Source organism: Mixophyes fleayi, chromosome 12 (genome assembly GCF_038048845.1).
Source record: "Mixophyes fleayi isolate aMixFle1 chromosome 12, aMixFle1.hap1, whole genome shotgun sequence".
Taxonomy (NCBI): Eukaryota; Metazoa; Chordata; class Amphibia; order Anura; family Limnodynastidae; genus Mixophyes; species Mixophyes fleayi.
In genome coordinates this window covers 34,059,451-34,203,629 of record NC_134413.1, presented here as the reverse complement: position 1 = coordinate 34,203,629, position 144,179 = coordinate 34,059,451, and the positions used below count along the sequence as shown (strand labels likewise).

General features: G+C 41.0%; 7 protein-coding genes across 10 annotated transcripts in view; 2 read left to right on the top strand and 5 right to left on the bottom strand.

Moving 5' to 3' along the window:
- The window catches only part of PPP2R3C (protein phosphatase 2 regulatory subunit B''gamma), a 16,416-nt gene extending 15,024 nt beyond the window's left edge, over nucleotides 1–1,392 (top strand). Inside the window, exon 13 of the mRNA XM_075192669.1 lies at nucleotides 922–1,392. Coding sequence (XP_075048770.1) covers nucleotides 922–1,110 — 189 coding nt within the window. The 3' untranslated portion in view covers nucleotides 1,111–1,392. The remainder of the gene's footprint in view (nucleotides 1–921) is intronic.
- Nucleotides 1,393–2,503: 1,111 nt separating this feature from the next.
- FAM177A1 (family with sequence similarity 177 member A1) lies at nucleotides 2,504–18,850 on the bottom strand. 4 transcript variants are annotated; one of them, XM_075192671.1, is made up of 5 exons: nucleotides 18,674–18,850; nucleotides 16,351–16,551; nucleotides 10,829–10,895; nucleotides 5,053–5,150; nucleotides 2,504–4,039 (listed from the first exon to the last, which is right to left on the bottom strand). In XM_075192671.1, exons 1-5 carry the CDS (start codon nucleotides 18,686–18,688, stop codon nucleotides 3,833–3,835), a joined length of 588 nt encoding a protein of 195 aa, XP_075048772.1. In that variant the 5' UTR covers nucleotides 18,689–18,850; the 3' UTR covers nucleotides 2,504–3,832. The 4 variants fall into 4 exon arrangements, with proteins under 4 accessions (XP_075048772.1, XP_075048773.1, XP_075048774.1 ...); XM_075192672.1 differs by having other exon boundaries at nucleotides 10,829–10,898; nucleotides 16,375–16,551; nucleotides 18,674–18,849; XM_075192673.1 differs by having other exon boundaries at nucleotides 16,375–16,551; nucleotides 18,674–18,839.
- Nucleotides 18,851–35,331: 16,481 nt separating this feature from the next.
- LOC142109393 (metallothionein-like) lies at nucleotides 35,332–37,905 on the bottom strand. Its single transcript, XM_075193559.1, has 3 exons — nucleotides 37,704–37,905; nucleotides 36,504–36,569; nucleotides 35,332–35,578 (listed from the first exon to the last, which is right to left on the bottom strand). The coding sequence occupies exons 1-3, from the start codon at nucleotides 37,732–37,734 to the stop codon at nucleotides 35,487–35,489; spliced, it is 189 nt and encodes a 62-aa protein (XP_075049660.1). The 5' UTR covers nucleotides 37,735–37,905; the 3' UTR covers nucleotides 35,332–35,486.
- A 6,446-nt stretch (nucleotides 37,906–44,351) lies between these two features.
- Nucleotides 44,352–46,459, bottom strand: LOC142108994 (metallothionein-like). The gene is made up of 3 exons (XM_075192973.1): nucleotides 46,238–46,459; nucleotides 45,837–45,902; nucleotides 44,352–44,646 (listed from the first exon to the last, which is right to left on the bottom strand). The coding sequence occupies exons 1-3, from the start codon at nucleotides 46,266–46,268 to the stop codon at nucleotides 44,555–44,557; spliced, it is 189 nt and encodes a 62-aa protein (XP_075049074.1). The 5' UTR covers nucleotides 46,269–46,459; the 3' UTR covers nucleotides 44,352–44,554.
- An 8,609-nt stretch (nucleotides 46,460–55,068) lies between these two features.
- Nucleotides 55,069–63,139, bottom strand: LRRC14B (leucine rich repeat containing 14B). The gene is made up of 2 exons (XM_075192030.1): nucleotides 62,135–63,139; nucleotides 55,069–58,344 (listed from the first exon to the last, which is right to left on the bottom strand). The coding sequence occupies exons 1-2, from the start codon at nucleotides 63,037–63,039 to the stop codon at nucleotides 57,702–57,704; spliced, it is 1,548 nt and encodes a 515-aa protein (XP_075048131.1). The 5' UTR covers nucleotides 63,040–63,139; the 3' UTR covers nucleotides 55,069–57,701.
- Nucleotides 63,140–72,890: 9,751 nt separating this feature from the next.
- On the bottom strand, nucleotides 72,891–91,497 carry SRP54 (signal recognition particle 54). Its single transcript, XM_075192668.1, has 16 exons — nucleotides 91,272–91,497; nucleotides 90,692–90,798; nucleotides 89,778–89,869; nucleotides 86,721–86,805; nucleotides 85,255–85,359; nucleotides 85,031–85,097; nucleotides 84,742–84,799; nucleotides 84,245–84,395; nucleotides 82,935–83,083; nucleotides 82,064–82,164; nucleotides 80,541–80,627; nucleotides 79,554–79,627; nucleotides 78,922–79,030; nucleotides 76,443–76,613; nucleotides 75,841–75,936; nucleotides 72,891–73,234 (listed from the first exon to the last, which is right to left on the bottom strand). Exons 2-16 carry the CDS (start codon nucleotides 90,767–90,769, stop codon nucleotides 73,143–73,145), a joined length of 1,515 nt encoding a protein of 504 aa, XP_075048769.1. The 5' UTR covers nucleotides 90,770–90,798; nucleotides 91,272–91,497; the 3' UTR covers nucleotides 72,891–73,142.
- An 81-nt stretch (nucleotides 91,498–91,578) lies between these two features.
- Nucleotides 91,579–131,751, top strand: LOC142108797 (uncharacterized). The gene is made up of 8 exons (XM_075192670.1): nucleotides 91,579–91,734; nucleotides 99,757–99,878; nucleotides 109,282–109,420; nucleotides 110,849–110,970; nucleotides 111,650–111,760; nucleotides 114,086–114,192; nucleotides 120,715–120,805; nucleotides 131,460–131,751. The coding sequence occupies exons 1-8, from the start codon at nucleotides 91,638–91,640 to the stop codon at nucleotides 131,574–131,576; spliced, it is 906 nt and encodes a 301-aa protein (XP_075048771.1). The 5' UTR covers nucleotides 91,579–91,637; the 3' UTR covers nucleotides 131,577–131,751.
- Nucleotides 131,752–144,179: the final 12,428 nt, after the last annotated feature.

The following is a 144,179-nucleotide window of genomic DNA, read 5'->3' as shown; positions in this document are numbered from 1 at the left end:
TTGTATGCTATTCCTAATAGACGGTTTCATGATAGCTGAAGTCATTACACCAGATTCCACCTTTTTATAGGTAGAGGGTGTGTATTAGACTGATATTAAAATACAAGTTAACCCGTGCATGATACTCATGCATTCTTGTCAAATCAAGCTACTTCAGGTGTTAAAAAGGTTCTTGTCATGCATTTGGGGCTAGGCTAGGCCAGGCCTGGCCTCCTCAGGGGAAGAGCGTTACTTCCCGAAGTAAGCGCCCTTTTTTAACGTGGTTTTGTCCACATGTCACCATCTCATCCTTCATCTTCATCGCCACATCCTTAATCTCCATCATCTTATTGTTCTAAAACCTCTCGATACACAACGTTTCTGCTAAACACCTTATCGCTGTGCTCAATCAGTCTTCCTTGAAGGGCAGTATTCATAACCTGCACTTTCACATCACTGCTTCTCCGTACTCGTGAAAATGCCATGACCAAACACAGGCTATGGTAAATAAATACCCACACGGTCAAGAGTTTGAACCCTCAACTGGTAAATTTAGTCTTTACTACCCCTCCCACGGGGGGAAGGGGGGATGATGGAAGTTAACTGACTTCACTATTACAATTTTTTTTGTCAAATAATGTCAGTATACCAAATTTCAGGTCAATTGGATGAGCCCTTTCTGAGAAAATAGTTTTTTCCACACACACACTAACACACGCCGCTAGGCTTATATATATTAGATTGTATTATATCAGTATAGCTCAATTGTTTAAGTTTTAACCTTACTTGTGTCTTGAAGTAGACCTTACAGTAAGATCAAATGTTTATACTTAATACTATAGGAATAGGGAATAGAAAACTGGACAATGACCCAAACAACTAAATGCATACTTGGCGGTTTTGTTTTTATGGACCTATATTGTTACCTTGTCCCAATTCTAGGATGAAATCTTCGACATGGTTAAACCAAAAGACCCTCTGTGCATTACACTCCAGGATCTCATCCAGAGCAGCCAAGGGGATACAGTGTGCAGTATTCTTATTGATCTTAATGGTTTTTGGACCTATGAAAACAGAGAAGTGCTGGTAGCCACTGATGGCGAAAGCCCGGCTGACATTGACGATACATAGACATTTAGACAACCAAAAACTGTCTCCATCTAGATCTGAACTTTAACTCCGGCCAGCACTCAGATATTGATGCAAATAAAACATATAACATTAGAAAGGTTTTATTCTTGACAGAATATTCAATGTAAAGGTTGATGACTTTAGGGCAGAGACGAGGATTGTTATAGTGAAATTCTTTTGTTAATTTACATTGTTTTGTACTTTTTGTAATATATAATAATTTAAAATATTCTGAAACAACTTGTACCAGTACTGTTAAATAATAAAGTATTATCATAAGGATTTTATTATTATCTTTAACTTAAAAAATGGCAATAGACCTGTATAGTTATACACTTCCCATATAGGGCAACTGCTGTAAAAATGTGGTCGGTGTCCAAAACGCTTGTGTTACGTACTTTGAAGTGTCTACATTGTTTTTCTGAAGTTATATTGTCTATGTATTCTATATATGTCTCATCTACTCCTGTCAGTTTCTGTACACCCAGGGGTATATTTACTGAACTGCGGGTTTGAAAAAGTGGAGAAGTTGTCTGTAGCAACCAATCAGATTCTAGCTGTCATTTTGTAGAATGCACTAAATAAATGAAAGCTAGAATCTGATTGGTTGCTATAGGCAACATCTCCATATTTTCAAACCCCATAGTTTAGTAAATATACCCCCAGTGTCTATGGCTTAATGGTGAAAGGGACTGAGAAAAATGTATTTGTTGTAGTAAAGCTTGTTTGTTAAAACTACTTCTCATGCAATCACTTACTGGATTGTGCCATATTTCTGAGAGTTCCAAATTTAGCAACAGGGCACACTATAGCGGTCTGTTAGTAAAAGTAACTCTTGCTACTTGTTTAGTTGAAAGATACTCCAATGTGTAGTTTGTACATGGCTTGAAACAGTTACAGGGTCAGGAAACAAAATGGTATACATTTTAGAAGCTTCCCCCCCCTCCCCTCTAGAAGATATTGTTTTGTCTGCAAAGTATCTGCATTCACAAATAGGTAGGGCGAGGTTGGGAGTGTACAGACAAAAATTGGGTGCAGTGTTGATTTTAGATATGGGGCCATAAGCATTGGACTTGATAATCGTACAAAGTGCGCAAATATCAGTGAGAGTGGGTGAGTTAAGCTGGGTGATTTCTGTAACCATTTTACCAATGACTGAAAGTCCCAATGATCATACATATTCATGTGTACACACTTTACCTTCAGATCTGTGATCTTCCTCTCATAACTATCTGCTGAAAGGTTCGTGACTCTACAGCTATCTGCCTATGCTGCTGGTTGCGAGTGTGCGCACACGTACACATTTGCCGACAACATTGATCGTGATTTTTAGGAAGTTTGCCCGTACACTGTGTTGAAGACAGGAACGATATTAAAAAAAAAAAAAATAGAATGCCTGAACATCCGCTTTATTACTGATGCAATAAATACACACATATAAAAAGCATTAGAAGAGCCGGTGGTACAATCTCCCTACTGAACTGTGGACAGCAGACAGACACAAACTGAGATGAGGCAACACTAAAATAATCTCACATTATATCCGGAACAAACATATTCATCCAAAAGTGATGGGCAATTTGTTTAGATAATTTAATGTGGTGCACAAATTTGGGAAAACTAACAAATCAGATAGTGCTAAACTACATCTCATATGATCCTCAGCTAACAAGCAGAGATGCTGTCATTTAACCATCTATGTGCTATACAAACAAAAATCCATTTTTACTAACCATCTGCAGAAGAGGCTTTGCTTGCTGAAGTTTGAAGGTGCCTCTGCCAGTGCAAGTGGCAGATCAGCTCAGGAACCTATAAATATGGCTGCGCTGGCATGGAAAGCAGTGGGATGAAGTTCCGGCACTAATCTACCACTCACACAGGCTTCATTGTGGAATCAGATTCCAGCAGAACAGCCCTTAAGAGTTTTTTTTCCTGTTTTTTTTTTGGGGGTTTTTTTTTCAGTTGAAAAAAAAAAAAAAATGGAAGTAATAACTATTCCATAACTTGTCAGGTAGCTAATACTACTGTTAGTTTTTATTCTAGTATTGCATCTCTTTGCAAAAAAAGTTAAGCCTTAGTGTTGCGTAGAAGCTGATCATTTTGCATCTTGTTTTCAATCGCAAGGGAGAAAGATAATAAATGTTTGCAAATCATCTTATTAATTGAAAGATAAGAATTTAAGTAAAAAAAAAAATATTATTGTAAGTTTAAGTGCTTTGCCCTTTGGTGGTACTGGGTGTTTGCAAACACAAACATGGAAAAACACATTTTCTTTTCTTTTTTACACAAATACTAGATTTTTATAAAACCTGACAATATTAGTATACATAAAGCCTCTTTGATAGAACGTGATACTATACCTTAAACTCATGGCTTGATGACAGTTTTGATAAAATTCAAAACATAAAGAGTCACAGACATGCATGCGTGTTTAGATGTAGATATTACACATAAGACAATATTATATGTACACAGTAGTTGCCGATCTGGATGGCCTACTCCAAGACATCTTATGCGTTACCTCCAGATAGTTCAAAAGATTTTAGTAATTCCCGAACCCCTGTGAAGGCGGCAATCTCCCTGGGTATTCAGTGTTAGGAATTTAATATCTTACTACAGAGTACGATGTCTTGACTTGGGAATTTAGAAAGGCACCATGTTGATTTTGGCAGGCGTAGCTTTCCCATTTAGATTTAGCAAAGTCTACCGTGTCCTCTTTATTCTAGGTCGGAACAGCGGACAGTTCCTGCTTTTGTGCCAAGTTTACAGAATGCTCTTCTTCCAGTACAAAACTGATGTTGACAAAGGAGCTGGTTGCCTGTGGCTGCTGTGACTGAGTATTGCTTTCATTCTGCTGCTGACTGCACTGCTCTTGATACTGTTTCTCGGCCTGTTCTGACATTTCATTCTCTTCCTCCTCCTCTTCCACCTACAGATGAGAAAAGTGACACATTCTTATGCAGTTCAGTTTTTAGTGTTAAGCTCTCACCGAGTCCAGCAGCAATAGAACACTAGTTATGACAGCGTGTGGATGTCACTGTATTTTTATATAGCATGGGTGGGCAAATGACATTGCCAGCCGTGCGTGTTTAAGTAAGGTTAGTTGTAATTATTTTTATTTTTTTACATTTGAATTTACTGGTTCAATTGCCAGTATATGTGTGGCCCAAATATCACCTTGTAAGATCAGAATATGATTGGATCATATGCCACTGTGACCAGACCAGGTGGTAATCCCTGCCATCTGATGACCAAAATGGTCTATGTGTGCAGGTATTGGGCAGCGGGAAGGATTGTACCCCTGTGAATTGTTCTTTGGTCTACGCATTGGATGACCTGCTCTGTCCAATTTAGCAACCCACGTATGTGGCCAAACTGGGAAGAGACCTGGTGGTATGGAGGATGTCCCGTATGTCCCCTTAATATTTTAGTTTTTCTCAGTTTACATGGGGTAAACAATTGTTGCGAGAACAATTGTAAATGTTACTGATCTCCTAAATGTGCATGTAATGTACACAAACAGTACCAACATTGCCTGTAGAAAGTATATGCGAGCTTGTCACCAAATATATTTATGGACACATCAAGGAGAACACCAAACAAGGAAAAAATAGTTTGTTGTGAATTTGCTTTTTTCGGTGCCTACTATATTATTCTGCGATTTACATGAATCTCTAGCTTTGAAACAATTCCCATGGTTGCCATCTAGGCAATGGCCGGTTAGAGTCATGACATTAGTAGTTTGCAGGCAGATGAAGATTTACATATACCTGTAGTAGCGTAACATAACACGGGCTAAAATAAATATATTTGGCCATTGTAGAGATTTAAAAATCTCGTTTTCACCAGACATCTGCATGTCTTGGCCTATATCTAATGCCCAGAATAAATATATCAGTAACAAGCAGGGAGGAGAATGTCGATCATCTCTTGTAGACATACCTCTTTCTGCACTCGGTAATATTCATCAATAGCATACTGGTACTTAGGTGTACTGACCCCCAAAACGGAGGCAATTTTTTCTCCAAAGAAGTCACAAACTGAAACGATAAAAACAGATTACACTTAAGCATCAGAGTAAATACTTCTTTACAAAATTTACAGTACATTTTTGTTCTTTGAAGAAAATGTATAGAAAAACCTTTTACATTTTTCATTGTTGCAATTATGGTTTCATCATGGTAACAATGGGCCCGATTCATTAAGGATCTTAACTTAAGAAACTTCTTATTTAAGTCTCCTGGACAAACCATGTTACAATGCAAGGGGTGCAAATTAGTATTCTGTTTTGCACATAAGTTAAATACTGACTGTTTTTTTTCATGTAGCACACAAATATCAACTTTAAATTTCAGTGTACAAATAAGCTATCAAGTATTTGTGTGCTACATGAAAAAACAGGCAATATTTAACTTATGTGCAAAACAGAATACTAATTTGCACCCCTTGCATTGTAACATGGTTTTGTCCAGGAGACTTAAATAAGAAGTTTCTTAAGTTAAGATCCTTAATGAATCAGGCCCAATATTGTTATAGTTGTGTTTTCTGAGGGCTTTACATTATACTTCCACTATCCTTGTTCCAAAGTGACATCTCACACGGTCAAATGTGCTTTAGGCTGTATGGTGCCAGAAGTCTTGACTCTGCACGTGAAAAGCAGCAGATCTACAAGGACTTGAGAAAGAAGGAGCTATTTTATCGCCTGTTAAATCACATCGAAAACACAGATTAAAAACTACTAGAAAGCTTGTCGATTCTGCTTTCCTTGCATATAATAAATTAGCCATGACATCAGGGAGGAGCTACAGGAAAGAGAGGAGACAGGTAAAATATGATCTTACTATGAAAAATAATATTTATTACAGATCAAAACTCAGCTACTATAAACAGGTTATTTTGTTAGTGCCCTGCAACATATTGGTGGGGTACTCTCTTTCCAACAGGACTGGTCTCTCCTACTGAATGTTAAAGTGTAAAGTTTAGCAAATATAATATTCCATGCAATTAAATAATTTATTTAATTTTTTTACATATATGCTAAGGGTCTTTCACGAATAGCGTTGCTACCTCAATATCCTGCAAGTGCCATTGCGACAAAAATAAATCTATTTGCAGACCTGAGCATAGATGTGTTCTGAAACAAGTACATGTTGCACAAGAAAACAAGATTTTTTAAATATCTCTTGCTGCCAAGATTTATATGAAACGTGAATAAAGCCCAAATAAGCATTATTCTGGAAAGTCTAATAATCGGCCGTACTTCATAGTGATTTTTTTTTTTTACTTTTTCAAATGATGCCCTCCGGAGTCCCATCATCCACACCGCCATAATCTAACACGTGTGATGAGCAGATGCACACTGACTGTGCACAAACTGAGTATGAACATAGAGGTATGTCCTGACCCATAAAAGCAGATAGAGATAAACTACACCAAGTGGTGTAACAGACCCTGACTGTTTGATAACATATTGTATGTCGCAATGTTTAAGATATATTGTGTAACGCTGCCTCCTACTGATTAGCATAGGAGTCTGAGCTGTGGTGATGGTGGGGCCCAGTGTCTCATTATCCAATAGACTGACTAGGCTGTAGCCTAGGGCGCAAAGCTTTTGGTGAGGCACAAAATGTTTGGAGGTACAAAATCTTGATGTTTTCCCATGGTAAAGACTGACAATGACAATCAATGAGTCATTCTTGGGTGGGCGCTTGAGAATAAGCAGTAGGAGAGACAAGGATGGTGACAGGCGCTAATGATGTGACAGCCCCCTCAGTAGCACTTGTTCATGCCTATTCTGCTATACAGTTCTAATTTTAATGAGAACAAAATGATTTACAAAGATCTCCATGACTCTTTTAAAAAGCCAAATGAAGCAGAGTTTCGAAAACACAGGCACATAAACATTGGTGGTGGGGGGGGATTGGTGAGGGAAGCCTAATTTTAAATTAAGGACAAGTTAATTTTTACCTCACGCATATATGCCTGGTGTGGAAGGCAAGGGGACACTACCAGCCTATTGGCCTGGGGCGGCCTGAACCCTTAATCAGTGTCTGTGGGGGCCCCATTGATAGGACCTGCTCTCTTGTGATGTTTGGAGGCATTAAGGTGGTAAACAATATTTATAAATAAACACTTCTCTTCCACAATATTTTAGAGCTCAAAATGTAGTTTTGGTAGACCACTTACAAGTGTCACATTATATATATATTTCTTGTACAGGCATGTAAGCGATCCAAACATTTAACATGCTCTTTGTGAGGTTGCTTTGGTTGTTTGTCATCCGAAAATGCTGCTTTTGTAATAATTTTAGTACAATAAAAATTATAGGATAGGAAAATATATGGTGAAAACATATTGCAATATAAACATGGCGAGAATAAAATATAGACGCTTATGTTTAGTACCTAAAGTTGGACAATATGTTTTAGTTGACAAGCTGTCTGGTGCATGATTTTCATTTAAACACACAATATTAAACCTCTACAAAATCACTTTGCAAAACAAATGGGGTAGTATATAAGGAGCAGGGTAATAAACAAGGAGTAGGTCTCAAGCAAATATCTATGTTCTAAATATAAATACTTGCAATGTTCACCAATTAAAAACGTTTGTAGATTTTATCTTAACCCACAAGCCCTGAAATTAGATTTGTCCTATAGCCATTTGTAAAAGACTGGGAAGTAATAGCTGATCTAACTCCATTCATGCATAAATGTTTTCTTCATCAGGTTGATCTGCAAACTTAACACATAAAACTGGATGAAAAACACAAGGAGAAGTAAACAATAGTCTGGTATTGGCATTTCACCCAGATTTCTGTCTGTCACAGAGAAGTTTTTAAACTCAATTCTCATGCTTTTAGTACAGCAGGAGAAAGCTTTGGAAAATGCATTCATCTATGCTGCTGTTTAAATGTAAATGTGTTCAATCACAAAGAAAACAAAATGCTCAGAATCTGCGATTGGATATTTGCTGGATTAGTTTATCTCCGTCTAATACTGTATTTTACTGTTTTTGTTTAATCAAGTTGACATTAAATCCTGCCTCTTTCTTACCTCTGATGTGCCAGTACCTGATTTATCCAATGTTCCATCGCTGTTCTGCCATAGCTACTACTACTGGTCTTATGGTCAATGATTATCATCCGCCCCCAAGGAACCTCCTATTCGAAAGCACTGGAGGTACACTATATGGACAAAAGTATTCAGATGCTTGACCACTACACCAACAGGGATGTAATGACATTATATTCAAATACATATACTTTAATATGGAGTTGGTCCCCCTTTTGCAGCTATAACAGCCTCCACTCTTCTTGGAAGGCTTTACACAAGATGTTGGAGTGTTTCTGTTGCAATTTGTGCCCATTCATTCAGTAGAGCATTTATGAGGTCAGGCACTGATGTTGGGATGTTGGACGAGAAGGCCTGGCTCACAATCTTCATTCCAGTTCACCCCAAAGGTGTTCAATGGGGTTGATGTCGGGGCTCTGTGCGGGCCACTCAAGTTCTTCCACAATGAACTCATCAAACCATGTTTTTGTAGTCCTTGCTTTATACATTGGGGCACAGTCATGTTGGAATAGAAAAGGGACTTTCCCAAACGGTTACAACAAAGTTGGAAGCATAGCATTGTCCAAAATGACTTGGTATACTGAAGCATTAAGATTGCCCTTCACTGGAGATAAGGGTCTTAGCCCAAAACCTGAAAAACAGCCCCATACCATTATCCCTCCTCCACCAAACCTCACAATTGGCATAATGTAGTCAAGCAGGTAACGTTCTCCTGGCATCCGCCAAACCCAGACTCGCCCATCTGACTGCCAAACAGAGAACCGTGATTTGTCACTCCACAGTCCAGTGTCAGTGTGCTTTACACCACTCCATCTGACGCTTGGCATTGGTCTTGGTGATGTGAGGTTTGCATGCAGCTGCTCAGCCATGGAAACCCATTCCACTAAGCTCCTGCCGCACAATTTCTGTGCTTACTTTAATGCCAGTGTAAGTTCGGAACTCTTCAGCTATGGAATCAGTAGAGCGCTGGTGACTTTTACGCACCGTGCGCCTTAGCAGTTGTTCACCCCGATTTTATCTGGTCTTCAGCTTCTTGGCTGGGTTGCTTTTGTTCTTAAATGCTTCCACTTTCTAATAATATCACTTACAGTTGACCGTGGAATATCCAGCAGGGATGTAATTTCAGGAAACGTCTTACTGCATAGGTGGCATCTATCACAGTACCACGCTTGAAGTCACTGAGCTCTTCAGAACGACCCATTTTGTATCACAAATGTTTACAAATGGAGACTGCATGGCTAGGTGCTTGATTATATACACCCCTGGCAACAGGTCTTATTGAAACACCTTAATTCAATAATTAACAGGTATGGCCAAATACTTTTGTCCATATAGTGTGTATAAAAGTTGGGCTAACAACATCACTGCCTCATTGATTAAGCCACGTTATAGTATTATAGAGCAGAGCAGTGCTGAGCCACTGGAGTACTCAAATTGTGAATTAGATGTAAATAAGTGACCGGCTTTAATGTCACCTTAACATAGGTTAACTTAATGACCACATCACAGGTGCTTGTAAAATGGGTAAATCATTTTAAAACTAATATAACGTGTTTTCAATGCAGTTTAGATGCACTGCGCTTTTTCCAATACAAACTATTTTACTAGTAGCAGAGAGTTCACACATGAAAACTAGGTCATACCATGTTCTAAAATTTTGAACATTAACATTTTCAAATACAATGGTGGGAATGAGCCCGTAAGAAATCATTCATCTTATTTTCATTATCTTATGTAGCTTTCAGATGTTAGATTAAAGGCGTGTTAACAGCAGATAGGTGTGAATGAGACCACAGTGGCTGGGAATGCTGGTTAGCCTTGTAACATCATGATAATATCACTAATCATTCTCCGTGTGGTGGGGGCCCCAATGAAAGTGAACAGGAGGTTCAGATTGGGTTTCTCGGCCACAGTGTTCGTGTGCAGGGCAGAATTATCAGACCATCTCTCCCCTCACTATTCAGGGGCAAACGCAGGATTTGTAGAGGGGGGTTTCCACACCACGCCGCCAGTGGGTGTGACCAGCATGCATGGGGGCGTAGCTATAATTTTAGACAGTGCTGGGCTGCTCTCCTACTCTTCCTATCCCCACAATATACATGGGCAATGCTGCATGCACTACTGTTAGGTGCACGCAGCTCTCCCTTTAAAAGCAGAGCTGTGTGAAGTGGGAGCAGGGTCCAGGCACCTCAATTATACAGTGCCCCAGTGTTGGAGGGGGGTTTCCAGGCACTAGAACCCCTCCCCTCGGTTTGCCTATGCTATTACTGTCAATATAACACAAAAAAAATATGTTTGAAATGTCAAAATATCTTTTGATATTGACACATTATATTTTAGCAATAGCAACAATGTAGAAAACTAATGCTTGAAAGGTATAGAATAATGCACAAACAGGTTCGTTAATGTGGACCGAATCAGTTACCAATTTGGCCACACACAAGAAGGAACAAATTGCACAAATCTAGGTGTTGGAGATTATGCTGAAGAAGTGGATCACTAATAAAAACTGGATCAATTATGGCTTTTGATATACTTGGTTTGGCCCTGGACAAACAATAATATTACAGAATGCAGTCTGTGTTATTAATCAGGCTCAGATAGGAAGAAACTAGAAACATAGACCACAAAACATAACGTAATACCTGATAGTGTGGATGTTGCAACTCTCAGCATGTAAAACCAGAGATACGGGCCCCATGTTAACTTTGACTGCAAGAAAAAACAGAAGTAAAAGACAAAAATTCAGTCCAGACTGATTCTTATTGTAGAATCATCTAGGGAGCGTTAGTAAAAGTGATAATAGCACAATATAACCATGAAGCAGCATTCCCTCCCACAGGGTTAAGGTCTTTGACCTTTTTATGAAATCAGATACAAGCCTCTATTCATACACACACATATATAATTGTTTATTACATGCAAAGTCAGCAACTCAATTAAAATAATGATGAACTCTCTAGTTTACTGGAGAAAAAGCCAGCTAACATTAGGAACAAAAGACAAACCATTTTTTTTGTTATTGTGATATAGCAAAGGTTCAATACAAGATACTGGGAATCATGGACCCATAGATCATATACTAAAACTGTACTTCATCTACTTCCAGAAAACACTACAGGACCTTATTTTAAATTGATTGTAGGGCAGCACGGTGACGTAGTGGTTAGTACTTCTGCCTAACAGCACTGGGGTCATGAGTTCAATTCCTGACCATGGCCTTATCTGTGAGAAGTTTGTATGTTCTCCCTGTGTTTGCGTGGGTTTCCTCCGGGTGCTCCGGTTTCCTCCCACGCTCCAAAAACATATTAGTAGGTGAATTGGCTGCTAAAAAATTTACCCTAGTCTAAGTGTCTGTCTGTGTTACGGAATTTAACTGTAAGCCCCAACGGGGCAGGGACTGAGGTGAGAGTCCTCTGTACAGCGCTGCGGAATTAGTGGCGCTATATAAATAAATGATGATGATGATTGTAGATAACAATGGGATAAAGATACCTTTACAAATGTAAACGGAAACATATTTACACAACATTGCAGCTTTATCAGAGAATATTCCTTTCACACCTCTCCCAAGCCTACTCTCTGATACAGCTTCATAATTGTACAGTCTTCAGCGCTGTGAGTCCCCTGTGAGAAAAGCGCTATAATTATTACTATCATCATCTTAGGATGACAGTGACCATACAATACAAGAACAACATCTTCGTTTATTCATTGTATTTATGACAACCACACTGAGTTTGAAAAGTTATGGATTTTGAAAGTATGTTTTTCAGGAGTGTTAAGATCCCCACATATGAAACTATTAATTTTCATTGAAGGATCTTTCAATAAACAAATCTTTTAAATTGAACGACTTATACATACATACATGCAACTAAATCTTACCACAACTACCACCATAAGCCCCAAATATAGTATTCTTTCCACAATTTCCCATCCCAAAGGTTTGTGCTCCCCTCTTTCCCCTTCAAATTCCATATCCCGTTCACTACCCCCTTTTTACTGCATTACGGTATTATGGTCGTCAGTGTCAGTTTCTATTTAATTTTTTTTAAAAAAAATGTAATAAATGTTTTTAATTAAATCAAACGTGACCAGCAGTAAATGAAACAAGAGACATGACACTGAAACTGTACATGGTGTAATACGATTTAGACATAACAAATATTGTGCAAGGGACAGAAAAGAAAAACACAGAAAAATGTTTCACCATCTCCCCCACACGGTTGTGGTGGGGAACGAAATGAAGAACTAGGGAACACACGAGACCACCACCCATTATAACCCGTGCTTAGTTAAAAACACACTAATGGAGAATAGCAGGATCATCAGCCACAATGCGTGCCTGATACCACGCCGTATTTTGCAAGCAGACTCATATTTGTGTTTCATATCAGACGGCAATGTAGTTATGTAGCTTTCCCACATGTCAAAAAATCTCCCAATCTGTCGGTCAGCAGGGTCTCCACACTACAGTCTTGATAGTATACAAATAACCAATATTGATAAAGAAAAAAATCCATCTAAAACTGATAAACTGATCATGAACAGAAAAGAGGATGCTTAATTCTGATCATTTGGAATTCAATTCTCCGTGTTGCTCTAAAGAACAATGCGGGTGCACATTATTACCGCTAGTACGGCAATTGCTGCACATTATTACCGCTAGTACAGTAATTTCAACGCCGATTTTTGTTCTCAACTCTGAGCCGCGAGCAGAAATCCACTTGAACTGAATTCCCCCCAAATAGCGATACAACTAATTTCAAGTACTGTACCATCAAAATCTTCAAACTTGAACGATCGTATTTCTAAACACTTTTTTTTCAATAAAAATCTTTTAAATGTAAAACACATAGTGACTGAATGCAATTTGGAGAGTAATATTATCTACAAATGGCAACAGACCTCAAACTGTAAGGTTAAGTAAATATATGAGATTGCAAGATGACCGATACGATAGATATTACTGTATGGTTTGAAAAATGCTGTTGTCTCACTGTAGCTTATGTTAATTAACCACAGAAAATTCTTACATATTAAAGGAGTTAAAATTAGAAACCAATTTTTATTAACCTTTCACGCTCTGATCTGCGGGCATCTTCCGTTTATTCCAAGCAAACCAAATGTCTCTCCCATAAAAGCTTCCCATTCTAATTTAAATTAAAACTACACATCTAAATCTACTTATCTGCTGCACTTTTTCTGAATCTATGTAGGTAGGACTTCAAAGAAAAAAACTTCTTGAGGAAACAGCAATTCCCTCACTGGGTCCATTAAATCTGAAAACCTAACTGAATAATCTGTATTAAGAATTCACTTGTCAAAAAAACAGCCATCGAAACTGTGATTGTATATGATACTCCAAATGAAATATGTGATGGTGCTTAGGAACGTATGTTATGGTTTCTGTTTGGGATATACAAGAAGAAAATTAGCTGTTCTTTAATAAAACATCCTTCATGAATGTTTAAACATGGAATGTAATGCAGATATCAGCAATAGGGAAGCAAGAAACAAAAACTACAAAAGAATTCATGAATTCTTGGAAGCGGTTGAAATGTTCAAAGGTAATAAGAGAAAAATAAACAGAGCTATATAGTTCTATTTCCTTCTCATATACTAAGTGACTAACAGGAAATAGTTCAGTTATTGCTGGTGCATAACAATGTCACTAAAGGTGGATTAGTCAATGCATTTACAATGAGGAGAACAGTGGATAACCTGCATATTGCCTAAAGGACTGCAATTTTGTTCATTCACATTAGTTTACGGACATTATTCCATACATGCAATTAGGAAAACATCCAGGAGGATAAAATAAAAATGTTTCAAGTGTACCTGTCATCCAAACAGGGTGCAAGCAGCCATTTTGTGCCTCAACCACCTATCACTCCACTAGGAACTACTGACAACACTGAGACATGAGACATATTGCCTCAGGGATCTCGCTGGTTCACAGTAAACTGATCAGTTTAATTGTCATGAATACTGAGTCATCTCACAAAATGGCTGCCTCCACCATATGAAGGTGACAGGAAGAATTAAAGGAACCTTTGTGCTAATAAAAGGTAATGTACAACCTTTGCAGAGCAAGATGCAGCGTATACAATCTAGTAGGGTATTACCATGGGACTTTGGAGTAAGCATGGGGCTCTATTTATGTCAGACCCTCTTTTATATTTGATACAGATTCCTAGAGATTTCCATTAAGCTAGAAAAATGCTGTCACTTGGCTGTCACAGAGGCAGATGTGCTACATTCCTAGTGAGACTGCCCCCTACAGGTTGGCTGAAATAGAGGTTAAGATGCATAAAAAAAAAAACTTAACGTAAAAATGCCCGTTTTATAAATTGCCCATTAAAGTATAGAACACATTATGTATGCAGAGAAAATGTTCTCAAAGAAAGGTAAATACATTTTAATGGACATTGATAGGCTGAGAAAACCAGAGAAATTCACAAATAGCAATAGAACCATAATCACAGATTGGCACTAAAAGCCACCTCCAATTATGTTATCGGTAAAATGCTACACACAGCAATAATGTCTAATAAATATACAAGCACATACCAAACAGACATGGGGACTATACACTAATTCCACTCAGGTAGCACTCTGAGCAGGAGATTAAACTGAGGCAGCAATACTAACTACTGTGCCATCTGTGTGGAGTTTGTATGTTCTCCCAGTGTTTGCGTGGGTTTCCTCCCACACTCAAAAAACATAGTAGTAAGTTAATTTGCTGCTATCAAAATTGACCCTAGACTCTCCCTCTCTCTGTCTGTGTGTATGTTAGGGAATTTAGACTGTAAGCTCCAATGGGGCAGGGACTGATGTGAGTGAGTTCTCTGTACAGCGCTGCGGAATCAATGGCGCTATATAAATAAATGGTGATAATGATACCAGGACTATACATGTACAGAGGCAGGTGGGGCACTGCTCTAGGGCCGGCTACCTTGGGCTGGGTCATCTGCATTTTTTTTCCTTTAATATGTTCCCAATAGGCTGCTGATTCGAGTCTTGCCCCCCTCCCAGGCTACAATTTGCCAGCCCTTCCCCTGTACATGTATATAGTTATACAGTAATACAGAGTGTGCTAGGCATTACACTTTGATACATCATAGGGCATAATCAATATTACTGAAAATTAAAAACAGATAATTTAATAAAGCAAATACAATCATGCCTCAACTCTAATGAGCTTCTAGTCTAACTAGATGTGGGATAAAAATAATAGATGATAAACGTACGGCTTGTACTCAGATGTTACATTCTTTTGGGTGCGCTGCGTTCAGTAAATAATGACTATTTGTAAAATAAAATAAAAAAAACAGTGATCAAGAGATCACACAATCATTAACACTGCTCACCCTGTTTTAATCTATACTGTCTAAGCTACAATTATAGTGAGCATTGTTTGTGTTTAGGCATCATAGCGATCTAGTAATAAATATTTTTACAAACGTTCAAGCTGCGGACCTGATCCACAGAACACGCTGCACGTACACCACTGGCAGTTGTTAAACCCCCCTTAATTTAACGGTTATTTAAGTAGTCAGGGCCTGCTTAGGCCTATCCTCTGTTAATTCACTTTTCATCAATTCAAGTTTTAGATCTGGCAGTTTGCTTTAACACGAACAGCACATTGTACTGGTAAAAGCGCAATCCATACGAAGTGCCTGGAAAAGGAGTCAAACACACATCACTTAGGTGTACGATCATTTTCACAAATATTTACTAAATTTTCTCACCGCATATGATAGCGACAGAGAGTTAGAAGCGGAATAAGAAAAGGCTACATGTGTACAGGATTACAGGCGCAATAAGGCTCTGTTTGTATGTGTGGGAACAGGGGCAGAACAGTGCATTCCTGACCTTGTAGCCAAATTTGGGTAGGGGCCTGGCTAGGCCATTCTCCCCTCCCGGGCCCCCAGCTCTGCTCTCCATACAACAGCAAGTGTCATTAGAAAATATATGCGTGTCAGAAAACACATATGGAGAAGAATGTATGTGTATAACTATAGACAGGGTTCCATTCATATCACACTGCACCTTTAGTACTTACACCCCTGGCAGGAACGTCAAAAGTTACAATGAAACAATCCCAGCTTTAATATTTTACAGAGGTACAATTTGTTTAACATTTCTATTTTATTTTTACCATTGTGAAAGAGTTAAAACGTACTGGGTCAGCAGTTGGCAAAAGATCCTTTCTCTCTTGCAATTCTTCTTCCTCATCCGTACTATATTCCTCCATGGTTTCACCACTGGCAAAGTGGATAATTCTACGAGGAACTTTCTTTTTCTTACGTATATCTCCCAGCTCCACACATTCAAACTCACGGTCTCCACTTGTCATGACCTGCAGCAATATACATAGAACTGAATTAAATCACTGCATAGAAAGAATTATAGAAAAAATAAGTCCACTTTGCTTAAAATATTTAGAAATGGATTTATTACAGAGTAATAACAGATTTATTACAGAGTAATGCCTCTGCTTGCGGCCAGAATAATTTTCATCTTCCTTGGGATTTTTAGATCACGATATGAGTGAATGCAGTGTACACACAGAATATGTGTAACACGTTAGCCTGTGATTGAATGTGATGTCATCTCACCAGCTAGACTAGCTACCCACAGGTTATCCTGCTGTTTGGGTCGTATGAACACTCTATGATGGTTCTCTGATCACATAATGTTATGTATTGTCACAAAATTCATGTACATGTCCCTCACAAGACCTGGAAATTATAATCTTCTCCACCACAGGTGTACATATTCAGCAAGATCCACCCCTTCCATGTTACTATGATTGTAACATGCCATGCAGCGTGATAATTATTATTAGCTTTTATTTATATAGTGCCAACATATTATGCTATTAGAAGCAAAGTTTTACTATAGGAACTACATTTGTTAATTTAAACTGCGTCATACAGGAGGGCTGCTATTACGGAATGCCAAAGTGTACAATGCAAGATTGGTTTATTTATCATCATCAGTTAAGCAAGCAGTGGTCAAAATACATGAAGAAAAAGTATTATTATTATTATCAATATTTATTAATATAGCGCCACTAATTCCGCAGCGCTGTACAGAGAACTCGCTCACATCAGTCCCTGCCCCATTGGAGCTTACAGTCTAAGGGGCATATTCAATTAGGGTTCCGGTCTGCGGTTACAAAAGTGCGCACCATTGCCGGTATTACGGTACCGCAATAACGCAGATTTTCGTACGCAACCCTATGGGCTGCGAACGAAAATCCACGTTATTGCAGTACCGTGGATTAAGCTCGCGGCCCGTTCTGGCGCGATCCCGCGGACCGGAATCGTAATTGAATATGCCCCCAAATTCCCTAACATACACACACACACACACACACACACACAGAGACTAGGGTCAATTTAGAAAGCAGCCGATTAACCTACCAGTATGTTTTTGGAGTGTGGGAGGAAACCGAAGCACCCGGAGGAAACCCACACAAACACAGGGAGAACATACATACCCCACACAGGCCCAATTGAGAGCTATGACAGTACTTGGGGAAACCATCATATTCAGCCAGAAATGAAAGCTTCAACCATTGGATTTCTTCAATATAGCTCCCACAGGCAGTAGTACTATTGAAGATCCAGGTACCTGCATTGCATTAGTTTAGTGATCTACAAGTTATGTAACTGCACATATAATTGACTGTCTCTACCAGCTGTCGATTTATTGAATAATCGATTACATTACCATCCACTGATATGTTGATGCATTATCAGTCATCCATTTGGACACAAATTTAGACTGATGCATATATGAAATGTATTTATTGTAACAAATACAGGATTTGGCAACTTTATCCAGTATAATATATATCACACACTTAGTATAATATATATCACACACTTAGCTATTACATGTTAGTGTATTTATTAATTGAATAATGACAAGTTAAAATATGCTAAGTGTTATTTGTCACATGAAATTGGCTTTTTAAAATTTTAGGAGTGGGTGAGGACTAGGTGATTATTAATATGGCTGGATGTGTAAAAAACACAGATTTCGAAGAGGGTGTAATTCTGTCAATTATGTGTAGCTACATGGCTTGTAGATTAGAGATCAAGCTACAAACATGTCTCCAATTAATAGTGACATATATATATATATATTTACCAGTACAGTATTTCACGTGTCGGAGAACAGTGCAGTATAACGATAGCGGATTCAATGCAATTCTGTAAACAAATTAACCAAATTACGCCACAACAGACATATGCTTAATATATGACCCGTTGTCAGCCTCTAAGCCGGGGTTAGATTGAGATGCACAATATGATATCTCATATGTCAGTCCTTGGTTACTAATGTTAGTCCTATAACACAACACACCATGATATTATTACCAATGTGACACATAGTACATAGTGTCTGGCTAGTCAGGGCCAGGGGTGACGTGGTCACAAATCACTGCTCCAAGCAGCTCTGTATCTTACCTGTCCGGTAGCCATTCTGGAGCTTAGACTCAAGCGGCCGCTCCCAAGCGCTGGACGCCTGGCAACACCGAGCGGAATCCACCGGTCCCTCCCTGATGTGCGGGGACTTCCGTGTCTGCACGCCTAGTGGTAATACCAGTAGCTGACTGCAGGCGGCGCTGTCACGGTTTGTTACTCCATGAAATGAAGTCACTGGGATTGCAATATAAATCAGACGCTAGATGGCGCTGTTGTGTGAGGTGACGTCACAGACATTCCAGCTTCTAGTAAGTAAGAGCAGCGCTGCTCTCTCGCCGGGCGCGGTGGCGTGCGTCTGTAATCCCAGCTGCTTGGGAGGCTGAGGCTGTCGGATTGCTTGAGTCCAGGAGTTCTGGTCTTCTCTGTGCTATGTCGATCGGGTGTCCACGCTAAGTTCGGTACCGATATGGTGACTCTGGGGGAGCCCGGAGCCACCAGGTTGCCCTAAGGAGGGGTGAATCGGCCCAGGTCGGAAACGGAGCAGGTCAAAACCCCCGTGCCAATCAGTAGTGGGATAGCGCCTGTGAATAGTCAGAGTAGAGCAGCCTGGACAATACAGTGAGACACAGTCTTTTTATTATACTTATTAACACTTTCTGATTTATTTATTAAAACACAGATACAGATCATAAACACTACAAAGGCACTGATTTTTTTTAAGATTTTTAAATATTCTGTCTGATAGATTATAACACTGTACACGTGCCTTTATACTAATACAGTAGGATTTATGGGATTATTAAATGACCATTGATAGTATACATTGCTAGTTATTCTTCCTTGTATTACACTCAAATATACATGTAGAATCATTAGACTAATGTATAATGAACCTCTTATTATACTGATGTATGAAATACCTGTCAGATTGTATTTCCCTTATGTCTACTTATCGTCATTACATTACTTAATGAGAAAATGAGAAATCAATTTTATTTCTGGTCATTGGTCTATTATTTTTGATGTTTACAAATGTTCTAAATCATGATGAACTATGGAGAGTGTCACTGACCCCTATTGGAGAAAGAAAAGGAAAATCCTGTTATTCTGTGTAATGCTGCATATCACCAGGCGAGGTCGCTCGTGTCATTGCGAAACGTTTTACAGAATTGTTCCTTCCGAGCTCAATTAGTTGAGTGTCACCTGAAGCAGTGGTTACAGGTTAAAAATCAGCGCTAGTGACTTTAGAAATGTTCCCAATATATATCAGAGCTGTCATCTCAGCTCAGTGATAGGTGACATGATTACATTCATCCTGCAACAGTAACAAGCACAAATGTAACACTGCCTTGGGAAACGTATATAACACAAAGCACAACACCTATCCAGCTAAATCTGCTTATGTGTGTACTGATGGACACAGGAACCTGCTTTCTCCTGATACAAGTGCAGTGACAAGTGCTGTTGTTCATGTCGCTAGTTTGCTGTGGGGTGAGCATTGTTTTTGAAAAGGACATCCATGGGTTAAGTTCTATTTTAATAATAGCCTCAGTGCAGGGGAGGGCTGGCACATTTCAGCAGGGGGAGCAAGATTCGACTCAGCAGCCTATTTTAAAGGAAGTAAAATGTAGTGACCCAGCCCAAGGTGCCAGATGCCCCCCAGGCCAGCCTACCCCTGCCTCAGTGTGACACTCATTGGCCCCAATGAGCAGCAGAAGCCACCTTTCCAAATGCTGCATCATTTTATGATCATAACCTTTAATGACAAAATTGTGTTTTTCTCTATTAGGGTAAGTTTTTGGTTTTTGGTTTTTTTAAGCTTATTTTTTTTGTTCGTTTTGATAAATACATTAAGAACCAGATGAACTTCGGTTCAAAATTAATTCCTTAATTAATTTCCTGTGCAGATTTCTCAAGAAATTTTAAATATTGTTGCAATTAATATTCAAACAGTAACAAATAGAGAAGAAAACAGTGCAATAGGACAACTGCATATAAATATAAATAAAAACTGAAAAAAATGATTAGTGATAAATGGAATATAAATTGCATATATATATATATATAACCACGGATCATCAAAATAAAACATCAGATTTAATATATAAAGCTTTAAAAAAATACATATAAATGTAATAAATGGATACATAATAACACCCTGCAGGCAACAACCACTGATTAAGAATATCAAAATGTTGTGATGAGATTGGTACAGTCTTATTGTAAGTTGACTCCATGTGTGTCAAATCCAGATATGTATGCAGGAAAATGAATATACCATGTTAGAGGAACATTATTCTGTTGGTATGGAGCTTGGAGAGATAACCATGGAGCTGAAACATCATAAAAAGCAATTATTGGTACTTTGAAAAAACACACTGTAAATCAGTGGTTCCCAAACTTTTGCAGTTCGCGGCACCCTTAGCGTCTCCAAATTTTTTCAAGGCACCCCTCCAAAATTATTACCGAGCAGTCCTGTTTTAGAAGTAGTTGGGTCAAAAAATTGTAATAAGTATTTAGGTCAGGATAGAAATACTTATTTAGTTGTATGCAAAAATGCCCCCTCTGCATCCAGACACTCTGCCCTCAGGCACTCTGTCCACTCTGCATCCAGACACTCTGCCCCCTCTGCAGCCCTCTGTCACGCTGCCCCCCCCCCTCTGCAGCCCTCTGTCACGCTGCCCCCCCCCCTCTGCAGCCCTCTGTCACGCTGCCCCCCCCTCTGCAGCCCTCTGTCACGCTGCCCCCCCCTCTGCAGCCCTCTGTCACGCTGCCCCCCCCCTCTGCAGCCCTCTGTCACGCTGTCCCCCCCTCTGCAGCCCTCTGTCACGCTGCCCCCCCATCTGCGGCCCTCTGTCACGCTGCCCCCCCCTCTGCAGCCCTCTGTCACGGTGCCCCCCTCTGCTGCCTGCTGTCCCCCTCTGCTGTCACGCTGCCCCCTCTGCAGCCCTCTGTCACGCTGCCCCCCTCTGCAGCCCTCTGTCATGCTGCCCCCCTCTGCTGCCTGCTGTCCCCCTCTGCTGTCACGCTGCCCCCTCTGCAGCCCTCTGTCAAGTTGCCCCCCTCTGCAGCCCTCTGTCACGCTGCCCCCCTCTGCAGCCCTCTGTCATGCTGCCCCCCTCTGCTGCCTGCTGTCCCCCTCTGCTGTCACGCTGCCCCCTCTGCAGCCCTCTGTCAAGTTGCCCCCCCTCTGCAGCCCTCTGTCACGCTGCCCCCTCTGCAGCCCTCTGTCACGCTGCCCCCTCTGCAGCCCTCTGTCACGCTGCCCCCCTCTGCTGGCCTCTGTCACGCTGCCCCCCTCTGCTGCCTGCTGTCCCCCTCTGCAGCCCTCTATCAAGTTGCCCCTCCCTCTGCAGCCCTCTGTCAAGTTGCCCCCCCTCTGCAGCCCTCTGTCACGCTGCCCCCCTCTGCAGGCCTCTGTCACGCTGCCCTCTGTCACACTGCCCCCCTCTGCTGCCCCCCGTCACGCTGTCCCCCTCTGCTGTCACTCTGTCCCCCTCTGCTGTCATGCTGCCCCCCTCTGCAGCCCTCTGTCACGCTGCCCCCTGTCACTCTGTCCCCCTCTGTTGTCACTCTGTCCCCCTCTACTGCCACTCTGTCCCCCTCTGCTGCCAAGATCCACTCACTCTGCCCCGCGCCAGCCATAGAAAAAATAAAGAACAGAAACTTACCAATCCGTCGGGCGCCGGGACCCAGCAGACTCCTCTCTTCCGCAGCTGTCACTGAATATTAACATCAGTGACAAGCTGCTGCGGGAGAGAGGAGTCTGCTGGGTCCCGGCGCCCGACGGATTGGCAAGTTTCTGTTCTTTATTTTTTTTATGGCTGGGCCGCGGCACCCCAGTGACAGCGCCGCGGCACCCCTGGGAGCCGCGGCGCACACTTTGGGAACCGCCACTGTAAATGATAGATGACTACTGTGTGTATAGGCTCATAGGCTATCGCAGGCTGGCAGGAGGGAAAAATTACCATCCACTTGTAAGACCGCTCTCTCAGAGGGGCATATTTATGAATGAGTGTTAGCAAAGCTACACTCAGTTACCGGAACTCCAACGCAAGTTGGAGTGTTACTGATATTTAAGAAAGGTGCATCGCAGCAGATAGCTTTGCATTCTGTATCGTTTTGAGAGCAGTCACCATACCGACAGTATGGTGACCGCAATCTAACAAGTTCCGAAAAATAGGTTTTTTTGGAAACTTGTCATGTTAATCAGCTCTGCTCCGAAGAGCAGAGCTGGACAGCACATGTGTGGAGGGATCACATGATCCCTCCCTGTCACTCACCACTCTCTCTCTGCTACTATAGACTACTATTGCAGAGACAGAGCAGAGATGTTTGTGCACATGTGCAGTTCGCAATTGATGTATGAAGAGGAGCGAAGAATACCTGGAGGAGATCCGGAGACAGCAGTACGAAGAGGACGGGGTAAGTATGTTTTTTTTTTTATCACAGAAACAGCAGTTTATCGGAACTGCTGTTTCTGTGTTGCGTTTTTCATAAATTTGAGAAATAGCTCAATCCTTATCCATGCGATAAGGATTGAAAACTATTTTTCACTTTATGAGAAGATTGATAAATGTGCCCCAGAAAGACAGAGGCACCCAGGAATGACTGCCCGCAACTGTGACCTCACCGACAAACAGATCTAGGCGCATTCACATGACTGAGGGAAGAAACGAGCTGTAGAGTATGCCTGGACTCCTCCGGTTCAACTGACAGCCGCAACGAGCTGTACTGCTGGCGGCTCTGGAGGGGCCAAATGGGAAGATCGTCAATCCGTAATGAAGCGGTGTAGGTGGCTTGTAAAAGGATAACAGCTTGTGTCCTGTGATAATGTGTTGAGTGACCGCATGTAACTCCACATCAAAGAATGGTGATATAACAATCCTGCTTATTGAATCCAATCCAATACAGTGAATCAAAGACAGTGGCGGATCCAGGGGGGGGGGGGGGGGGGGGGGGCGATCGGGGCTTGCTGCCGACAGCTGCACACTGTGCAGGCAGGTCCGTTCAGCAGGGACAGTATGCTGCCCGGCTGCTCTGATTGTGTTTTAAACACAATCAGAGCAGCGGGACAGCACACTTTCACTGCTGAACGGACCTGCACATACTGTGCAGCCGCCGGCAGCCTTAGAACACAGAAAGGGGGCGGGCCTAAATCGCCCCCCCCTAAAATCGCCCCGGGTAGGGCAAATGTCTGGGTCCGCCCCTGATCAAAGATAGTAGTTGTAGTTGTACCAGGGTTCTCTAACGCATTTCATTACACTAGGTAACTTCATCAGAGGGATAGCACTCTGATGAAGTTACCTAATGTAATGTATATTTGGGAGACTTGCACCCTTCCGTAACAGCTGCTGGACTATTGCATTTGTATCACCTTTTATATTTTTGCGCGCCTTTATCAAAAAGTTTTTCCCTTTTTTAAAATATTCAAACACTAGCAAAATTAATAATATATATGTTTTAGTAATGTTTTATTGTAATTTGAACAACACGACCAAGGGGGAAATGGAATTCTATGTGAACTAGTTATTATTGTGTGAGAATTTTAGATTGTTTTTGTATCCTTATGGTATTTAATGGATGTTGAAGCTACATAAGGCTGACTACAGACATCTGTCAATACAATTTAATTTGAACAGTGAACATTAATAGGTTTGAGCTCAAAGTTTGAAATCACCATTCACATAGAAAATTATTAAACATACTCAATCAGCTCAATGAGACTCAAGCATGTTAACACCTGTTTGCCTTGTTCAAACATAGCTCAGATTTTTTTTACTCGAAAATGATTCCTGGAGTTTAATTGTATGGCAGAGGTTTTCAAATATTTTGGAACATGGTGTTATGATGTTAAATGTGCTATTGTAGGGTTTCACTTGTTTATTGTCTGCTTAATGTGTTGCTTGAAAATAATGGATAATAAAAGCAAGTGGCAGCTTATACAAAGAATCTTATGTAGTCATGATGTGAATGGCTACACTGAGTAGGAATGAGTTGCGTGAAAATGAGATAAAGGAATAAAATAGATTTCACATTCCAGTTGATAGTCGTGTAAGTATATATTTTCTATGTTAATTTGTCTTAGCAGTATTGGTTATCAGTAAATTATGTCTTTTTGTTGGTCTTCTCCTGGGAATGTTTCTTTGTATTTTCTGTACAAGCTAAAGTTTATTATGTACTGCACTTGTCAAATTTCTTTTGGAACACTATAGCAGAATGGTGGTGCAGTGGTTAGCATTGCTGCCTCACAGTGCTGAGGTCATGAGTTGAATTCCAATTGTCTGTGTGCAGTTTGTATGTGCTTCCCAAATTTATATGGGTGTCTTCCCACATTCCAAAAACATGCTAGCAGGTATGGGGATTTGTTTTGCCTTCCTCCGGATCAAAGCAGTTTCATGGACTTCTGCCTTTATCATACATTAATAATATGTTACTATATGTTTAACTGTTTAATTTGGAATGGTCACTTTTGGCTGCAAATTTACTTTTTATTTAGAAATATATTCTGATGTGAATGATAAAGTAATGGTTTTATACTTTCAATCATAAAGCCTGATTAAGGTTTCAGGCTGCCCTTGGCTAATACTCTTGTAGTGCCCCCTCTTCCACACCAGTCTACTAAGCGGTATGCTTGGCCTTAATTTAATATCTGGCTTCATTCACACTGTCCTCCAACCAATGTATAAGTATGTTTGTTTGCAAAGCTCAGCTTTACTTGGTACAGCACCCACTTGGGGCCCCTTCCCTGGCCCCTGAAGTGGCTCCTCTTACTACACTGGCAGGACTGAGCCCCAGAGGTTTTTGCTTGCTGACTCCCCCTCTCGTGCCCGAGCGGGGGGGGGGGCTTTTTACCAATTCACCTATCATGAATAATTGACTTCACCTTTACCATGGTGTTACAAACACCCCCGCCTGTCCCAGATACAGCAATCTGCACAGCTGGCCGTGACTGGCATCACCTAAGTCACTTAACAATGACTACACCTTTTATGCCACCACAAAGGATTTATTATGGTGTCCTTACGTTCACCAGAACCACTTATTAATGTTTCACACTAAATCACATACACATGTAGCATGAACCTCTCTGGGTTTCGTAAGTTCACAAAGAACCATGGAGAAATATGTTAGATTAAAATATGTTTAATCTGAAAAATATTTCCAAGGCTCATTTACAAAAATTAATAACAAGACATACAATATGTTGCACAAATGAGTTTCAGAAAATAAAATAGGAAATAAAATCAGTTTCACTACTTACTAGTTAAGACCTGATGTGTGAGGGAACACAATTGAGAAGGATGAGACATTTCAGTCTTGATAGACTCCCTCAAGGAAATGAACACTGTACTACTGATACAAGGGATTTTTAAACCATTTCTTGTTGGCTCTTCACCCTGCCCCTTAGGAATTTTATTTTCACCTAAATTAGATGGATGCCCAAAATGACACAGGGCTCTCAAAGTAAATTATGGATGTCCTGAGACCTGCCATTTTCACAAGACCATTGACACTTGCTTAGGTCAGACTCAGGTCAGTTCACAAAATACACTTTGAAAGGTTACATAATATGTTCACATTGTTATACATAAATCCAACAGAAAATAGCAATGTCATTAGATATACTACATTTTGTCACACATGGGAATACATCAAGAGTAAAACCTTACATTTTTCTATCATATTTTCTATGTGCTTTGGAGAACAACTATTCTCTTATGTTTTCTAATTAATTTCAGTTTATGCCTCTCCATATCACAATTTTACACCCCAAACATTTTGCGTCCCTCCAAGCGTTGTGCCCTAGGCTGCAGGCCCTGATTTAATAAATCCCAACTATCCTTGATAATCTCATAGATTTATGGATTTTAGATCATAATCCCAGTTAAGATGTTAAATACAACATAAAGATGTACTTCATTGGTCTTTCAACACAAAACAGGCCAAGTTTCAAAATTGTTTAATTGGAAAACATACAGAATGCTGGATACTGTATTAGACAGATTAGAAACATACTGCACACTGTATTACACAGATACTGCACACTGTATTACACATTACATACATACTGCATACATCGCAGTGTAAGTCACAATATACAGAGCAGAGTGTAACAGATTCTCTCCTCAGTGTAGAACAGGTCACTTGCAGCAGCTGCAGGTCCCACTTCCATTGGTGCACTCACACCCCTGGCTGCACTTACTGCACTCATCCGGACAGCAGGAGCAGCAGCCTGTGGAAGAAGAGATTCATCAGATGTAGCAATATGGTGACCTACATACATCAGAACAGGGGGGTTATCTACCCGGCACAAGTAAAAAAAACTACTGTTGAACTACAAATCCCATGATGCTGTCAGTGGTGTTGCCGATTAGGAGAGTTTCTATACTGAGGCAAAACCTGGCAGCTGTCTCCGGCAGTAGGTTTTATGGGGAAAGAAAATGTAGGGGCTTCATTAAAACAAATTCTATGTTTCTAGTTGTAAAAGACCAGATTAGTTGTTTCTGTCTTGTTGACAGATGTAATACAGATACAGATAACAATATTTTATATTTATAATATACATAAAGTAAAACATATTTATGGTGATTTGTGTGCAGGATAAGACTGGCACCAGTTCAGTTACCTCCTCAGCAGGACAACTATAGAATTTCAGCCAGTTGTCAATGACCTATTCACAAAACTGTCAGCCTGACATAAAATGAGTGTTACTAAAACATAAAATACAGATTTTACTAAGATGCCAGTGTGCCATAACTAGAAGTTTAATTATGTACATGTAAATGCATGGTTTTGGAGTGTGCTCACACCAGGATCAACACCTGAAAACAGCATAATTAGCATTAGAGTGAATGGTTATTATATTATGTATTATTTGTTCTGAATATTTTAATGTTTGTGACAGGTTCACCTTAATAGTACAAAAGATTTACCCAAGCTGTGCTATGGTGTGAATACACCTACATAATTCCCTATACACTTACTTTTCTTACATGATGCACATTTGCAATTTTGACACTTGCAGGAATCTCCACAGGAACAGGAGGCACCTGGGAGACAAACAAAGGATTACAGCTAAACATTCCATAATAAATTGCTTATATTTCATTGTACTTGCAACACATTGACTATTTCTAATGAAATGTACAGCTAGGTTAATGAAGTACAATACATACAGCGCTCCCTCCTTATACCACCAGCTTAAAAGGCAAGTAAAACCTCTGTTTAACATCACTATATATCAATGACTCTTCACCCATTGATAAATCAACCCCTAAGCCACTAAATTGAATTAAGGAATAGACAGCAATGCTAGCAACACTGCACGCAGCAGAAGAAGCTACCTATTTATTTTCTCTACTTACATAAAAATTTCAGGAAATCAGACAGAGTAAAACATTTTCATTATTACATTTCTTTGGTCTCTAAGGAACAAATCACCTATTTATAACTTTCACATATATGAAAAGATACCTCATACACAGTTTTATAATAATGTTTTTGTTTAGTTCTACTTTATTACACACAAGCCTTAGCATCAATATTGTCTATATGTGTGTGCTATCTGACTTCTGCCATCCTATATTATTCATAAAAGTTATTATGTAAAAATGTAATTTTCATTAGATATTATCCACCCTATCACTACATATACCAACAGAAAACAGAACTGAACAGAGTGCAGTACTTTATTTATGGTACTATAAAGCTCCCCCTATATATCCCCTGTATATTACCTGTTGAGCAGTTACAGTCCTGAGGGTCCATGGTTGCTATGGATACAGATGTTTGGTAGATGGTTCTGATTCTCTGTGTTGCTGTATGAAGTATACAGTTGCTCTGCTCCTTATATACACAGAGCCCAGGCTGAGTGCAAAACACAGCTCATAAACACACCCACCAACCACATGACACAGACATGTGTAAGCACAGAGTATAAACAGGAGATCTGCTGTGTGCAAAACCTGCACAGTCACACAAGGCAAAGGATGAACCAGCAAAACTGCCCAGGACCCTGCATCTATCAATCAGTGATTTACTAATACTCAAGTATTCATGTTACTGCAGCCCTTATTTAGTGATTGATATCAGGCTCTGAAAGTGACATTTCTGGGTTTGTGAATTTTAAACTATAAGGAACAGGGACCTCTCCAGCTTCTTACGAGTCTGTGTCCATGTGTGATATTCCATCCACATTCCCTCTCTATTTGCATTGTACTGCTGAAAATGTTGGAATGTTTGTCAGTATGATAATAGGGTTAGTCCTGCAATTGTTTTAAATATTATTATTTTATTCCAACTTAAAGCTGGTTACCCACTGGTATTGCATTTTTGGCTAAAATCCAAATACTAACCACTTGTGACCATGCATTTTAACGCTGTGTATTAGCATTTGATATTGATTTCACAAATTGTTGATATGCTCTGCACGAGTTCGTGTGCAATTTGCAATGTGCAAATAACACAAAGCTTTTCCCATTCATTTCTACGAAGACAGTGAGCTGTATAAAGATTAGTTCAGGCTGAGTGCAGAGACAGTGAGCTGTATAGATGGGTCCAGGCTGAGTGCAGAGACAGTGAGTTGTTTAGATTAGTTCAGGCTGAGTGCAGAGACAGTGAGCTGTATAGAGATTAGTCCAGGCTGAGTGCAGAGACAGTGAGCTGTATAGAGATTAGTCCAGGCTGAGTGCAGAGACAGTGAGCTGTATAGAGATTAGTTCAGGCTGAGTGCAGAGACAGTGAGCTGCATAGATGGCCCAGGCTGAGTGCAGAGACAGTGAGCTGTATAGATGGGCCCAGGCTGAGTGCAGAGACAGTGAGCTGTATAGATGGGTCCAGGCTGAGTGCAGAGACAGTGAGCTGTATAGATGGCCCAGGCTGAGTGCAGAGTGTTCTATGCACAGACTGGAGCTGTGCGCAGATCTTGCAGTCAGTGGTCACACCCCAATGCAGCGTCACTGTGCACTCAGCACATTCTGTGTAACTCATGGCTCTGAGATACAGGAAAGAGGCACAAACTACCATATACTTACAGCTATAATAAAGTTTCATAATGCATTACATATAATCCCAGACATGTCACCAATTACTTAAATTATAGAAATAATTGAGCCCATCACCCCCAGCAGAAATTGTGCTGACATTACAATGTCTGGAGTTCTATTTTCTTAACATAACTTTACATAAAGGTTACACAGCAACAGGTCTGGTCCGCTTAAGAAAAAGTCTATCAAATGTAACTAGACATAAGTAGAAATGACCCCGTACGGCTGGGACTGTAACATGTTACTGTCCCCGGAGCGCCCCCTACCAGTGACACTGGGAAACGGGCGAGAGTGTTACCCAGGCATCACTAGAGTGCAGAGGATCCTCACATGTTTTTCCCGCTGTGTCATGTGGCGATGACGTAACTATCTACCTGGATTCCTATTGGACGGCTAGAGATAGGGGCGGATGGCAAGATATTTTATTAGCTAGTGGTGTACGTAGGACCCCACTATACACTGGTCACCTATACACCTGTTAAGAGCGTCCGTGGTTATAGTTATTGCTTTATTACATTGGGAAGGGGTGAAGAAATTATTACAAACGGTAACATTCACCCTGTGACTGCCTTGTGTCTACAGTACAGTATATTGTGTCTGCCTTAGAGCATGATATAAAGCAGACACTAGGTGGCGCTGTTGTGTGAGGTGACGTCACAGACATTCCAGCTTCTAGTAAGTGAGAGCAGCGCTGCTCTCTCGCCGGGCGCGGTGGCGTGCGTCTGTAATCCCAGCTGCTTGGGAGGCTGAGGCTGTCGGATTGCTTGAGTCCAGGAGTTCTGGTCTTCTCTGTGCTATGTCGATCGGGTGTCCACGCTAAGTTCGGTACCGATATGGTGACTCTGGGGGAGCCCGGAGCCACCAGGTTGCCCTAAGGAGGGGTGAATCGGCCCAGGTCGGAAACGGAGCAGGTCAAAACCCCCGTGCCAATCAGTAGTGGGATAGCGCCTGTGAATAGTCAGTGTAGAGCAGCCTGGACAATACAGTGAGACACAGTCTTTTTATTATACTTATTACCTAACATTCTGTCACTTAGTATGTACAGTAAACTCACACCCTGTATTATTTTTGATATTGCTCAACAGTAGCCTGAACAACAGAGAAGGTGTTTGTTTTTTTGCTTTTTTATATTGTTACATATTCTCTCAGAGATACAGTGTTACACTTATTTTGTATTATAAACTAACTAGTTTTAATACAGGAGGATATATGGGATTATTAAGTATTCATACATACCATATACCACTATTTATTTATCCTTGGATTACACTCACACAAGAGTACAATCATTATACGGATACATAATAAACCTCTTATTATACCGTCAGATTTTATTTCCCTTATGTTTGCTATGTTGTTTTTTTTTCAATGTCCAGATAAAATGCAAATAGAGTAAAAATAACCCTTGTCATTTTTGCATTAATTAATGAGACAATGAGGAATCCAGTTTATTTAAGCCCATAGTTTTTTTTTGGGTTTTTTTTTAGTTTACATACGTTCTAAATGATGAGCTATGGAGAGTGTCACTGACCCCTATTGGAGAAAAAAAAGAATTATACTACTATTTTTATGTCATGCTGAATATCACCAGACGAGGTCGCTCATCTCTTTACTAACTGTCTATCACAATTGTTAATTGTTCCTTCCGAGCTCAGTTATGGGCATTCACATCAGAGCTTAATGATAGGTGACATGATTGCATAACATTCATCCTTCAGCAGTAACAAGTACAAATGTAACACTGCCTTGGGAGACGTATATAAAACAAAGCACATGATGGCTAAATCTACTTATGTGTGTACTGATGGACACAGAATCCTGCTTTCTCCTGATACAAGTGCAGTGACAAGTGCTGGTGTTCATCTCGATTGTTTGCTATGGGGTGACCAATGTTTCTAATAAGGACAAAAAATACTATTTTAAATTATTGAAGAACTAATAATACCAGCATTGTTCTGCAGTTTACTTGTATATCATACATCTCATTTGCCTTATTTGTCACTATATGATCTGTGTGAGTCCAGTATCATACATTATGGACCTATTGATTTTTTGTTGATAATGTTTCTTATTAAAGCTTTAATATTGTACAGGCACCATCTGCATTAAGAAAAATCTCAGACAGCAATTATTTGAATATTGTTATGAACATTCTACAATTGTTCAGACTTCAGCTTCTGAAGAAATCAGGCTTATGAGGGTGTTCAAGCAGCGGTGTTCAAGTAGTGCGTTACCATGGTAGAGATCGCAGGGAACCTGGGAGTCTTGTGCGATAATTTTCCATTGGTTAAGTTGTCTCTTAATAATAGTCTCAGTGTGCCACTCATTGCAGCAATACTCAATACCACTAGTGCTGCAGTTAAAGATCCCATAGACTGGATCATTTTATGATCAGAAATTTTATGACACAGCAGTGTAATAGTAGTAGTATAAGATTTTTTTAAAGCTTAATGTTTTGTTCATTTTTATAAGTACACTGAGAACTACTGTTATGCACGTTTTGTCGCTATCCAATAACGATTGTCGAATCTCGATTTGTGTTTCCAACGCACAAATATTTATTCTCAAAAAGTAGCAGAATAATTCAAGCGAAATAATAATAAGTACAGCCGTTACTTATCGCAGGCGCTCTGGATCCAGTGCACAGTCATTCAGGTCTGAAGTCTGTGGTCAATATTACTGAACACTAGATGAATAGCTCTTGCTTATATGCAAACAGAAATACAGTAAAACAATGCAGATGGTATGGCTTGCTTCTATTGGTCCAGGCTTCAGGAAGGTCCAGGGGGTTGCAGATCATAAGCTAGTTCAAACTAAAGAATCCAAAGGTGGGGTTCATCTCTCCAGGGGATGTGCTCCGTTTTTCCTGCCAAGACTCCAATTTCAACTAGTCCATTAGCATTTTATAGTCAGCATCATATTAAAGGTTTATTCCCTAACATCAATAACTAGAGTATGCAATGTGCGATCTCTTCGCCGAATGAACCGGACAGCTGCTGATGTAAAGGGGATTAATATGATACCAGACACGACACATTTCCTTTAACCTGTACCATATGCATTACTAATATGCATATAACTTATAATATTACACATAAACGCTACTATATTTCGACATAAATACCTATGTGTTCCGACTATGATTAATGTGTACTATTTACAAAGATGCGTTTTGGTGCGAATGTGTGTAAATGTGTAAAAACTGCTATTGCCACATGTTGCGGCTGCGTACGCCCTTCCACGCTGTAGCATGCAATACTCATCTTTTCAGACAAAGACAACCAAGTCTGCTCGATATTAATTGAAATGCCTTTATCCAATTTGCTGACTTCGACTCTACCCACGCAGGACGAGATGATCTGCCTCTAAAAAAAATAATTTTCATATGAGGATTTCTCAGCAAACTTAAAATATTATTAAAATTAATATTAAAACATTAACTAAATGAATAAAATCTATAATATCTATGTTCTAATATTGTTTCGTTGTGATTTGAAGAACACTATCATGGAGGAAATGGAATTATATATGAACTAGTTATTATTGTGTGAGACTGTTTTGTTGTATTATGTATTTTTATGGTATTTAATAAATGCTGAAACTTCATAATGCTGACTACAAACATCTGTGAATACAATCTACCTGTTCTCAGGGGTTTAGTTCTGTTGCTCCTTACAGAGACAATACTGCATATGTAGATACATAATACAATTAACACTAAAAGGAATCCTAGATTTCTGCTTCTCCCGAGTATAGATTACTGCAGTAGTGAAATGACTAGTCCAGGTTGGCCAACCAAGAATTGTGAAACAAAAAGTCCCAGCATGCTTTGCTAGTAGATAACCAGTTGATAACTGACAAGATATGCTGGGACTTGTAGTTTCACAACACCTAGAGAGCCACAGGTTGGCCAGGCCTGGACTAGTCAATGACAGGATTCCTGGATTTCTGCATTCAGGGGGAAAAATGGACTAATGGTTCATAGTTTTACTTAGAGATGCCCAAATTTATTTGAAGTGGTTTGGAGTTCAATAGAATTTGTCCAGGTCACAAGTCTTGTACTTGTTCAGAGTACGATTGTGATTTTTGGGCCAGTTTGATTTGGATTCCACTGCCATGGCCGAAGCTGCAGTTAGCATAAAAGACGTTAAAATAATTTATAACATATTGTCAGATCAAGCTTTAATAACTACATTGTATAGTATGAACATTTTTTTTTTCATTTGAACAGTGAACACTATTAGTTTTGAGCTCGAAGTTTGAAGTCACCATTCACATAAAAAACTATTAAACACACTGTATAAGATAGTAGCTGTTTTAAGCTCAATCAGGCTCGAACATGTTTTAACCTGTTTGCCTTTCTCAAATGTTTTACTCTAGCTCAAAATGATACTTGCAGTCATGATGTTACTTGTTACGTAGACTGAGAGAGAGTTACGTGAAAATGAGCTAAACGACTACAAGAGGAGGGTTTGTAACAATGAATAAAACTTTTCTCCTATGTTATCAAAGAAATATGTGCGACAAGTGGTGAGAAAGATTTCACATTGCAGTTGGTTGTCACGTAAGAATATATTTTCTTTGCTGATTTTTCTTACCAGTATTGGCCTTGTTATCAGTATGTTATGTCTTTTTGTTAGTCTTCTCCTGGGAATGTTTCTTTGTATTTTCTGTACAGCTTGAAGTTTATTATGTACTGCACTTGTCAAATTTCTTTTGGAACACTATAGCAGAATGGTGGTGCAGTGGTTAGCATTGCTGCCTCACAGGGCTGCGGTCATGAGTTGAATTCTAACTATCTGTGTGCAGTGTGTATGTGCTTCCCGTGTTTATGTGGGTATCCTCCCACAGTACAAAACTTACTGGAAGGTATGAGGATTGGTTTTTCCTTCCTCTGGATCAAAACAGCACGAACTTCATTGACTTTTGCCTTTATCATACATTACTAATATGTAACTATATGTTTAACTGTCTAATGAAAATGATAATTTTTGGCTGCAAATTTACATTTTATTCAGAAACATATTCTGATGTGAATGATAAGTTGATGGTTTTACACTTTAAATCGCTAAGATTGAGGTTTCAGGGCGACCTAGGCTAATACTCTTGTAGCGCCCCCTCGCCTTCCACGCCAGGCTAATAAGCTTCTCCTTAATTTAAGCTCCAACTCCATGTACATCGCCCTACAAACAGTGTTTACATTTCTGCGTTTTCAAATCTCAGCTCCACCTGGCTTTTTGAACAGGTCACAGCGATCTTTGTCACTTATTTCATTTTACTTCAAATCATAACTATAGCAGAACTAAAGCGTGAACAAGCACTCCTGAGAGTGAAGGTGGAGGTAGGGCCCCCAAGAGGAACCTCAGACCCTGGTACAGCAGCTTCTTGGGGCCCGTTCTATAGCCCCTGAGGTGGCTCCTCCCACTACACAGGCAGGCCAGGGCCCCAGTAGTTTGTACCTGGTCCCGCCCCCATCCCTGGGCTGTAGCCTACTCAGCCTGTTTGATAATCATACCTTGATTATGAAGATTTAGGAATGTAATAAATTGCGACTGACTTAAATACAACATGAAGATGTAATTGATTTGTCTTCCAACACTGAATAAGTCAAGTTCTAAAATATTTTTATTTAGAAAACCAGAAATAATTCTGGATACTGTATATTAGAAACATACTGCACATTGTATTACACATTACACAGATACTGCACACTGTATTACACATTACATACATACTGTATACATCACAGTGTAAGTCACAATATACAGAGCAGAGTGTAACAGATCCTCTCCTCAGTGTAGAACAGGTCACTTGCAGCAGCTGCACGTCCCAATTCCATTGGTGCACTCACACCCCTGGCTGCACTTACTGCACTCATCCGGACAGCAGGAGCAGCAGCCTGTGGAAGAAGAAATTCATCAGATGCAGCAATATGGTGACCTACATACATCAGAACAGGGGGTTTATCTACCCGGCACAAGTAAAAAAAACTACTGTTGAACTACAAATCCCATGATGCTGTCAGTTATGTTGCCGATTAGGAGAGTTTCTATACTGAGGCAAAACCTGGCGTCTGTCTCCAGCGTTAATACAGATAAAGTGACAACATTTCATGTACATACACTAATACATATATTTATGGTGATTTGTGTGCGGGATAAGACTAGCACCAGTTCAGTTACCTCCTCAGGCAGAAGGACAACCATAGAATTTCAGTCAGTTGTCAATAACCTATTCACAAAACTGTCGGCCTGACATAAAATGAGTGTTACTAAATCATAAAATACATATTCTACTTAGATGCCAGTGTGCCATAACTAGAAGTTTGCTTTTGTAGTTGCAGTAGCATATCCTCTCGACAACTACAATATATAATCAATATCTTACAGGTTTGGGTGAGGGAGAAATGACGTTTAATTAATGCTCCAAAATCAAATACAAACCCTGGATATTTAGGTGCATTGCCCTAGAACTGCTTTTAGGTCACCAATGTACGAGGAAATACACTTTTGGAGTGTGCTCACACCAAGATCAACACCTGCAAACATCACCAATAACACATGTGGTTGTCATATATCTGGCAGTACTGCATGCAACTGAATATAGTCCTGTTACATGACATTATAGAGGAGATGTAAGAACTGGAAAGGGAGGCTATATTGACTAAAAAGTAATAATTCCCAGATTGAATGGTTATTATATTGTTAAGTATTATTGATTCTAAATATTTTAATGTGGTGACAGGTGCACCTTAATAGTAAAAAAGATATACCCAAGCTGTGCTATAGTGTGAATACACCTACATAATTCCCTTATACACTTACTTTTCTTACATGATGCACATTTGCAATTTTGACACTTGCAGGAATCTCCACAAGAACAGGAGGCACCTGGGAGAGAAACATTCCATAATAAATTGCTTATATTTCATTGTACTTGCAACACATTGACTATTTATAAAGAAATGTACAGCTAGGTTAATGAAGTACAATACATACAGCGCTCCCTCCTTATACCACCAGCTTAAAAGGCAAGTAAAGCCTCTGTTTAACATCACTATGGGGCATATTTAATAAAGCACGATAGAGCTTTTAACGGGTCATTAAGGTGTCCTCCGCAAATTTATTAAGGGTGCATCGCAGCAGATATCATGGATATCTGCTGCTTTGCATTTCTCTTCGTTTTTGGGAGCAGTCACCATTCAACAGAATGGTGACTGCTCATGGCCGCAATCTAACAAGTCCCGAAAAAGCATTTTTTTCGGGAACTTGTCATGTTAATGTACGCCAGCTGAGGCTGGCGTACATCATCGGAATTGAAGAAATCTAATGCTGTCAGCTCTGCTCCGAAGAGCAGAGCTGGACAGCGCATGTGTGGAGGGATCACATGATCCCTCCCTGTCACTCAGCGCTCTCTTTCTGCAACTATCGTTGCAGAGACAGAGAGGGGATCTGTGTGCGTTCTTGGAACTGGACATGCGCAATTGAAGAGTGAAGAGAAGACCCGGAGACAGCGCTTCCGAAGAGGGGGGTAAGTATGATTTTTTTTATCACTGAAACAGCAGTTTTTCGGAACTGCTGTTTCTGTGCAGGGCTGTACATAAATGTGAGAAATAGTTCAATCCTTATCATTGCGATAAGGATTGAAAACTACTTTTCACTTTATGTGAATATTGATAAATGTGCCCCTATTATATATCAATGACTTCACCCATTGATAAATCAGCCAGTCACTATATTGTATCAAGGGATAGACAGCCATGCTAACAACACTGCATGCAGTAGAAGACTTTAATCTATTTCCCTTATCTGCTTACATAACAATTTTACAAAATCAAAACAAAGCATTTTCATTATTACATTTATTTGCTCTTTAAAGAATAAATCACCTATTTATGACTTTCACATATATGAAAAGATACCTCATACACAGTTTTATAATTTGTATAGTTCTACTTTATTACACAGTGCAGTATTTTATTTATGGTACTATAAAGCTCCCCCTATATATCCCCTGTATATTACCTGTTGAGCAGTTACAGTCCTGAGGGTCCATGGTTGCTATGGATACAGATGTTTGGTAGATGGTTCTGATTCTCTGTGTTGCTGTATGAAGTATACAGCTGCTCTGCTCCTTATATACACAGAGCCCAGGCTGAGTGCAAAACACAGCTCATAAACACACCCACCAACCATATGACACAGACATGTGTAAGGACAGAGTATAAACAAGAGATATGCTGTGTGCAAAACCTGCACAGTCACACAAGGCAAAGGATGAGACAGCAAAAAGAAGCAGGGTCCTGGGCATATCAATCAGTGATTTACTAATACTCAAATACTAGTAGGTTAATTGGCTGCTATCAAAAATTGACCCTAGTCTCTCTCTGTATGTGTGTGTGTGTGTGTGTGTGTGTGTGTATGTTAGGGAATTTAGACTGTAAGCTCCAATGGGGCAGGGACTGATGTGAATGAGTTCTCTGTACAGTGCTGCGGAATCAGTGGCGCTATATAAATAAATTCATTTTACTGCAGCCCTGATTTAGTGATTGATATCAGGCTCTGAACGTGATATGCATTTTAAACTCTCAGGAACAGGGGCCTCTCCAGTCTGTGTCCATGTGTGATATTCCATCCACATTCCCTCTCTATTTGCATTGTACTGCTGAAAATGTTGGAATGTTTGTCAGTATGATAATAGGGTTAGTCCTGCAGTTGTTCTAAATATTATTATTCTTTTACTCCAACTTAAAGCTGGTTACTCACTGGTATTGCATTTTTGGCAAAAATACAAGTGCTAACCACTTGTGCATATTAACGCCATGAATTTGTATTTGATATGTATTGCACAAATGCTATAACCACTGTTGATATGCTCTACATACGATTTTGAATGTGTCCAAAGTGCAAATTACACAAAGCTTTTGTCATTCATTTCTACAGCTCTTTCATTTCAATGGAGTTTCCAGTGTAAATAAAACAAACAATGAAATAAATGGAAGAAGTTCTGTTAGTGTAGATAGATAGATAGATTGATATGAGATAGAGTTTTGTTGAGATTTTAGTTCCAATGACAGTGAGCTGTATAGATAAGTTCAGGCTGAGTGCAGAGACAGTGAGTTGTATAGATTAGTTCAGGCTGAGTGCAGAGACAGTGAGCTGTATAGAATGGCCCAGGCTGAGTGCAGAGACAGTGAGCTGTATAGAATGGCCCAGGCTGAGTGCAGAGTGTTCTATGCACAGACTAGAGCTGTGTGCAGATCTTGCAGTCAGTGGTCACAGCCGTCACTGTGCACTCAGCACACATTCTGTGTAACTCATCGCTCTGAGAAACAGGAAAGATGCACAAACTACCATATACTTACAGCTATAATAAAGTTTCATAATGCATTACATATAATCCCTGATATGACACAATTACTTAAATAATAGATATAAATGAGCCCATCACCCCTAGCAGAAATTGAGCTGATATTACAATGTCTATTTTCTTATAAATATTGTAAAAATATTATAAAAATATAATGCTGCCCTCTGGATTTCTTGTCACTGTGTTACCACAAAGGAAGTTTTTTTTATAAATCCCCTTCAACAATGTCATAACGAACCTAGGGGCACATTTATCAAAACTCGCAGAATATGAAAAATAGTTTTCAATCCTTATCGCATTGATAAGGATTGAACTATTTCTCATATTTATTAAAAAAGCAACACAGGAACAGCAGTTCCGAAAAACAGGGAGGGATCATGTGATCCCTCCACACATGCGCTGACCAGCTCTGCTCTTCGGAGCAGAGCTGACAGCACTGAAACTTTTTATTAATGATAATGTACGCTGGCGTACATTAACATGTTTGAAAAGTTAATTACATTTATTGTTAAATAACGTTACTGAGCATTCCCCATACATTGTTATGGGGAGTGCTCAGTAAAACGATACGAGATGCAAAGCAGCAGATATCTATGATATCTGCTGCGATGTTGCTATCATAAATAGCAAATTAGTGTTTAATCCCCGAAAACTGTTGTTTTCGGGGATTTTACAGGGGGGAAACCTTTGATAAATAGGCCCCCTAATGATGATCTGCTTTTACTCATGTAAAACAGTTTCTTGCTTAAACGTTAACTCCGACCCTAATGACAACATATTTTTGTTGAATTCCATAAAAAAAATACAATTCTCACTGCCCCATAGAGCGATCGCCGTTCACCCAGTGTCTACACTGCCTTGTGTCTACAGTAAAGTCTATTGCGTCTGGCTTAGAGTATGGTATAAATCAGACACTAGATGGCGCTGTTGTGTGAGGTGACGTCACAGACATTCCAGCTTCTAGTAAGTGAGAGCAGCGCTGCTCTCTCGCCGGGCGCGGTGGCGTGCGTCTGTAATCCCAGCTGCTTGGGAGGCTGAGGCTGTCGGATTGCTTGAGTCCAGGAGTTCTGGTCTTCTCTGTGCTATGTCGATCGGGTGTCCACGCTAAGTTCGGTACCGATATGGTGACTCTGGGGGAGCCCGGAGCCACCAGGTTGCCCTAAGGAGGGGTGAATCGGCCCAGGTCGGAAACGGAGCAGGTCAAAACCCCCGTGCCAATCAGTAGTGGGATAGCGCCTGTGAATAGTCAGTGTAGAGCAGCCTGGACAATACAGTGAGACACAGTCTTTTTATTATACTTATTATCTAACATTCTGTCACTATTCACCACTCATACCCTGTATTATTTATTTATATTGTTTTAACAGTATTCTGAACAACACAGGATGTGATGTTGTTGGTTTTTTTATATTGTTACATGTTCTGACAGAGATACATTGTTACACTTTTTTCTGTATTCTAAACATTAGTTTTAATACAGGAGGATATATGGGATTATTAAATAACCATAGATACTATACACCACTATTTATTTATCCTTGGATTACACTCACACAAGAGTAAATGTACAATCATTATTTGGATACATAATAAACCTCTTATTATACTGTCAGATTTTATTTCCCTTATGTTTGCTATGTTTGTTTTTTACAATGTCCAGATAAAATGCAAATAGAGTAAAAATAACCCTTGTCATTTTTGCATTAATTAATAAGACAACGAGGAATCCAGTTTATTTATGCCCATAGTTTTTTTTGTTTTAAAGTTTACATACGTTCTAAAACATGATGAGCTATGGAGAATGTCTCTGACCCCTATTGGAGAAAAAAAAGAATTATACTACTATTTTTATGTCATGCTGAATATCACCAGACGAGGTCGCTCATCTCTTTACTAACTGTCTATTACAATTGTTAATTGTTCCTTCCGAGCTCAATTATGGGCATTCACATCACAGCTCAATGATAGGTGACATGATTGCATAACATTCATCCTTCAGCAGTAACAAGTACAAATGTAACACTGCCTTGAGAGACGTATATAAAACAAAGCACATGACAGCTAAATCTACTTATGTGTGTACTGATGGACACAGAATCCTGCTTTCTCCTGATACAAGTGCAGTCACAAGTGCTGGTGTTCATCTTGATTGTTTGCTATGGGGTGACCAATGTTTCTAATAAGGACAAAAAAACTATTTTAAATTATTGAAGAACTAATAATACCAGCATTGTTCTGCAGTTTACTTGTATATCATACATGTCATTTGCCTTATTTGTCACTATATGATCTGTGTGAGTCCAGTATGATACATTATGGACCTGCTGATTTTGTGTTGATAATGTTTCTTATTACAGCTTTAATATTGTACAGGCACCATCTGCGTTAAGAAAAAACTCAGACAGCAATTATTTGAATATTGTTATGAACATTCTACAATTGTCCAGACTTCAGCTTCTGAAAAAATAAGGCTTATGAGGGTGTTCAAGCAGCGGTAGTGCGTTAGCATGGTAGAGATCGCAGGGAACTTGGGGGTCTTGTGCGATAATTTTCCATGGGTTAACTTGTCTCTTAATAATAGTCTCAGTGTGCCACTCATTGCCCCATATGAGCAGCAATACTCAATACCACTAGTGCTGCAGATAATGATCCCATAGACTGGATCATTTTATGATCAGAAATTTTAATGACACAGTAGTGTAGTAGTAATAGTATAAGATTTTTTTTAAAGCTTCATTTTTTTGTTCATTTTGATAAATACATTGAGAACTACCCAGGCAGGACCAGGTGATCTGCCTCTAAAAAAATGAATTTTCATATGAGGATTTCTCAACAAACTTAAAATATTATTAAAATTAATATTAGAACATTAACTAAATGAATAAAATCTATAATATCTATGTTCTAATATTGTTTCGTTGTGATTTGAAGAACACTATCATGGAGGAAATGGAATTATATATGAACTAGTTATTATTGTGTGAGACTGTTTTGTTTTATTATGTATTTTTATGGTATTTAATAAATGCTGAAACTTCATAATGCTGACTACAAACATCTGTGAATACAATCTTCCTGTTCTCAGGGGTTTAGTTCTGTTGCCCCTTACAGAGACAATACTGCATATGTAGATACATAATACAATTAACACTAAAAGGAATCCTAGATTTCTGCTTCTCCCGAGTATATACAGATTACTGCAGTAGTGAAATGACTAGTCCAGGTTGACCAACCAAGAATTGAGAAACAAAAAGTCCCAGCATGCTTTGCTAGTAGATAACCAGTTGATAACTGACAAGATATGCTGGGACTTGTAGTTTCACAACACCTAGAGAGCCACAGGTTGGCCAGGCCTGGACTAGTCAATGACAGGATTCTTGGATTTCTGCATTCAGGGGGATAAATGGATTAATGGTTCATAGTTTTACTTAGAGATGTCCAAATTATTTGAAATGGTTTGGAATTCAACAGAATTTGTCCAGGTCACAGGTCTTGTACTTGTTCAGAGTACGATTGTGATTTTTGGGCCAGTTTGATTTGGATTCCACTGCCATGGCCGAAGTTGCAGTTAGCATAAAAAACGTTAAAATAATTTATAACATATTGCCAGTTCAAGCTTCAATAGCTTTTTTTTTCATTTGAACGGTGAATATTATTAGGTTTGAGCTCCAAGTTTGAAATCACCATTCACATAGAAAACTATTAAATAAACTGTATAAAATAGCTGTTTTAAGCTCAATCAGGCTCAAACATGTTTTAACCTGTTTGCCTCACTCAAATGTTTTACTCTAGCTCACAATGATACTTGCAGTTTAACTGTATGGCTTAGAATATTAAGTTTACAAACATTACATGGTGTTATGATTTTCTATGTCCTATTGTAGATTTTTACTTGTTTATTGTCTGCTTAATGTGTTGCTTAAATATTGCGGATAATAAAAGCAAGTGGCAGCTTGTACTTTTGACTCCATATACAATGAATCTCATGTAGTCATGATGTTACTTGGTACGTAGACTGCGAAAGAGTTACGTGAAAATGAGCTAAAAGGCAAGAGGAGGGTTTGTAACAATGAATAAAACTTTTTTCCTATGTTATCAAAGAAATATCTGCGACAAGTGGTGAGAAAGATTTCACATTGCAGTTGGTTGTCACGTAAGAATATATTTTCTTTGCTGATTTTTCTTACCAGTATTGGCCTTGTTATCAGTATGTTAGGTCTTTTTGTTGGTCTTCTCCTGGGAATGTTTCTTTGTATTTTCTGTACAGCTTGAAGTTTATTATGTACTGCACTTGTCAAATTTCTTTTGGAACACTATAGCAGAATGGTGGTGCAGTGGTTAGCATTGCTGCCTCACAGGGCTGCGGTCATCAGTTGAATTCCTACTATCTGTGTGCAGTGTGTATGTGCTTCACATGTTTATAGTATCCCACACTACAAAAACATACAGGTAAGTATAGGGATTTGTTTTGCCTTTCTCTGGATCAAAACAGCTTGAACTTCATTGACGTTTGCCTTTATCATACATTACTAATATGTAACTATATGTTTAACTGTCTAATGAAAATTATAATTTTTGGCTGCAAATTTACTTTTTATTCAGAAACATATTCTGATGTGAATGATAAGTTGATGGTTTTACACTTTAAATCACTAAGATTGAGGTTTCAGGGCGACCTAGGCTAATACTCTTGTAGCGCCCCCTCGCCTTCCACGCCAGGCTAATAAGCTGTAAGCTTGTCCTTAATTTAAGCTCCAACTTCATGTACATCGCCCTCCAAACACTGTTTACATTTCTGCGTTTTCAAATCTCAGCTCCATCTGGCTTTTTAAACAGGTCACAGTAATCTTCGTCACTTATTTCACTTTTCTTCAAATCAAAACTGTGTAGCATATTAAGTATAGACATATCTTTGTTCTAATTTATTTACTGATGTGTACATGTTTAACATTCTTCAATAAAGAAATTTGAAAAACAAAACAAAACTGTGTAGCAGAACTTAAGCGTGAATAAGCACTCCTGAGAGTGAAGGTGGAGGCAGGGCCCCCAAGAGGAATCTCAGACCCTGGTACAGCAGCTTCTTGGGGCCCGTTCTATAGCCCCTGAGGTGGCTCCTCCCACTACACAGGCAGGCCAGGGCCCCAGTAGATTGTACCTGGTCCCGCCCCCATCCCTGGGCTGTAGCCTACTCAGCCTGTTGGATAATCATACCTTGATTATGAAGATTTAGGAATGTAATAAATTGCGACTGACTTAAATACAACATGAAGATGTAATTGATTTGTCTTCCAACACTGAATAAGTCAAGTTCTAAAATATTTTTATTTAGAAAACCGTAAATAATTCTGGATACTGTATTATATTAGAAACATACTGCACACTGTATTACATATTACACAGATACTGCACACTGTATTACACATTACATACATACTGCATACATCACAGTGTAAGTCACAATATACAAAGCAGAGTGTAACAGATTCTCTCCTCAGTGTAGAACAGGTCACTTGCAGCAGCTGCAGGTCCCACTTCCATTTGTGCACTCACACCCCTGGCTGCACTTACTGCACTCATCCGGACAGCAGGAGCAGCAGCCTGTGGAAGAAGAGATTCATCAGATGCAGCAATATGGTGATCTACATACATCAGAACAGGGGGGTTATCTACCCGGCACAAGTAAAACAAAACTACTGTTGAACTACAAATCCCATGATGCTGTCAGTGGTGTTGCCGATTAGGCAGCTGTCTCAGGCGGTAATACAGATAAAGTGACAATATTACATGTACATACACTAATACATATATTTATGGTAATTTGTGTGCGGGATAAGACTAGCACCAGTTCAGTTACCGCCTCAGGCAGAAGGACAACCATAGAATTTCAGTCAGTTGTCAATAACCTATTCACAAAACTGTCAGCCTGACATAAAATGAGTGTTACTAAATCATAAAATACATATTCTACTTAGATGCCAGTGTGCCATAACTAGAAGTTTGCTTTTGTAGTTGCAGTAGCATATCCTCTCGACAACTACAATATATAATCAATATCTTACAGGTTTGGGTGAGGGAGAAATGACGTTTAATTAATGCTCCAAAATCAAATAAGCACCCTGGATATTTAGATGCATTGCCCTAGAACTGCTTTTAGGTCACCAATGTACGAGTATATACAGTTTTGGAGTGTGCTCACACCAAGATCAACACCTGCAAACATCACCAATAACACATGTGGTTGTCATATATTTGACAGTACTGCATGCAACTGAGTAAGGTCCTGCTACACGCATGCCAAAAAACAGTATCCTTACAATTTATGTAGCTCATTGTAATTGTGACAGAATACTGCTGAATTTGTCTCGTCTTTCTGAATTACATACAGGGGACGGAGGAAATATTGACTAAAAACTAATAATTTCCGGGGGTAAATGCATTAAACTTCGGTTTCTGGAAGTCGTTGGATATCGATGACCTTGCAGAGGAAATTTGTAAAAAACTACAATCACTTTCAAGGTAAGTTTTGCCTTGAAAGCCATTGCTGCTTTAAATTTCCCCTGCAAGGTCGCCGATATCCGGCAACTTGCAGAAACCGATGTTTAATGAAATTACCCCCCTTCCCGAAGTGAATGGTTATTATATTGTTATGTATTATTGATTCTAAATATTGTAATATTATTGATTCTAAATATTTTAATGTGTTGACAGGTGCATCTTAATAGTACAGAAGATTTACCCAAGCTGTGCTATGGTCTGAATAAACCTACATAATTCCCTCATACACTTACTTTTCTTACATGATGCACATTTGCAATTTTGACACTTGCAGGAATCTCCACAAGAACAGGAGGCACCTGGGAGAGAAACATTCCATAATAAATTGCTTATATTTCATTGTACTTGCAACACATTGACTATTTCTCAAGAAATGTACAGCAGGTTAATGAAGTACAATACATACAGTGCTCCCTCCTTATACCACTAGCTTAAAGGCAAGTAAAGCCTCTGTTTAATATCACTATATATCAATGACTCTTCACCCAAAGTTATTATGTAACAATGTAATTTTCATTAGATATTATCCACCCTATCACTACATATACCTACAGATAACAGAACTGAACAGAGAGCAGTAATTTATTTATGGTACTATAAAGCTCCCCCCTATATTATATCCCCTGTATATTACCTGTTGAGCAGTTACAGTCCTGAGGGTCCATGGTTACTATGGATACAGATGTTTGGTAGATGGTTCTGATTCTCTGTGTTGCTGTATGAAGTATACAGCTGCTCTGCTCCTTATATACACAGAGCCCAGGCTGAGTGCAAAACACAGCTCATAAACACACCCACCAACCACATGACACAGACATGTGTAAGGACAGAGTATAAACAGGAGATCTGCTGTGTGCAAAACCTGCACAGTCACACAAGGCAAAGGATAAACCAGCAAAACTGCCCAGGACCCTGCTTCTATCAATCAGTGATTTACTAATACTCAAGTATTCATGTTACTGCAACCCTGATTTAGTGATTGATATCATGCTCTGAAAGTGACATTGCTGGGTTTGGAACAGGGACCTTTCCAGCTTCTTACCAGTCTGTGTCCATGGGACACATTTATCAATATTCACATAAAGTGAAAAATAGTTTTCAATCCTTATCGTAATGATAAGGATTGAACTATTTCTCACATTTATGTACAACCCAGCACAGAAACAGCAGTTCCGATAAACTGCTGTTTCTGTGATAAAAAAAATCACACTTACCCCGGCTCTTCGGAACGCGATGTCCACGGATCTCCTCCTTGTCCTCTTCATTTTTCTTTACACTGCAACTGCACATGCGCACAGGATATCTCCGCTGTCTCTGCCACTATAGTTGCAGAGAGCGAGCGGTGAGTGACGGGGGGGTCATGTGATCCCTCCACACATGCGCTGTCCAGCTCTGCTCTTCGGAGCAGAGCTGACAACACTGAAATCTTTCATCTGGCGTACATTATCAAGACAAGTTACCTGAATTTTTTTTTTTTCGGAACTTGTTAGATTGTGGTCGGGAGCAGTCACCATACTGTAGAATGGTGACTGCTCCCAAAAATGAAAAGGAATGCAAAGCAGCAGATATCCACGATATCTGCTCTGCTGCGATGCACCCTCCATAAATATGCGGGACACACTCTGGGACCTGGATTGCACGGTAAGTGCACGATAGTGTACCATCACAATTTCTTAAATATGCCCCCATGTGTGATATTCCATCCACATTCCCTCTCTATTTGCATTGTACTGCTGAAAATGTTTGAATGTTGTCAGTATGATAATATGGCGAGTCCTGCAGTTGTTCTAAATATTTTCACTATTTTACTCTAACTTAAGGCTGGTTACCCACTGGTATTGCATTTTTGGCAAAAATACAAGTGGTAACCACTTGGCATATTAACGCCATGCATTTGCATGTGATATGTATTTCACAAATTGTTGATATGCTCTACAGGAGTTCCTATGCAATTTGGAATGTGTCCAGAGTACAAATGACACAAAGCTTTTCCCATGAATTTCTACATTTCTTACAGTTTAGTGGGGGTTCCAGTGTAAAAACAAAAATAAAAACATTGAAATAAATGGTTTATTGAATAACTGGAAGGAGCTCTGGCACAGTGCTGAGACAGTGAGCTGTATAAATTAGTTCAGGCTGAGTGCAGAGACAGTGAGCTGTATAGATGGGTCCAGGCTGAGTGCAGAGACAGTGAGCTGTATAAAATGGCCCAGGCTGAGTGCAGAGGCAGCGAGCTGTATAGATGGCCCAGGCTGAGTGCAGAGACAGTGAGCTGTATAGAATGGCCCAGGCTGAGTGCAGAGACAGCGAGCTGTATAGAATGGCCCAGGCTGAGTGCAGAGACAGTGAGCTGTATAGATGGCCCAGGCTGAGTGCAGAGACAGTGAGCTGTATAGAATGGCCCAGGCTGAGTGCAGAGACAGTGAGCTGTATAGAATGGCCCAGGCTGAGTGCAGAGACAGCGAGCTGTATAGATGGCCCAGGCTGAGTGCAGAGACAGTGAGCTGTATAGAATGGCCCAGGCTGAGTGCAGAGACAGTGAGCTGTATAGAATGGCCCAGGCTGAGTACAGAGACAGCGAGCTGTATAGAATGGCCCAGGCTGAGTGCAGAGACAGTGAGCTGTATAGATGGCACAGGCTGAGTGCAGAGACAGCGAGCTGTATAGATGGGCCCAGGCTGAGTGCAGAGACAGTGAGCTGTATAGAATGGCCCAGGCTGAGTGCAGAGACAGTGAGCTGTATAGAATGGCCCAGGCTGAGTGCAGAGACAGTGAGCTGTATAGAATGACCCAGGCTGAGTGCAGAGACAGTGAGCTGTATAGAGATTAGTTCAGGCTGAGTGCAGAGACAGTGAGCTGTATAAAGATTAGTTCAGGCTGAGTGCAGAGACAGTGAGCTGTATAGATGGGCCCAGGCTAGTGCAGAGACAGCGAGCTGTATAGATGGGTCCAGGCTGAGTGCAGAGACAGTGAGCTGTATAGAGATTAGCCCAGGCTGAGTGCAGAGACAGCGAGCTGTATAGATTAGTTCAGGCTGAGTGCAGAGTGTCCTATGCACAGACTGGAGCTGTGTGCAGATCTTGCAGTCAGTGGCCACACCCCAATGCAGCGTCACTGTGCACTCAGCACATTCTGTGTAACTCATGGCTCTGAGATACAGGAAAGATGCACAAACTACCATATACTTCATACTTGCCAACTCTCCCTGAATGTCAGGGAGACTCCCTGAAATAGGGGTGATCTCCCTCACTCCCTGAAGAGTCTGGCATTCTCCCTGATACTGAGCCAGTACAAGACGTGGTTGGCTTCGCCATCTGTGGCATGATGACACAGTTCATAAATTGTGTCCTATGTCCATGTATTGATGCCTATGGAGGTGGCCATTTTCATGGAGACCAAGATTTAATCAAAGACTGACAGGTAAGACAACATGACTTCAGTAATGGAGACAGAAATGTAAAAGACACTTCAGTCTCTAGAGTTTCATTAGCTGCTTTTCTTTAACACATAGTTGCCTACTCTCCCAAAATGTCCAGGAGACGCCCACATTTCTGGGAGACCGCCCGGTTCTCGTCCCCGCAATAGATAAGTGGTGGGGGGCGGGTCTTAATGACACAAATATTGTGTCCTCTTAGCCCCGCCCCCTGCTGTAATTGGCCAAAATTGTGATAATCATTTAGGGGACAGTGCCAAAATGATGCGTTTCATCAAGCCCCACCCCCACACTCCCACCTCTCCCGGGATCTCCCTGAAGCCAACAAGGAAAAGTTGGCAAGTATGATATACTTACAGCTATAATAAAGTTTTATATTACATAAAATTGAGCTGATATTACAATATCTGGAGTTCCATATTCGTGTATATACCGCAAAAATACTATAAAAATATAATGCTGCCCTTTGTATTGTTTTTTAATTCCCTTCGACAACCTCATAACGAACCTAAAGATGATCTGTTCTCTGCTATAATACTCAGGTAAAACAGTTTGTTGCTTAAACGTTAACCCCGACCCTAATGACATATTTTTGTTGAGTTCAATAAAAAAAATACAGTTACAGCGATCGCCGGATCTTGATAGTACAAATCAGCTCCTGTACTGTGAGTGCTGCTGTAAGACATGTAACCAGCTAAGCCATGTACTGACACTCCATAGCAATATATAAACCTGATAATGAACATAACCTGCTATTCAGATATACCTAATTCCCCGGATTTACCTCGTACTACTCTAGGACAACCCTAAAACTGACGTTACTATTTCATGTCCCTCCGCCTCCTATGGTCCTGACAAGAACACAGAATATAGGGGATAAGGAAGAAGGGGGTTGCAGGCGGCTGTGTGGTCATAGAGACATCACACACTCACCAGCTGCTCTCCTCAGTACTATTATACACACAGAAGCCCATCGGGTGTATATTCAGGAGAATGTAACTAGTGTCATTGTATGTGTGTGCATCTCACTGGCTGAGTGTAAGTGTAATGTGATCCTACATAAAGGTTACACAGCAACAGGTCTGGTCCGCTTAAGAAAAGGTCTCTAAGATGTAACTAGACATGAGTAGAAATGTCCACGTACAGCTGGGAAGTCACATGTTACTGTCCCCGGAGCGCCCCCTATCAGTGACACTGGGAAACACGGGCGATAGTGTTAACCAGACATCACTAGAGTGCAGAGGATCCTCACATGTTTTTCCCGCTGTGTCATGTGGCGATGACGTAACTATCTACCTGGATTCTTATTGGACGACTAGAGATAGAGGCGGCCGGCAAGATATCTGATTAGTTACTGATGTACTTCGGTTCCACTATGCACTGGTCAATTATATCTGTTACTGGTACTGGTGTCCGTGGGGAATTGTTATTGTTTTGTTACATTGAGAGGGGGTGAAGAAATTATTACAAACGGTAACATTCACCTGGTGACTGCCTTTGTGTCTACAGTACAGTATATTGCGTCTGCCTTAGAGCATGGTATAAAACAGACACTAGATGGCGCTGTTGTGTGAGGTGACGTCACAGACATTCCAGCTTCTAGTAAGTGAGAGCAGCGCTGCTCTCTCGCCGGGCGCGGTGGCGTGCGTCTGTAATCCCAGCTGCTTGGGAGGCTGAGGCTGTCGGATTGCTTGAGTCCAGGAGTTCTGGTCTTCTCTGTGCTATGTCGATCGGGTGTCCACGCTAAGTTCGGTACCGATATGGTGACTCTGGGGGAGCCCAGAGCCACCAGGTTGACCTAAGGAGGGGTGAATCGGCCCAGGTCGGAAACGGAGCAGGTCAAAACCCCCGTGCCAATCAGTAGTGGGATAGCGCCTGTGAATAGTCAGTGTAGAGCAGCCTGGACAATACAGTGAGACACAGTCTTTTTATATTATTATTACACCACTCATATTTATTATTATTATTATCATCAATATGCAGCAGATAAGATAACACAGATATACACCTGTAATACATTATATCATAATTATTGTATTCTTATTTATAAGACAGATACAACATCCTCAACAACACAGAGGCAGTGTTTTTTTTTAATAATCTTACAAACTCTATCAACGATAGTTTGTATCAATTGTTGTTAACTATAAACAGTAATGTACATTTATTTAATGTAATAGGATATATAGGATTGTTAAATAACCACAGTGTACAACATTAGTTATACATCCTTGTATTACATTAATGAATGATAAAATGTAGAGTTCATTTTAGTTGTGCCCATTGTTTTATTATTTTTTTCTAATGTTAATTGTAAAACATAATAAACTATGAAGCGTGTCACTGACCCCTATAGGAGGCAGAAATAAAAATGCTGCTACTTTAGTGTGATGCTGCATGTTACCACACGAGGTAGCTTATTTCATTTCTAAATGCTTTACAGTTTTGTTCCTGCTGAGTTCAGATAGTTGGTTGTCATCATTTCACACTTGAGGCAATGGGGAATAGGTTACAGATCAGAATTAGTGACATTATAAATGGCAGTGACTGCAAAACTTTACCCGTAATATCACAGCTGTCACCTCAGAGTTCAGTGATAGGTGACATGATTACATTCATCCTGCAACAGTGACTAGCACATTTGTACTGATGGACACGGGACTGATACAAGTGCAGTGACAAGTGCTGATGTTTATCTTGCAAGTTTGCTGTGGGGTGAGCAATGTATCTGATAAGGACAGAAGACCCATCTCAAATGATTGCTGAAGTAATAATACCAACATTGCCCTGCAATTCTCTTGTGTTCCATTTGTCTTATGTGTGGCTGGAGGATCATTGAATGGGTTAAACCTCAGCACTAAAGAATTGAAGATGTATTAAAGGGTATATATTTTAAGTGTAAATAATGTATGCGCTGGGGTGCCGGTTAATAACTAGTGCACAGCTCCAGAAAGGGTAGATATTTATTTTCATATTCATGTATTGATTTCTAATACATAGCCTTGTATGTGAAGGAAATATGTTTATTGCTGAGACAGTGCCAGGAGAGGACTTTGGTTTTGTTTTCTGTGTCTGACTCATGTTAATTAGAACTTTTCATCTTAGTAGATAACAGGTGTTTTCAGCCTGAAAGCCCAGGAAGGGGGTAGTTACCTGTATCTTGCCTTGTTAAAAAGATAGACAAACTGCATGAATAATGCTAACAGCAAGTTTTAGGAAATCATAGGTTTATGTGAAATGTATAAGTTAAATTGCGTTAACTCCACGTCTGGAGAAATATCACATCCTGATGTTAAATCATCTAATGTGATATCAGACGTGTCGGTGCCAGCTAGAATCGGGGGCAGGATTACCTCCTGCCAGAGTGTGTGTAAATCTGTATAAAAGGAGCACTGTCTTACCAATAGTATCATACCATCTGTACTTCTGGAAAGATCGCTAGTACCACAGAGTGGCTTATGTAACTGTCCTTATTAGGAAACTAGAGCTAATATACATCATTTGCTTCAAAATCCTGCTTTGACATCTTCTTTTCTGTTGTAATTCCTGTGACCTGCAGATTAGACCCAAATCCAAACCGTTTTCCGGCTGTTCTGAGGTTAGACCCCAGCTTTCCAGTACCAACGCTTTGCCCGCTACAGCAGCTCTGGTGTGATAGGCCAGAGGTACCATCCACAGCAACCCTGATCTAAAAGCAAGAGGGGTACCAGCCCAGGTGTACCAGCAAGGGGGTACACTAGCAGCGAGAGTTACCCAGAAGGATGTGGTTCTGGATGCCAGAAAGTAGTCGAGCGGTGGCGGCATCTTAAGCCCCGCCTACTGCAGTTAGAGGGTGCAATTGGGATAAAGAAAGGGGACCGTGGCTAGACAAGCCCAACCAGTCCCCAGCAACACAACAGACAGGGTGGCATAGGCGGTTTATGTTGTCACACTATGTGATCTATAGGAGTTCACCTTGATTACACATGTACCTATCAATTTCTTATTGATAATGTTTGTTGTTGAAGTTTCAACATTGGACAGGTGCTTTGAAAACCATCTGAATATTGTTATGAACAGTGTATGGTTGTCTTGTACTCAGCTTATAATGGACTAAGGTATACAAGTGTGTTTAAGCAGCAGTAATGGGTTAGCACAGTAGAGATCCCAGGAAGTAGGGATCAAGTGATGATTGAGTTCTCTTTTAATTATAGCCCAAGTTTGCCATTTAATAGTCCAAATGCATAGCCTAGTATCCTCAATGAGCAGCAATACTCACTCCCTCAATGCTGCCACTGAGCTTGGATTGGATCATTTTCTGATAACGAACTTTAATGATAAACCATTTTGTTGTTCTTTAGTAGGACCAGGAATATATTTTTAAGCTTAAATTTGTTTTTTTTAGACAGTTTGATAAATACAATGAGCATTACCCAGACTGGACCTCAAGATCGACTTCTGAAAATGAGTTTTGCAGATTTTTCACAACACTTAAAAATAATACTAAAACATTACCCATATGAATAATATTTATGTTCTAGTACTGTTTCATTGTGATTCGAAGACACATGAGGCTAGTGGGATTATTGTGTGCAACATTTGACATTTGTTTGTTTTATTATGTATCTTTAAATATTTATAAGAAACTTCATAATGCTGACTGCAGACCTGACTGAATATGATCTTCTATCTCAGGAATTTAGTTACTGTTGATCATTTCAGAGAAAATTCTGTATTTGTAGACACACAATAAAATAGACACTCAATAGTTTGATAGTTTGCGGTTTGTTGGTTTCTTATATGTACATGCAGATTACTGCAGTAGTGACAAGTTTGTGACACAAGTCCTGAGTTTCTGCTTTCATGGGAATATGGACTAAAGGTTTATAGTTTCACGTAGAGATGCTCAAATTATTCAAACCAGTCTGAAGTTAAATCAAATTCGGTCCTTGAACTTGTTTGCTGTATGATGGTAAGTTTTTAGCGAGTTCGATTTGAGTTTCACGACCATGATCGCATTTGCAGCTTGTAGTTAGAAGTAAATATGTTAAAATAAGCCATTAAGTGTTTCCTGTTCAAGCTTAAATGATAGTTGTAATATTTATTTTTTAATTCAAACAGCAAACATTGCTGTATTCAAGTTCAGAGTATACAATTTGCATAGAAAATCATTAAAATACTATACAATTTAGCCATGTAAGCTCGAACAAGCTTAGAAGCAATTCAATCAACTGGTTCGAGAACCACTTTGAAACAAAGTTGAGCATCTCTAGTTTCACTGTGCCTTCTCCCAATAGAGGGTCCAAGATTCGGGTGTAGTACAAGTTATCGATGCTGTAAAGACGACACTGTTTACTCCTACATAATTATTCCGATAATGAACAGAGCGACATAGAAAAAAATAACTACTTACCAGTAAAGAGACACAGAGGAAATCCGATGAGAGGACATACTGACACCTCCAAATGACGTCAGTTGCGTGCGCGACTTTGTTTTTTTTAAGCGGCAACAGACAGACTATGGTAATATTAAATTTATTCCTAACCCTAACCCAAAGGTAATACTTATCTGGATCCATGCGTTGCTGCTTTAAAAGTTGAAATTTCCAAGTCGCGCACGCAACTGAACTCATTTGGAAGTGTCACGATGTCCTCTCATCGGATTTCCTCTGTGTCTCTTTACTGGTAAGTAGTTATTTTTTTCTATGTCACTCTGTTCATTATCGGAATAATTATGTAGGAGTAAACAGTGTCGGGCTTACAGCACCGATAACTCGATTACCACCGCAAGATTTCAGGCGAAGTCCCCTGTGCCGAACGTATAGGCTTTTCCAGAGGGGTTTAGAGATGTCCAAAACCTCCTTTTAAATCAGACTTGATGAGTAAAATCTGAAGAAAAACGGTTACATTGTCATAACTTATCTTTGTACTGCAACTAAAAACCATGGAACATTAGCAATATTTATTAGTCTCTTTTCCACAGCTTCCATAAATTTCATGCAATAGTTTAATGTCGTAGTAGACTTAAAGTTTAAGTGTTTGATTTTCATTATTTTTGATTTCAAAACATTCCAAACTTACATGATATATCTATGGCAGCCATGCTAGATCTTTAACAACAAAGACTGTATACCATAGTTTTAGTTGTCAAACTTTCCAATATATTCAGCCAACTAATTGTGTCAAAGGATTTCTCGGTGTGTGAATATGTGGGGTTATTTCTGTTCAACTGAATTTGATTAATGGAAATGTGCATAGTTATGCGAGGTCTCTTGGGTGGGGGTGTTATTTAAAGTTGCACTGTTACCTTTTTAAATCTTTAATATAGGTCATCATTATTAATGAGGATGTCCTTAAACATATATGAGTGTTACCACTGTAGAAGTTACAAAGATCCATGTACTTGGCTTAGGAGGCCATTAGTGTAAATCTTACTAGCAGCCTGTATGTCCCACCAGAGCCGTAACTTAGAATTCTAGCACCTGGGGTGAGAAAGACAAATGCCGCCCCCCTAGCCCTCAATTTTAACCAAATAAACCTAAAACATTGCTAAACTGCGCCCCCCTTTAGTGTTGCGCCCTGGGCGGTCGCCCCTATCGCACAGCCCTGGTTACGGCCCTGTGTCCTACCTGTTTAACCGTGGGAAACAGCCGGTAAGAACCTGGTTCACATACAGGAAACCATAGTCACTTCTTGAACACATGAGTGTAACTGTGATGATTTTGTAAGACCGAAATCACGTATCTTAGTTACCCGAGTGTTAGTTCATGTTGTAGCACAGACATAGATGTGAGATTTAGGAATCAAAAGGTAAAAAATAAATATAATCAATAAAGAGTACATAAAGTTTAAAATAAATAATTAAAAATTGGAAACGCATACACTTATTCTACACATGTTCATTTTACTATGGCCCACATAAGTAGACCAAACCTCCAGAAAGATCACATATTGGTATCCATGTATATATTAGAAACTACAGGAAAAAAAAGAGGGTTATATTGGGTTGAGTTCATTTTATGAAAGTAGCTATGGAAAAGAGTTTATTTTTAAGAATCTTTGCTTGTTTTCCCCAGATAATGTCCATAAATTAAAATATGTTTTCTTGAATATCATATGAATAGAAAGTCCTATCTACAGAAAAAAACCCAATATAAAATTTACATGGGTAGCGCAAACGAAAATCCAACACAGCATGAAAGTGTAAAAAAGTGTGACAGCATGTTGCACATTGTGAAGAACTGGAAAGTCCACAAAGGCTGTAACATTCACAAAAATATAACTTCAATATGTAACACATTAGAGAGCATAAATAAGGCAAAAAAGTGTATTCAAAATGTTTCAAGATATATGGGTTTTATAAAAATAATTCTGCTTTGGTAAATGTATCACTATGTACACAACTATATAATTTAAGTAGGATTGTGATTTAATAGTGTTAATATCGTTTATTGCTGGCAAAAGGGTGCACATCTTGTTAATGGACCTGCTGTCTGACTGACAATCAACTCTTGGATGCCAATATAATCTCATGCTATGTAGCTAAATTGTCCTAAAATATAAACTTTTAAGTGTGATGCCATTTGTTGGGTGTGTCCAGTGAGACACATGTTAGATGACTGCTCACTCATATAGCATGCTGTGCATTATTATCTATCAGGACCACACTATAGTCTGGAGACTTAAAGAGGTCATTCATCAACATTGTTAAATATTCCTAATTAAGTAGCTGATATCCTGTGAAATGTCCTCTGTTACCCTTTAGGCCAAACACCAGTATATAGTTTCTGCACTCTGAGTCTCAGAAAATTTGCCCATGCTCAAGTACAGATTTGGGCAGTAGCTACCAAAACCCAGACTTAGACTGGGGAGGTTGAATAGAGGTGGGTCCGGAGCCACATCTGCTTCCTGGCTGTCCATGGAAACAACCAAGGCTACAGGTGCAGCTGCCTAAGAAGTGGAGCATAGCAGGAATATGTGGTAAGTCCCTGAATCTACAGGAACCTAAAACACAACATAATACTGCACTATACACATATTCCCCTAATAACAACACTACACTCTACACAACATATACTATGCTTTCACCTCTGTAGCACCTACAGACTATTCTTTCAACTAGCCAACCCTACAGATTTATAGGTACTATATATTGCAAGCTGATACCCAACACATTGCTTGTGATGTAAAGTGCCATTAGACACTCTGTCATATCTTTTATTATATTATTGTACCAATTGTGCCATGTTTCATTCAGTACTGATACTTGACAACATAAGTCCCTTGTGATGTCCTGTAGGATGTCTATGAGTATGAGGGATGGTGGGGGTTTGGTAGGAAGAGCTTGTGAAGACAAAGTAAAAACTGGCCAGGGTTAGACAAAAAAAAACTAAATTTAGCCCACTTTGTACTTTAGTCATCTAATTGTTTTGTCTTTTTTATGAACCAAAAGTTTAGGAAGTTTGTCAGAAACACATGTCCCGTTGCATGAAAATACATCGTTCAACTTTGTTTTTATATTTTAAACTTCAGAAATGCAACTTGGACCAGACTCGTTTTACCCTCAACTGATTTTTTTTACCTTGTTTAAAGTGAGTTTGTTTATTTTTTATCCTTGTCTACAATATATAGTAGTATATATAGTTGTGTTCATTGTTTCTTATTGTATACAAATCTACTTAAAGTTGCTATATTTTTTGCAGTGCAGATGTGAAACTCTGTAGGGCATCTTTAAATGAAGTAAGTAAACATGCTCCAAGTTCACCGCTAGTCTCTTCAATAGCAGAGTCATAACCGCCAAACAGAGGCGTGACCGCCAATATATCTTCTCGAGCTGCTCGACGTAAAATTCGGCATAGGGATTCTTTGACGGTGTCATATTTTTGCTGATCAAACTTTGTGAGGGTAGCTTCATCAAGGGGGTAGCTGACATCTGGAGGATAGCAGTCCTTTGGCACGGGAAATTCAATGTACTTCAACCTGGGCAGATTGACTAGTACTCTGAATATACGTCTAAGTGCTATAGATGTCAAAGGATTTCCAAGGAATTTAAAATTTTCCAGTTTGACACACTGCATTAAACCCATCTCCATTACATGAGTATCCGTGTCTCCAATGTCACATTCCTCCAAAACCAGAGTATTCAGAGTTCGTGAAGCCTTGTTGAGGAGTTTAAAAAATGTTGATGGAAAGAGTTCTGCCACCTTGTGACCACTGAGATCCAGTTGTTCCAAATGTTCTGCATGGAGGCTATTTGCCAAGTAAGCCATGTCTGCATGGACCAGGGAGCAATTAGCTAGCTCAAGAACTTTCAAAGGTGTCTTCAACTGGCTGAAATATAAATAATAGCAGGGTACAACCAAGTGAAAAGCTGGTCAGTAACAATCTAAATATATTTTAAATATAGGACTAGTTCAATAGAATAATTACAGTGGGATGTGGACAGGCCGGGATATAATCAACATGGCGACATTCAGAATGTCGACAGTCAGAATGTCGACAGGTTCAGTATGTCTACGTGGTTAAAATAGTGACATTGTACGCTGAGGTCGTGGGAAAGCCCCATGTTATAAATAGACCTAGCAGCTGTAATTCTCTGATTATGCGGCTTGAGCGCTTCATGTGAAGAGCTAGTTTGCGTCATTCTACATGTTTTTTTTATGTTGACATGCAAGGATTGTGTGGATTATTTGTTTGTTTTTTGAAAGCTATATGACCAAGTTGGTTTTTTTTAATGGACATTTTGCATAGTACAACTATATAGGTCAAAATGCTAGAAAACAATGCGGCCTCTCTCCCTAGGCATTGCACCTCTAATGCTTGTTACCTTGGCAGGTGGGGGTGGCATTCTCGGCTCCTCAGACTTGGGAGTCTGATGCTTTGACATCATAGCAAAGCACTGCACCCTCAGGGTAATGCTGACATGGAGAAGCAGCATCCAGTAGCTTTACATGTAAGAAGCTGTCAGCAGCCATCGCTCTCGTCACTCATTCAGTGTTTTAGGTGCCCCATAACCATTGGTGCCATAGACAACTGCCGAGGTTTGCCTAATGATGGTGCCTGCCATGATCATGCTAACAATAACTATCATTCATACTAAAATCATTTGGATTTGGTTGGAATCTTACTAAAAACCTTTGTGTATTGGCAAATTGAACCAAATTTTTCTTTGCTATCCTTTCAATTTTTAATAGAATTTCAATACAATGGTCTATGTTTATTGGCTTATAACGAACTCAGTACTTTTACTGGTGTTTTTTCCCTCCATGTATATCTACTCTACATTGTCATAACTTCCATAGATATCCTCCTGCCGGTCTTAAACAGAGTTTTACATATACACAAACCTCTCCAGTGTTCCTACCTTCCGTTTGTTTACTAAACATGCTATAACCTTCAAACTCACTTCCCAGTCATGACTGTCACCCAGCCAAGTGTCTCCATTATACCACCTACATCTTACCTCTTTCAACATCATTAGTTCTAGTTCACCTATTATGTTTGGAAGACAATCCTATCATTTGGTTATCATACATTTTATATTTTATTAGAAATGTTTATTGGACAATTTGCTTACAAAACTATAAACGTCAAAGGCAAGCAGAATTGGATTGTAGTGAAAAACAAACAAAAGACAAATCAAGCCAGAGCTTAAAGACTAATTGTACTAGAATAACTATACCAGAGCCTTGACAGGTCGTTCTGGCTTAAAGGGTAAAATCCTTGTGAATGGCTTTATAAACAGGTCTTTAAATGTGCTGAGTGCGCTAACTAGTCATAGCTAATTTCCAGCTATGAGCCTGGAATAGACAGGAATAGAATCACATTAAGACACCCTATTTGTGTCTTCCACTTCCCTTTAGAATATAAGCTGTCATGAGCAGGGTCCTCTTACTTTGTGTTCTCCTACTATTCCATCACCCTCTGTACCTCTAAGCCTGCTTCCCTAGCCCTGTTTTCTTGGCCTACTTCACCTTGGACATTACCAACACTCTCACGTACTGTCCCGTAAATAACCTGATGTGCAATACCAAGATATCTGTATATTATTTGTTTAATTAGTAGACTAGTGTTATAACCAATAGCAGCCATCAATTATATAACAGTCTACTGTAGTCAGACTAATTAAATCTAATAAATCATTGCTGTGGGTTACAGCACATGTTATACTTGCCAATCTCAATATTATCAGGCTTTGATCCCATACAGTTGCTAGCATTTCCCAAATCCCTTATTTATGTTGCCCAAACCTGTACCTATCATTTTCAAAATGAGTTCCAAGCAAGGATATATAGATTCTAAATTATACTCTTATACCAGTGATGGGCAACAGGCGACCCTCCAAGCCTCCTCCTCCTGCAGCCCAAAGCCCAGTCCTGTTTTGTTGGCATATTTTTTTGTTATAGCTTGTAACACTTGTTCATATTACAGATTATTAAAGATAGGTGGCTCTTTTTTTGTTGTTAAATATATTGCTTTAACTTACTACTGATGATAAGGTTAATGTGCGGACCTTTTGTAGGTTAAAGGGCTGAACCATGCAGTCCTGGAAGTATGTCAGGTTGCCCATCACTGTCTTATACCATTATAAAAACCTCTTTCTATATACAACTAAGGTTTTTCTAGCTTTTCTGTGATGCGCATTAACCCTAATCATTACTAGTAGGATTATTGTTACAAGTATTTTATAAAACTGCAACTAACTGACAGCATTCAATGAGTAAGTATACATCATGCATTTTAATGTATGATTGAGTCTATGGCCCCTTCTCCCTGAAATCATACCTACTCCCATCCTAGATCTAGTACAGTACTTCCAACCCCATTACAATTATTTGTAGCTCGTAATTTCATCTGTCTTACCCCTAGTGGTGGATCTTTGGCTGTTGCCGTCACACTCCGTGCACCCACTATCATCCTAGAGCAAGAGCAGTGAGGCTGAAACAGGGCTTCACTGCACATGTGTGGGGTCCACGGAAGTACAGACCACATCACCGGTCCCAACCCAAAACAATATTGGTGTTCCACCCCTGCCCGTGTCATGTCTTCCATGAGTTATGCATCGTCCACTCATGCTGATGTAATAAAATAGATGTATTAGCTCCTCTTTTTATATTTTGTTGATTGTGTGGCGCTGTGGATTCAGCATCACCTTATAAATGATTTAAGATGATGATAATTATCCTTTCTCTATAACTATTCTGTGCTGTAATGCCGCTAACAGAAAGCCATACCACTGTTATGAATATGGGTCCTGCCTATTTCTGTGTGTGTGTGTTTTTGGTTGTATATAAATAATCAAGGCATTAAGAAGTTGCAGAAAGTATTTAGTTTGGGCCTTGTTAAATGTGCCAACATTACCAAAATATGTATAAAATATAAATGTCAAACAATTAAATGTGTAAAACAGTGATGCAACTGTAAGGGGCATATTCAATTGTCCGCGGTTTCCGCCGCGGGAAAACTATTACTGGTATTACGGTAATAGTAAGCCGGATTTCAGCTCGCAGCTCCCTGAGCCTTGAGCTGAGATCCAGCAAGAAAAGTACCGTAATACTGGTATTTACGTGCACTATTACCGTAATGACAGTAATAGTGCACCGGGCGCGTTAATTTTGGCTGTAATGCCAACAATTGAATATGCCCCTAAGAATGTTTAGCAAGACAAATTCTTAGTAGTCAGCTAGTCAAATATGGATCCTCATATGTTATTATATATGGCCTTTCATTTAATATGAACATTAGGGGGTAAATGTATCAATCTGCGGGTTCTTCAACACCCGCGTGTTCAGCCTCTTCCGCGATTAAATTTCAAGCGGCGCTGCATTGTATAGGGAAGTTAACCCTTTACAATGCAGCGCCGCTTGAAATTTAATCGCGGAAGAGGCTGAACACGCGGGTGTTGAAGAACCCGCAGATTGATACATTTACCCCTAGGTTTCAGATTTGTATAGGGATTTGGCAGAATCTTTTTTTCAGAAATGGGTATTGACTTAATCCTAAACTATGGATATATTTCATCCTTAGTATGAAATATAGTTTTGCATTAGTAATTTTTACAACCAATTCAAAATATATTTTTAACAGACTTGACAATGTATTCATAAAAACCAAAACTTACCTCAGCAGTTTCCTCAGCCTTCCTGTAAGGGTAGAAAATGCAAGACCTAATTCTGTCAGATGCTCCATGTTGCTTAATTTTTCTCCAATGACACTTAAAACATTTTCATCTTCTGCCGTGTAATATGTAACATTGAAAGTCCTCGCTGGCAAGGTAAGTGACCGAAGTAGTGGGAAAGTGACATTGTTTAGAAGTACTTCAAGATGATAAAGTTCTAAACGAACATTGTGAACTATTTCTAGTTTGTGTATAGAAGCAGGTTCAGCAAGTCGTAATACGTAAAAGAGCTTCCTTAAGGCTAAGCTGTCTGCTCTAAAATCTACACATCGTATCTTTAGTGGGCAGTGACATCGCATCAGTAAAGCTTGTACCACAAGTTCATAGTTCTTTTCTGTAACAAACAAGTTACAGAGGACATCAATATGAACATCAAATATGGAGGGCTGAAAATCAAGTCTTTGCATCTCGATCAGCAGATCAAAGCAAAGTTGTGAAATCATTTCCGTTCTTGCCCATCTTCCCAAAGTCTTCTTACATTTGCAAGGCTGAAATTCAATGTCTTGTATAGCTGTCAAATCAACAACTTTAAGTCTTTTGGAGTAAGTTGTGGAGCAGTTTAGTACATAGTTCTTCAAGCCCTTCAGACAAGCTGTCAAACTACGTTGGCATGCCCAGTGGCTGATGTCTTCTGGAGAGTCCAGTGTTTTGCCCAGGAGTTTGCCAAAGTTGAAATCTGTCTGTGGCCAGTTTTCCACCAATATGACAATTAAGTCGTCCTTCTCGTGCAAGTAACAAGCCTTCAGTAAAAGTGGGTAAAGGTTATGTGCAACATTCTTGATGGTTTTCTTAGCATATTCCTGGCTGGCTATAAAGGCCTCAGTGCTGATAAATCTCAGTGTCTTCATCTTGTAAATAATAATGTTCCTCTCTGACTTGGCCACTGTCTCGTTGCTCTCTGGAAGTCAGCCTGTGTCATGATGTTTTATTTTTAGTTGCAGCTGACACTGGAATTTGTTGGGGAATGAATATATCCAGCCTCCTCCCATTCTCTTTCATTAGGTGGTTTCCCCAGTCAGCATCAATTGTGCATGTATGTGCGTATGCATGTATGTGCATGTATGTGTGTGTGTATGTATATATATGTGTATATATATATATATATATATATATATATATATACACAAGTTAACCCGTGCATGATACTCATGCATTCTAGTCAAATCAAGCTACTTAAGGTGTTAAAAAGGTTCTTGTCATGCATTTGGGCCATAGCCCAGGCCTCAACCACCAACCAGTCCCCACTGTCACCCCCGGCAACCACCAACTACTCCCAACTGTCACTTCTCCTTTAAGAAATATATATATATATTTTTTAAATCTTTATAAACACTTTTAACAATTAACAAATTAAATTAACAAATTAAAAACATCTTAGTATACCAAATTTCAGCCCTTTCTGAATTTTTTTTCCACACACACTAAGAATTTAGTAGGTCAGTGTATAACTCCGCCCAGCAGGTAGCGCTGCAGCTTGGTTTTATTTTTTCCACACACACACACAGACAGACTAACACACGCCACTAGACATTTATATTATAGATATAATGCAAGGAATGCATGTGCATTTATTTTTTTTGCATTTAGCACACAAAGTACTGGACAGCATTATTTGTACACTGCAGTTTAGAGGTCCCGGTCCTCACATTTTACCCCCCTCCTCCCCTCCTGCAGTGCAACATGATTTTGCCTAGGTGCAAATTTGCACCTAGGCACCTTTTGCTTTGCATCTAGCTCTAAATGAGACAGTTTGTTTTACGTGCTGCCTTAATTTTCCTGATAATGTAGCCTATCAATCCACTAGAACTATATTGATAGGTTGCATCCTCATGAAAAATGATTAGACTATACTTTCATACACTTGTGGAATGTCCAGGAGAATCCCCCAGGAGAGTAAGCCAGCTTCCGGGATCACACTTCTCTTTCTTGTGAAGTGGGGAGGGGCATTGATGACGATGTGAACCACGTCATCATTTCCCCGCCCCCTCTGCATCATTATGCATACTCTTAGCAAGTTTGTTTTTTATATAATTTATTTTATTATATTTTTATAATTGTATTATTTTGTTCTTATTATTATTTTTTGTTTAATTTAAAAGGGACTGTAACAGTAAAAAAAAAAAGAAAAAAAAAAGTCCTTTGCCTAATTGTGACTAGTACAAGGAAATGTATATAATAGACATAGTTTTATGTTACCCGTTTGTTCAGGCTTTAAGCACATTCAGGGGATTTGTCTGCTTCCTCTCTGTGACCTATTTTTGGTCCTTTCTGATCCTGCCCCAATGATATCACACACGTTATTGTATGGTGATTACAGTGCACAGGGTTAGCAAAACACGGTAAGCCAAGTCGGTGATGTGCCCCTTGAGTCCCAACTCTGAACAGAGCAGGCATTGAAATAAGCGCATGTGTATGGAGGAGCTGCGCCAATGCAAACTCTGGTAGCGGGGGCGTTGGAGATTCCAGCACGACCCTGACAGTGCAATAAGATTGGCTGCAGCTCTCTTGGAAGAGATGAAGGGATTCTGGGTAAAATTATTGGCCAGGTCATTTTGTAGCTTTGGGACCAGACACTTTTTAGCAGTTTGCTACTGTATGTGCTGGGTAAGTGCCAACAACTTTTTATTTGTTTGGGTATCATAGTACATTTTATATTGTTTTCTTCACAGTAATGACTTTTTTTCAGGTTATAAAAGCTGTTAGAAATAAACAATAAAAATGTTCAATTTTTATACTTTTAATTATTTTCAATTTCAATTATTGATGCATGGTTCGCAATAATATCCATGTATGAAAGGATTTTTCTTTTTAGTTTTAACTTTACTCCTTTTTCATTTAATATGGATTATATCCATATATGGGGCTAGATTTACTAAGCTGCGGGTTTGAAAAAGTGGGGACGTTGCCTATAGCAACCAATCAGATTCTAGCTGTCATTTTGTAGAAAGCACTAAAGAAATGATAGCTAGAATCTGATTGGTTGCTATAGGCAACATCCCCACTTTTTCAAACCCGCAGCTTAGTAAATCTAGCCCATAGTTTCTGTATTCTAGTAATAGAAATAGACGCTGTCAATCAGTAGATCCTGCAGATCACCAGAGACTGACTAGAGGAAAGAGCCTGACAGGAGCTGTAGATCGTGGCAGCTGAAGAGAGTGTTCACTGATGGATCTGTCTTAGCAGCATAACAGGAAAATGGGGAGAAATGTATAGCAGTGTTTTCAATACAATGCCTCTACTACAATAGATCTTAGTGGTCTGATCAATATCCCAAACCCTGACGCATTTCATCACTATCTTGAAGCCTTTATCAAAGATAATAAACAAATGCATAGGCCAGTTATAGTTTATCAGCCTACTTTGGCCAATCAGGGATCTTTATTAAGTGGATAACCAGCTATCAAACACATTTACTTACTTTCACTTAAAACAGTTATAGATGCATAAAAAATAGATCAAACTTTATTAAACGTATCCAGGGGTTCATTGTAAGTCACTCCTACAGATATATTACAAAAAAAAGCATATGTCCACAAATATATGTATATATTTCATATGCTATTATAATTTTTGTCTACTTTTTTATATATATCCCTTCAATGATACCCATTCAGGTACATCCTGGGTATAACTATTTTTATATAATAATTAGTGCATGGAGACCAACAAATATATTGCATTAAAAAATAATAAGCTATTTTCCTAGTGTCATATTAGGGACACAAACCCTGACTTCCAAGTTCCTAAAGCATAGTCAGAACACTGTGAGCCACTCCATCACATAGAAAGAGACACAGGTTGAAGATACTTATATATTAAGTATACCTTAAATGTGAATTTCCATTAAGAGTATAAAGTCTATCATCCATTACCTAAGTTTCTATAGTGTAGTGTAATCTGTCTATGCAATTGGCCTTAGTATTTGTTACTAGAAGATGTGGTCACGTCAGGGGCTTGTACATGACTCTCATGGAGGTTTAGTTTGTGTACTTAAGCAGCACTTCATGACTTGAAGTGACCTGGTCGTAATCTGTAAAGTATGCAGTACCATATGCAGCCAGTGTGGCAGTTTTTGGACTCCTTCAAACTTGCCCCCTTTCAGCCAGCAACCTATGGACACACTTTGGAGCACACCTTGAACGCTATAGGCTATTCTGTTGCACTTTAGGATGAATCTACCAATGCTATACATAGAATTGCTACCATTAAAATGGCCAATATCCTTTGGTCCTTGATCCATCCCCAAACGCTCTCATTGTACTGCAAGAAGTATGGAACATCCAGTAGCACAACCCGTGAAATTAAGCAGTCTTAATAAATTCCTTATGTCTGCATTTCAAGTTGTACTCGCTTTTACAATGCATACTAAAAAGGAAGCAATTTTTATTAATAGATTGTAAGGATAGGAGCGTGGAAGAGAATTAGTAAGGTAATCACAGGTAGTTTGATGGTTAACAATACTAATAAGTTATTAAATGAATTATTCTAAAGCAATCAAGTATGTGTACAATATAAATTACTAAACTTTTTTTTTTTCTTTTTACAAATATCTGGTCAATCTTAATATCTTACATTACTCTACAAAATGCTACTTCTTCAACACTTTAGAAGTCACTTTGAGTTAAAAGAATAAATCTTAATACTTATCTTTTATCTACAAAATATTTTATCTAATAAAATATATAAAAGAGGATTTTTGTACTTACGTTAAATCCGTTTCTCTGATTCCGTCTGGGGGACACTGCTTACCATGGGTTGTGGAGGGGAGCACGGGAGTTGGCACCTAGCTAGTTAATCTTTAGCACTGTTGACAGACCCGACCCCTCCCCTCTACAATCCCCCCGCCTCTTCCTCTTCCTGTCAGTTAATCAACAAGCCCTAAGGAGAAAAGGCCAATCAACCAAGAGCACACAGAGGAAAAGCAGAAGGGAGGGATCGCAGTGTCCCCCAGACGGAATCAGAGAAACGGATTTAACGTAAGTACAAAAATCCTCTTTTCTCTTTCATCCAGTCTTGGGGACACTGCTTACCATGATGACGTTCTAAAGCAGCCCCCTAAGGGTGGGACCACTCTGAAAGCCCCGCTTGTAGAGCACTACGAGCGAAATTTGCATCCGCGGATGCAAATACATTAAACTGGTAAAATTTTGTAAAGGTGTGGACAGAGGACCAGGTGGCTGCCCTGCAAAGTTGATCTGCAGAAGCCCCATTTCTCGCTGCCCACGATGCCCCTACCGATCTGGTGGAATGGGCCGTAAGTCTCTCTGGCACAGGACGGTTAGCCCTTATGTAAGCCTGCTTAATGGTTGCCGTAATCCATCTTGCAATGGACTGTTTTGAGGCTGGCCAGCCTCTTTTGTTAGAATCATAAAGAACAAACGGAGAATCTATACGTCTAACCTGAGAAGTTCTTTTGACATAAATACGGAGAGCCCTAACCACATCTAACTTTTCCATAGACTGCTGATCAGAATGAGAAGTCGATAAAAAAAAACGGAACCACATTTTCTTGGTTCAAATGGAAAGCCGAAACAACCTTTGGGACAAAAGAAGGGATTGTTCTTAATACCGCTCTGTCCTCGTTAAAAACTAGATATGGTTCTCGGCAAGACAGAACTCCCAATTCAGAAACCCTACGTGCAGATGCAATTGCCAAAAGAAAAACAACCTTCCAGGTCAGACACCTAAATCTGCCGCCAGTAGTGGCTCAAAAGGAGGCCCTTTAAGCATATCCAGTACCAGGTTAAGATCCCATGGTGCTGTAGGCGGGAACGTAGGGAGGCTGAACATGTAAGATTTCCTGAAGAAAAATCTTGACGTCTGGCAACTCCGCTAACTTCAGGTGAAAGAAAACTGAAAGCGCGGATACCTGAACTCTTAAAGGACCCTAAACGGAATCCTGCTTCCAGCCCATCCTGAAGAAAACTCTAATAAACGAGGGAGACGAAAAGAAGATGTGTGACAAGACTTATTTTCACACCATCTGATATAGGCTCGCCAAATCCGATGATAGATGCGAGCTGACACAGGTTTACGAGTTCGCAGCATAGTGTTCACTACACTGGGGGAGAAACCCCTAGCTCTCCAGAGGCTGGCTTCAACAGCCATGCCGTTAAACTGAGCGGAGGTAAATTCTGGTGACGAAAGGGACCTTGTAGAAGGTTGTCTTGTGACGGAAGACGATATCCTTGTCCTACCGCCATGGAGATTATGCCCGCGTACCACACTCGATGCGGCCATGAGGGAGCTATTAAAATCACCGGCCGACCGCCTTGCCTCACTCGTCTGAGTACTCGAGGAAGCATGGGAATTGGGGGAAACAGATATCCCAACCTGAATTCACATGACATGGTCATCACGTCCACCTCTACTGCTAAGGGGTCTCTTGTCCTTGCGCAAAACCTGTGAACTTTTTTGTTGTGTCTGGAGGTCATGAGATCTATATCCGGAAGACCCCACCTCTGAACTAGAGACTAAAATACTTCCGGATGGAGGGACCACTCCCCCGGCATCATCGCATTGCGACTGAGGTAATCGGCCTCCCAATTTTTTTATTCCTGGAATGAACACCGCCGAGATTGCTGGAACATACTGTTCTGTCCAAAGAAAAATCTGAGCTGCAACTCTCATTGCAGCTGCACTCCTTGTTCCTCCCTGTCTGTTGACAGATGCCACGGCCGTGGCATTGTTGGACTGAACTCTGACTGGGTGGCCCTGAAGGAGAGTCTGGGCTCCCCGAAGCGCTAAAAGAATTGCCTTCAACTCCAACGTGTTGATTGTGAAGGCTGATTCCTGAACTGACCAGAGCCCCTGGAGCCTGAGGTGAAGGACTACTGCCCCCCAACCTCGGAGACAGCGAGATCCTCTGGAGGTCCAAACGCAGGTGGGAACCCGACCATTTTGTCAACAGATCCCACTGGAAGCATCGAGAATGAGCCCGACCGTAGGGGATCGCCTCGAAGGAGGCTACCATCTTTCCCAGCAGCCGCATGCACAAAAGAACTGAGGGACTGGGAAAGGACAAGACCTGAGATGTTATACTCTGAATAGAAGTGATCTTTTCCACCGGCAGGAACACCTTTTGCTGGCTGGTGTCCATGATGAGTCCTAGGAAGACCATGCGTTGGCACGGGACCACCTGGGATTTCTTTAAGTTTATAAGCCACCCATGGCTCTTTTCAATGATATTGTGAGGGATAGGTGCTGACGTAAGCAAATCTCTGAGGAGGATTTGATGAGCAGATCGTCCAAATAAGGCACGACCTGAACCCCCTTTAAGTGAAGACACGCTGCCATCACCGACATGATCTTCGTGAAGACCCCCGGAGCTGTGAAGAGGCCGAAGGGAAGAGGCCGAAACTGATAGTGGGAGGTCCCCACTGTGAATCTTAGGAGAGACTGATGATCGCTCCAAATGGGAACGTGGAGGTATGCGTCCTTTATGTAAATGGAGGCCATAAACTGATCTTTCTCTAAGCCGTTTATCACCGACCTCAGGGACTCCATCCGAAATTTGTCTACTCGTAAGTGCACATTGAGGTTTTTCAAGTTTAGAATGGGTCGAAAGGACCCGTCCGGTTTCTTGACCAGAAAAAGATTTGAATAAAATCCCTTCCCTTTTTGGTTGTCTGGGAACCTGCCAATGACTTTTTGCAAAAGAAGAGAGGCGACACAGGCCTGTATTGCCTGTCTTCTTTGTGGATCTCGGGGAAGCGGTGTTACAAAAAAAACGATGTGGTACCGGACCCAGCAGGTCTCTGACCGAGAGGCCTCGAGCACCTCCGCGGACCGATGACGTCATCATGGCCGCCGGCAAGGTATTCCAATAACCGGCGCTCTATGCCTGCAGTGGCAGCGCCGGTTATCGGGGGAGCCTCCAAGAGTGACAGCGGTCCGGGAGACCGCCTGTCACTCTGTAATCTGACCGCTAATGCTCTGCCATTGAGAGCAGTCTGCTCCCTCTGACAGAGCCCGGTCAGTGCTGCATCTTTTCTGGGAGTGTGCTCTCTATAATAGAACACACTCCCAGCTCTGCCCTAAGCATAACTATTCTAAAAAGTAAAGAAGATTAAAGTTATTAAAAAATAAATTAAAGAAAAAAATAGCTGTTTCTAAAACTCGCCCAACTCCTTTGGGCACCTAGAAAAAAACTGACAGGAAGAGGAAGAGGCAGGGGGATTGTAGAGGGGAGGGGTCTGTCAGCAGTGCTAAAGATTAACTAGCTAGGTGCCAACTCCCGTGCTCCCCTCCACAACCCATGGTAAGCAGTGTCCCCCAGACTGGATGAAAGAGAAAACATGTATATCATCTATGATGGGTCTTAAGCTGCATAGTAAACCAGACATACTCCACACCAATAAAAAGTTCTGTTATATTATCAAGGGTAGTGCGGCAACAAGGAGCGTCTCTGACTTCTGAGTTTATTTTTACTTTTGTTTAGGTCTCCTTAAAGTTTTTCTTTTTACCAACTGTAAGGTTAGTTCTGTTGTAATGTTCACATAGCCAAGACTTAAGTGTGATTTATAGTTAGTCAAAAGTGTAGTATGTGCATCTTTGAGTGATAGAACTTATCTGTCTGTCCAACCTTTTACTTTTAAAGATACTTTGGTAGTCTCTGCCTTTTTACCTGGGATATCGGTCCCTGAAGTATCAGCATTCAGAGCTTCAGATTTGTTTCCCCCCGAATGCTGGAGATGTCATTGGTGAAGTCCTCTCTTTGTATTGGGTTACTGGCGGCTGTAACTGTAACCTCTGCTCAACATTCTCTACTCTACCCTCCTCTCCTTACCTGTTGCTAAACTAACTACGGTCCTCTTCCTCCTCTGCAAATCACTGTTTTGTTTTTTTTTCCTACTTGCTCTCACTCAGACTAGAACAATCTCATTTCTGCTACCAACTCCGGGTGTCTCTTCTTTTATTCTAAGCTCTTTTATTTTCTCACTTCCTTATAGCTATATGTATCTTTAAAACTTTCCCAACTGGGTTGCTACACCCCTGAATCTCCCCTTTTATTGTCTACCACCTTATCAGGGGCCTTTATTTCCACCACCTGTGTACCGCTTCACAACTCTTTGCTTTTCCTCCCACACAACTATTGCTCTTTTGTGTTTTCTTTCACTCCCCTCTTTTCTCCTTATCACAGTCAGTTTCCATCTTACCCCTCCTCTACGTTTAGCTCATTCTCCGACTGTAATCTTTCAGAATACTTTTTTTTTGTCCTTAACCATTTCTTTCTGTCCATGTCTTTTTCACTGTTTCTTTCTCTCCTCTTCAGCCCCAGCTCCAACTTACTTTACATACAGAATCAGGTGTTTGAAACCAAACAGCTTACAACATGTTTGAGCTTTATATGGCTCAAGGTCAGTCCTCATTTGTGGAATGAGGTAGAGCAGGTAGAATGATCTTGTGCCTGTCAGCAGCACCGATCTTCTGCACCTTTACATTTTAATGTCACAGCCTTATTCCTGTACATTTTACAATACTCTATAGTTTAACATATTTTACACATGATCGCATTCTACACCATCTCCCTCTGCTTGTATCCTTTGTTACACAGAAATTACTCCTGTGAGAACATGTCCTGTAGGGCTCTACAGCATATCCATAGGCAGAGTACAGGAATCAGCAACAGGCGACTCCATTGGGACCAAGCATTCACTCTCAAGCATCACAACACCTTTCCCATACCAGCATATAAAACAAATTTCTACTATAGCACTTGAATGCAGTGAAACACTTTATTCAAGACCACTGGACGTGAATACTTTAAACTATTAGACTGGTTTAAGACTGTGAATGGAACCAAGGAGATGAAGATAGTATAAATTTATAATTCCACTAACTACATGGCCACCTACGTTCCTTGGCTTGAATTTTCGGCTACTTAACATGTTTCCCCCACCTTCTGTTTTTTCTTGTCATCATTCCATCTCTTCCTCTCAACTATTCTCATACAGCCCTTTGCTCCCCCAACCTCTTCATCTCACAATTCTATTAAAAGGGGACATTTTCCCCCACAACCAAAAGCAATCAAGCCCAGATTAGGCTTCTCCAGCACTCTCAGATACATACAACAGATGTTAAACATAACCAACTTCTACCTCAACCCTGGTTATTACCCCCAACTAAACCATTATAAAATAGTGTGTTTCTTAATTTTGTGTTTGTAGTTGCTGCAAAATCCATATAGTCTAATTAAATGATGCTCTCCATAAATTTTGAATATTTAAAATAACTAGGAAAATGTTAAAAGGCACTGGCTAGGGTTAAATGCAACGACCAAATAAGAACAAGATTGTAGTGTGGCATATAACTGATTGGACCAGGAAAAAATGATAGCCACAGCGTAGTATAGATTAAGTTCCTAAGGGGAGAAGTTTATTTTATGAGCAAGGTAATTAGCATATAGATTATATTCAACAGTATTAGATGTGTAGCTCCTATATTACATTACTTTACGTTATACAAACTTCCCACTTCTCCCTTAAACATGTTTGATTTGTATTCTTCTTATGATTTTTTAACATGTTTTTAATCCTATATAAAATCCTTAAAAAAAAAATAAAAAAAAATTAACAAAATTTACTCATTAACAAATTTATTTTACAGCAGACAAATTTCCAGGGACCTGTCAATGAGCTCAAAGTGTGTACAAACATGGCTGTAAATATTGAATTTATATTGAATTTTTAATGTCTGGTATTTTTTCAAAATAGTTTTATTGGTTTCATAATTTAAAATTTGGTATCCGTGCCCTTGTTTGAAGTTTAGCAAAGAGCCAACTCCAAAGTTAAAATAGCTGAGGGAACCATCGTAAAATGATCACATAATCTGAGTCTCTTTATCCATTTTATTTCATGGCTCTTCCAGGAGAAACAGGGCTACCTCTCTGCTGGAGGAGCTTCGCAGTTCTCAGTAGGAATGATGCGTCAACGGTGTTAGAAGGCAATGGTTACATGTTGTTAAATCCCATCATTCCTTTCATATTCCCTGCAGCTCCTTGTTGAAATTGCCTCATCATGGACTGAAGTCCGGCCATTCCACCTGACAACACAAGAAATTTCAGTGGTCACAACATAGTATTGGACAATAGTCTTGTTGTTCAGTTTTGTTATTTTTACAATTCTTCATTTTGAACGGTCAGTCGAAAATACAAGGAACAGAACAATATAACTGTCAGAAACCAAAAACACCAGTGTGCCCAGGTCAAATATGTAAAATTATGTCAAAGGGAAATAAAAAATGAGAGACAGCAAAAATATCCAGGGATCCTTTACCACCGGGGCCTCAAATAGAGTATTCAAGAAACTATGGACAGAGTTCCAGAAGGGGGGGCGATAATCTATCAGGTCTCCCATATACGTAGCATAGCGCCGCTGTGATCACAACACGAGCAGTCAGGTGAAGCAAAGGGAAACGTTCTGTTAAGGAGTGTGGGAGTATAGTACCAGTGATAATACATTTTATATGAGGTCTCTTATTTTGGTTGAGATAGAGCGAAATGGGATGGTCCAAGATCTTTTTCCCATTCAGCTTTATTATTCAACAGTTTTAACAATGGTTTTAACTACCAACCACTGAGACAGGGAACATAATATCCAAAGAAGAAATAAACAGCATCACAGTTCATGTAGATCAGGAAATGCTGGAAAGCTTTAGGCTGAACAGCTTACGTTGCTATATACAATAAATTACATGTTTGGAGCAAACCACAAATTTTGACTGCTGCACAGCTTCAGAGGGGTCTGTCGGCAGTACTAAAAGTTAACTAGTTAGATGCCAACTCCCAAGCTCCCCTCCACAACCCATGGTAAGGAGTGTCCCCCAGACTGGATGAAAGAGAAACTGTTATTCAGTCTTTATAATATTAAATTATCCAAGATATGGTGGTGGGTCCGATTACATATCCCCTATTAGGTGAAAGACAGAGCATTTAAAATTGTAGCATTGTATGTTCCGTCTGTTGGGTTCTGAACCAAAAAACATGTGAATGTATTCTTGGTTCAATGACCAAAGGAATAGAAGATAATGTTTTTGTATTTATGTAGCAAGTTTCAAAGACCCATAGGGAGCTTATTTGTAGGAAAGGGAGAGAAGAAAAAAAAAATCAAAAATCAAAATTTACCTACAGTCTCTAGTGCAGTGTATCAAAGATTACCTGAACGGAGAAAATAAAATCTTCTTGCCGACTGCCCTGGGTCAGGCATTGCATGGGAATGAAATGAACAGACTAGATCTCGCTGCTGATTTTAACTATACAGTGAGAATAGCCTTCACATTGTACACTACAAAGCTACAGATGTCTGCTGGATGTCCAATGGTGTCAAAGAGCACCATACATTTTGTCTCATACCCAAAGTAGCCAGCAAAGATTTTTCCTCGGTTCAACTAATTTTAGTTAAACAACTGTAGACAGACAAGGGATTTCAATTTTAGGGGGGGGGGGGGGGGTGATGGGGTTTTATGGGTTTTTACACGTGCCAATAAAAGACATCACAAAAATATCTTGGACATATACTTCAATGTCTTCTGGCCACATGCATTTTAATTGTGCTCTCACTCAATTCAGAGTTTATCAGATTTAGTAGCCTAGAGCAGGGTTTCCCAAACCCAGTCCTCAGGGCCCCCCAACAGTGCAGGTTTTCCCTATCTCCTTGCTGGAGCACAGGTGTGTTCATTACTGACTGACACATTGTAACAGAGACACAGGTGGTCTTAATTATGTCACATGTGATCCAGAAAACCTGCACTGTTAGGGAGCCCTGAGGACTGGGTTTGGGAAACCCTGGCCTAGAGGATTAAAGGGATCTGCTTCACAGAAGTGGCAGGGACCCTAGCTGGAGACCCCCACCATTACTGCAAGTTGAGGCGGCAATATACTTTATTTATTTTTTACTTTTTATTTTTTAAACAGCAGGCAGTAACATAACAGGGAATTGGAAATGCTAACTATGGTTGACAATAAATGCAAGGAGCGAACATGGACAAAGCATACATAGTTTGGGTGGGGTACAGCATATCGATGCTGAGTACTCAGACAAAACTTACGCCAACATGAGGACTTCGAAGGGTTCCTTCTTGACAATCATCGATGACGACTACAACCAATCACGATCAAGTAAGAAGCCGGCTCCACTTCATGACGTCATTCACCATGGCGACGGTATTATCATTGTTGTTAAGGGGGTAATGTAAGTATGCACTCATGTACAACGTAGTTTACAAAGCGTTCTACATTATACATGAGCGCATACTTACATTACCCCCTTAACAACGATAATACAGTCGCTATAGTGAATGACGTCATGAACTGGAGCAGGATTCTTACTTGATCGTGATTGGTTGAAGTCGCTTTCAAGAGTAGTCATTGATGATTGTCGGAAAGGAACCCTTCAGAGTTCTCATATCGAGGTAAGTTTTGTCGGGGTAGTCAGCATCGATATGCTGACTACCACTGCATAGTTTAGGAGAGGGGATCAGGGGCGAGTGGGAGGTGGAAGCCAGTACTAGGGAGGTATGACCCCACATGCAACAATATACTTTAAAGGGAACATCTACTTCCTCCCTTTTGCAAGTGTCCCAGTAGAAATTTTAAACAGGAAGCACATTTTTCATCCTTTAAATGTTGTGTAATTGTCCATCACACTTACCCATATGTTGTAACACTCTGGGGTCCATCATTTTTGCCATTTGTTGGTTTAATTTGGCCATTTGTGATGGATTTACGTTTTTCGACATGTCACCTCCTGTAAATAAAATAGGGTCACAAATTATTTTATAAGTTATCAGACATGTAAACTCAATTCTATCAATGCAGTACAGAACTTTGTATATCTTTCTACAACAGTGCTGGGAAAGAGGCAGCCCTCCAAGCCTTCACCCCTGTGGCCCCCAAGCCCTTCTCGCGTTAATAGCAGATTTGCTTGTAACACTTATTTAAAATGTCTGCTGACATGTTATTACAGGTAGGCGTCTCTTCCTTTCACAAAATGTATTATTTTAACTTATTACTGAGCTTAAGGGTAATGTTCGGCACTTTGAAACTTGAGAGCTGGCCATGTGGCCCCATAAGTATCAGGTTGCCTATTACGGTTCTTCTCGGAAAACATTGAATGCACAGTTAAATGGCACGATTTCAAAGTATTTTATAAATAGTATCTAGTGTTGTGCCTTGTCTTATACAGACCCACAGGACTATATCAAACACTACATTAGTTTTATGTAAACATGCTGGTGCACACTGGGCACATACCTTTGAAGAGTCCTTTAATACCTCCCATTTTTTTAACCATTTGTGCAAACTTTGTGTATTGTGCTAGCAGCTCCTGTACATCTCTTGTAGATACTCCAGATCCACGGGCCACTCTTTGTATTCTACCAGGTTGCTTGCTGAAGAGTTTGGCGCCATCTGTATTATCCAGCTCTACAAGAAAAAACAAAGGCACATACTAACTCCAATCCAAACTAGTACATAGGGGATTGTAGATGGAAATGTCTGTGTATATTAAACCCTATGGCAGCACACCAGAGGAGCTCTTCTTCCTCGGAATCAAGACAGGATAGCAGATACAAGGTAGAAAAAGGAAGATCCCCTTATTGTAACCCTGCGATTATATGGAAGAAGACCCTGCGATATGCCTCATACACTAAATATTTAATTCATCTATATTTTTCAATAATTGCCATTGTAACCAGTGTGTCCAGCCCTACTCCAAAAGAAGCTAAAAGAAACACAGTCAAGTCGGTCCTTAAACTACAGGTTTTGGAAACTTTAAGAACCACTGCTTGCTCTTCTGAAGTAAAGACAGGAGGACCACTCCATTATTTGATTAGGGAGGTGACAAAAAGATCAATGTAGTCAGTTCAAACCTTGCAATACACAATATCACTATTACAGCATCAGTTATTTTGTATACATATATCTATTATAGGTATACACAAACTGTTAAGACTGTTTATCAAACTACAAATGAATTTCTCACAACAGATTTAAACATTAATATTCCTCCCTTCCTGCTGTAGTTCTATATGGCAGGACTGGGCCTTATTTCATGTTGTTGTTACAGTGTATGCACTTCTCCGTTTGGGATTCCATACAGAAAACAAAAGTCCTGTTTAAATGCATAGGAGACCTGAAAGGTTTATTAAAATCCATGCAAAGCAGTGACTGCTCAGGAAGTCCACTTCCCAGAATATAGATCACCTATAACAGCAGTGGGCAACAGGTGGCCCCACATGCCAGAGTGAGTTTTCACCTGCAGCCCCTAGCTCTGTGTTTCTGTTATAAAACAATGAAGAAGACTGAACAGGAGCAGCTGACTGTTGCGTCACATGCCCTCCTCTATACACCACATGTAGGTCACGCAGCACGTGGTCTCCATCCTCTGCGGTCTCAAGCTGTGAAGACAAGTCATTTTAGGCTGTAAATGACCCAGTGAATGGGGGGGAAAGGGAGGTCAGAGTGGCATATATGGGACGGGGGACTGGGAGGATCAGAATGACATGTCGAATCTAAGAACATGTGGGGGAATTCTGGAGCAAGTGGGAGGCATGTGGGGGTGCAGAGGTTGTTTTGGGGCTGAAATCAAGTGTAACATGTAGACATTTTAAAGGTTGGAGGGCTGCACATGCGGCTCTTAAAGTGCACCAGGTTCCCATCACTGACCCTTATGGTAACAATGCAACAAAATGCTCTGCCCACTGCAGGATGCTTAACACATGCCTTATCACCTGGAGGCTGAGTGCGCCCCACTGAGGATTCAGATTATCTACCACTGTGCCATGGTCTGTCAGGGTCTTGATTGCTCTGCCCTTGAGGAGCGCTGTTCAGGTGCTCAGGTAAAATAACTTTTTACAGAATGTCAGAATTTTGATTTGCAAGATTGACTCTGGAAGAGACCAAATAGCTTTGGCGCATTGATCAAAAGAAATGTTCCCCCATCTCAGGAGGCTCATCTGTAGTGACTACCGGCTGCAGCAGAACTGAGAAGGGTCTCTATCCAGTAGGTCAAGGAGGTAATTATCTTGTGATATCTGACCAGATAGGTCTTGAGACCTGTTCCACAAAAGTAGTGCATTTGGATGGCGCACTTGTGGAATTGTCCATATGACACTGCTCATTAAAGAGCTGGTCTGAAGGAACTGATAAGACTCTCTGTGAATCAGTCACAGGGAACTCCTTGATTTCCTGAGGGGCTACCTACTTGTCTAACGCACCATCCTCGTTTTGTTATCTTAGTCACTCGAGGAAGGGTCCACCATAGATTACACATAAATATAATATATAGAGTATAATCTGAGGGAGGAGAATGCTGAGACTTGGGGAAATAAATTGCCAACATAATTTAGGAGAAGCAGAAGGGAGTGGTAATAGAGAGGAGGAATCCGTTCTTGTTGTCCAGTGACCTGAAAAGGAGGTGGGCAGAGGGCCTAACAAATTTATTAAATCCTTTCTTTCTACACAATTATGGGACAGCCACAGCCGTCCCCTGGATCAACAAGGAAGTGTTCACACACCCTCTGTCTGCTTCAAGAGGATCTGCACCCCACCTCTGTCCCAATCCTTAGTCTGAGTCAAGGGGACCCCCAGCTACAAGGGTGGAGTGGGCTGAAAATCCCTGCTACCTTCTTGGACACATCACCCACTCTGGGTTCCCATTCTGCTGACGGAAAAAAACAACACACATTCTTCATGGTATAATTAAGCCATTTAATATAAAGTATTATCTTACCCTGGTCGTTCATGCTGTCCATTATGGTCATAAGTTTTTTCAGTCTAGCCATTGATTCTTGCTCATTACCCTTACTCATAAAATCTTGTCCAAAACCAGGAATCATCCCCTGTCAACACAAATATTAAACATTTGTGTTAAAGGGCAAAAAAACTAATGAAATCCAATATAAAACACATTACATGTGTAAATGACCTATGTCAGTATATTAGATTCTATGTACAAGGTATCTCATTAAACCCTTATTCTCAGGGTACCTCCATCACACCACACAAATATGTATTCAACATCACAAATGGAAGCAGTAACACAGAGAGTGGGGGGGGTCAAATACATCCCCTAAATGTGCCACATGTTTATACTACTTAGTGTATAGAAGCAGAGGAGAACAAAAAGACAGATTGGAGCTTGCCTTAAAATTGAACGCAATAGAAATAATAGCGTTAAACAAATTCCCTAGTTTAAGAAATGTGTTCACCATGCAAGATACAGTTATAATAACAAATATTAAGTGCGCCAACTTTCTGTTGGATACCAGGAAGTAATATAGATTGATTTACTATAATTTTTAGATGTGGCTTAGTCTGCAAATCTGACAAAACAGTAGTGGTGGTATTGGCACATATACTTACCAGAATCTGGCTAAATGGACCCATTTTCATGATATTTTGAAACTGTTCATACATATCTCTCAGTGTGAACTGACCTTAAATTTAAAAACACAGAAATAACACAGAGACCATTGATTATTTCAGGCTGTAAAGCTCTACCCTGTCAAAGTATGTGCCATGACTAAAGATGTACCAAAATCTAGAATTCGGTTTGGCGTTCTGGAAAATTTTGCTCTTTTCCATGGATACAGACAAATCTTTTCTCAACATAAATATAAACCCAGGCCCTCTATATTATTAAGACAACTGTTTAACCTCCCCGCAGTCTCTGAGACAGTGGAGTGGTTCCCATCACCACACTAGCTTGCCTCTTAATGAGGGAGAAAAGGCAATGCTTAAGTAATGTCAGTGGGACCTCATCACTCTACACCCTCACCCTTCGGACTGGAGCCAGGTCAGGCAGTGGGGAAGTTGGATACATGCTGCTGGTTATACTCCGCACCACTGCAGGTACCCGTACCCTCTCATACCAGTCCTAACACCAGCCACTCCTGTATATAAGCAGTGACTAATGTATTAATTGTATATAGGCATTTTGTTGGGCTGACAAATAATGGTATGGCATATAGTTACGTGGCACCTTTGCCATCTCAGGCGTGAACAAATGCCAATGAAATTATAGCTGTATATTAAACCTAGATTTTTTTCCCCAATTAAAAAACAAAATCAACACACAAAAATGTAAGTTATGACATCGAAAATGACATCAGTCCCATGTGCTATTTAAAATTTTCCATTTGGACATCACACCCCTAAGCTTCAATTCAATAGTGGTTTCTCTGCCCATAAACTATATAAATGTGTTTATTTGCTGCATACAAAACCACAAGTTTCGTCCAGAACATGTACAAAGCCTAACTCTTGTAACTAAAGTAATGATTTTAGTTTACCGACCCAGTAAACTGTTTTAGCATTATTCCATCAGTAGCCATGTGCATGCTTGCTTACCATGTTTCAACTTCTCTATTAGAGCTTCATTATCATCTAGCTTCAACTCGTTCACTTTATCAATCAATCCTTCAATGTCTCCCATTCCTGTGGGATACAAAATTGTTAAAAAAAACGATACAAAAAACCAAAAGAGAAAAAAACCCCAAAAAACCCCAGAAAAACAGTTAGACAGACTAGGGTCAATTTTGATAACATTTGTATGTCTGTGTGTGTATGTTAGGGAATTTAGACTGTAAGCTCCAATGGGGCAGGGACTGATGTGAATGAGTTCTCTGTACAGCGCTGCAGAATCAGTGCCGCTATATAAATAAATGGGGATGATGGGTTTATTGCAAGCAACCTGCTTATTCAAAATAGTAAATTTTGCACATATCACCTTCATCCTATAAGGAGTCACAATCATTCAGGTGGAAATTATCTCCTTACAAAATGGGGAGGACAACTCCCAGCTTCTCTTTTTTAAACTAGTTGACGTTATGACCCCTGCGCTCCACATATTTTATAAAGGCAGATGAGGTAGTGAGCAACGAAATGATTGGGGACCTAGAACACCCCACTTTACCAATGTGTAAAGTGGACAATACTTTTTCCCTATTGGCCATACATGAGAACTGTCCTCTCCTCTCCCCTCGTACAGAAACCAGGTGAAAGACAGAGAGAGAACCCTTACTCCTCTATATAGAGGAGTAAGGGTTATTCAAATCCTCAATGACCAATCGTTTTAGCTTCCTGATTTGTCCCAACTACTAACTCCCCCTGTAGCCCAGCCTAGAAAATATTCAAATAAATTCCAATTTGAAAAAAAAAAAAAGCAACAGCTACCGGTTTTGGTCAAAAACAGATCGTGCTGCATACTTGTCAGTCCAGCACTTCAGAAACCTGTCAGTGTAATGCAAGTTCACCATAGAAATCAATGATCTCCGATTATAGCTGTTCAGCGGATTTCATTGTATGATGAATGCAGCTTGGAGGAAAAGTCTGGGAAATTAGACCTTACAAGATACTATTATCACAGCATTACAACTAGGACACCTGTGAAACCATAACGCAGGTGTCCTAAGGCGAGCTCAGGGTGGACAGGAACCTCCCATGGAGCAGCAGGACTAAAAAAATGCCCTATTTATATTTAATGACCGATTTCATAATTAACAAAATATTTGAGAAGTGCAATATAGTTTGTATTATCTTTTGTATAATTCATGTTTATGCTGTAATCCTCTCATATTGTAGAAAAGAAACAAAAAGCACACTTTCTGTATTCCAACCACTCAAACTTAAAACACACTTTGGTAAAGGATGGGGTTCAGACAGTTTGTATTATGCCCTCTGGAGGTACAAATCCCACTTGATATCTTTGGGAGAGGGCACAAGACTATATATTTTATATTAAAAATGCCTGCCATGTGAAGGAATTCTGTGTACCTGGAAATGGTAAATATGTTTGCTAAAATAGAAATTAAATGTTAGAGCATACAGTATGCAGACTGTACTGTTAAATTCTCATTGGAGTCATCACTTACCCAATAGTTTGCTGATGAATGGCTGTGTTTTAAATGGTTCAAAGTCATCTATGTGCTCTCCAGTTCCAATGAAAATAATTGGACTCTTTGTTGCAGCAACACTGTGGCATTGGAGGGTAAGAAAAGTAATAAGTGGGTGTCATTGTATGTACACAGTAAAAAAATACCCACAAAAAAAAAAAAACAACATAGTCCTATGTATTATTGGAGTTATTATTTTGAGTTATTCAAAATACAAAAAACAGTTATAGGGACTTGAACTTTGTAAAGGTTTATCAGCACACAGACACTAGACAGAAAAGTGTTTTGCGAGTGAATCTAAGCCTCAGAAAACACCCTACAGTCACTTTAATGGCACTCTTAATGGGAAAATAAAGTTCATATACAAGCATTTCCTGGACACCGCATATAAGATGCAGACAGACAAAAATCACAAACACAGCGTTTATAAATAGAGTAGTAAAATGTTCATCTGGGTGTATCCTCAAACTAATTTCACTCCCCCCCCCCCCCCCCCCCAAAAAAAAAAAAAAATTAGGAAAAACAATCCAGCAATTTTTACTTAATTTTTCACTAACGTAACAACCAGTGCAGATTGCATACTATCAGTCTGTACTACAATCAGTGCAAGATGCATTTTATACAAGTCTCCCTAATTAAACAGTAGATTTGAACCTTGGCCCATGACAACTAGGTCATACACTAGGCCAGTGATGGGCCGCATGCAGCCCTCCATGCCCGGCTCCTTCCAGCTTTATAGTCAGATTTGTTTTGTTTGCACTACCTGCTGACATGTTATTACAGATATGGTCTCAGAGACACCTGACAACAATCCATATTCCATTATAAAGAGCAGGTACAACAGACTTACGCACTGAGGGCTCCTCCTCCTTTCGCATGACCATCCAGTTTGGTTACAATCACCGATGCTACATCCACTTTATCTTTAAAAGCTTTGGCCTGAGCTTCACAAGCTTGTCCAATTGAGGCATCCATAACGTATACTATATTATCTGGTTGCTTAATATAAAATGATAAACAAGTGTTATCAACAAATATTGGTTGAATATTTTTGGTGTTTGTTTTTTTAAGGCACACCAACTCTATTGTTTATTTCCCCTCTGAAATTGCCTAATGAAAATAATAAGAAAATATTGTATAATATTTTGCAGGACTTTCTCTAGCTTCTAGAAAAGATTAACCAGCTGTGCCTGCATAGGTTGCCATGAGTAGAGAACCATTGTTTTGCTATAATATCTATCTCTTGCAAACAACATCTTCCATTCAAACATATCATGTTTGATAATCCACCCTCCGCTTGGGGATATTGCCTATCAAAAAGGGTAAGATTTGAGATCCGTTCTACAAAACCAAGATATTGAGCTAGACAATGTTTCAAAATAATGGTGGTCAGGCCTGCAAAACCCTGGCACCTTATTTTGTGGGCATTCAGGAGGCTCATTCTATTTAATGCTTTTTCTAGTCATTTTGACATCAGAATTAATGTAGTGCATTCACAGCGTCTATCTAGCAGGTTCACCGGTGAGGTTTTATCACTAGTTGATAGCCCAAACAGCAGCTTAGCAATTGGCTGGCTTATGCAAACATTTCATATTGGCATTCTGATCAAATTAGGCAAACCAATGAGTCTTTCCAAAGACTAAAGGCCACTCAAGGTCCATAGGAAGAATCAGGTTTCCCAATACTGCTGTAGATGAATGGCACACAAAAAGGTCAACTCATTACTCCAGAAATGGACTATATATAGTGTGTTAGCATTGGGCTTCCACAATTTGACTAAAATGCGCTAAGAATGTCCCTCTAATTTCAGATACAATACTATGCTGGTATGATGCACATACATATAAACATACACACACACCTATTTTGTGCTTTATATTTAAAGTGTGCTATTACACCTTGGTTGAAACTTGAAAACAGATGACTCATTGCTGAACAATGGTCAAATATAGGGCAAGAACTAAATAACATCTCACAACATAGTCAATCAATCTGTGCTCTCCTGCTGCAGACAATTGTTAGCCCAGACTCAAGTAGGGCTGAAAAATTAACACACTGCCCTTATTTCATGAAGCAGTTTGTTTGTACTGCAATAATACACCAATAATGTGAACACTCATTTAGGAATCACATGCACAATGATCAGGGAAGTTTCCTTACAACGGCATTAGAAACTTGAAGCATTTCTTCAAAAAGAGAATCCTCTTGTTTGTGCCGACCGCTTGTGTCCACAATGATTATTTCAAAGTTCTCATTCTTAAATTTCTCTACACCTTCATAAGCGATGTTCACTGGATCCATCTCTGTATAACTAAGATGAAAGTAAAAAGAAAAAACTTTTTATTTTATCCCAATAAAAGAAAAACAAAAAACCAAGCTAGTACATAACAATGGTATAACAAGACCGAGTCTTGTGGTGACGTCTCGAGAAAACATACTGGAATATAGGGCCCTAAGGGGTAGGAGTATGTGTGCTAAAGACTGCCTTTATTCCTGTGAGTAACTGGGTTAGAGTAAAAAAATTTTTTTGTTGTTGAAGGGTTTCAGGGGAGCATAAACAAGACCTTGGGGAATATCTGGCTCAATGCCTCAGAGTCGGCACCCCTCGGATAAATTAGGTTACAATGGCTGCTGCAGCACACTCAGAATCAACTTACCTGCCATAGAACGGTATCCTGGCTTTTGTAGCGTTCTGTTTCAACTGGTCAAAAGCTCCTATAAACATAGATTGTAATTTATGAGTTGCACGCAGTAGTGCATTAACAGATTGCTTTCAGGAAAATATTAAAATGTACATTCCATATGCTGACAGACTACAGACTACAAGCTAACAACAATCCTCAGCAGCAGCTAGCAGGGCATGCTGGCAAATCTAGTTCTATCATGAAAACTGGCAAGGTGCCTACCTCTGTTATTATTGTCAAACAGTTCTGACTGGACACTTACCTGCTCTGAATGTGTCGGCACATATCAAACATGTTTTCCAACCTTTTCTCTGATAGTAATATGCTAGCTGAAAAACAAACAAAAACCATCAAGATTAGTAACCGCTCGTTCAGCGCCAAAACTGGTTACATTAAAATATACAAAAGCATTAACAGGCCAAATACATTAATGATTATGGATCCAACCTGTTACAGAACAGAACTCGTGTTGTTTCTTTATCTTACCTTGGAACAGGTGGTTGTTTTTCCACTTCCTTGTAGTCCTACAAACATTATAACATTTGGTTTTCCTTTAGTGGGTGTCCATGCTTTTACTCCGGGATCCACAAGCTTTGGAAGATAAATAACCATTAACATACATAAACAGCGAACATTCACTAGAAGAAATTCAAGTCAAAACACAATACCCCAACTGATAATAAAATAATCTGAAAATACCCCAATCTTCCCACATTACTACTCCTTACACTATCTGTCTATGACTTCTTGCTCACCTGTTTCCCATAACACTGCCTCTGTCACATGCAGTTCTGCTGTCACCAAACACACAAGACGACAGGTTACTGCCTTCAACAAGATCAGCAGTCAATCTCAAATACTCTGTGCAGCTGTGAACACTGATCTGATTAGCATCAAGTTATTCTATACCAAAACACTTCAAAACTAGGAACAAATGAACAAGCAGAAGTTGGAGACGAATTATAAAAAAGGCGCTCTTGCTACGTGCCTCACAATATCATGTCTCTACAATAATCAGTTTCCAAGACATGATGGGTGTTTTACCTCAACAACATCATGCTCATAATCTGGTAGTTAGAGTATTATGAATGGGCAAACATATCTGTTTCAGAGAAAAATTTAAAATATCAAACAAAAATAATGTATAAGCACATTTACACACTTATTTAAAACCAGACTGTTTCGGAAGCCAAAAAATTAGAAATAAAGTAGAACCAAGTTAAAATTTGAAAAGTATCAAGCTTAGAGAGGATTAACATATGATAAGCCCATGTTCAAAAGAAGTCAATCCTGTGCCCATAAACCTTAAAATATCATCAATTTATATAGCGCCACTAATTCCCTAATATAGACACACAGACAGAGAGGGAGAGCCTAGGGTCAATTTTGATAGCAAACAAACATAGATAGCAGCCAATTAACCTACCAGTATGTTTTTTGGAGTGTGGGAGGAAACCAGAGCACCCGGAGGAAACCCACGCAAACACAGGGAGAACATACAAGCCCCACACAGATAAGGCCATGGTTGGGAATCGAACTCATGGCCCCAGTGCTGTGAGGCAGAAGTGTTAACCACTGGGACACTGTGCTGCCCAATATACCTGTTCTTAACACATAACATTTATGATGTTATCAAATACTTTTGTCTAACAGAAAGGAGTGAAAGAAGATATAACTAAGTGTTAATTGCCACAAAACCACTGGCAGCGTTGTCAAATCTATCCTCTCTCTCTTCATTAAAAGCATGACGTTAGGAAAAACAGATAACATCTGAGAATAAGGGATATACCAGTACATAGTAAGCATTTCTGGAGCAGGCAGCTAGCATGTCATGCAAGTCGTTTTTGATGTACCTCATAGTAAAACAATATTAATGCTTGAGGCTTAGTCCACTTCAGACCATCATAAAAAATCCCCCCCGCCCACCCTCCAAAACCCACAGTATAAACTACCTTGACAAGCTCCTTGAAGACAGAGTGCTGTATCATCTTCCTCTTATTGAGGCCAGAGGCCATTTCTTCCAGATCGATTGCCGACCTAAAGAGAAAGCACCATCTCATTTTTAAACATAATACAATTACAGAAACATTAAAGACCACTTATTCTCTTGTTGACTGTAAAAAAAACCTCCCCATCATAATAGATGCAATGTATGAATCAAATTATGCAATGTACATGAACACTATAGCTTTCTATATTTTTAGCTATGTATGCTGTTTGCAGGTGGACCCTTGCTGAAACAGGAGGTGAGTTGTTGTCAAACAGTTTATATAGTGTTACAAATAAATACACGTTGCAAGAAGTCTAAAATAACATACTAATACAAGCATTGGCTGTATGAGAAGCCTCCCCAACTATCCTGGAGATTATATCTGTCAAGCTGTGTGCTGTTCTACATTCCATCTTATTCAAAAGTGAGTGGAAAGAATATTTATCCCCATGTATTGTACAGCTACTTTTTCTCAGGGAACGGTGCGTGCCTTCAAAATAAACAAATTTCAGACCACTTTCTATCAAACTGCTAGTATGGATAAACACTGCTACTGTCAGCATATTCTATGAACACATTATGGTTTCATAACCATAAATCAGATGTTTGAGCACATTTGCACAATATCTCCACCATCAAAATGTAATCACAAAATCACATTCAATCTAGTATGTGAGGGAGGTTCACCAACTAACGTGGACCAGACCAAGTGCAATCAAAGTTCCAACACCTTGGCGTCGCAATCTTTGCTAACCTTATTTCCTCCTTACTAAACTATTTTGTCAAATTGAAAAGGCATAAAAAAACTACTAGTTATCCCAGTCCACAAAAGAGGTAACAGAAGCATTAAGTAAAACGATAAATGTATTTTTACTTCAGCAATTTACAAGGCAACAAAACGTTGGTCTGGAACATAAACAGCTGACTGACAATATTCCTACATTTTAAAAAGCTTGTGACACTTTGGATCGTACTAAACAGTTAACCAAACGTTGAGACATCCAAAATGTATTCCAAACTGGGCTTGCTCAATGGAAACAAATCCTGTCCAACTCCTATAGCCAAAAAGAATAATCACAGAACAGATGCCAATACCAATTATACATTATGGAAATGTAAATTTACGACAAACCCCCTCAATTTCCCCTTGGCTAGCCAGATACACTTTACTCAGTCTGCCGTTTTGCTCTGTAACTACAAACCTTGTGATAGGCTATCTGATATAGTTTGGCTGCCCCTGCAGTCTAGACATAGAGATGACATCGCCTGGTTACATTTGAAAGGTTTTCTGGACAAGTTACCTGAACAAACTTCTCACCCCTGCAGCCAACAGCATGAAATTTGAATACGATACCATTTCCCATAGAGCTGACCATTGTTAGAATATCATCATCATTTATTTATATAGCACCACTGATTCCGCAGCACTGTACAGAGAACTCATTCCCATAAGTCCCTGCCCCATTGGAGCTTACAGTCTAAATTCCCCAATATAAACACAGAGAGAGAGAGACTAGGGTCAATTTTTGATAGCAAAAAATTAACCTACTAGTATGTTTTTGGAGTGTGGGATGAAACCGAAGCCCCCGGAGGAAACCCACGCAAACACGGGGAGAACATACAAACTCCACACAGATAAGGCCATGGACGGGAATTGAACTCATGACCCCACCGCTGTAAGGCAGAAGCGCTAACCACTAAGCCATCTACCTGAGCCACTTAAATATACTATCTGTGAGATCATTCAAACCTTTTGTCATCCAGGTCTACAAGTATGTATATAGTTGTAATGCTTAACGTCTTTTACATTGAATAAGGTCATAACAGTACATGATGATCTAGAGCATACTTGAAAACTAGAGATGACTCAATGTGGGGAACTTAATTCAGTACAAGGTCCCATAGGAGCCTTCGCAATGTGCACCTCTGCACACTTGGAGATATTATATTACCTTAAAAACATCACTAAAATTCTTCGATGTTTGGGTACTGAACATTCCATGGAACCTCGTGCTGAATTAAATCCACCCCATGTGTTTAGGTAGGTCTTAACCTACAGCAAGCCACCTTTCCCGCATAGCACAATATGCTCGCAAGTAATTGGATGCCCACTGGACTTGAGATCAAAGTATTAAAGACTTATCCAAGTGTCAACTTAGCATATGGATATAGGAGACTAAAACAAGTTGCATTGTGGTCAGTGTGGTACACCATAACCAGGGTGAATGATGAGCAAGAGAATAATCAGAGACAGGCCAAAGTCAAAGTAGGCGGACGACAAGGATTCAGTCAGAGAAACCAAAGGTCAGGGTGGAGAGTGAGTGAAGAAAACCCAAACATTTGGCCAAAAGGTCAAGACAGGCAGCAACAGGAAAAGCCAGAATATGAGGCAGAGATCAGGAGCCAGGAACACAGCATACAGGAGCAGCTGGATAAGCAGGCATGGGCGCCATCATCGGCACTGAGGACAGGTCCATCTCTATAAGTCCCGCTACAAGATGCGCACTCCATGAGCTGTGACCAATGGATTCCCCAACTAGAGATGAAAGCGTCCTCACTGCTTAGCAAACTGCTGCAGCCAGAAAGAGAAGACTGAGGGCTAGATTTACTAAGCTGCGGGTTTGAAAAAGTGGGGATGTTGCCTATAGCAACCAATCAGATTCTAGCTTTCATTTATTTAGTACCTTCTACAAAATGACAGCTAGAATCTTATTGGTTGCTATAGGCAACATCCCCACTTTTTCAAACCCGCAGCTTAGTAAATCTAGCCCTGAGACTCTCTGCAAAGTGAGCAACTAGGGCAGCGGCTTCTGACCGACGCATTAACTTTGTGAACTTCACAATGGTCCAATAATTGCCTAAAGACAGGGTTGCATTGATGAAAAGCACGGTACGAGGACAAGAGAACAATATATGATATTATAAGTAACAGCATGCCAATTTTCCAACTCAATACATAAGATTGATTGGTATATAAGAAACCGTACAAGCCTTCTTATTGTATTACCAGCGCACTTACTTGACATTTTCTCTCAGCTGCTTTACAAGCTTGATGTTGACATCTGCTTCCAGTAAGGCTGTGCATACTTCTTTAAGCATAGCACCGAGCACCTAGATATAAAGCAAACAAAGCACAGGAACGTCGTAATACTTTCGCAACCATTTACATTAATGATCTAGCCCTTATAGTCGCATCTCTTACACCAGTAAAAAATGTTTTTAAAGTCCTTTGACAGCATTGAGTCAATATAGGCCACTAACAAATCTTTAGCAGCTTCTTCAAGAGTGCGGTGTTTAAAAGATAAATACAAATTCAACAAATATTAAAAAGTAAGGGAGGGTCTGATTCATCAACCCTGCAGGTTAACACTGTTAGATTCAGCGCTACTAAGATCTTATAGCTGCTTACATATAAGATTCAATTTTATCTACACAGTTCTAGATCTAATAGTGTTGCTGTCAGAGGAGATCCTAGACCTCTCCTACACCTCTAAAGCCCCCCCCCCCCCAGCATCTTAAGGAACCCTATAGCATCATAGAGTTATCACTGGGTTTTCTAGCAACCTATACACAATGAATGCAAAAGTGTTCACAGTACACGCACAGGTGATCAATTGGGCAGGAAGAGAAGCAATTTAAATCTGGCAACTCCCTGGACCACTGAGCTTTAACCATTAACAAACACCATTGCTCTACATTGGCTCTATCAGGACACAAATATCCTGCAAACGGTAGCCAATAAATCATCTGAAATAGATACTATTTCTATACCATATAGGAAAGACCCACTGATTAAAAGTTTCAAGATATGACATGTAATTTTCACTACCAATTAAAGTTTATATTCAGGGAGCATCAAAACACTCTTTTACGTGAGTGTTTTGCAACACAAGGGAAAAGTAATTAACCCTAATCCTAAAAAAGAAGTCTTACCTCTTCATTAATAATTGTGGCATTGCTCAAAGAGCGCAGAGCCGACGTAATCTTCCGTCCAAGATCCGCTAAAACCATTTTGACGTTGTTCAGGTGTCCACCCTAACCTATAACCAAGGAAAATAAATATAACAATATTAATTTATATCTGGATTTCCTGATTCTTACTAATAACAACGTACACTGTTACAACCAAATGTACTGAATAAAAGCAGGTTAGTTTACATATAACTATAATTCTCGGATTTAATATATATCTAAAATCAATGAATCCTAAGCGCATTTGAACACACATTTGTTAGAGGGATTTTGAAGATGGAACCATATTTAGTATATGCATGAATATATATAAAGTACAAAGGATATCATACATATGTGGATGGAGGAGTGTAGAAAACAGACTTATGTCATAATAGCAATATAAAATAATATATAGCAGTCCAGTGTGACATTTAGAAGAAGGTACTGCGGCTCTCCAGCTGCTGTGGAACACGAATACGCATCATACCCCCTGGGACTTGTAGTCCCACAACAGCTAGTGATCCATAGCTGCCTATATCTGGTGGAAGATGTCAATTACCCTTCGTGTAACAAGCCTGGTATACGGGCGTCCTCTGGCTCTCCAACAGCCGCTTGTTTCCGCCCCCGATGGGCCGGGTCCTCTCTGGTCTTCCTCCACTGACCAAGTTATGGAAGCCCCCGACTAGTTTCTAAATAAAATCGCAGCTAAACCCCAGCAGGACTCTGTATCCCCCCAGCTTCCGCTCTATAGGAAACGTCACCACTTGCTAACAACATTTAACCTTTCCTTGGCATTCTTTTTCCGGATCAGCGGGTCTACCATCGAGTTCTGTCCTTCTGTCTTCTAAATATCTCGATGGTAAGGACGCCATCTTGGTACACCCGTCGGGAATAGAGAGGTTGGAATTAACCTGTGGTTTCCGAGATGGATCTTCTTCAAGCCCAAAATGCTATTCTCAGCCTGCTGGGGCAGGTGTCACCGGGCGTCCTGCACAAGGTTATTCACTGGGTGAAAAACAGCAGTAAGCAGTCCCAATGGTCATTCATGTGCTGTGACGTATTTAGATCGCTGTAAATGTAACGCATACAGCAGTGCATTGTAGGGAGCAATGCAGTCCTGCAATATTTGTGTTCTATAAGAGACTCACGCAGAAAACAAATATATTTTATTGCTACTTTCCATGCGTTCTTAGGGAAAATCAGAGTAATTGACACTGCATGCTTGTGTGAGATGTTCTCTCAATGTCTGTTATCAAGATTTTGCTTATAGCCCAGTTGCATGCAACCTTTTACACTGATATTCAACTAGAAATCCCAATTATGTTTCACTAGCCAGAGACTGTCAGGTTATGTTGGGACTTGTGGGTTCCAAGCTGCTGACAAGCCATAGGTTGTCTATTTATTGACATGATACTCTGCATAGCCAAATGTATGTGGATTACCTTCTATTTAACGTATTTGGCCATTTCAGCCACACCACACAGCTAACAGGTGCAAAAAAAATCAAGCACACTCACCAAAGTAAAACAGCAGGAGCATGGTTTGTACTGAAAAGCTTAGTGATTTTCAACATGTCACTGTCATAGGATGTCACCTTTACAACAAGTCAGTTTGTTAAATTTCTGTTCCGCTAGTGATGCCCTTGTGAACTGTAAATGCTGTTATTGTGAAGTGTAAATATCTACGGCAACAACATTTCAGCCGTAATGCAATAGGCCACGCAAGCTCAGAACAGGACCACTGAGTGTTGAAGAGTGTAGCGTGTAAAAATTGTCTGTCCTCCGTTGCAATACTCCCGATGACTGAACCGCCTCTGGAAGCAACGTCAGCACAAGAACTGTTCATCAGGAGCTTCATGCATTGGATTTCCATGGCTGAGTAAATACACACAAGTTTCACATCACCATGTCCAATGTCAAAAATTTGACTAGAGTGGTGTAAAGCACACCACCAGTCTACTCTGTGGCAACGTGTTCTCTGGAGTGACAAGTCATGCTTAACCATTTTGCAGTCTGACAGACGAATCTGGCTTTGCAGGATGCCAGGAGAACGCTTCCTACTCGAATGTGTACTGCCAACTGTAAAGTTTGGAAGAGGAGGAATAATGGTCTTTGGATATTTTATTATAGTTTAGCCTGACAGCAGTTGCATTACAATTTCACTTCACTGGAACTATGAGGCTCAGGCTGCAATTGTGGGCAGTACGGTTGCTAAGTAGATAGCTCTTCTGCCTCACAGCGCTGGGGTCATGAGTTCAATTCCCAGCCATTGCCTTATCTGTGTGGAGTTTGTATGTTCTCCCTGTGTTTGCGTGGGTTTCCTCCCAGTGCTCCGGTTTCCTCCCACACGCCAAAAACATACTAGTAGGTTAATTGGCTGCTATCAAAATTGACCCTAGTCTCTCTCTGTCTGTCTGTGTGTGTGTGTGTGTGTGTGTGTGTGTGTGTGTGTATGTTAGGGAATTTAGACTGTAAGCTCCAATGGGGCAGGGACTGATGTGAATGAGTTCTCTGTACAGCGCTGCGGAATCAGTGGCGCTGTATAAATAAATAAATAAATGATGATGATGATGATGAACAGCAAACAGTGACATTTTAGAGCAGTGATGGACAACAGGCTGATCTAGGGCCGCATGATGCCCTCCAAGCCTTCACCTGCTTCCTCCAGCTCTTTCCTAGTTTATTATCAGATTTTTTTGCTGTAGCTTGAAACACTTGTTTAAAATGCCTGCTCATATGTTATTAAAGATAGGTGTCGCTTTCTTTGATTAAATGTATTGATTTAACTGAGATTAATGGTAATATGAGGCCCTTTTGGAGGCTAGATTGCTGCACCATGTGGCCCATGAGGTGTTTCAGGTTGCCCATCTCTGTTGTAGCGAATCGTGCGCTTCCAATTATGTGGCAGCAGTTTGGGGAAGCCCCTTTCTTTTTCAACACGAGAATGTCCTCATTCACAAAGTGAGGTCCAACAAAAAATGGTTTCCCAAGCTTGTTGTGGAAGAACTTGACTGACCTGCATAGAACTCTGACCTCAACCCCATCAAACACCTTTGGTACGAATTGGGACACTGACTCACTCTTGAGGCTGAATGAATGCAAATCCCTGCAGCCATGTTCCAAAATCTAGTGGAAAGTCTTCTCAGAAGAGTGAAGGCTCTTATTGCAGCAAATGCTGGACCAACTCCATATTAATGTCCATAGTTTTGAAATGAGATATTCAACAAGCAAATATGGATGTGTTTATCGGGTATCCACATACTTTTGGCCATGTAGTTTATGTATCAACTGCAATTAGTTGATGCACTTTGTGAAAATAAGAACTGTGCTTCTCTGTTGTATTATCTAGAGGTTGTATTAACTGTCTAGGGATATGCCTAAGGTAGCACTGTTCAGGGGTGGGCGGCAGAAAAGTTGATTTTTTATTTTTTATAAATTATTGTATTTACCTCCATCTTTTATTTTCAGAGTAAAAATAACAGGGATGGGGGTGGTGGATAGGGGAGCTCTAGCGTGCAGGGTGTACTATAACTAAGTTAAGACATTTTCCCTTGGTGCCTAGCGCTGCCAGGTCTTTAAATATAGCCCTGGCAGTATACTGTTACAACCGATTTTTAAATATACACAAATTTAGCAGCCATACACACCACACTTTATTAGTACATCTGTCTACTAAGGAGTTATAGACAAGTCTGAATTTATCTGGACATGTTGACACATGCCTACTCCACTGTGTGCCGTAATGCTTGAAACTTAACTTGACGTTCAATCTCTATTCCAAATAGATTGTTCAATATCATTCTTTTAGGTGCTTGGTTAGATTTATATGTGGTGACTTGTGAAGCCACTGCATTAAACTGAATTCACTGGCATGTCCTGGACTTTCCAGGACTTCCTCAGCTATGTGACATGGAATATTGTCTTGCTGAAAAAAAAACTATTCTCTACTGGGTACTGCTATTCTAAAGGAATGCACCCGATCACCGGGAATATTCGGATATCCATGAGCTCAAGTGGTCTTTACCATATCGTGGTCCATATGTTGCTTAACACAAAGTTTGTTCGCTTTTGTTGGCCAACGGTCTGTTTGCAATGACTGAACCACAGTTAATGTTATTTGGGTGCTGTCCCGTTCTTCTGTGGCTGTCCCGGGACGCCCATTTGCCGCTGCTCCTTCTGCATAGCAACCAGGCGACCTTGCTTCCGGTCACCTGGCCAGCAGAACCGCGCATGCGTTCTCTGACCAGGCAGGGGCTGGTGACGTCACCGCCGCTGGTAATTAGGATCTCGACCAGCACTGTTTAAGGAAGTCCCAGACACCCTATGGGTGCCAGAGTACCAGGTCCCACCTCTACTCCAGAGTTTTCTGTGTACTGTATTGACTCCTGGTATTTGAGTTCAGCCCGTTACTGACTCCTCTCTGATTGTTCCCTGCCTACTCTGGGCAGCATGGTGGCTAAGTGATTAGCACTTCTGCCTTACAGCACTGGGGTCATGAGTTCAATTCCCGACCATGGCCTTATCTGTGTGGAGTTTGTATGTTCTCCCCGTGTTTGCGTGGGTTTCCTCTGGGTGCTCCGGTTTCCTCCCACACTCCAAAAACATACTGGTAGGTTAATTGGCTGCTAACAAATTGACCCTAGTGTGTGTGCCTGTCTGTCTGTGTCCACCTCTGTGTGTGTGTGTTAGGGAATTAAGACTGTAAGCCCCAATGGGGCAGGGACTGATGTGTACAGCGCTGCGGAATTAGTGCCGCTATATAAATAAATCGTAATAATAATAATACTCTTTCTTCATGGATTCTGACCACTGCTTGCTTTCTGACTCTTCTATTGGATCACGTTTTGGTACTGTCACTGTTCACCTGGTTCTGACCCGGATTGACTGACCATTCTGCTTCTGCCTCGCTGGCTGCTCTACTTTAGAACCGCGACCTGCGCGTCCCGCGCAGCCAAATCCAAACTTCTGTGCAGAGGTCCCTGGTGCAGACCAGGGCCTAGTTAGTCTCCGCAGTGCTAATACCAGAAGGTAGCATCACACCCTAGTGATTCAAAGATAAATAACTAAAATGTGAAACAAATATTTGGGGGGTAAAACAAATTAGGGAGTGTTTATTGTCCGATTGTCTCATGACGCAAATAAGCTTGACAAGTTGTTCAGACTGTTATCAGAGCTGTAAAACTGTTGTCCAATTGGAGTGTCCATTTTTGTGTGCTCCATTATACAGAAGTGCATATTCAAAATTTTTCGGAGAGACTCTCCGATTTCTTCCATCCACGCATTTGTACCATACACTACATTGACAGATGCACAGGTATGTAAGCCCCAATGTTGTATTCATCTGATGAATTGGGTATTAATATTTTGTCTGTACATAGATGTATGGACGTGTTTGACATCTTTACTCTCATTCCACTTATGTTCCATTGTACTACCATATTGCAACTTTAGACTATTTACACTTACCATGTGTGTATGGACAATACAAATTTGTAAAACCATTCAGGAAAACCGATCCCAATCTTATGGGAGTCACTTGTCTTTAACCATTAATTAAGTTTGAAACTAGTTTACAATAAAAATAAATTTTACTGACAAATGACTCATTTAAAAACAAAGTATGTGCAGGGGAGATACCTGTGTTTGACTCAGCAGGATAAATCACATGACCTGACAATCTGCTATTTTCCCCTCCACCGCTTCGCACTGTTTGAGACAACCCCTTTTACAAAGCATTTGTCAACCTGTTCCCAGCAGCCAGTGATAGAAGGCACAGCAATAAGATACAATGTGCTATTACATTGCACAGAGCCATGGCCTTGTGTTTACTGAAAAAGTCATGACTGCAGTTTCACTATACGTATAAAGTGCTCTGACTACTGTAATAGTACAGTACATTGTAATGCTGGGTCTGTAAGTTCTAGTCGCTGGAAACCAGTTGTGATTGTTCACGGAAAATTTATTATAGAGATGGGAGGACATTATCATCATCATCTGCTTATACAGTGGCAGCACTGGACAGAGAAGTGACATCAGTCCCTAGCCAATTGGAGCTTATAGTCTAACACACATACACGCACACGCTAATTGACCTACTAGTATGTTTATGGAGTGTGGTAGGAAACCTGAGCATCTAGAGGAAACCCACGCAAACATGGGAAGAACATACAAACTCCACACAGATAAGACCATGACCCCAGTGAGGCAGAGGTGCTAACCACTCAGCCAGCCTGGGTCCAAAGGCTGGTGCAATGGGAGCAATAGGCTGGTACATAGTGCTGAAGATAAGTTTGTCTAGGCCTATTTTGGGTTTAAATTCACACCTTGAGATTATGGTGGTTTCTACTGCCTGAGCCCAAGTGGACATGCACTTAAACTGGTTATCACTGAGCCAGGTACAGATTACACAGGTCTGCAATGAAAAAGTTTTTTTTAATGAATTTATGTGATACTTATAGATTTTTGGCTTCTGAACATGAAAATGACTCCCGATTTTGCATATCACATCACGTTTTTCTGCAAAATGTGTATTTATGAATAATTCCTTTTTTTTATATTCTTTAAAATAATAAATGTATTCTGCTACATTAATTATAAAACATTGTCTTAAATTAATTCAGTCGGTAGTATAGAACGTTGCAATTCAGTTCTCGTCATAAAACTTCCCCCTGCCTAAAGATGGAGAAACTTTCAAATATCTTTGCACGAAATTCCCTAACATATCCGATGCTAAACTGAAGGAAGGCATTTTTACAGGCCCTGACGTTAGAAAGTTAATAAAAGATGAACATTTTGGGCGTATAATGAATATTGTGGAACTTTCGGCGTGGACTTCGTTCAAACAAGTGATTTCAAAATTTTTAGGCAACGTCAAGGATCCAAACTACAAAGAAATTGTCAGGGAAATGCGTAATAATTACAGAAACTTTGGCTGCTGATGAGTTTAAAGGTACATTTTTTGAATTCACATATTGAGCATTTCCCGAAGTAATCTTGGAGACTATAGTAAAGAACAGGGTGAACGGTTCCACAATGAAGTTATAGATGTAGAAAGAAGATACCAGGGTCGTTGGGACGTCAGCATGATGGCTGAATACTGCTGGATGATGCACATAAAAAACTTCTAAGCGAAAAGCGACAAAATGAAGTTTGAAGACAAAAAAACAAGATATTAATGATTTTTTCAATAATTATGGTTTTGTTTCTATCATGGTTTGATTTTATTGTTATTTAAGACAAAAACACAGTGATATCATCTACACTTCTTCGTATTTCACAATAAATATGTCAAGAGCTATTAAACTTCTTGTTTTTTTTCTTAAATGTATGTGACTCCCTTATAGGTAAATGTGATGTGATACATTTTTTTTCTATACTATTTCTTGATGTACACAGGAGTATAATTAAGAATATAAAAGTATTATTAAAAAAGCTTTCAATAAATTAAATTTTGCAGACCTGTGTTATTTATGAACATTGCTCAAAGGTGTATACCTGCTCTGAGTAGCGCCCAAACAGGAATTAAACACGGGGAGAACATACAAACTCCACACAGATAAGGCCATGGCTGGGAATCGAATTCATGACCCCAGTGCTGTGAGGCAGTGTCACGATCGGACTTGGAGATGCTGCTGACTGGTATTGACTCTACTAGACAGGAAGGCGCAGAGTCTAACGTACCCCCGGTATTCACCAGGGACCCCCGCAAGGGGGTATCGGCTTGGCTGCGTGGGGTACACAGGTCGAGGTTCTTCAAGCAAGTTACCAGTGTAGCGGGAGATAGCAGGAATAGTCGTAAGGTCCAGGTAGTAGCCAAGCGGTAGCGCGGTACACAAGGGAGATCTAGAGGGAAGGTCGGGATGCAAGCCAAAGGTCAGAATCCGAGAAACAAGGAAGCCAAATCGCTAGACAAAGAATGGGCAGGAACAAGCAAGGAGTCAAACATCAAAGGACATAAAATATGAGAGCAGGATACAAGCGCTGGAGAAAGGTGAAACCAATACTCTGGCACCAGGGGAGGAAAAGGAGGAGCCTTATATAGTATGGCACTGGCCATGATTGGTAGCCTGCAGAGGTCAGATGCTCCTGACCGCCGATATAGCGGGGAAGAAGCGTCCCATTGTTGCCTAGCAATGGGACGCGGCTACTGCGCATGCGCGCCCAGCGGAACCCGGAAGTACGTCCCATTGCTAGGCAACGGGACAGGGGTCCGTCGGGGTGACAGGCGTTCCTGGCACACTGCATGGTGCGGGAGCAGCGCCTGTCAAGCAGAAGTGCTAACCACTTGTATGTTTTCCCTGTGCTTGCGTGGTTTTCCTACAGTTGCTCCAGTTTACTTCCACAGTCCAAAAATATATTGGTAGGTTCTTTGCCTTCTGACAAAATTGACCCTAGTGCGTGTCTGTGTGGTAGTGAATTTAGATTGTAAGCTCTGGGGCGATGACTGATGTGAATGATTGTACATTCTAATGCGCTGTGTAATATGTACGTGCTGTATAAATAAAGGATAATTATTACTGATTTTTATAGCACCAACATATTCTACAGCACTGTGCAGTCAGATTGTTTATTCAGGCACATCAGTCCTTCACCTTGTGTAGTTTACAGTCTAATTCCTCTACTGCGGGCACAAACACCCACACCAGGGCCAATTTAGTCAGAAACCAATTAACCTCTGATATTTAGTCAGAAGTGAAGCCAGAACCCCAGTCCTATGTTAGTGTCTTGCCCCCATGATCCTATTAAGTCAAAGTGAAAATCTAAAATTCTGTTGATTTACATTCAATAATCTGTATAAAGTGAACTATTTTTATTTGAGATAAGTTTCAGTAGATGCAGGTTTTAGAGGTTCAAATAACACCTGTAGCAATCTTCCACCACTAACCTGGCAGCACTTGCTCTTCTTTGACTGCACTGTTTGATGATGTTTCACCAAACCCTCTTACAGAGAGAAACGTTGATTGTCTGTTAGAGTAGAGTAATAAAGCTGGGTGCTTCAACAAAGGATTTTCAGATAATTAAATGAGTCATTGACTTATTTTATAGGTGAGATAGAAGAATTAACCACAAGTAATGCTGATGTTCTTCTGCACGGTATTGCTGATGATTTGCGAAGCTGCCTGCCAGTGGAGGCGATGGTTGGATCAGAAAACCAAGCTGTGGAAAATGTGAGATATTTTAATTGGAAATTATGTTTAGATCTATTAGTATTTCTTATTTTGCTATATGAAACTTTAAGGGCTCCTAAACTTGGGTTGAAAGCCGTTTAAAATATATAATAGATAGTACTAGAGACATTTAAAAATGTTTCATGGACAAGTTAGTACTACGAATATATAAGGTAAAGCTGCGATTTATGGGAGAGGTACTTTGCTGATACCTGACTTCCTGTCTGAAAATCTATTGGAGAACACAGGAGCCAATTGGACATTACCTGTGAGAATAGATTACACTCAACTTGGATACATTTAAAGGCTTATTTAATAAGACAGCGAAAATGCAAATAAGTTTACCTTTGCTCATAGAAGCTACCACTATTCAGTAACACTTATTATCCTGAGTACTAATGCACAAATTGTGAATTACACATCATTTAACTTGCTGTTTTTCTGACATTTTCAGTGATTAACTTTGACTTGTCCATAAATTTAATTAGAGTTTGCAAAGTTTTTGTGGCTTTTTGCTAAAATGCTAACGCCCCTATTTTCAAAGTACAGTTTTACCACTATTTTAAAATCGTAAAACTCTAAAAAAAAATAAAATAAAAAAAAAATACATTGCTCACAGATTGCACTTTTCTTTTTTAACATTATTATTTTTTTTAGAGTCTTATATGGTAAAGGGGAGGGGGGTACATAGTGGGGAGCAAACATAACAGTGAACATTACTAAATAAAAATTGATCTGGTTCAATGATGGACAAGTAATAAGCAATCTCTTAGGCACATGGGCAAACTAAAACCAGGCTAGATTGCACTTTTCACTATCTTATTCAATTTCTATTAGTCTAAAAAACGTCATGTTCAGTCGTGGTGGAAATTTCGGAAAAGCTATAACATCTCTATCCATACCTGATTAACATTATTTTAAAGTTGAGAATTACCTGTCAATGAATAAAAATACATTTTAAAGTGTACCTGTCACAGTGGAAGCTGACATTTTGTGGGCTTAATCAAGATTCATAAGACTGTAGTCCGTCAATACTCTAAGAACTAGTGATATTATTGAAGCATAAAACACAGAGTGCCTCCCTCATGCCTTAATGATGTCACTAGTTTATAGTGAATTGATAGACTGAATAGGGGCACAGCCCAATAAATGGCTGCCTCAACTGTGTGTAATTAAAGGGTACTCTGTAACAGGTTATCACTGTTAGTCCTTATAATCTAATCTAATTTGATGCAGACAAAATGAGAAGATGAATTTTAGGGCCTGAATCATTAGGGAACGTAAACGCCGATATGTGCCGTATTTTGCGTAAAATTGATCTGCGAATGCCCAGAACCGGACCGTACACCAATGAATGCAACAACATCCAATTCATCTTCAAGCGTAAAGGATCCTTACTACAGCCTACGATTTCATGGGTAGAACAGGAATGGGTGTATGCATGTAGTCAATTTACAGTCATGCTATGTCAAGCTTGAGCTCACGCTACAGCATACGATTCAAGCTTTGGGCATCTCAAAGGTACGTGTTTTTTTTTTTGTCACTTGCACTAGACCTGTAGCTGGCACAAGGGCCGTTTACTAGTGATGATGATCACAGAATTCATGTTTGCCATCAGGAGCAAGAGTAAAAATGCATTATATGTACAGTAGACATTCATAACATCCTAATAAATGTATTTTATGGAAAATAAGTTTTGTGATTAATGACTATGGGCCTGATTCATTAAGGGAAATTAAGTAAAAAAATTGAGTAAGTAGTCTCTTGGACCAAACCATGTTGCAATGCAAGGGGTGCAACTTTTTTATTTTGCACATAAGTTAAATACTGTCTGTTTTTCATGTAGCACACAAATACTTGATAGCTTATTTGTACACTGAAATTTAAAGTAACTTTTAACTTATGTGCAAAATAAAAAACTTATTTGCACCCCTTGCATTGTAACATGGTTTTCTCCAGGAGAAAACTTACTCAATTTGTTTACTTAACTTCCCTTAATGAATCAGGCCCATATTATTAACAGGTGACAATCATTGAATACGTTTTTTTTTTGTTTTGTTTTTTTGTGCATTCTTCTGTAACTTTATATTCCTCATATGCATAGGACATATCCTGTAATGTATTGTCTGTTAGAGCAGAGCGGATCTAGACCCGTATTCATCAACAGACGTATCTGTACATCTGCTCTTGTTGAATATGGATGTACATATGCCCGATGTACGTGCATTTTAAAAAAAAACGCATATTACATTCGTTTTGCGTTTTGTTAATGAATCAGGCCCTTAATGTGTCTTTGGATTATTATTTTAATACAGTGATTTGGACTCCATAAGGTATAGATCCCTTCTAGAAGGGTTCAGCATTTGTCTAAATCTCCCCTTAACTAATTTCACAGGTAGAATATAGAGCATATTTGTTTTACGTATCAGTATAGTTAACATTTTCTTTAAAAAAAAAGTATGCTGGTGTATGGGTGTGACGTTGACAATAGCAATATAGGAACACATACTAAGTCCGATTGCCACAAAACTTGTGTAGTTATATTTATGCATAATAGAAAACCAATGCCCTTGTATCATACCACACAAGTATATTGTGCAGATAGCAAACTAACCAACACATGATATCTATTTGTAAACTTACATTTCAATTGCTATCGTTTTCTACTATTATCTGTGTCTTTTGCAAAATTCCACCTGTTCTAACCACTTGATCTTGCTGCCTGTTGTGCTCTGATTACTAATCTGACTTTTGCTTAACAACTTTGTTCATTGCTGCCTATTTATCATTGATGTGACATGTCTGACTCTGATATTGCACGTGTGCTTAGTCTCCATGTCGTAGTCACCATGTATCTTGCCAGAAGACCTAGTGGTGCTGAATATGCAGAAGCCTAAACAAAGGATACAAGATGGTTACTGTAGTCAGAAAATTCACTAATATATTTACATAGTCCAAAAAGCTTCTGTCTACTAGTCCTTACATCAACAGATACCTTGGGTTTATAATATCCCCCATCCCCTTTGGATTGTAAACTCAGAGGCAGTGACATTAAAACCTACTGTTTTAACTTTATTTTATTAGTAAATATATATTTCATGGCCTTATCATTATCCTATATAGCAAAGCATAATATATTGGTGCTATATAAATAAAATGACGTGGCAACTATACTAAATGGTTGGGACCAAATGCCATGTTGAATCTTCATAAGTTGCAGTATAATTTTAAATAAACAGATAACATTTCTCAGGTATCCATTGGGAGACACCAGATGCATTGTGGTTTAGTGTAGGATTAAGGCGTGCATGCACTTTAAGACTCTTGGGGGCATGTTCAATTGTTGAATATCCCAGCGGCGTTAAAACTATTACCGGTATTACGGTAATAGTAAGCTGGATTTCAGCTCGCAGCTCCCTGAGCCGTGAGCTGAAATCCAGCGAGAAAAGTACCGTAATACCGGTATTTATGCGCACTATTACCGTAATGACGGTAATAGTGCGCGCGCCGCGAGATTTTTGGCTATAATGCCAACAATTGAATATGCCCCTTAATAGTTGTTTGTAACTCCTCCCCCTTTATACCCCTCTTCTGTTTGGCGTATAGTGTTATTTTTTATTTACTCCGGTCTCCCAAGTCTGCAGCTATCAGTTTTACAGCGCACAGCACAGACGACTGTGTGCTGCTCAGAACGGTGCACTGGAGGTACCAAGGGGGTGCCTTTGCTAACGCACCTTCACACCGTTGGATTCCTCCGTGGGGCCACAGCCTTCGCTGGCTGTGCCCTCGGTTCTCATTCAGTGGCTGCAGGAATGGTAGTCGTGCTTCACCATACGTTAGAGGACGAATGGCAGTAAATATTAACCTCTCCCAGCACTCTGCTTGGAGAGCGGTTTAGTAAGTTGGGGTGGGCCCCAGTGATGGCTGCCTTTATAAGTATAGGGGCAATCTTCATGTTACAGGCTGGGCCCTGGGTGGAGGTGGCTGTTCCCTCTTCACTTCCTCCATGATGGTCTCTCAATCCACGTGTGCAGACACCAGATCAGCAGCCATCTTCGAGCTCCAGCACTCCCCTTCTGTGTAATTCCACCTGTAAGGAGCCAAGTCTGGAGTTAGTTTTCTTAGTGTTTAGTTCCTAAGATTTATTGGAGCTGTATTGCAGGCTCCCTTTCTTTTTCTGATTGTGTGTTACTTTTGTCTTTTATTGTATTTTTTTCTTATATCTGTATTTATCATGTCAGATATGGGGAAATCCTTGATGGCTGGGGTAACTTCTGTGACAAAATTTACCTCTGCTAGATTCACCACTAAATTAAGTTCTGGACAGCCAGATGCAGACAGCGCAGCCTGCCAGTCCATGGATTGGGTGCCGTGTGCGCACACGTGCCCTGGTTCTGACATGGCGTATCCTGCCTAGGCTTGGTTAATAGCAAACTCTTTGGTTGAGATTGCTCAGCCAGTCCTTTCACAAGCAGGGTGCTTTTTTTCCCCAGGTTCTATGTGGCTCTTCAAGAAGTCTATTGGTTTCAGGGCCTGTAGTGCCAGGCCGAGGCCCTGCTAGTTCTTTGGCAGCGATCTCAGAGGAATCAACATGGGTCAACAGACCAGTGACTTTGAAAGAGGACCTGGTTTTGGATTCCTCCTCTTTGTGTTGTAATTTGCTACAACATTTTCCTTGCATAAGCACAAAGCGGGTGGTGGTGCCTCAACCTGGGAATGAGTCAGATTCTGCCTGTTCTTCCCAAGAGAAGAATGAAGTGCTTGTTGGGTCACATATGGAGGACTCCTCCTTTGGGGAAAAAGTCCCCTCTGACAGTCAGGGTGTGGAGAAGCTGATACAGGCTGTGTACCAGGTGTTCGACGTCCCAGACATAGCATTCCCTCAGGCTGCAGGGCCTTCTGTGTTTAAACGGTGGCCAAAAAGAACTGTTTATTTTCCCTCCTCCTTCCAGCTGGATGATTTTCTTGGTGAGGCTTGGACTTCGCCAGATCGGCACTTCCGATCTGCAGCCCTTTAAATCCTCTTTCCTCTGAGAATATTAATAAATGGGAAACCCTTCCTAAGGTGGATGCAATTGTTTTACAGTTGTCTACCTGTCTACATCTACTATCCCCATTTCCAGTATTGTCATGCTTACGGATTATGCGGACCATAAGATCAAGGGCATACTTTCTGTTGAAATCCCTCAGGGCTCTGTTCTCAGCCCTTTTCTTTTTTCACTGTACACTACCTCCCTGGACAATCTCATCTCTTCCTTTGGTCTCCAGTACCACCTCTACACCAATGACATTCAACTCTACATCTCTTCTCCTGACCTTTCCGCCCCCCTTCTCTCGCGTGTCTCTAACTGCCTTTCAGCCATCTTCTCCTGGATTTCTTCACGTTTTCTCAAAATCAACATTGCTAAAACTGAACTCATTGTTTTCCCTCCTTCTAAATCTTCTAGCAACCTTGATCTATCCATCACCATTAATAACACCACCATCTCTCTTGTCTACCAACTCTGCTGCCTAGGTGTCACCCTTGACTTCTCCAACTCTTTTGCCCCCCACATTCAAATTCTTGCCCAAGCCTGACATTTCCAACTTTGGAATATTGGCCGCATCCGGCCCTTCCTTTTTCAGGACGCCGCCAAAACTATTATCCACACTATTTCCCGATTTCTCGGATATTGTAATCTTCTCCTTACTGGCCTCCCTCACTCCCATCTTGCCCCCTTTCGCTCTATTGTCAATGCGGCTACGAGATTCATCTTTATTTCACACTGCTCTAACTCTGCCTCCCCTCTCTGCCTTGCCCTGCACTGGCTCCCTTTCCCCTACAGAATCCTCTTCAAACTCCTCATCATCACCTACAAGGCCCTCTCCCATTCCACAGCCTCTTATATCTCTAACCTCCTCTCCATTCACACTCCCACCCGTTCCCTGCATTCGGGCAATGCCCGTCGCCTCTCTTCCACTCTGATCACCTCATCCCACGCCAGAATTCAAGACTTCTCCCGTGCTGCCCCCTTCACTGGATCAATCTCCCTCGTTCTATCCATCTGTCCCCTAATCTGAGCACTTTCAAACGGGCTCTTAAAACCATTCTCTTCCTCAACGCCTACCAGCTATCCCCCTAACCTTCTCCCGCCTTTTTCTCCTCACCTCCTTCTTCCCTGTCTCCTCTTGCTCCATATCCTCTCCACTGTCTCCTCTCGTGCCAACTGTCTGTTTCCCCTCCCTTTAGTATGTAAGCTCCTATGAGCAGGGCCCTCTTCCCTTCTGTCTGAATTCCATTTCTTTTTCTCTGACATTACCGTACTTGCTATGCTTGGAACTTTTGGAGTTTTGGTTTTACTTGTTTTTCTCTGTCTACTGTTTCTTTTTGTATTTGTACGGCACTATGGAAACCTTGATTGATTAATAATAATAACCTGAAACACCCAGTTGTGGGTCTGGACATAAAGGATGTGTGTTTACATGTTCCCTTCAGAAAATTATCAGTTCATGGATCTTCCTTTTTGTCTTGCCATGGCCACACGGGTCTTCATCAAGATCATGGCGGCTGTGTTGTGGTCCAAAGGAGAGTTGATCATTCCCTATCTGGACAATCTTCACATCAAGGCAGAGTTGCCAGCGATTCTTCTGTGCCACGTTAAGGTGACTGCACATACTCTGGAATTCCACTTCAAGAAGACCAAATTGATCCTTTTGGGTCACTTCTTCGACAGCCGGAAATAGAGGGTGTACTTACCAATGAACAAGATTCAGGTCTTACAAAAGATGGTAAAGTATCTGTTGGCTGACAGACAGACTTTGGTACACTACTGCATAACATTTCTGGACACAATGGTATCAACTTTCAAAGTGCAGTTTGCTCAGTTTCATGCAAGGGAGTTTCAGTTGGAATTCCTCTTGAAGTGGAACAGATTTCACCTGAACCTTTCCAGTCAGGTGTTTGTGCTAGTCAGTACGGAACAGTTGTTGTGGAACAGGGCAGTGAAGATACAGTCACAGTGTCACGGCAGGATCTCTTCATCCTAGCAAATGGTCTTTGCATCCAGATATGTTCTGTGAGATCCTAGACAGGTGGGGTCAACCGAATGTAAACATGATAGTGTCTCGGTTAAATAACAAGATGGAGCTCTCCTGTTGCAAGGCAAGAGTTCTACAGGCGGTCTTGGGAAGCGCCATGTCTGTTCCCTGGTGATTACACCTGATTTATCTGTTCCCTTCGGTGGCCATGCTACCGAGGGTCTTGAGGAAGTTGAAGAGAGGGCATCCTGGTCATTCTGTGGTCTTCAGATGGGCCATGATAGGTCTGATACGCCTATGTTTATTTCCTTGGTGGTAGGTCAGTTGTGACGTCTAACACTCAGACCAGACCTGCTAAATCATGGACTGTTTCTACATCACAGTTTAGAACATCTGGCTTTAACGATGTGGCTGTTAAAGCCATGACCCTTGAGCGAAAGGATTGTCTGAACGTGTTGTGAGAACCATGCTTTGGGCTTGGAAGCCAGGTTTGGACAAAAATTATCATGGTGTCCGGAGGACATATATTGCGTGTTGTGAAAGGTCGACTTTTCGATAGGTTGGATGCTGGCCTTAGCTCTCCTAATGTTCAGGTGTTGGCTCTTTCGGTCTCTTTTTGAAAGAAGACCGTCTTTGATACCATATGTGCAGACATTTTTGCAGAGTACTTCATGTACAACTTCTGTATGTTCCTACTGTGGCTGCTTTAGATTTAAACTTGATGTTGAATGCTTTACAGCATTCCCCTTTTGAACACTTTGACGCTGTTGACTTGAAATTCCTTACATGGAAGACTATCTCCCATTTAGTTAGTTATTCTAGTTTTCATGAGGCTAGGGCGGTTCTTCAGACCAAACCTTCCTTCCTTCCTTCCTACCCAAAGTAGTGTCCAGATTCCACATTAATAAACGCTTTGTCATCCCCACTCTGACCAAGAGTTGGTGTTCATAAGACGAGGGCTCTCTTTGTTTTCTGGATGTGGTCAGAGCTCTGTAAACTTATGTGTGTAGGTCTCAAGATATGCGCAGGACAGGATATTTTGGTCCTCTATGATGCGCATAAGAGGGGCTGGCCAGTCTCTAAGGTTACAATTGCTAGATGGATTACTGGTGTAATCTGTCAGGTTTATAGTGGAACAGGCCAACCTGTTCCGGAGAATCTTCAGGCTCACTCAATGAGGTTGTTAGATGCTTCTTGGTGACATCACCATAACTCCCAAATCATCATCACCATTTATTTATATAGCACCACTAATTCCACAACGCTGTACAGAGAACTCATTCACATCAGTCCCTGTCCCACTGGGGCTTACAGTCTAAATTCCCTAACACACACACACAGACAGACAGACTAGGGTCAATTTGTTAGCAGCCAATTAACCTACCAGTATGTTTTTGGAGTGTGGGAGGAAACCAGAGTACCTGGAGGAAACCCACACAAACACAGGGAGAACATACAAACTCCTCACAGATAAGGCCATGGTCAGGAATTGATTTTCTGAACTAGATCTTGCTGTGCAGTATTCAGCCCCATCCAAACGGAGCAGCTGTGTTAGGCTGCTACCTGGTGCTCAGTTAACACTTTTTCCCAGTTTTAGAAGCATTGTGTTTGCATCCAGGAATGGCAGTTTTGGGAGAAAGGTGCTTTACACGATTTCTTCTGATCAGTGCCACATGTGATGGCAACTTTGGGATATGCCGAATGTACCCGGTGTCCCCCAGTGTATGCTTGAGAAAACATGATTTTTTTACTTAATTAAATCCTTTTCTCTTAGTCCATTCTGGGACACTGGGCACTCACCCTTTGCACTCTAAGTTCTCCTTTTGTCTGACATGTTTTGTTTTACTTTGTTCGTGGGATGTTGTTGTTCCCACCTTTTTGTTAACTTCTCTATTATTTTTCACCTTTTCTGTGGGGCTTAGGTAAACATAAACTGAAGGCCTTACCGGAAACGGGTATAGAAGAGGAGGCGCAACGAACAACTGTTAAGAGTCTTAAAGTGGCCGCACACTGGATCTTATACTATATCCCAAAGTACGCAGTGTGGACTAAGAGAAATGGATTTAACATAAGTATGAAATCCTATTTTAATATAGTATTGATATCAAATAGACAATTATTGCCAACTATGAGAATTGTATGTCCTTGTACTTCATATACTGCTTCTAAATAAAATTTGAATAAATTGTAACATTTCTTTCTGTTTGGTATTGTTGCTCATTACTTTCTGGTCTACACCTTTAGGCTGACCTAAAACTATCCTCATTCGTACCTATCCTGTGTTCCTCATCTATAGGATCATAGCTATCTGATCCAATCCATTCAAATTTACTGCAACCACTTATAATGTATTTGATAATATTCTCTATCTTGGATATTATTTTAGATCCAGAGACTCCTGAGGCCCACCCTTCACGTTGATGCTTTCCTTTATAATGATGATACAATTGATTTATTATGTGATGAGGGGAAGATGAGCCGTAATTACTGTTTGTCATGTGGATCTAGAGAAACAGCATCTATGGGTGAGTCACATATGTCATGTACTTTGCAGTTGGAGGACATTAATTCATTTTACATTGTTTTCTGTAAAAAAGTCTTTGTCAGGTTTATTTATTTTTTCATTTTCCTGTAAACAGAAAGTCCACCTTTGTGGACATTTGTTTGGAGAGGGGAATGGAGATTAAATGTGCTTAATAGCACCAAATATATGTCACCTGGTTGACATCGGTAGTCAGATGATGATGGTCTGGTGGGGTCCAGGCATAGACAGAGGTTACAATACATTAGGCCCCTGCATGTCAAGAGTCTTTAAAAAAGGTACATGCTAAATACACTCTGCTAATATTGTATGGACCTCTGTCCATTATACTGGGATCACTGGAGTAGGCCACTTCAGGGCACCCAGTGTTGCTAATCATCCTAGCCTCCACAGCTCAGGGTGGTCAGGAAGCTATGGAGGTAAGGACACACTGGTTTTTTTTTTTGTCCCCCACCCATAGATGCACCAGCCTGCACTGAGCAAAACAGGGGTTGGTTTTCATTTTAGCAGGTGGACCCATACTTGTAGTCTCCATTGTACAGTGGAAACAAGTCCATATCCCTTATAGTGGAAATAGACCCGGACTGTCTAGTTTTGGGGCTGAATGAAGATTTGGGGGGTATCCTGCCAGTTTGTTTGTTGTTGTTTTTTTAATTATGTTTATTACACAATGAACTGTGTATGGGAAGTATTTTGTCTCATTCAAAGTATAGGACGAGACTCCATCCGTCCACTGAGCCGGTGCAAAATTCAAGTACACTTGTGCAGTGGGTACACATTCTGAGAAAAGTATCCTCTCTGTCTCATCTAATTAGAGACTAGGTGCAGTTGTGCAATTCAAGAGGCACAGAGGGTCGTTTTACCTTTTGTAAATGACTTCCGCCGAATCTGGACAATTTGCTATTTCTCTGCTATTAAACCTATCAATCAATGGTACACCGCAGATATAAATCTAGCTCTTAAATTCCTCTTTTACAATATAGGTGGTAGATGGTTTACTAATTACATTCTTTGGCGACACCATTTGGAAGATCCAGATCTCATCATGAATTCTTGTTTTATCTACTGTTTTACCTCTTGATGACTGTTTTACAAATCCATATGGCCTAGCATGAATATTCCATTCTTAGCTTTTGCAGCTATACCATTGCTGGTCCATTGGATCTTCATTTTTTAAGTTGGATGAATACTGGGTATTGACTAGTTACATTACTCAGTCACATAGAGACAGTAAAGAACAAGCTCATTGGATATTATATATGATTTATAGGTTTACATACATGTGGAATTATGAGTATTCTACCATTCTTACTGTGTGGAGCATTATATCTTCTATCTGTGTCACTAAGCTGTAGTGTAAAACATAGTAATCTTGCACTAGTGACTTTTACTTTATTTTTTACATTTGCAGACTTTCTTTCCCATTCCTTTTCCATTGTGGAGCTCAAATTTCTCTTTCAGTACGTTTTACCAGATCTAAGTGAGAAGATACTTGTTGATGTGGGTTCAAGACTTGGTGCTGTTCTATACGCGGTAAAACATAGGTTGAGTTTTCTATTGTCCAGTTACTAAAAAATGAATAGTTGACATTATTTTTTTTTAAATACCCCAGTGAGTGACTCAAATAATTAACGGTGACCAATTCACACTGGCATTTCTTAGGGTGTTCAGTTAAATATTATTTTTGGTTAACTAATTTATGTATTACATTAGAAGAGTTACCCTTGCTTAATATGTGTTACGATGTACTATTTTTTAAAATTATTATTTTGTTCTGATTTATACTTTTTAGAGTTTACATTTTTTTAGCGGTTGCTGCAACTCTTTTTTTCGTCAAGTATAAAATTGAGCAGGTCTATAACTGAGCTGTCAGTCAAAGCCCAGCCTCAGTCAGATCAAATCAATACCTCATATGATTGTTCGTGGAGGACATTTAGGAAAATTGAATAAAAAAAGATGTTCGAAAATCATAACTAATTTCAAAAGAGATTAACATTAAACAATCTTCACTAAATTTGCAATAACTACTAAAAATGTTACATACTGGATCTTGCCTTTTTTATTTTTATTTTTTTATTTATACCAAGTTACTAGGTCAGCCATTAGACTGTGTACTCTCCTATATATAAGGAATTGACTATCTAGGATTGCATAATCTTTAGAAAAAATGATTAAAAATTGTATCATGTTTGTTTTTATTGGCTGTAATTAGGGCTATGTTTACAGTTCAGCCAGAAAATTGAAAGGAGTGGAAATCAATGCTGAGTTATGTAATCTGCAAGAGAAGATCATACAGAAGTACCAGTTCACTGACAGAATTCAGGTAGAACATGTCACATTTCGGGAGGGGTTGGGGAATTTATAGAACAAACTAATGGAACACAATGTTTGGTTGCTAAAAAATTTGTTTAGATTGATACTATATACAAAAGTGGAAGCTGCTCAAATCAATTTATAGGCCATAACAGGTGCTTGAAAGGGTGGGGTTATCCTGCAAGGAACATACACACAACATTTTTTCCCCCAGCACACTGCTATAGCCAGCAACAGATCTGCCATTTCTACTGTAGATAAAAATGCAAAAGTCTTTGTTGCACACATTTGCAAATGTATGTTTAAGCCATCCGCCACGCCAAGGCGCTTTTGCTAATAGGATGGTCCTACTCTAAACAATGAGAGTCCCATATATTTGGGCCATACATATGTGTTTTTAAATTGAGAGCCAACTTACCAAAGAGGTACCCCAGAAGCCTCCAAACAGCAATTCAGTGCCAGTACCCCCTCTCAGCTACTGACACCAACATGCCTCTCAGACAAATACAAAAGTGGAAGCTGCTCAAATCAATTTATAGGCCATTAGATTGATACTAACAATTATAAGTGTGCTTTCTCACACTGCACCTCTAGCAGTGTTCAAAAAGATGTTTCACAACCGCGTTCAACACAAGTATTAATGCAAATGGGTTTGGACGCCTAGGGGTCAATTCAATTTAGTGCGAGTTGGCTTGCACTTTATTTACACTTGCCTAATGCCAGGAGAGCTATTCAATTATGGGACCCACGATGCTCATTATGTCGTAAAATAGGGCTTGATTATTGTCATTTATGCTCTGCCAGCATTGGACGCTTATAAATGACTTGTGAGACTCTGCTGATTTGCATCTGCCCCAGAGAATGTTTTTTGTTCTACCATGTGGTTATATACTTTGTACTTCTGTGCAGGTCACAGAACCATTGCTAATTATAGTGCTTATTTATTTATTTGTGGTATTTGAAAGGGTGTTTTTAACACTCTCCAATACTGACTTTCATTTGTTCCATTTACTCTGTGTCCCTCACAGTGCCACTGAGCCTAATGAGGAACAATGAAAGACATGGATGGCTTGTCCGAAGTATAATTATATAGAAAATAAAATTCAAACTTCTTTAATCCATGTTAAAACAATAGTGACCCTATGGTAAAATATAGAGACCAGGCCTTTGCAAATAAAAGTGGGAGAGAGGAGGATGCTGGGTCCCGGGCGCCGCCGGATTGGTAAGGTTTTTTTTTTAGCTTGTTTCTCTTGCTGGCAGAGGGGGCAGAGTGAGAGAGGGCAGAGTGAGAGAGGATGCAGAGAAGGCAGAGTGACTGGATGTAGAGGGGGCAGTGTGACTGGTTGCAGAGGGGGCAGTGTGACTGGTTGCAGAGGGGGCAGTGTGACTGGTTGCAGAGGGGGCAGTGTGACTGGATGCAGAGGGGGCAGTGTGACTGGATGCAGAGGGGGCAGAGTGACTGGATGCAGAGGGGGAAGAGAGAGAGGATGCAGAGAAGGCAGAGTGACTGGATGTAGAGGGGGCAGTGTGACTGGTTGCAGAGGGGGCAGTGTGACTGGATGCAGAGGGGGCAGTGTGACTGGATGCAGAGGGGGCAGAGTGAGTGGATGCAGAGGGGGCAGAGTGAGTGGATGCAGAGGGGGCAGAGTGAGTGGATGCAGAGGGGGTGCAGAGTGAGTGGATGCAGGGGCGCAGAGTGTGTGGAGATGAAGGAGGGCGCAGAGTGTGTGGAGATGAAGGAGGGCACATTGTGAGTTGGCTGTAAATTATTCTTTGACAGAAATATCATTGAATGAAAAATATAAAAATATTATTTTCCCTTGGATTTATGCGTATTATTTTTGCATACAACTAAATAAGTATTTCTGTCCTGACCTAAATACTTATTATGTTTTTTTGACCCAACTACTTATAAAACAGGACTGCTCGGTAATTATTATGGAGGGGTGCCTTGAAAAAATTATGGAGACTCTAAGGGTGCCACGAACTGCAGAAGTTTGGGAACCACTGGCCTAGTCTCTCAACAAAGGTACGTCTTTTTTGGGAACATTCGCCAAGTGAATTCTCTGGGCAGTTCTTTCCCCCAGATATCGTCACAGGTGAGTTTTGGTGGTATATGCTGTCATTGGGCAGTGATGGTGGAGTATGCCACCAAAACTGGTCACCATCTATTATTTTGACATGGACTAATAAATCAGTGTTAATGTTTTATATAACTATCAGGCATGTTTGTCCTTTTGACAAGCCACCAATGTCCTCAGGTAGTTCTCATTAGGTGCTCTATCTGCCATTCATCTCCACAGTACCTTTTACTGAACTCTTCTTCTTCTCACAGGTGTACCATTCCGATATTTGTAGTCAACTGTCTCTTCTCCGCCATGCTGATGTAGTTGTACTAAATAACGTTTTTGAATTCTTCCTGGACAAGGAGGAACAAATAAGGTAATCTCTCCCTCTAAATTGTTTGAAATACATGCAGTGTAATAAAGCTATTTCTTTTTCATCCTATCTGGGAGACACTGCTACCATGGGGTTGTGTAAGGGGAGTGGAGTTTGGCACTTAACTAGTTAACTTTGTTAATGCCTCCTGCTGACAAACCCCTTCCCTCTTCAACCCCCCTGTAGCCTCTTCAGTTTTAGTTGGGCTCACTTATGCTAGGTAGTAATTTGTTTTTACTTAATATGTTTTATTTCACTTACATTTTTTTTTTTAATTTCCCTACAAAGGTGTGCTGTGTCCCTTCACGCAGAGCACACTCGTTTACGAAAAGATGCAGCTGTCAGACAGAGAGCCGAACGGCTCTCACTGACAGCAGACAGTTTTGTGGGGTTTTTTCAGCTCATTCTCAGTGCTGACAGGCGGCTTATAAAAGCCCCTGTCACACTGATCGTTACTAGGTTACTGGCATCATTGATCAGGGGCCTAGATCGGTTAAACTGTTTCTTAGAGGCGCCAAGGCCTTTACCCAAGAAAAAGCAACACAGACATGCTAACCCTCTTCTGTCCCTCTCTGACTCGGAGAGATCCTCAGAAGAGGATGGTGAGGTTTTAGAGGACTCTGATCCCGCACAAGTTACGGACCCAGAGAAATCTCCCAGATATCAGGGGATTAATGACCTGGTTGTAGCAGTGCGTTAGGCACTGGGACTTCTAGACCTAGAGGAAACTAGACCTACAGATCGTCTTTTTAAAAGGGTCAGAAGCCAGGCGATCCGTTTTCCTCCATCTGTGGAGTTGATAGAGATCGCAGAAGCACCCTGGAAATAACCCGATCGCAGGTTTGTTATTCCACAAAGGTACCTGGCTCTATATCCACTCCAGGAGGATGATCTAAACCGTTAGGAACAGGTCCCAAGGGTTGATATGCCAGCGGTACGGTTAGCTCACCACACCACTCTCCCTGTTCCAGGGACAGCCTCCCTGCAGGATTCCACTGACCGAAAGATAGAGGCTTTCTTAAAGTCTATCTACATGGCAGCAGGTACTTCATTTAGACCCATGTTTTCATCAGCTTTGGTGGCCAGGGCTATGGAAACATGGGCTGACCAGTTGGCTATAGGTCTGCAAAATTCAGACTTGCTTTCCCCTGCCCTTCATCTCAAGAAGGCTTCGGGGTATGTATATGAAGCTGCCCAAAATGCAGCTTCCATTTCCTCCTCTTTCCGCAACAGTAGTTGCGGCCAGGAGGATCCTATAACTGAGGTCCTGGGATGCTTACACCGAATCTAAGAAATCTTTGGAGTCTCTCCCTTATTCAGGCCGAGTGTTATTTGGGCCACAGGCCACAGGAGGCAAAAGTATCTTCCTACCGGTCAATGTCCAAAACCCTAGGACACCGAGGTTTGGCTCATTTAAACAGCCATTTCGGGGGGGGGGCTCGTCTGGTCGGAGCCAGACTCGCAGGTCCAGACCATCTGGCACCAGAGGACACTTGCACCGAGGTAGGCCTTCCTCCTCCTCCACAAATTGTCCCTCTTCCAAGCTCCCGGATAAACCGGCAGCTTGATGCCCACTCCCCTCTACTCGCGGGAGTGGGGCGACGTCTGCTTCTATTCAGAGATTAGTGGACAGAGTCTTCTGAAGCCAGTTGGAATTGCAGAATCATGATGAGAGGTTACATAATAGACCTATCAGCCTCAGCACCCTCGTCAGTTTTTGGCAACCAGCTTGCCCCGCAACCCACAAAGAAAACAGGCAATGCTTTTCTGTGTTGCCTCTCTTATTTCCGCAGGAGTCATCCGGGGAGTTCCAGAACACCAAAAGAGACAGGGTTTCTACTCCAACCTTTTTTTTGTTCTAGAAGCTGGATGGCTCCTTCCGCCCTATCTGAACCAAAAACAGTTTAACCTACACCTACAGGTGGTCAGATTTGGGATGGAATTCCTCAGGTTGGTTATCAACGGACTGGAAGCAAACAAGTTCATGGCGTTGATAGACATCAAAGACGCCTACCTCCACGTTCCGATCTGGAAGGCACATCAAGCTCTTCTCAGATTGGGACCTCAGTGGGACCTTCTCACTACCAGTTCACAGCTCTCTCATTCGGCCTTGCAACAGCACCAGGGGTGTTTACAAAAATAATGGCGCTGATGGCGGCTTGTCTTCATTCCAGAGGTGTGGATATAGTGCCCTACCTGGACGATCTACTAATCAAGGCTGCCTCTGCTCATCTGCTCGACCAGCATCTACAGCTCAGGTTCTTGGAGATGCATGGATGGCTCATAAATCGGGCCAAATCACAGTTAACCCCTTGCCAGAGAATGACTTTTCTGGGACTGATAATGGGCACTAGTAAACAGAAGGCATTCCTTCCTGAGGACAAATCACGATCCTTGCGGGACTCGACGACCCGAGTTCTGTGCTGCCGGAGACCGTCGGTGCTCCTGTGCATGCGCTTACTAGGAAAGATGGTGTCGACCTTCGAGACTCTCCCTTACGGTCGAATTTACTCTTGTTGTTTCCAGTGGGACCTCTTAAAAAAGTGGTCAGGATCCAATCAGAAGTTAGAATGCCAGTTGATTTGTTTGTAGCCACAAGGGGGACAATCCCTCAGATAGTGGATAGCCCAGAACAATTTGCTAGTAGGCAGGCCCCATGGTCTTGGATCTTAGTTTCCAAAGACACCAGCCTCCGGGGATGGGGGGCCGTGGCCCTTCATTTAAGACTTCAGGGGCTTTGGTGTACCAGGAGACCCCTCTCCCCATAAACATATTGGAACTGAAAGCCATGTTAAAGGCCTTACAGGGCTCCCAGTCCATCCTGCAGGGCCAACCGGTCCGACTGCAGTCCGACAACGCCACAGCAGTGTCATACGTCAACAGACAGGGGGGCACCAAAAGTGCAAGCAATGGAGGTAGCCACTCAGATCCTGACCTGGGCCGAAAACCATGTTCCCTCCATCTCCGCAGTCTTTATTTCAGGCATCCAGAACTGGAAAGCAGACTATCTAAGTCGGCATGCAATTCTGCCAGGGGAATGGTTTCTTCTTTCGGAGGTCTTTCAGTCTCTGGTCGTTCAATGTGGGACTTGGACCGAGACCTAATGGCATCTCGTCACAACTGAAAGGTCCTACACTTTTGCCCAAGAGCAAAGGACCCCTTGGCAGTAGCTGTTGATGTAATGACAATGTCCTGAAACTTCAGGTTAGGATACCTGTTCCCTCCCATTTCCATGATTCCCCGCATCCTTTAGAGAGTCAAGCAGGGCGGACTTCCAGTTATACTGGTGGCTCCAGCTTAGCTGCGGAGGGTCTGGTATCCAGAAATCCGGTTGATGGCGGTAGGTTCAGGCCTTTGGTTACCTCTTCGAGAAGACCTTCTTCTACAGGGACCATTCCAAAATCAGGACTTACCTCAGCTGTACTTAACGGCATGGCTGTAGAAGCCAACCTTTGGAGGTCCAGAGGGTTCTCTTCACAAGTAGTGGACATTCTCTTTAGGGCTAGAAAACCAGTCTCTGCTTGTATTTACCACCGCATCTGGCTTACCTACATTAGATGGTGTGAGAGTCGGACCTGTCACACGGCTTCATTCCGCCTCTCAATGGTTCTTGCTTTTTACTAGGATAGCCTGAATGGGGGCATTTGCCTGGGGTCTTTAAAAGTGCAGATTTCGGCTCTTTCTGTGTTTTTTTTACCATCGCCTGGCAGACATACCGGATGTCAGGACCTTCCTTCAGGGAGTCCTGCATATCCAACCTCCATATGTTCCACCCATGGCACCCTGGGCTCTTAATTTGGTTCTTAATGTGCTTCAGGGACTGCCCTTTGAACCGTTACAGACTGCGGAGTTATAATTCTTAACATGGAAGGTTGCCTTTTTACTAGCTATTGCGTCAGCTCGTAGAGTTGGGGGCTCTCTCATGTCGCGAACCATATCTTAGGTTTCACGATGATAGGGCGGATCTCAGAACAGTTGCTACCTTTCTTCCAAAAGTAGTTTCCGAGTTTCATGTTAACCAAGAAATAGTGGTTCACTGAGGAACCACAAGCTTTTGGAACAGGCTCTATGGAATTTCTGGATGTGGTCAGAACTCTCTGAATCTATGTCCACAGGACATCAAAGATTTGCCACACGGATTCTTTATTTATTTTATTTGACTTCTCAAAACGAGGATGGACGGCCTCCAAGCAATTTATTGCTAGATGGAAGGGTTAGCGGTTGTAGATATTATAGGCAGCGGGTCCACGCATTGCCATTTTAAAGTTATAAAGTGTCTGGCTTTTAAGTGACGTCAATAAGAGAGGCGGCATTACCCTCCGTCGCACTGAATATGAAGGTTGCCGAATATGGTTTGCCTGTGTTGTAGTAAGTCTGTCTTCTATATATGTCTGACTTGTCATGATCGTAATTTTTCTATAGGCATATTTGCTGTAGTTGTTATTTTACCCGGATAAACGTACCCAATCCAGTGATCCAGCTGCTCAGCTCAAACACCTAATGATCTTGTCAAATTTTGCCAAAAGCTTGATAGAATAAGCCCGATTTGAATTAATTATTGAACAATATAATTAATATGTGATCTTCATTTGTTCACATTTTAACTATATTTTTATGTTGAGGAGGCATGCAGCTTTCACCTGGAATAACTTTTTTGCTCATCATCCGTCCTGGTAGATGTTATATTTTTATTTATTTTTTTTATAGGGGGGATTAATAGGTCTTTCTCTTTTAAGCACAGTCATGTAAAAAAAATTGTGATAGTTACAGGTTTGGTGGTGCTAGTTTGCGACCTGTTCATGCCCTTGAATTTAGGATCTTCCCCCACTGGATTGAAAAGGTGTGTTGCCACAATCAGCACAGTATGGAACTCAAAGTTCAGAGAGGAGCTGTGTGTCCTGGAAAGGGAAGCTATGTCTGTTAGGAGACTGGAAACCACCAGACATAGGCTCAGCAAGGAGCTGAAAGATAGATCAGCAAAGAACCAGTGTGACACCATTGTGTGTCCTGCAAGAGGCAAAACGGTCTGAAAAGATGGTTTAATAAGAAGCTCAGTAGATGTCTCATTATATGTAAGGCTGTTGTGGTCCTGGAAGCAGGAGGTTTGAGACAGAGGGCCAGGTTAAGTCTTTAGGGTGTGTCACGGTTGGCTTAGCCCACCCACAGGCGTGGAGTCTAACAGGCAGGTGGTTTTCACCAGGAACCCCCACAAGGAGGTATGGATTTAGCGGCACCAAACCTGCAGGTCACGGTCCTGTGAGTGGGTGAACAGCAGAACGGTGTGGAGGAGCCAGGTAACACGGGTAGAAACAAATGAGGCACAAGGAGAATAGATGTCCTGTGGTACAACGAGGAAAAGCAGAGGCTGTCACAATGGTGTATCCAATGGTAATTGGTAGAGATACTGGAACAGCGGGAGTACAGCACTGGAGTATGCTGAGCACACACGGGAAAGCAGAGGTAGCTGAGGGAGAACAGCCAATGAGTCACCAAGGCAGTTGCGACTCACAGTGATAGCGGTTAGAGAACTGGAGCTGTCACGATGAAGTACATCAGAGATGGTAAAGAAGTACTAGAGCAGCAATAGTTCAGTATAGCAGGAGACTGAGAGTAAACTGACGGGGTGAAGGTAACTCGTAGTAACAGCCGATGAGTCACAGTAGTAGTAGTGGCTCTGAGTGGTGGCGGTGAGAGAACTGGAACTATCACGATGAAGTACAGTTGAGAAGGTAATATCAGTACTGGATCAGTGATAGTTCAACACAGCCGGAGACTTGAGAGCAGTCTGGAACACAGGCAAACCACAAGGAGAACAGGAACCAGAACCACAGGCTACAGGAAGCGAGTTTGAAGAACGGGCATCAGACAGGTGAATCCAGGAGGTTTAAATAGTGCTCCAGAAGTGCTTAGCCAATGAAAAAGAGGGAGCAGGTCCTGAAGTGCAATAGGCTTGCACCTGCACAGATCTGAATATAGCTGAATGAATGAAGTTAGTCTGATGCTGGAACATGGCAGTTTCCAGATAAATGAAATGCGGGTAACGGGACAGGTACTATTTGCGGGACCGAAGCGTTACAGGGTGTCTTGTCCCTGAAGAGAGAGAGAGTGACTACAGTGACTTGCGGAAAAAGGAAACCTCAGAAATTCAACTGTGGCTGCTGCATTTGAGCTACCTACAGTATGTCACAATAGACATTGTATACTGAACAGTAGGCAATATTGGGGAAAAGGGAGGTTCACATCACATTTTCATTTTTCTCCCCATGGTAAGTTTTCTGCACCTAGAGCAACCTCAGAAAATTACCCTGAAATTGAATTGACTGTTCTCCAAAGTTCAGGGCAATAGGGAACACCTTTTATGGTGGAAGTCCCCAGGAGCATTACAATGACATCACTACTTCTCCATAGTGCTTTGAACTCTTAATGCTAATGTCTGTTTTTTTTAGAATACTAATCAGGGCCAAAGTGGATTGTATCTTGTTTTGTGTTATAGTTAATTTTGTAAGTTTCTCTATTGGATTTTAGAGCCTGGATATTTATGAATGAAAACATAAGAAAAAAAGAATGCCTCATAGTGACTGTACCAAGCTTAAAAGAATCCTTCAACAAACTCCAGGTCAGTTCTATGTTTCTATATTATATTTATGAGAAAACAAGTTTAACAACCCAGTTGTTTTACATTGATCTTCACTGTTTTATTAGCCATACATAGATGTCGTTCTTTTTTATTACTTAAAGGTCCCACATCTGGCTCTACAGAATTCTATTCAGTCTCTTCTCAGGAGCGATTGTTCCTGTCCCAAAGGATCAGAAGATTCAGGGAATTTTCTCCAAACTTTATATTGTGGAGAAGCACGACATGTGTGTCTAGCTAAACTGGAACCTGAAAACCTTGAACTCCTGTCTTCGGGTGCACAGGTTCTAGAGGAATACTTAAGATCCATTACTTTAGCATGGAACACAAGAAAGTCTTGGTATCCATTGACATAAGGGACGTATATATTCTGTCCCAATTTAGGAAGGGTTACGCTGCTTTCTCAGTTTCGCCAAAAAGGTCAGGGCAGTCTTGATTTCTACTTTTTGAGTTTGAGAAGACTCACTATTGTACCTTTCCTGGCCACTCTTCCCCTCATGGCAGGAGTTGGCTTGCCTCCTGCGGGCCTCTGATTGGTTGCTGGAATACATGGGATGGGTAATTGATTCTCAGGACTCCAACCTGATTCCAGCTTAGAGCAGGGCATTTCTGGGTCTCCTATTCGATACCAGGATTAAAGTTTTTTTCTTGCCGTGTCCAGGATTCTGTCTTTCACTTTACTAGTGGAGCAGGTTGTAAACCTTAGAAGGCCATCGGTACTTCTCTGCATTTCGTTCATGGAAGATTAGGTCTCCACATCCAAAGCAGAAAAATAGTCCATTTTCACTTTTGGATCTTTATAGTTAGATATCTTAAAGATGTGGTGATAGTTCAATCTAACATTGGCTTCTAGGCTCATTAAATGATCATCACAGACTCATTTGCCTTCTCTGTGGTGTTTGTGCGCAGGCCTTCTTCCATTGGACCTTTGTGTCAAAGCACTTAAGTCTTCTAGGTTGGGGAGCTGTACCCTTACTTCTTTATTTCTGAGACTTGATCCCTGAAGAAAGCGAGTCTCCCCATCCATGTGCTGAGGATCAGTGCTTCGGTGCACAAATTGACAGGGCCCAGCAGTGCTATACTACTCTGTATTCATTCGGATGATTTCATGGCCTTGGTATATTTCTAGAATTTTCATGGGCATTGTAGTCATCTTTGTGATCGTGAAATCTAGAAGACAGTTATCCAGACTAGATGGTCAATGTCTGCTAAGACTTATCACAGGGGGTAATATATATGTGTCAGTTTTTTTCTATTTTTCTGTCTACGAGATGTCTTGGTAGGGGCCTTAGACTATGTTTGCTTGGGGTTCAGGTCTTGGCCATGTCTTTTTAATTTCATAAGCAGTTGGCCCTTATTTGTAGAAGCACGTCTTACTGGGAGTTTCATATTCTACCTCTTTAGTTCCGCCAACAGTTCCATGGGACCTTACCTTTTTCATTCTTTTTTTCATCTTTCTGATTTTTGACTTGGGGAAACAATTTTGCTTCTTGCAATGCATTTAGCTGGAAAGGTTCAGAGTTTGGAGTGCTATAAGGCTCATATAATTTCTCTTTTTCTTTACATAGTTTTGTGGTTTGGGTACTATGCATTCCTCTTATGCTCAGATTGTGGCTGGTTTCTTCTAACTCAGGTGGCCATTAGCCCTTCTCTGAAGTAAAGGAGAGGATTGGAATCTGGATAACCAGTGATTAGCACAGATCTCCTTCCTGCAGGTAGTCCAAGCATGGAAAATTTCCATGGACAGGACGCTCCATAAGTTGGTCTTTTATTTTTCTTCCAATGTCCAGGAAGGAATTTGGCCAGCAATGAATCCATCTTTTTCCAGGTTTTTTTTGCTCACCAGTTCTGGGTGCGCATCCTGGTTGGAGGGGCATGGGTCCTTGGCGGATCAGCTATGCCAGGCAGCTACCTGGTCCTCTATCCTGGTTTGTGTTCGGCTTACCATTTTCAGGTTTTGAGTTCATAGAGATTAGCTTTAGACATAGTGTTTTGTGCACAGCTTGGTCTGTGTGTACCTTCCCCTAAGGGAAGCTTTGGATCGTCCCCAAGGTAGCAGTGTTCCCCAGATAGGATGCAATACTAAAGAGGATTAGTGAAAAGAGGATTTTTGTAATTACAGTTAAATCCATCTTTCCAAAGCCATCTGGGGGCACTGCACTATCACCCTTTGCGCTCCATGTTCAGTTAATTTGTTGTTGTTTTTTAACTGTGCCGTGAGGCAAGTTCTTTGGCTAGCTTACAAGTGCATTACCTAGGAACTCTGTGTGTGTTTGTATTGTATTCTCTACCTTATCCTTTTGAGGCTTTGCAAGTTTTGAACTGATAAACTGTGGAGTTGGGAGAGGGTAGAAGCTGCAGTCTTCAGAATATTAAACCTTAAGTGCCTATCTTTTGCACCTTCATCTCAACCCCAAGGTAGCAGTGTCCCCCAGATAGATTTGAAGAAATTGATTTAATGCTTAGTACAAAAATCCTCTTTTCACTAAAGCCAATACAGACTTATGAAGATAAGTCCCATCCTCAGGTTGATTATTTTGTGATATCTATGTGCCAGCAATATTGCAGTCACTCTAGAGAAAGCTAGAAGGATCATCAGAACGTGTAGTACATTTGTAAGGCCTATCACAATGTCTAACAGGCAAGTTCTTGGGCCAGCTTACAAGTGCAATACCTAGGAACTCCGTGATTGATTCAAGCCCATATCTGTATGCTTGATGTCTGTAAGGCTAGGTACAATTTTATGACCGACGTGTTATCTCAAACCATTGTTCCTATGACTGAAAGTACAATCAGTCTGATGATTCATGCATATACACAGCCACGATTTACCTTAAGGTCTGTGCTCTTCATGTGGTCCTTCATCTGGTCCTCTAGTCTTCAGAGAATTACAGAATAATATTCATTCATTCATTATTGTCACACTGATTAAAACTGCCTTGTTATAGCTATCCACATGTCCTAACGAATTTTGTTAGCTTCTGTGACTCAAGCAAAAATTCTGTCTCAAACGAACAAATGAATTAATCCTTCTACATCACTCTCTACATTCATTCACCAGGACATTCATCGCTAGCATTGGCTGAAAAGAGCCCGACTTTGTAAACTCTACATGATCACTACATTGGTGATTGATCAGAGAATATTAAACAGTACGACTGACCAAATGACATGATGATCGGCACTTTGGGACGACTTTAGATAATCGTGTCACTATACACACTCACACGATATCTGACCAAACGGTTTTTCGTGCAATCATCTGGCCAGCGTGTATCTAGCCTAAGACAAAAAGTAGAAGTGATGTCAGAGTCAACGTAAAGCAAGCCAAATCCAAGTCTAGCGGCTGAGAAAGTAATTCTCTTAATTGTCTAGATCTTTGCTATGTTCGTCTCAACCTTTTCTTCTATTACAAGATTGCTCAAGTGCCTCTAAGGTGATGGAAGTATGCTACTGTATTAACGTTATGAAGTGAGATACAAATAGCTGGTTCCAAGCCTCTAAAGATGAGGTGTATGCCAAAATGAGTTCTAGGTTAGTTTATCGCATTACTGGACACTTGTGTTTAGGGGACCTAGGATGCCATGTGATCATTAGTGTTGAAAGCCAAACTTGTGAGAGCCTTAGCCCACTCTGATTCTATTAGTAGATCCAAGGAGAAGATACCTTTGCCCAAAGCCATGTGTGAAACAATCATCAGCATGCTGGCCATTTTGACTTTTGGAGGAGCCAAATGAGCCCCTGCATGGAAAACAGGTACTGCAAGAGGAGCCTACTTGAACAGGTCATAGTTAAAACTGACGCCGGTCATAGACAGGATTTTACATGACTATTAGAGCAAAATTAACTTGAGATAGCTGTTACAACACTTTTAGACATGTAGTAATAAGAACACTACATCTTAATCAATGTGCTAATGTGAACTGCCAAATGGAGTTAACAAAAGTATACTTTGTTTAACAGGAAAATGAAAATAGGAAAGAAGAAAAAAGTATGTGATGGTTGCCTTGTGTTGTTGAGCTGCTTGTTTTTCCTCAAGTCACACTGAAGCCTCTGTGCTGTGTAGGATAGAGAGTCGCCGAAAGCATTCCTGCACTGACCCTATTAAAATGCGACTGCTGATGCATTCATAGGGAAACACTGAGGTTACAGGGCTTTATATCAATGAAACACTACCAAGTTCTGTACTGTACATGTAGGTGCCTTACCCATCATACTAGGGTAACTGCTTGTCAGTGTGGACACTGCTGCCATAAATAGTGATGACATACATTTTTAGCAATTTGGTTCAATAATTGCTTTCAGAGTCCTTTTCCCTAGGAACAGGCACGTATCAAGGGTGCACTTGTCACCCCTACTTTATAACATAAATGTTGAGTCTTTGGTCACTTTGATATGGAGTTTAACCATGTTTGAAAAAAAATCTGCTCTGGAGATATGATCCTCTACTTGGCTATTAATAGCTCCATTTCCAACATGTATTCCATGGACACTTTGATTTCCATCTCCCATTGGAGGGTTGACTTCCAGATTTCGTTATGTACTATTGGGTTCATCAGTAGGGATGATTTAATACTGATTATAGGTGCACAATTCTGAGCCACATTAACCGATCAGAAAATCACTTTTATCTATTAATTTTAGATGTGTGATTGGGTATGCTTAAGTCCTTTCAGCCACTAAGGGAGTTTGGAGTGCCCAATAACCAGGCCCGGCGCTCCCATTAGGCAACCTTAGGCAGTTGCCTAGGGCGCCGGGACCAGCAGGGTGCCGCTGGCTAGATTTTCAAATCTAGTCAGCGGCTTGGGAGAGAAGTGCAGCGGCAGCGGGGTGCCGCCGCTGTTTTTCACTGTCCGCCGTCCTCTTCATTCCGATGCGCCAGGGCTGGCCGGCGCATCTCACACATGATCGCTGACAGTCTCTACCTGGCTGCGCCTGTGTGCAGTATCACACTGTCTGTCAGTGACAGATAAATAAAATAATTATGCCAATAAAATAATTATTTTATCCATCATAATTTTTAAATCAAAGATAGACCATGAAGTGCCAAATAATAGTCATTTTTGTGTGAGAACCCCGGGAAGGAGGGGGGGGGGGGGGGGGGCGGTAGGCTGAAAGTTTGCTTAGGGCGCCTACAGACCTTGCACCGGCCCTGCCAATAACTACCATTTTATTTATTTTTTTGGCTTAGAAAGTTTTTATAAAATTTATAAAAAAATGAACGGAAGTGTTCAGAAAAAGAAAAGGGAAGGGGGTAAGACACTAAATTGGGGAAGGGGGTACATAGTGGGTGTGGAACACAGCAATAGGTCATAAAATACAAGTTTAGATAAGTGGTCACATCTCTAAAATATTTTAGTATGTTATAACAAAAGAAGAAACAAGAAGACAAAGCAAAATTTTCCCTTGTGTAATCTGTGTGTTTACCCAAGCCTCTAAACATAGCAATGGGACTCTCTCGCCTGACTAATGTCTATGAGCTTAAGGGAATATCGTTATTGTTCTGTTGAGAAGCTCATGTTTGAGCTCCCTCTCCCTTGGTCATGTAGATGTGCCAAGCACACCATTTTACTAGTGGAGAGGCAGCTGCCGTAGAGTAATGCATTCCTAGGGTTTCCATTTGGAAACTGAAATTTATTTTGGAGATAATCTTTGACAGTGGTGGTGGGAGAGGTTGTTTCCATTCCTTGGCAATAGCAGCTCTAGTTGCTATAAGGACCTGGCCAGTCACATATCTGTCCCATTGTGGGATTGAAGCTGGGTAATGGTGCAGAAGGGCCAATTCAGCGGATGTGTGGACCCGGGTGATGGAAGATTGCGTGAGTACATTAAATACCTCACTCCACAGGGGCTGTATAGTAAAGGACATGACCAAAACATGTGGAAGATATCTCCTCTTTCTCAACAGTTGCGCCAACATGTCTGGCATGTAGAGGACCACATCTTATGCAGCTTTTCCAGGGTAGCATACATTCTATTTAGGAGCTTCACCAGCATTTCAGTGTGTTTGAGACATTTAGACATTTTAAAGGAGTTCTTAAAAATACACTCCCAGTTCATACAATGTCAACTTCCCTCTCTCTGTTATTTACCTGTAAAATTCAATAAAATGTTTATTCAAATTTTTTTTAAAAAATACTCTCCCAGTCCTCTCCTATACAATTCCCATTGGAATTGTATTTTAGACTTTGGTGGGTCTGTTTGTGTTATCAAAATATTGTACCAAGTAGTTATGCTTGCTCTATTGCTTCCCTTCCTTAATTAAGTGTGATACAATGCTGGAGGGGGTCTTATTAATAAGTCTTTTAGTGGCGGTGTTGCTAAGCAATGCTGGAGCTGTAAATATTTGTAAAAGTCCCCTCTAGGCAATTGATATAGGTCGGTAAGGTAAGTAAAGGAGAAAAGCATGCTGGATTCAAATAGGTGTCCCAGTGCCAGGATTCCTCTAGCTACCCATCCTGAAAGATTTAAGTCTACAATCTGTTTTGCTACTGCCTCTATTGAGACATTTGCTGTGGGGTGTACAGATTCCTTGGTATCACTACATAGACGGTCCCATACCGTTAAGACATCTCTAGTGAGAACAGGCAGGTTGTCGGCATAGGGTCTCCAGTCTCTAGACACCCATAAGTGGTCTACCAGGGGGAATTCTGGATTGTATTTTCTTAGATTGGGAAGGGCTAGTCCCCTCCTATAGTTTCCTTCGAGTCATACGTTGCAGTGCAATGCGTGGAGCTTTAGCTCTCTCTATATATATATATGACTTCATGATGGTTATTAGTTTACTCATCAGGCGTGCAGGAAGGCGGAACGGCAGCATGCGGAACAAGTACATCAGCTTCGGAAGGAGCATCATCTTGAATGCTGAAATTCTGCCCAACCAGGAGATCTTGTAGCACATCCATGAGGTTGTTAATATCAAAAGTTTGTGACGAAGTAGGGAAAAGTGTTTATCTATTACTTTGTCTAAGTATGGGGTAATCTGGATACCAAGATATGGTAGTTCAGTAGATTTCCATGTATAATTAAATTTGTCTTTCAAACTCTGCAGTCTCTCTCTGTAAAAATGTTAATTGGGAGTGCCTCTGTCTTAGAGGTACTAAGCTTATATATAGAGACTCTACTAAATTGAGACAATATACTACTGATCACTGGCAAAGTGGTCTCCGGGTCTGTGATAAACAGCGTGACATCATTGGCAAATAAACATAATTTTTGTGACACTCCCCCCAAAACCAATTCCCCACACCTCCGCACAAGCCTCACCCATGCGGTCAATGGTTCTATTGCCAGGAGGTATATGAGGGGGACAGAGAGCACCCCTGGCAGGTATCATTGGAGATTTGAAAGTTTGAGGAAAGAAACCTGTCGCTGAATATTTGCAGGGATGACTTAAGGTACAGTGCCAGTATAGCTCTCAAAATTTCTCCTGCAAACCCAAACCTTTCAAGAACCTTTGCCAATGGAGTCTGTTGAACGCTTTTCCAGTGTCTAATGAGGACAGGAGCATAGCTTCCATAGCTTCTTTAGTTTTATGGATCTGCTCTATAAGATGAAAGATACACCTTGAATTACCTGGAGCCTGCCTGCCTACGACAAAACCCACTTGATCCGGATAGATAAACTTGGGAATAACAGAGGAAAGCATGTTAGCGATAAGCTTCGTAAAGATTTTAAAGTCTGTATTTAAGAAGGCTACGGGCCGATAGTTTTTACAATCTGTGGGATCTTTTCCAGGCTTTGGGATTAATATAATGTAAGATTCCAACATTTTGGGTGGGAAACTTCCTGACTCTGTGTCAGCATTGTCAAGTTGCTCTAGTATGGGTATCAATTCATCTTGAAAGGAGATAAAAAAAAAATTAAGCCATCTGGGCCCAGCGCCTTATCTTTGGGAAGCTGTTTGACAACCTGAGGAATTTCTTCCTGGGACACTCAACTCCTCCCTAGTGAAGGGATCCATTGAAGGGAGGGAAAGTTCCTTCAAAAAGGAGGAGACATTTTTTAGGAGCCATATTGGCATCTATAAAATGTTATAGATTTCGCAATTAGAGATTTCAAGAAGACTGGTTCGGTTTGTTCAATACAGGCTAAGCGTAATTAGACTTGTTCTGGGCATAGGGTCTCGTGTGATGCAGATAATGATTTCTGTTGGACCTGATCAACACATATAGAGCATGTATCTAAATGGTAAGGGCATTAGCTCTTATGTATCATGGGCTAACTGTACCTTGCCGGAGAGTAGAAGGTGCATGCAGGTGGCAGCTAAAATTGCATCTTATGGTGGAGGTATTGTTACTTGAGCTGTTACCACCAGGTTAGGCAGAAACTAATATGGAGTTTTATAAGTTAACACCAATCAGTCTCAGTTCCTCTCTTTCCCATACATTAAAGGACTAATTGGTGGCTCTGTATTTTGGTATGACAAACTTATTTTGAGGTAGGCGACCACCCTCCGCGTCTAACTCCCTCTCCTGTCGCCCCAGCTCCGGCGGTCAATGATGTCCGGCCAGCGGTAACCAGAAGTTTACCTGATCCGTCTGCTCGGCACTTCCATTTTTCAGAGAGTGGCATCCGAGCTTGCTGATTGTTCCAGGGGGGCCTACGGCTGTGCCGTATATCAGGGAAGTATTGGGGGGAAGTAGGATAGTGAGCTTAAGGGGTTTAACTTTTGAATCGACTGAAGGTGGAGATGCCGAAACACCCATCCTCTAGGCTAACCTCTCTCCCACTGGCAACAGGGTCTGGAGCCACTCACCGAGGGACCTTGAAAGCAAGGGGGACGATCATACCTTTCGTGTCTTCTGAGTGTTATTTTCGTCGACCGCCCGCACTATGGTGATTAGGCTTCAGATCTCCATTCCAGGATTGCTTGACCACTCCGGGGAGTAGGTCATACTTGCCAACTCTCACGTCATTATGTGTCTGCCTTTTTCGTCAAGGAGGGCGGGGCCAAAATCATGCCCCTCTCCCGGAAGCTTTTGAGCCCCGATGGCCGTAGATGAAGGAACAGCAAGAGGAGAGCAATCAAAAACTCTGTCTTGCTAGTATGGCTTTCAAGCCACGACCTCAATAACTACCATTTTACATACCTACAAATAAGTTATGCGGTGACTGCAGTTTCTTAGTAACTTACTTTGCTGATCCTGAAGTTTTGCAAAATGCCAGGCTTAGGGTCTGATTTAGAGTTTGATGCATTTGCATGTCACATATAATTTTTCGCAGTGCACATGTGCACAAATTGCACACTATTTTTAGTTGCACATAGATAACACTTGTAGCCCCTAGCACTCTCGAGAGATGGATAATGCACGTTCATGTGCAAGTGCAGCTCTGTGGGGCCTGGAGACGCAAGTTAACCACACACCACTGAGCTGTGCACATGTTTAGTGTTACAGTTGCATCTAAAATATGTATTTTGTAGGTGTATCTTCTACCTACATAAAGTAGATGCAGATTTTTTTAAATCCACTTCTTGTTTTGTTTGCATGTGTTTCCTAAGAAACCTAATCCACAGCGTGATTTTTCTAGCCAGCTGTTTGATTTTTGACTTTGTTGTGCTGGGTCAGGGAGGGACTTGCAGCACTATCCACAATGTTGGAAGTACTCTAAAGAAAAGTGGTTAAAAAAATCCTGTTTTTAATCGAAAAATATCCCATAAAACACATGCAAAAGAAACCCATATCCTATTGAGGCCGAGTGCACACACAAAACGTATCTGCTCTAGAAGAGCTGAGACAAGCTGCATAGATATGCATAAAGCTTTAGAATTAGATTAAAAATGATGCCACATTGCAGCACTTCTATGCACAAATGGCTCCCGATGTCCTTGGAATACCTGTTTTCTGGGAGACTTGCCTACCAGACAGAATTGGTTTTGGTTGATATACAGCCTGCAGGGGTGGGGGAGAGATTACACCCCTGCGGAATTCACTCCTGTCATCCATGTTGAATGGGGCGTCATGCATTTCAATATGTTTTTTCTTATATTATCTACACAGGTTTTTCTTTTCCATAATTTGTAGTCATTAAGTTCCTCTTCATCTGTGATCTTTTGTAGATGCTGTTATTTTTTAATAGCATATGGCTGAATACTCCTGCTATTGTCACGAAACAGCGTGGCATCTCTCAAAGGGGACAATAGAGGTGAAGTCATAAGAGAAGAAAGAGGAGGAGACTCTGAGAAATGTATTTGCTTGTAGAGAAGCTAAAACAGAGTCTAAAGAGGATGAAATAGGATTGTGTTCTTAAACATTTGGACTATAGGAAGAGTTTCTTCCTGATTAGATTAGGGAAATACAACCATAATAGTTTGAATGCTGGAATGGATAACCAGGCAGATCAAATATATTAAAAACACAGAAATACATAAAGTCCAAAAGACCAGAGCCTTAGCAATAAATAACTTGCTCTTTGAGAATTTGTACGAGCTCAAAATATTTTGCCTGGCCTTACAGGTTTGGGATACTCTTTAGTAAGTCTATGTCAAACAGTGGCACTATCCCAGTAACCTTACATGGTCACAAAGCAGAAAAAAATATATATATTGTAGTATGATACTTTAATGTTGAATTGTTCTTTACAGTAAATACATTAAGCCAAGTTCACAAAGATATTTATGTGTTTTTATTCACAGATAAATATACAACTAGATCAATGGGTGGAAGAAATTGAGCTGGACCCAGATATCTTCTTAGGATCAGAGACTGATCAGGAGGCTCTTAGTGAAATTCATTTGTACAGAGTTCTATAGAAGAACCTCAAGCAGTGTTTTTTGTGTGTTTTTTTCTAACACTTTCAACTTACTCTTCATCACAGTGAACTGTAAATCTTGATCCTCTTGAAAATGCGTATGTCATCACGTGACCATCAGACACCTCTCAGAACTGAATCTATTTTTCAATAATAAACAGATAATTAAAAATGTATTTTCTTAACATTTTAAGCTATATATTTTTGCATTTGACTTTGCTAATGTCACTCACCGGAGTGTGAGTGCCTCCACTCTGGTACGTGGTTCTCCATCTTTCCCGCTCACACCTGTGTGGAACCGCGGCCGTCCGCCATCCTGTTGCACTGGGCATGCGCAGGTCCCTTTAACAACTACACCTGACCACTAATGTGATTGATGGATCAATCACCCCTCCCTACTTAATGCACCTGCAGCCTTAGGTAGTTGCCTGATCTTGAAGTCTCACTCCCAGTGAACTTCTATAGGTGAGTGCAGTTTCCAAACTGCTTCCAGCTCTACTCCTGTGTGCAGTTTCCAAACTGCTTCCAGCTCTACTCCTGTGTGCAGTTTCCAAGCTGCTTCCAGCTCTACTCCTGTGTGCAGTTTCCAAACTGCTTCCAGCTCTACTCCTGTGTGCAGTTTCCAAGCTGCTTCCAGCTCTACTCATGTGTGCAGTTTCCAAACTGCTTCCAGCTCTACTCCTGTGTGCAGTTTCCAAACTGCTTCCAGCTCTACTCGTGCTTCAGCTTCCACGCTGCTCCCTGCTCAACTCAGCGGCGGTTCCCATACCGCTACAACGCTTCACTTCTCAGCTGATTCCGGATCTACACAACTGGGTATGCTCTACTGACTATTGCCTATTGCTCGCATACCAGTTGTATCCATTGTTGTTTGCTGCACAGAGTACAAGTACCCATATAGACTGTGTTACTGCATTGCTTCATTTAGGACAAGCTTTCACTCAAGCTACGATATCTCCTCACGCTACTACTTAGCGTTATTGTGCATATCTGCTGTGACCAGCTTCTCCTCCCTGCAAGGCATCTACTCCATACAGACTATTCATTGTGCCTTCCATCTCTGCCTCACAAGACATTGCTCTACTCACGCTGTTTCCATACAGCCACAGTTTGCATTTCAACTTCACTCTCCTACACCTGGACAAGTGCTCATTCCTTCTCACAGCAGTGGTACAACTTGCTGCACACAGACCACTGACTTCCCTGCTACCTACCTACCCGCACCTGGACAAGTCCTCCTATCACAGCGGTGGTACAACTTGCTATACGCAGACCACTGACTCTCCTATTACCTACCTACACCTGGACCAGACTGCTCACCATAGCGGTGGTACAACTTGCTGAACGCAGACCACCGACTACCCTGCTTCCTACCTGCACCAGTACTATTCTTCCCATCACTGCAGTGGTACAACTTGCTGTACGCAGACCACTGACTCCTCCTCTACCTACCATCACCTATCCACGTCCACTCCTCGTGTCTACATTATCTTCAGCCTCCAGTTTACTGCTCCAAGTCGCTGACTTTCCTCTAACCATAGCTGCAAGTCGCTGACTTCCTCAGACTATCTCTACTCTCCTGCTGTTGGGTCGCTCCAATCATTCACCTGCCTGCTTTGAGGTGCGTGCTATAACCCCGCCTCTCTAGCAGAGTTCCATCTGGTGAAACTCGGGTAAGCAACTCCTAGTGCCCGTGACAGCTAAACAGGCAATTTTTTTTCCATGTTTTCCACTTCTCAGCACCAGAAAAAAAATCTTAGCTGCAATAATACATAATTTCGTATAACTCTTGAAAATACCTAAGAGGACATTCTAACACTCTGAAACCTTAGACAATTTTCAGAGTATTGCTGTAAATATTTATTGGTGCAATTCTTCTAAGCATATTCATCTTTACATTCTAACTATAAATATATATTTTTCTACCCCAACACATCTGAGTTATTTTTAGTATCAGGATTAGAGATGTTCACTGACCCCCGTGTGCTGGTTTTGGTTTTGGATCTGGATTAACTTTGTGTTTTGGTTTTGGATCCCAATTTTTTTCTAAAATCCCTATTTGTTTTTTTGCTAAAATCACATATTTTTGCTTTTTTCCCCCCTACATTATTATTAACCACAATAACACTACTTTCAAGTCATTTGCAGTCAATTTTGACCACCTCACAGGTCACAATATTATTTTCATACACTTTCAAACAAAGACTGCAGCGACCAGGCTGGATGCTAAGCGACAGAGCAATTACACAAACACATGGCAGTCCATAGCACATCTAGGAAACATTGCCACACAGCAGTGGCAGAAAAGAAAAGTGGTGCAAGATGGAATTGTCCTTGGGCCCTCCCACCCTTATGTAAGATATTGAAAAGGATATGTACAGTTTAACAAAGCAAACACGCCAGCGACAAGCATTGCCACTTTTGTCGCTAAAGAGCTTGGTTTGTTAGGGCCCCAACAAAACAAGCTAACAGTGGGCTTAAAGCACCTAAGCAAACAGTGCTGTTAATGAACTCTACTGTGGCAAGTCATGCACCAGTGCAAGCAGTTCTTGCCAGTGATAAGAAGAAGGCCATTGTCATGCCTGGGCATAAGACCAAGAAATCCACCTCTTATGTGTGGAATTATTTTTACACAACAGTTGTCTAGCCATTTGTAGCATTGTAAAGCCGCAGTCAGTAGAGGTAGGGATCTTAACCATCTAGGAACCTCATCCATGTTACACCATTTGAAGCTAGTTCATGGAAAGCTTTTGTGAAAATCAGAAACTTATGCTAAAAAATAACAAGAAGCAGTCCAGCATCAGCTACCTCCCTTCTCTCAGCTAGACCCCAGCACCTGCAATCTACACCCCCAACACCTTGAACTTGTTACCGGACTGGTCTATCCCCATCTACTTTCCTAGCTACACGGTACAACAACTCTTTATGCCAGGTCACACTCCCCACCTCCATTCCTGAAAGGCTGCTGCCAGACTGGCGCTTCATGCCTTCCAGCAAGGGATCGGAGAGCTGAGCTGCCCTGATATGTTCCCTGCGGCCCCCACTATCGTCTTATTCAGGAAACTCTGCAAGGGGGTCTGTTGGGGTTACTAGGTCAAAGTGGGGTCAGTCAAAGAGAGGTCACTGTGGTCAGCTATACTCACCGCTGGAGCTGGCATACTGCTAGGGACAGGTGCATCACCAGGCACCACCACAAGATCAGGTTGGCAGGAGACAACATCCTCTGCTTTGCTAGGGGACGTTGTCTTTCCAGAGGCAAAGAGCTGGCTTTTTCCTGAAGAAATAGCAGCTGTGGTCTTTTCCTCTGGGCTGGGTTGTGCAGGTGTAGATCCTGAAGAGTGTAGTTGGGCAGCTTGGCTCCGGGTAATAGAGTTGAGAAATGTGGTCACAATTCCACCCCCAACATCATTGCCCAAGATCAAATCGGTTTGGGAGGCCATCCATAACGGTAACATCTCGCAACTCCTGGCCATCTCCCCAGTCCAGATACACCCTTGCGACAGGCACTTCCATCTCCAGTCCATCTGCCACAGTAACTTTGGCATTGCGATCCTGCAATACTGCAGCAGAATCAATAAGATGGAGGCTTATTGATCCTGCTGTTATGGAGGCCCCTGAATCTCTCAGTCCTTCTCCCTGCAGGGGTCCCAATTGGACAGGCTGCAGGTTTCTCCACGTTTTTGGGGGGTCTTTTGAAAACACAGGTGACTCTTCCATCCATGTCACCTTCAGACACGCCACAATCCGTTGGGCTGGCAGGGGTGGAAACAGTCTCTAATGGCTCACATTTACCAGTAAAGCAAGTCAACCGGGCCCCAGGATTCAGATTAGGGCCACAAGCCTGGGGTGCTGGGGCTGTGGGACAGTGTTAGTGGTCGCGGCGGCCGCGGGCACCACTGTGACTCTCTGGGTTCCCCTGCTGGTGTCCAGGCCATCGCTATGACGACCGGGACGTCACTTCCTTTTTCTGCTCCCCGGTTGCCTGGGCAACAACCGGGATGCTCCAGGCTCCCTGTCGCAGCGCCCGGCCAGCTGGTTAACAGGCGGGTGCGCGCGCACAGGGCTCTTTAGGTTTTTTAATTAGGAGGCAGTCTTATGTTTGGTCTGATTATTATGCAGCTGAGCACTGCATTACTATTGGCCACCAGCACTACTTCCATTAGGCTGAACCTGGGGTTACTGTGAGGATTTCTCCTGATTGACTCCTAGGACTATTTAAGGCAGTGAGGACTGAGCCTCACTGCCGGTTATAGCATCCTGTCAGTATTGCTGCCTGCTCCTGTACTATTGTCTGGTGTTGAACCAGAGATTGATTACCCGTGTATGACCTTTGCCTGTCCCTGGATTCTGAACCTGTGCTAGTGACCCTGACCAATTGCCTGTCCCTGGATTCTGAACGTCTGTCACACGCCGGTCCCATAGCTAGGTGCTGGCGTTGTGACTTGCCCTTTAAGAACTATGTTGGTGCTTGCTTTTACTTCAGAGTCACTACCTTTCCATAGGTGTTTCTTGTTATGTTGATTGGGACCTCCTTCCGAAGTCTATTGGTCCCAGAGGACTATTTCAATCTCCCGTGATCATGGACTCATTGCCTGATCCTCCTGTTACTCACACTGCTGTGGGTTCTGGCTGCATATCTGACTTTCTGTTTATCTCCTGGATACTATCGGTTGCCGAAGTTACCTGTCATCATTGCTCTCCATAGGCTCCGCTGTATGCCAGTTCGTGGTTCATCTACAAGCTGAAGTTACTTGTCGTTGTTCATCTGCACACAGAACTATTCGTGAGTTGTCTGCTACACCTGCGCTCATATTAATTGGCTCAAGCACCACTCTACTCGGCTGTCTATGTTGCGGTATTCTATATTGAACTACAATCAAGTTTACAATCTTGTCATCTGTGGTTCTATGTCCGGCACGGCTATTATTACTCTGCTGATTATTATTGCTGGACTGTTAATATGAATATATTGCCAAGCCGGGAGCCATTTCCTCAACTCAAGTTGTGTGCATTATCAGCTGTTGTCTATTGGTGATGAACTCACGCTTACCTGTTAACCGGATCATCTGTGACCTGTAGTTCCACGCTCAGTTTGGATTTTGTTTATCACACTGCTACTTCTAGGCAACCAGTTATATCCAAGTTCTTGGACAACATATAACGTTTTCTGTTCCGCTAATATGAACTATTGTGATACCTATAACCACCTGCTAAAGTGAATCATATTATCTGTTTGGATCAGCCAAGTCTACATACTACTCTCATTGGACTTTTAGCTGTATCAGTGGTTCACCTTCATCTTCTGTGTGTTTCGTGTAGGATCCAAGTGTTCTAATTACCATCTCAGCGTTGAACTGTTATATTGCCTATTTCTCATGCTGTTGCCATTGGTTACCAACTGAAGTAACTTCCGTGATTATTACTGTATTTTATGAACTGCCGTGTGCTCAGCTCTGCCGAGTTATACATACCTTTTATTACTACTGCTGTTGTACCATCTATTAATATACCAAGTTGCAACACTACCATCATCGTTTGTGTTATTGTTCTCTGTGATGCTCTTAAGTTAAGAACTTCAACTTCCATCGTGTTCTGTCTCCACCACCCTCTACTATCACCATCTAAGTAGAGGCTGGGGATCCATAATTATTCATAGCCGTGACAGTAAGATCAGGCCAAATGTCTGATCCCCCAGTGGAGCCTTCCGCGAAGGATATGCTACAGCATCTAATTGCTCGAGTGGAACAACAGGATAATACACAGCATCAGTTATTACAATGTCTTCAAGTACTTGCTGGTCGTCTGGATATGTTGCAAACAAATCAACCAGTGGTGCCAGTTTCTTCCCCGGATCAAGTTTCGGGACACCGGGCCTCCCTTGTGACTTCATCTATGCTCAGGTTGCCTGCTCCGGCCAAATTTGATGGGGACCCTAAAATGTGCCGTGGTTTCCTCAATCAGTGTTCGATTCAGTTTGAGCTTCAATCACAGAATTTTCCCACTGATAGGTCCAAAGTGGCATATGTGGTTTCTTTGCTGAATGGCCAAGCCTTAGCCTGGGTATCCGCACTCTGGGAGAAGAATGATCCACTTCTCTATGATTACACAGCCTTTCTTCTGATGTTTCGCCGGATTTTTGACGAACCTGGTCGTCTTACTTCTGCCTCTATGGCCATACTTCGTCTACGCCAAGGGACTCATACGGTGGCACAATATGTAATTGAATTTCGTATATTATCCTCTGAACTTTCCTGGAATGATGAGGCCTTAGTGGCCGCTTTTTGTCAGGGGTTATCAGACCGCATAAAAGATGCATTAGCACCTCATGAACTTCCTACTACTTTGGATGCAATTATTTCATTATGTAATAAAGTGGACTTACGCTTTAGAGAAAGAACAGTGGACAAGGGAGTAGGACGTCGTTTAATTCATGGACTTGTGCCACATCCGGTTTCACAAACTTTTGTAGTTGATGAGCAAGTTGGGAGATCTCGGTTGACCCCAGAGGAACGTGACCGTAGACGACGAGAGAAGTTATGTATCTAGTGTGGTGACTCTGGCCACTTCTTGAATACCTGTTTTAAGAGGCCGGGAAACGAGAGACCCTGATCTGTTCTGGGAAGGTCAGATTGGGGCTTGAGAAAACCTCCTCTTCTGCTGCCTGTACTATTCCAGTTTCGTTATTATATGATTCTAAGAGACATTCTACCCAAGCCGTAATTGACTCTGGTGCTGCTGGAAACTTTATTTCACAAGATTTAGTTACCCAATGGTCCATTCCATTTGTTTCCTTGGAGGATCCTGTTGTCATCACAACCAATTCTCTCGCAGCCATTCTTTCTGGAAGAAGATGCATCTGCAGTTGGAGTTGGAGCAGTCCTCTCCCAATGTTCATCTGTCAATCGTCTGTTACCATGTGCCTTTTTCTCTCTCTAAAGTTTTTGCCAGCAGAACAAAATTACACTATTGGAGATAAAGAATTATTGGCGATGAAGTTGGCCTTATCTGAATGGCGATATTTATTGGAAGGAGCACAACATGTAGTAACAATCTTTACTGATCATAAAAACCTGTTATATTTACAAACGGCACAGTGTCTCAATCCTCGGCAGACTCGATGGTCCCTTATTTTTCTCTTGTTTTAATCTTCATGTCACCTTTAAACCTGGACATTTGAATAAAAGAGCGGATGCCATATCTCAGGCTTTTGACACTTCTACAGATTCAGCTCCTCCTAATAATCTAGGCTAATTGCCTGCTGTACTAAAGACCAATCAGGGCTTAGCCCTGTCATACACGCCTGCAGGCTAATACCTGCTAATTCAGTCCTACAAGCTGAATCTAATCATCACAGTCTGCGCGTGCGCGCCCGGCTGCCGGGACGCCGCGCTTGAGTAGCTTCCGGCCGTTGCCTTGGCAACGGTCGGGAGTTAGAAGAAAGTGACGTCCCGGTCGTCATGGTGACGGTCGGGACGCTGGGGCGGCTGTGAGTACCGCCGCGGCTCGTGACAGTTGGCCTCTACTGTGTCTCAAACTCCTCCTCCTGGCAAATCTTTTGTTCCCAAAACACTCAGGAAAAAACTATTACGCTGGTATCATGCTTCTAAAATTTCTGGTCATGCAGGATTTTTGAAGACATATGAGTTAATATCTTGCTCATATTGGTGGCCATCCATTCGTATTGATGTTAAAGATTTTGTGGCTTCCTGTGATGTTTGTGCCCAGCATAAATCTTCACGTTTGGCTCCTATGGGACCCTTGTTGCCTCTTCCCATACCCTCTAGACCATGGACCCACATCAGTATGGATTTTATAACTGATCTTCCTCTTAGCAGAGGTTACAATACAGTTTGGGTCGTGGTGGATCGTTTTTCAAAAATGGCTCATTTTGTACCGCTGGAGGGATTGCCCTCTTCCTCAGTTTTGGCACAACATTTTATTCGAGAGATTTTTCGATTACATGGCTGTCCTCAGGAAATTGTTTCTGACAGAGGAGTGCAATTTACTTCTAAATTCTGGCGAGCATTATGTAAAGCTTTGGGAGTTCAGCTCAATTTCTCATCCGGATACCACCCACAATCTAATGGGCAGACAGAGAGAGTGAATCAAGATCTTGAGACTTTTATTCATATGTACTCTTCTGCTTCCCAAGATAACTGGATGGATCTTCTGCCATGGGCAGAGTTTGCGCATAATAATTTGTTTCATGAGTTTACTTCCTCTACTCCATTTTTTATCGTATATATGGCTTACATCCTGGTTTGCCGAAGTTTTCAGACCTCCCTCCCACTAATTAACTTGAGGGACTCTCTTTAGAAAAGTTATACAAATCCAATCTTGACATCCTGTTTCCGAAGTTACAAATCAATACCTCAGAAAATAATGCATTTCCTATACAGAAATATGACACAATATAATAATATAAGTACATTTCTAATACACAGTATCAAGAATCAGTACATTTGCAACTATAAAATTTTCATAAAAACATTTTTATTAGTAATCGCTTAAAAGAGATTGGAACTTGATTCCTATCCAGATCTCAAAAGGCAAATATATTAAAATCAGGCACATGAAGGAAAGTAAAGGAAAAAGTGAAATAAATGGTTTGTTTCCAGACCTTTCATTGGAGCCGGTATATGTGTATGAATATTGTTATTGCGACATTTGTAGGATTAAATTTCTTGAATGGTCCTTTTATATGATGTCCTCATAAATTCAATAAAATATTATGTCAATTCAAACACCTGTATTGTTATTTTATTAAACTTCTAATATATGTTTTTACTGATATCTGAAACATCTATTATATATGTAAAAAAAAAATAATATAAGATCTTGTATTGTAGTTAAGAATTGCATTTAAATTTAATTCCATTTGTCTCAAACATCTGATTGATAATAAAAATGTTTTTTTCTTTAGTAGAACAGGAGGGAAAAGGGCCCTGCTCACTAGAGCTTACAAGCTAGAGACAGACAAGCAGTTGACACATGGGAGTCAAATAGTGTAAGGGGATCTGAGGGCAAGAAGCAGAAGTGGGAGAGATGGAGGATGAAAGAGGGTGAGGTATACTAGTACTACTACAATACTACAAGGTGAAATGGTTAAGCAGAGGGCTGCTAGGCTTTTATGAACAATCTAGGGGATGTATCAAGCTGCGAGTCTCCAAAGTTTGAAAAAGTGGAGACGTTGCCTGTAGTAACCAATCAGATTCTTGCTTTCATTTTGTAGATTGCACTAAATAACAATATTCTGATTGGTTGCCATAGGCAGCACCTTCACTTTTCAAACTTGCAGCTTGATACATTTACCCCTAGAAGTGGATGTGGTTACCAGAGTAGTTACCTATAACTTTTGCTCACCAGTTACACTGCACACCTCCTCCTTGTGTTCACTGGCCCTTGACTCCACTCCTCCATTGTCTTTGCACCTCTCTCAGTGGCTCTAAACCTGCTAGTTGCACCCACACTAATGGATGGTTTCAGCTTGTATTGAATATATCCCTTGCCACTCATTACCCATCCAGGCTATCAGTAGCTGTGTTGAGAGTTGTAGTTTTATTTGTTTACTGTATTGTACTGTTATACTAGGGCTATGATCTTGGTTACTGTTAAGGGCAGAGTAGCGTGAGATCCTCAACTGCTAGAACCGCTTCGCGAGACGTTCACCTTTAGCAGCCCCCTTTCTAAGGAACTTAAGTTCCACAGTAGTTGGTTGCATCCAGGTTTTAAGCTTGGGATGTAGCAGTTGTTGATCTAGCACTTGCCTGGTGGAGTCGATAGTACACCTTAGCAGTTCCTTTTACACAAGCCGGAGGCCAGGGCAGGCAAAGATATAAGAGCACATCTATTTAACAAGACGAGGTCAGAATGCAATTCAGATGTCCATTTAGCTGAGGCAATTGCTAAAAGAAAAATCAGTTTAAAAGTCAACCACCTCAAATCAACAAACTCCAAAGGCTCAAACAGGGCACGCTGAAGGGCAGACAGAACCATGCAGCACCCCCTGCAGAAAAATGTGTACTGCCGGAATGAACACCAAAAACCTCTGAAAATAAACAGACAATGCACTTTAAGTGAACTCAACCTGAGCCCAGCATCCAGATCCCTGTCTAGGAAGAGCAGAAACCTAGAGAGGTGGAATTCCGCAGTGTGGAAAGTCTGGCGTTCACACAACAGGATGGAGGTCTCCACACCCTGTGGTAGTTCCGTGACTAAACAGTTTTTCGGGCCTCAACATGGGGTATAGTACCTTGGATGAGAAAACCCTTGCCCTCTGGTTTATGGCTTCCATAACCATACTAATAAAGCCAGCAACAAGACGGCATACCAAGACTTGCGTGGCCAGTTCAGAGTTGCCAGGATGACCGGCAACTTCTCCCACTAGAAGGCCATGGCAGCCACTGCAAAAGCCATCAGGTCTGTGGTTCTAACAAAGAACTTGGGCACTCTGAAATTGTTCTGAGAGGCCATGATGTCTGGCAGACCCCACCTTCGGACCAACAGATTGAAGACTTCCAGGTAAAGCGAGCATTCTCCCCAGAGAACCTGATGTCTGCTGAGTAAGTCCATGTCCCAATTCTCTACTCCTGTAACGAAGACTGCAGAAATTGTAGGGATAAACTCTTCTGCCCATGTCAAAATCTGGGAGGCTTTCTTCATCACCCCAGAACTTCGGGTTCCTCTCTGGTGGTTGACATATGCCACAGCCATGGCATTGTCCGACTGGATCCGGGCAATCTGAGCCCCCACCAGAGCGAGATAAATTGCACAAAGTTCCAGCATATTGATGAAAAGTTGAAAATGAAGATGAAAAGCTGATTCTTCCCGGGGCCATAGTCCCTAAAGCTATAAGGTGACTGCCCTCCAACCCTGGAGACTGGCGTCCGTGGTCATGATAACCCACACCAGTGCTGCAAAGTACATGCCTTTGTGTAAATTGCCCACTATCTGTCTCCACCTGAGAGACTGGCATGTCCTTGGTGACATGGTGATAAACTGGGAAGTCAGGTGACAGTTGGACCCTGACCTCTTCCTAAAGATTGTCACGAACAGACTTGCTCTGAAGGTCTTACCTGCCGGTATTGGCTCTGCTAATCTAGGAGGCGCGGAGTCTAAACACGCCTCAGGTCTTCGTCAGGGACCCTCGCTAGGGGGTTTGGGATTTACTGCAGAGACGTGCAGGTCGTGGCCCTCCCAGTTAGCTACCAGCAAGGTGAGATGAACTAGCGAAGTTGTGCAGTCCAAAGGTCAAACCGTGTGGGCAATTCAGGTACCAAAGGAGTAGGGAGGAGCAGGGACCGAAAGCCAAAAGGTCAATACCAGGAAATCAGAATGGGTCCACAGGGAGATCCAAACGAGTGGTCAGGCAGAACCGGGTCAGAATCCAAGTCGTCAGGTATACACTGGTAACAGACAAAGTGCTGGAGTCTAGGGACCTAGATACTTTGAAACCCTAGCGGTGCCAGAGTCTGGTTTAAATACATAATGGCTGCCTGTCATTGATGGACGTGGGGTCGGTGGTAAGCTGTTCTGACCGCCAACAGGAATTGATGATAAGGGATGATTGTTATTCCCTCTGATTGTAACAGGGCCACCATCACAGCCATGATCTTTGTAAAAACTTGCGGTGCTGTGGTCAAACCAAATGGAAGAAAAACCAGTTTTCAGCATTCACACCACAGGACTGGTAATGGCCATCTCCCATGGCAAATATGAGAAGGAAATGATGTCCCTTGCAGATAGGCACATTAAGGTAGGCTTCCCTGATGTTTATGGAGGCCAAAAAGTTGTTGGCCTCCATGCCGTGTTGTGAGGACACCTAAGCTCACTAGAAACCTGGCCATCTAGGTTCACGAAATTACACAGGTAAGGAGGCAAGAAAGAGATAATGATCCCTTTAGTCACACAAGTGTTCACACAGAGTAAATGCAAAAACATTGCTCCACAAAGGAGAAATACTCCCTCCACCAAATATACAAGAATGTTAGCTAATAACCAGTAGCAATAAAACACCCAAACAGCACATAGGATCAGTCTCACCACACAGGAAGTTTCACAGAGTCCCAGGCAGGCCACAAATGAGTCCCAAAGTTATTCCACAGGATGGCCAGTGGGCCAGTCTCATGTAGTTGTCCTCCAATCTTGCTGATCCTGGACGCTCAGCCAACTCTCCACTAGCTTATTGGGAAACAGACTATGAGTGTGCCTTCTCCAAGTAGGCTCACCAGTTTCCTCTGGATCACGAGTGACTCCCGATGGAGTAAGGGTCCAACAAATTTCCTTACTGGGATAGCAATTTCCAACCAGCATTTGTCCTCTGGCAGAATTCGATAACCCTCTCCTTCAAAAATCCCGGCACACCCACACCTCTCCTCTCCCGTGTTTTTACTCCTCTCTCCTCCTGGCTCACCCCACTCTTCAACAGTCCAGAGTAACTGGTAATAACAGCATAGTGGTGGTGACCAGGGTGTGGTAAAGAGTGTGTTTTCAACAAACCCCCTGTGGTTTCCCTGACAACAAGTCTTAGGAGTATGTCACATCCTCAAACATCATAAAATCCGCCCCCTGTATTTAGATCAGGGCCAGATTCACCCATTTAACC

Bases quoted from the DNA above. Each gene is read 5' to 3' on its own strand.
- LRRC14B (XM_075192030.1), bottom strand. From the start codon at position 63,039: ATGAAGACACTGAGATTTATCAGCACTGAGGCCTTTATAGCCAGCCAG. The intron at 58,345-62,134 runs GTAAGTTTTGGT...TTTATATTTCAG, and splicing joins AGGCTGAGGAAACTGCTGAG to CCAGTTGAAGACACCTTTGA.
- LOC142108797 (XM_075192670.1), top strand. From the start codon at position 91,638: ATGGATCTTCTTCAAGCCCAAAATGCTATTCTCAGCCTGCTGGGGCAG. The intron at 91,735-99,756 runs GTAAGCAGTCCC...CTTATTTTATAG, and splicing joins TCACTGGGTGAAAAACAGCA to GTGAGATAGAAGAATTAACC. The intron at 111,761-114,085 runs GTAGAACATGTC...TTCTTCTCACAG, and splicing joins AGTTCACTGACAGAATTCAG to GTGTACCATTCCGATATTTG.
- LOC142108994 (XM_075192973.1), bottom strand. From the start codon at position 46,268: ATGGACCCTCAGGACTGTAACTGCTCAACAG. The intron at 45,903-46,237 runs GTAATATACAGG...TTTCTCTCCCAG, and splicing joins GGACTGTAACTGCTCAACAG to GTGCCTCCTGTTCTTGTGGA. The intron at 44,647-45,836 runs GTAAGTGTATGA...CTTCTTCCACAG, and splicing joins ATGTGCATCATGTAAGAAAA to GCTGCTGCTCCTGCTGTCCG.
- SRP54 (XM_075192668.1), bottom strand. From the start codon at position 90,769: ATGGTTTTAGCGGATCTTGGACGGAAGATTACGTCGGCTCTGCGCTCT. The intron at 89,870-90,691 runs GTAAGACTTCTT...CTTTATATCTAG, and splicing joins CCACAATTATTAATGAAGAG to GTGCTCGGTGCTATGCTTAA. The intron at 82,165-82,934 runs GTAAGTCTGTTG...CCAATGCCACAG, and splicing joins GGAGGAGGAGCCCTCAGTGC to TGTTGCTGCAACAAAGAGTC.
- FAM177A1 (XM_075192671.1), bottom strand. The intron at 10,896-16,350 runs GTAAAAATAAAA...TTTTTCTTGCAG, and splicing joins GTTTTAACTCTTTCACAATG to TCAAAGTTAACATGGGGCCC. The intron at 4,040-5,052 runs GTATGTCTACAA...TCTCATCTGTAG, and splicing joins ATTACCGAGTGCAGAAAGAG to GTGGAAGAGGAGGAGGAAGA.
- LOC142109393 (XM_075193559.1), bottom strand. From the start codon at position 37,734: ATGGACCCTCAGGACTGTAACTGCTCAACAG. The intron at 36,570-37,703 runs GTAATATACAGG...TTTCTCTCCCAG, and splicing joins GGACTGTAACTGCTCAACAG to GTGCCTCCTGTTCTTGTGGA. The intron at 35,579-36,503 runs GTAAGTGTATAA...CTTCTTCCACAG, and splicing joins ATGTGCATCATGTAAGAAAA to GCTGCTGCTCCTGCTGTCCG.